The sequence below is a fragment of the Lipomyces doorenjongii genome (assembly GCF_038497915.1).
Source record: "Lipomyces doorenjongii strain NRRL Y-27504 unplaced genomic scaffold V1508scaffold_1, whole genome shotgun sequence".
Classification (NCBI taxonomy): Eukaryota; Fungi; Ascomycota; class Lipomycetes; order Lipomycetales; family Lipomycetaceae; genus Lipomyces; species Lipomyces doorenjongii.
Window position 1 is genome coordinate 1 of NW_027118068.1, and position 125,211 is coordinate 125,211.

Genomic DNA, 125,211 nt, shown 5'->3' on the forward strand with positions numbered 1-125,211 from the left:
TCGCATTCGTAAGCATGAAACATCCAAATATTCGCATTCGAATTGCGAATATTCGTACGAATGCGAATATATTCGTCATTCGTGTCCACCCCTAAATAGCGATGCCAGGTGAGTTCAACATAATAAGCTTAACGGCTCAGTTAAGGTGATCAGCCGAGGATCGACCATGCGTTGTCGTGCACGATAAGTGACGAGACAAAAGTCAGCCGAGGCGAAAACCATACGGAGACAGTCAGCCACCTGAGCCACACGTGTACTTCCAAGAAGGATTTATGGTCCGGCGGAAAGCGAGTAGACCCGACTCCGGCCACGAGAGTGGCGGTGCCGGCTGACTGCACGTGGCTTTGCTCTGGACCCCGGTCATGGTAAATTCTGTATTATTAATAATTATAAGCTGCTGACAAGCGAGATTCTCCACGTTGTCACACTGCCGCTAGAGTGAGAAAAGAGACAATGGGTTGGGACGTATTAATCGGGAGGGAGTACTGCTTTTAGCAAGGGGTTATTTGATGTGCTGGGAATAGAAGCGCAAACGGGAAAGCGCATGACCTCCGAAAGAATTGAATGACTACTATGATAGCTTGACTTATGACAAGACAAACGGAACCCTGATCCTCGTACTAGTGGGCTCTAGCATACGCATTACAATGCATTACCTTTAATCGTTGAAGGTAACTAACTTTGGCGACATGTCAGTCACTAGCCCAAGTCCTATGGCGCCAGGCGTCGTCATCGGCGTCGTGGTCGTCTTCTTCTGACGGCGTCTGCCAAGAAAGCCTCCCCCGGCAGTCGCTCATCTGCGACGACGGAATGCGAGGCTATACAAATATATTGCAGGTGAGGCCCGTGTATGAAATTCGTATCTGCACGTTTTTAAGCGAGTGTTGTCAGTTCTGTTAAGCGAGAGCCCTGCGAATACGAGCGAGCACTCGGTTGCGTGACCCGACATTGTGGAAGGCAGCGTCCTCCAGGCGCGACCCGGAGATGCGGATTGATCCAACCGTATATTTATTTAGTGGGCAATTTGCGTCGCACTTTTTGTTGCGTACAGTGTGCCACGTCATGAGTCATGACTGGCAGCGGCAGTGAAAAGTTTGGGTACGTGGCTAGCCAGAGTCTGCAAAACTAAATTGTGATTGGTGCAGCCGAAAGCATCGTTTCGGTTTAAGCTGGCCCTCGGGAAACAATACGAGGATTCGGATTGTTTTCCACACTTATTGGAAAGCGTATCACGTCTGCGGGCTTGGCTGAAGGCTCGTCACCCCAAGGAAAACGACTGATATATTATTATTGAGGGGAGGAAAAAGACTCGCTTGAGACGTGGCTAAGAAACCATCGTGACCCTAGTCGGCCAGTCGGAGTAAACTCGCGCCGTCTACCTTGGGTTAGGGACGATTGCTAAGAAAGACGCCACGCGCAAGTGGCGGTGCAATAAATGTGAGCGGCGCGTCATCATTCACGGCTTCGTACTCGTCCTTCTCGCCGAGTCATTCCGTACCCGTATGGCCATGTCTATATAGCTCCTTGCTGGCACCCCCCTCCGGGAGGCCACCAATGGCCATATCTTCACATTCACACTCAATAGCCATGTGCCCATCTCTTCGTTGAATAGTATGTTCATCTCCAATCGCCCTACGAAGTCGCAGATCCACGCCTTCGCGTCTGACTCGCTTCTCGCCATTCCCATCAACATCGTCTCCGCCGTCGCTGTAATGGCTGCGCACCTTCCGCTCTCCTGTCCCACCGGCGTCACATACTCAGGCTCCAAGCTGCCCTCATACTCGGAGTTGACATCGCGCCCTCGTCAGAATGACCGCAAGTCGTCGTCGGTCCCGCCTCCACCGCTTTCTCGACGCGCGAATGGTTCCGACCGTCGCTCTTCACTACCACCCTCGCGACGGCCCGCGTCAACGCTCTCGTCTTTGACTCCGTCCACTACCGCAACAACTTCGCCTTCGCGCAGCTCGTCGTCGGCGTCGCTGTCACGTTCAGCGTTCTCCCGCTCGAGCTCGTCCACACAAATCCCTGGTCTTGCAAGCAACCCAGAATCATATATCCTCGCAACTCCACCACCAAGACCAGGCTACAGCCAAACCCACCTCATCTTCCAGATCCAGCGCCTCACGTCTCGCCGCGTCTTGCCTGTCTTCAACGTCAAGCGACGAGTCACGTCGCCTGCGCCAGTTGCGGCGTTCCAGAAGAAGGTGATCTTGCCAAAAAAGCTGTCCGGCTCCCAGTTCGTCGTGTACTCCTGCGACGACATCGAGCACGACACGCGCGCATCTGTCTTGCAAGCTTCTGGCCACGAGCTTAAATTTGGCCACTCCAGCGGCCTTGCTTGGCGGCTCCGAACGGACGGCGCTGGTCCTGGAGTTCTCATCATAGCCGTTTCTGAGCGCGATGGGCGCAAGACGCTTGGTCGTTGGACGCCGTCGAATTTTGGTGCAGCCGGAATGCCACCGAGTCCGACTTCCTTGAGCAGCCATCCGTCGGGCGAAACGAGTTGGCATTTCGTGGCCAAGGGCGAGGTCCTGGCGACCCTGCATGGGAACCGTGTGGACATTGCACCTGCGGCGGCGGAAATCTCACGGAAGGGCTACCTTGGCCGTTTACGATTCGAAGAGGCAATCGTCCTCTCCTCAGTCTTCATCGAGAACATGCACATATTTGGCCGTCCACCGCAGGTCGAGCTCGAACGCACTATATCTCACGAACAAGTCCCGTCGTCGTCGTCGGTCCTCCCGCCACCTATATCCTCTTCACCCGTCTTCGCAGCCAAGAAGTTGGAGCATCGCGCGTCGACGCCGGTCGCCATACGACGGTCATCTTCCGAACTAGAGAGATTGAGCAAACTTGGAAGCAGCATACTTCGTCGCGGACGCACGTTGCTGTTGCGAAAAAGCGCGTCGATGGATAGTCAGAAGACTATCGTTGCATGATTCTTTGTATATATATATATATGTTATATTTTGTAGTATACTTTTTTTCTCTGGGTTCGGTCTGTTCATAAAAAAAAGTTCATGGGAGCGTTGATATAATTTTAATGAGCATTTCTATTAGTATATATTACATTTTATATTATTGCTATCACTACTATATGCATTCATTGTCCATCAATTATGGTCGCCTTATTCATATTGTTGTCACTTTATGAAAGATTGAAACGTCTGTGGGTAAGGGCTGTCAAAAGTAGGTATTACACGGAGCCGCATGCCACATGCCACACATCACCAAATGGTGACAAATACGAAAGTGACAAATGCACAGCATGAGTCACAAACCAATTCGGGATTTTTAGGTTGGTTATATTAAATTTCTTTCTCTTGTTTTCGTGAAAAAGGTTTGGTAATTCGCCGAGATTCGAGGACATGATGCAGTCTACGGCTTGCAGGTATATTATACACACGATTTCGGCAAATTGATAAGGTGTATGATGACTGTATGTGTTTGCGTGGGTCATAGAACTTGCGCCGTTCCGATATTTGCGGGACCGAGGCTCGGCGACATTAGACTAAAGTTTAACGAAGGTTGTGGTCGCATGTAATGTAGACGACCGAGGTGAGGCGTCTCAATAGCGTTACTCGGCGACCTTATTAGTCCGACTTTGGTTATTTGCACTAACCCCCTACACATTCCAAACTTTAGACACCAACATCCTCGGCTTATTGTTGTAGCCGCAGCATCTCCTGGACTCGGTTCGGATGTAATGGCCTTCCGGGTCATGCCCTCGACATTCCGATCCGGTCTCCGCGGAGAAATTTTTAGCTGTGGCTGGTGTCCAAGGTATGTAACCATGATTTAATTTCCAATAATATCATTAAGAATTGGAGTTAGAAAGGCCGTTTAAACGCACATCAGACTAGCCTGGCGTACGTCATATTATGAGATGCGTTGCCGATTCGAAGAGGGATCCTGTCAATTCTTTGCATTTATTTTATTGCAGACGCAGCAGCCCCCTAGGTCGCTCTTACTACGGGTGGTCGGAATGCATGCTCAGAGCGGAATTGCAAATAGACAGCAAGTTAACGCAATTCAGACTTTCAGACGTCTCAAGGTCACCATAATTGTCCTTGAACCTAATTGTAAATCTCTGTCCGCAGCCAGAACAGCGTGAGCTACTATTGTTAGGCATAATCAAATTGGAAAATATTCCTGAAATAACTCTCCTGCTCCCGTGAGCTTTCGCCATGGCAGGAAACAACAGAGTCATTTCGACCTTTGGGTGCCCAGATTTTGGATCCGCAGATCCTTGTCACAGCAAAAACCTTTGTAGTTCTCATTGACTCCCCATTCAATGAGACATGCAACCGTGGCCAGAGACCGGGACGCCCGTAACCAAATGATTGATCTGGTCCTTTCAAAGACTATACCATAGGGACTTAGTCATAGCATGGCGGTTGGTCCATAGTTTTGAATTGGCGGATTGCTCTGGGCTTGTGAATAGCAAGCTGTTCGTTAACACTGGAAGCTAGGATCGCTCTGAATGCGGCGCCTGGATAGCCATGGAGAGCGTTTGGAGCAGTTACCACAGCACTATCTGCATTAAACTATTGTATGATAAGCTTGTGTACCTACAATATTAAGCGGTCAGCTATTCGTATGGCAATTATGACGGCAAATACCGCTTTTCCTGGGAAATATTATTCTCTGATTTGACCAGCTTTTCTCTAACTTCAAATACTGAATATGATATCTAATCGCCGTTCTGGCGGATTATTCTTCAAAAGAAAATATTTTTCACTGGAAACATATCCGAAGACGAAAGAGCTGGCATCGAACTCGTACTTAATAGTCGTCGAGCCGGCGGGTTCCGACCGACGGTTTGACTTCAAGCACTTTCCGCTCATGTCAATGTTTTAATGACGAATTCACGACAGCAGCACCGTGCTGTGGTAGAGCTTGCCCTCCCCCAGAGGTCACAGCAAAGGGTACCGACGCATTCCACAACTATCGGACTCATATTTCAAGAAATGATGCAAACGGCATGCAAGCATTCTCGGAGCACAATGAGAAATTGAATCACAAATATCTACATGGCAAGAGAGTAGCTCACAGCTATGACCTCTCGACTGCGAAGCAGAGGTTGGGTTTGTGGCAGCAGGATCTACTTCGGCACACTAAGGGTTAAGGCTGACACTTGCATTAGATGCTGAGGTTCAGATCTTACCTGCTTACAAATATAGTCATTTAGTTGCAAAAATTGGATTTGAGGACGAAGAGAGGAAGCTGAGAAGAAATAACGGCGTGTGCACAAGTCTGCCGTGTGCGTCGCCAAAATTGGCTAGTTACAATCAATTCTTCAGAACTATCCGCTGACGACGTGAACAGACTTCTCATACGATGGAGATAAGTTCCACCGGATACTTCGACCTCGGACGAATCGAGCTAAAACCGGCAATTAGCCAGTACATAGTGGCGGCGGGGAAAAATCTCTGTTCCGGGCTACCTTTATCAGGCGCTAGTGCATTGTCTCACCTATACATTTGTCTCGGCGCTTCGACTGTCACTCGGAAAATAGCCGGAATCCACCCCCGCATCATTCTGAGCTAGAGACCTAACCCACAGAGAGCAACTGGCAAATCGCGTGCGAGTCTAAATTAGGCAATTCATGCAGGCTATCATGAATGCCGTATACTCACTGAAGTAAACTCACAGCGTTTTAGTTTATTTCCGAATAACTATATTTTACTAAAATATCTTAAGTTCCTGAGGTGCCGTTGCCAAACTGCTAGTTCAAACCGATGGTGACACGAGAGGTCTATATATTGACCATGCAAGACGTAGTGGATACGTCAAACTAAATTATCTACTGTAAATACTGTACTATATGAATCGCTTGATTTATGTTAGCCACTCAGTTTATGCTTCGCAGCAAAACTTGTCGTTGCATTAACATATTTAGCGATGTAATAACATAGGCGGGGTAACCCCTCGGGAAAGAAAGACCACGGCGCTAAAGGCGTGGGGGTCTCCACAATTGTCGCTCTTTGTGGAGAGCCGATTGTAGCCGCAATCAGCTCCCTTAAACCAAACCTCTTCTCACACTGCATATAGCACCCAACAACTAGTAGCATATATATATCCCTCGGCTTCCCATTGCTACCCTTCAGTCGTCTATTAATTACATCCTCATCAGTCGCTGTTGCTTCAACCAACGTACGGCTCTACCGTCTTCGACAACGAATTAGCTGGTCTCAGACGCCGATCCAAGCACCGAGGTCGCCTAATAGTTTGCGCACAAGTCCGCTACAACATAAGTTTTTGAGAGATATGACGGCCGTAAAACCTGCAAACGGACCGTTTTATATCGGCATTGATGTCGGCACCGGTAGTGCGAGGGCTTGCATCATTGATTCGAACGGAGAGATCCTCGCGCTTGCGTCGAAGGCCATACAGCGATGGGAGCCTAAGCCTGACTACTACGTATGGCTTATTCATCATTCACAACCTTTAAGATCGTGTTGCTAATGCATGGTATTTAGAATCAATCATCAGAAGACATCTGGGACGCGTGCTGCGACTGTGTCAAACGCGTCCTTGAAGAATCCAAAGTCCCCAAAACATCTGTCAAAGGCCTCGGCTTCGATGCCACCTGCTCCCTCGTTGTTCTTCACGAGTCTGATGACGCTCCTGCGGCCGTCGGTCCCGATTTCAACGATCACAACCAGAATATTGTGTTGTGGATGGACCACCGGTGTCCCAACGAGACCGCGGAAATCAACGCTACCGGACACAGTCTGCTCAAGTACGTCGGTGGGCAAATGTCAATCGAGATGGAGATCCCAAAGGTTAAGTGGCTCAAGAATCATATGCCGGCAGGTGAATTCGAGAAATGTAAGTTCTACGATCTCGCGGACTTTTTAACGCATCGCGCGACCAAAAGCGAGGCAAGATCATTTTGCTCGATCGTCTGTAAGCAGGGGTACGTCCCTGTCGGTGTGGACGGCAGTATGAAGGGATGGTCTGCGGCCTTTCTGGAGAAGATTGGGTTGCCGGAACTGACGGAGGATGATTTCCGGAGGATCGGCGGTGTCTTGGGTGAGAGTGGCACTATTTTGAGCGCCGGAGAGTACCTCGGTGGCCTCTGCGACCAGGCTGCCGAGGACATGGGTTTGGTTCCCGGAATTGCTGTCGGTAGTGGTGTCATTGATGCGTATGCGGGATGGATCGGTACTGTAGCGGCAACGATCGCGGATGAGAAGTGGGCGGAGATCGAAGATGTTGGAGAAAAGGACGATTTGGATGTCGCGACTCACAGACTTGCGGCCGTGGCTGGCACCAGCACGTGCCATCTTGCGATAACCAAGGACAGCGTCTTTGTACCTGGCGTGTGGGGTCCATACCGAGACGTCTTGCTTCCAAACTACTGGATGGCTGAAGGCGGCCAGTCAGCGACCGGCGCGCTGCTACACCACGTCCTCACATCGCACTCCGCGTATCCAGAAGCCAAGTCATTGGCAGACGAGACCGGCATATCGGTCTTTGAATTCTTGAATAAGCGCCTGGAGCAATTGCAAAAGGAGCAGAATGCTCCGACTCTCGAACACCTTGTCAAACATTACTACTTCTACGGCGACCTGCACGGTAACCGCTCCCCCATCGCGTCCGAGAAAATGAAAGGTGCTGTTGTCGGTCTTAGCATGGATATCACTGTCGACGCGCTTGCGATCGAATACTTGGCCGCCGTCGAATTCATCGGCTTGCAGACCCGCCACATCATCTCGGCGCTCAACGACGCCGGGCACAGCATCACCAGTATTTTCTTGTCAGGAGGACAATGCCGAAATCCGGTTCTGACGTCCTTGATGGCATCGTGTACTGGCATGCCGGTCGTGATTCCAAAGTACATCGACGCCGCCGTCGTCCTCGGCGCCGCTATGTTAGGCGCCAAAGCAGGCTCGCATGACGAGAAAGGATACACCGTCGGGCTGTGGCATATTATGAAAAGCATGAGCGGTCCCGGCCGTGTAGTTTATCCGTCACAGGATAACGCTGAAATTAAGCTGATTGATGCCAAATATAAGATTTTCTTGGACATGGCTCGCCGACAGCAGGAATACCGGAAGTTCATTGATGCAGTTTTAGACGGGCAAGATGATAAAGCTGCAACACTGGCTGAGAAGATATCTGGGTAATATGGTTTGGGAATTTTTGGAATTCAGAGAAGAATATATCTTCTGTCTCGATGATAGATTCCACAACTGATATGAGTTAAATGGATTAATGGACACTAGATGCTGGTTATTATAATTAATATTATTTTACGAACCAAATTAAACAAAACCAATAAGCTCAAAACAATTATTGACATTATACCATTACTCCTTCTCTGATCCTTTAACCCCATGTATAATCACTTAATCCAAATCTGCATCCATATCCTCCTCATCGGAATCAATATCCATTGGCTCAAGATCAACATCCCGTTCATGATTCGGAAAAACTTCTAACCCGTCGCCAATAGGAGAAAGCACGACTTTGGCAGTTTCGTTGTCCCTGACTTGGTTACGGAGGATGAGCACTGCAAGCTTGTTAAGGACTTCATTCTGAATAAGTCTGTTGAGTGGTCTTGCACCCATATCCTTGGAATATCCGTGCTCGCAAAGATAATCCTTCGCAGCGTCATCGACTTCGATCTTGATGTTTTTGTTGTTCGTCTCCATGCGCTGAGAAATCTCGGCTAATCGCAGGTCGACAATCTTCTTGATATTTTTCTTCGACAGGCGATTGAAAACCACCATCGAGGATATGCGATTCAGAAACTCTGGACGAAAATGCGCCCGAACGGCATCCATAACATGCGACTTAGTAACCTCATCAATATGATAACTTCCATTCTGCTGCAAATATTCAGCACCTAAATTTGACGTCATAATGACAACGCAATTCGCCGCGTTGACGAGCTTGCCAGAACTGGCGTGGATACGACCGTCGTCGAGAAGCTGAAGCAAGACCGTAAGAACTTCTGGCGCGGCCTTTTCGACTTCGTCGAATAGCAAGACTGAGTATGGGCGACGGAGAAGTGCTTCAGTGAGGATACCGCCTTCCTCGTAGCCAACATAACCGGGAGCGGCGCCTAGAAGCTTAGATGAAGACCATTTGTCGGTGAGCTCAGAACAATCGATGCGGATCATAGCCTAAAAATCTGTTAGCAACTATTTGGAATATAAAATTGGGTAAAGGACAAAACACTAACCTTCTCATCGGCAAACAAAAATCCGGCCAATTTCTTTGCCAGTTCGGTCTTACCCGATCCACTGAGACCTAAGAATAAGAAACTGCTAGGCGCGTTAGGATTGGAAAGACCGGCCCGGTTCAATCTGATTGCGTTCGAGACGGCCTTGACAGCCTCGGTCTGGCCAACGACTTGCCGCGAAAGTTCACGTTCCATATTGATGAGTTTGACGTTTTCGGCCTGGCTAAGCTTGTTGACCGGAATGCCTGTCAATCTGGCTACGGTCTCAGATACAATTTCAGGAGTCACAAGATCCTCGAGTAAAGCCTTCTCGGCTGTCTGCTTGTCGGCCTCAAGCGCCTCAATGCGTTTCTTGATATCGGGAATAGCAAAGTATCGAAGATCCGCGGCGGACGCGTTGTCTCGTCTTCGTTCGGCGTCCTGTGCTTTGTACTCCAATTCCTCAAGTCTCTTTCGCAAGTTGTTGAGCTCCTCGAGACCTTTACGTTCCTGGTGGAACCGCTCGCGTAAGGGTCTGAGTTCCTCCTCAAGAGACGCTGCCCTTTTCTTTGCAGCAACCAGGCGGTCAGCAGTAGACTTGTCAGACTTGGCAGCATCCGAAGCGTCACGCTCCAGTGCGCTGATTTCGACCTGGACTAGTTGGAGTTGTCGTTCGAGTGTGTCGAGCTGTTCAGGCCGCGAATCGCGTGCCACTGCGACAGATGCTGCTGCCTCGTCGATAAGATCGACAGCCGAATCCGGGAGTCGTCGGTATGTCAGATAGCGGCCTGCCAGCTGAGCGGCTGTGACAAGCGCGTTGTCGAGAATACGAACACCGTGGTGAAGTTCATACTTGGCCTGAAGCCCTCGAAGGATGGCCACTGTTTCCTTTACTGTGGGTTCACGGACGTCCACTTTCTGAAAACGTCGTTCGAATGCGGCATCTTTCTCGATGTACTTTCGGTACTCTTCGACAGTAGTAGCGCCAATGCAGTGAAGTTGGCCACGCGCAAGCATAGGCTTCAACAAATTAGCGGCATCGGATTTGCCATCGCCCATGAGCATGTGGATCTCATCCACAAATAGAATTATCATATCTTTCGCGGTCTCAATCTCCTTTAGCACGCCCTTAACACGCTCCTCAAAGTCACCCTGGTATTTGGCACCGGCCTTTAAGGCGCCGAGGTCCAGAGACATCAGTCGACAGCCAGTAAGGACTGATGGAACATCACCGTCGATGATACGCTGAGCGACGCCCTCAACCACACTGGTCTTACCAACACCAGGATCACCGATCAGACACGGGTTGGATTTGGTTCGTCGAGCCAGAACACGGATGCATCGCCTGATCTCCTCTTCACGACCGATGACGGGATCCAGTTTGCCTTCGCGTGCCATCTCGGTAAGGTCGGTAGCATATTTCTTCAGGAACTCGAACTCATCAGCAGAGTCGGCTGTTCGTGAGTCGATACGCTTGTTGCCACGGACATTCTGTATTGCGTTTGTGAGATTGTCTGGTCGGAAATTGGCTTCCTTCAATAGATCTTGAACGGAACGGTCTTCGAGAAGGGCAAGAAGGAGGTGATCTTGGCCGATGAACGAATCCTTCTGACTCTTGCTGACTTTGTTGGCGTTCTGGAGGACCTTCGCAGCTGCAGGTGACGGACTGATCTGATCTGGGGCCGGGGTTTGTGCAGGAATTCTGACGATCTAGAAAATAGGTTAGCAATTGCTGTCACATGCCTAACTGCACACCGCGAATTTGTACTTACATGTTTGTTGATCAGGCGTTCTAGCCCTTGCCATTCATAACGAGCCTTCTCAACAATGACCCGGAGATATGGCGGACTACCATCGGCCTCTGGGAGGGCCATGGCAGCTAAAAAATGAAGTGGAGTCAATTGTGGGTGATTGTATTCCGAAGCAATCCTGGAGGACTCTTGCAGGATGTTCGTGACGCGATCTGTCAGTTGCATGTCCATGTTGGATGTAGTGAAAGCAGAATAGAATTGAAGTAACGTATAAAGTGGTAGACGTTTGTAGACTGTAGAGTGGAGGAGAAAGAAGGCCAAAGTGAACTCGACCAGACTCTTTTATGTAGAACGCAACCTTGTGATGAGGTCATAGGCTGCATGAAACAGGCTATTCCAGGCCGTTCAAGAAACTTCACGCCGCTCTCGATGATGCCAGCATCGCCGAGAACCTTCTTTCATTCTGGCGAGTTAAGCTCTCGCAAGCTAATATGACCCTAACCCAAAACTCCACAGTGATGCTGTCGCACACTGGTATTGTGATTATAACTTACGAATTATTTAGATGCATCATCGTTTTGTTTGAATACTAGAAATTCCGCATCATATGTAGATGAAGATTGCCGAGTCGAGGGTTAGCGCCAAAGTCCGGATACAACTTTTGACATGCGCTAAGCTCATTAGAGCCATTTATTGGAACTCTATCGATACAACACAATAAGCCTCAGCATGGTTCTAAACGCCATTACCGGTTTCAGTTCATTCGACGCACAGTCCGAAATTGACGTAACCAAATATAAACAAACCGCATTTCCGAAGGCCACATTCTAGTTCTGGCGTGATAATTTACTGCTACATATTTGTTAATTATGTCATGTCGAGCCCAATTGCCTCCATGGCAGGCATGTGACGTCAATAAGTTGGCTGGCCCAAGTCGAGCAAGCATTTCACACAAGTTTGCCCTCCTGCAGCGCAATCATTACTTCCGTGATTGCTGCCTTGGAGTCCATTGAGAGGTAGTCCGCATCGTTGTAAATCATGAATGTAGTTTTATTAGCAATTCCTAACTATGTTGCTGTCAAGCCAGTTAACTGTTGCAACTTGCGCTAAAGCAGCCAGAAACAGACACCTGAAAGTAATGTCAGTCAGTCCGAATAAATATGCACGCGTAATAGTAGTATCCCTTAAATGTCAGAATTGTGGCTATCGAATCCATATTTTAAAATTCTTCACAGATATCAAGTAATTTATTCTCTAGAATCCTAAAGGTGTTATCGTTGCCATTCAAATACGAATGCCGTTTCAGTATTTGTCTTTGATCCGCAGTTAGTTGGTCGATGACGGCAGAGGCGCCAGACTCAAGGGTAATTCTTGCCAGTGCCGTAATCAGATTGCAGTAATGTGGATTAGGCAGCTCTTTAGCTAACTGGTTGCCAAATGAGATCGTAGATGAACACGCGAAATCCAAGCGCGCAAACAAATTCAACTTCTCCACCCGATAAACAGGCAGCTGCCAATGTTAGGTCAATAGAGGATAATATATAATCATTAATCTTACGCGACATTCTCCACGATCTGTCGGCGAAGCCACAATTCCGATATCTTGCCGAACGAAGGCGCCAATGACGTCATGGCTACAGAGCATCCAATTTGCTGGAGACAGAAGATGCAGAGCGCTTAGATTCTCAGCAGAGACGTTTCCATCCGTCAGAATTGCCGCATATTTGTCAAAGGTGGCCTAACTTATTAGTCCTTGTAAATTCTGTACCCTTCAGCATCAACTAACTCACACTCTTCACAGCTAAAGGAGGAATAATGGGTATCATTTTTAGATCAGTAGCAAGGTCAGAATATTCAGTGGGAGATATATCAGCGCATACTTTGATGTCTCTTTTGCCACTCACTTGACATCGATCACTGTCCCTGTTGATAACCTACGAGCATGGTCAGTATGTTTCTGCATGCATTATCTAAATCTCGTACCTTCCTCTTCAAATCTAGCAAATATGGCGTCCTCGATGTCGCCATGACCCCATTCCAATGATCTTTCCGTTCCCGAACTGTTTACGTTTACCTGTAAGATAGATTCTATTATATGTACTATCGGATATTGTGCTTACCAGGTATCAGCACCACGGCTACAAACCGACGAACGAAACTGCTTAGAGAATCTCTGAGCTCCATAGACCGAGAAACAATCCGTACTATTATAATTGCTGACAGATACGACAACGCGACGTAGCTGGATGCATCGCAATCGGCGAACTCCATGCAAAACGTTTGACCAAGCTGCAGCATAGCATTTCGAATGTCATGTGGAGTCTGTGAAGATACTTCAGGCACGTCAGTAGAAGCTTTGACCAAGCTGCAGCGCCATTATAAACCCGAACCTATACTTCTAATCTCCGCATTCTCACAGAGCATTGCAGTGAGCATTTTGCAGACCGACATAATACTTGGTGCATTCCGAATAATAGAAATAATAACTCGGCTCGTACTAATAGACAGGCCATTGTAGTAGTCGACATCATCCAGAAAGTACATTCGGTTATCGAATTTGTCGAATATCTTGATTAAATGATCTGGTGATATAAACACCTCACTGTTATTTATGACGAGTATCTGTCGAGCCATATTGGATTAGCAAGATGCGAGCACTCCCTTGGATAAATATACAAATTGCAGTGTTGAACCCAACAGCAAATTTGAGAGATGATGTTCTGTTGTGCATACCACATTATTGCAAGAGAAGGAATGGCCCTCCGTTCAAGGAATATGCAGCATTTCAATTCGGCCGAATAGGGCACAGCACTTCTATATCTAGAACTCGCATTTACCCATTGCCAATGCCATAGTATTTACAGTCCGCTTGTATAAACGATTACTCGCATCCAATAGATAATAACGTGGCCTGTGGTATACTACAATTGCTAGGTAGCCTTTGTCGGCCGCAAGACAAAAACGTGCAGAAACCAGCGGCTGTTGGTGCCCAGCGAGTATTACTGCGCGCCTACAGAGCTCCCCGCACCCTACGACTCTAATAAAACTACACCAAAAAAGCGTTCGGTATAAGATTTGCTGCCACGAGAATTGTTTGCGATTATAGGTCATTCTTTATCAGCACTACCGTTTCTTCCCTCATCTCCTTGGCAGCGTGTGTGAAGGCGGTACACCGGTTACCGTGACATCCTCCGGCACGATTGCGATTCCAATACGATCTGCCAACAGTCTCCTGCGCTCAGGAAAATTATGACTAGCCTAAAGACAATTCTGATAGCTTACCTTGTGGGAGGTGTGACATTTATTCCACTCGTCGTATTTGTCGTCATATTCTGCATCTACCAATCACTCCCTGAAGTTGACGAGAATGGACAGATAATCGAGAAGAAGGCGGATCCGACCGAATCACCATCAGAGGAAGAGAGACAGAGGGAGAAGAGACTAGATGAACAAGAGAACGAGAGAAGGATCGCCGAGGAGACTCTCAAGTCAATTGAGGATCAACCTCAGATCGGAGTCGATGCATATATGGCAGGATGGCTTACCGTGTCGCGCGAATTCACATTGCAACGAACCAACGGCTCCTCTGGCGAAAAGAATACGACGCTGAATGAGACAGCGTACACCTCGATCTATAAGCATCTAATGGATCGGAAGCAATCTGCGGTAGCGTCATCTGCATCCCCAGACGCGAAGGCAAAGCCCAAACCAAAGAAGCGGTTTGCTAACACATATTTTGCTATTTTGAGGTGCGTATAGATTAAACTAGCCTAGGCTGTGTAGGTCTAACAGTTATTGACAGGCATGGTAATTTGTTCTTGTACGACAGCCCCGAGCAGATGAACGTTCAACAGGTCATCGTCTTAGCAAACCATAACATTACTCTGTGGCCGCCAGATAGTCCTGATGGCCAATTGTTTATTCGTCGACATGCAATCTGTCTGGCACCGAAGAGGAGCAAGGTTCTTGCTGACGAGCTGGAATCGATCCCAGGGCCACCTAAGAATGCCTACTTTCTGTACTCAGACAACTGCTCAGAAAAGGAGGATTTCTATTTTGCATTACTTCGAGCTTCTAAGCGTCCAGGGCGTAGCCAGTCTAACGGTGACGCAAACGGTGTACGGCAGCCGTATCCGGATGCCCTTATTGACGCCTATCCTTTGCAGTATGAACAAGACGATATAATCCGCTTGATACAGACTCTCCATTCATCCGACGCGCATATGCAAACAATGTGGCTGAATGCGTTACTTGGCCGATTGTTTCTCGCATTGCACAAAACTGATTGTTTCGAGGATTTTATCAAGAGTAGAATTGATACCAAGCTTTCACGCGTCAAGAGGCCGTCGTTTTTGGGTGATATAACGGTTACAAAAGTGCATAGTGGTGGGTCACCGCCATATTTCACGAATCCTAAGTTAAAGGAGCTGACGTTAGTAACACGGAGTGTTTGATGGTGGCGGAGATTAACATGTGTATAGCAAGGACGGTCTTATGACGTTGGCGGCAGATTTAAATTACGAAGGCGATTTCAGTATTGAAATTGCCACCAAAGCAACTCTAAATTTCGGTTCGAGATTTAAAACGAGAGGTTAGTATTGTGAAACTAGCAATGCGCATTCTGCGGGTGCTGACGCTGCCAATGTAGAAGTCAGTCTTGTGCTTTCTGTTGCATTTAAGAGTTTAGAGGGGAGGATCAATATCGCCGTTAAGCCACCGCCATCGAATAGAATTTGGTACTGTTTTGAGTCTATGCCTAAAGTAAGAGTACCTAAGATACATCATATATTAAATGTCTAACTTCGTGGATTGCAGATTCGCATGGTTATTGAGCCTGTTGTTAGTTCGCGGCAGATTACATACAGTATGGTTACAAGGGTTATTGAAAACCGAATCAACGATGCGGTAGGAAGTCGTAAACTTGCGAAACTTGATGACAATTTCTAATCGAGTTATAGCTCCGAGATTCGCTTGTGGCACCGTTCATGGACGATTTAGCATTTTACGACACGCAGCGGGACTATTTTCGTGGGGGAATCTGGGATCGCAAAATTAGACAGACCACCCAAAAGACTGCTGATATGGAAGAACCAGTTTTGCCAATGCCAGTATCACCTCCAACTTCCGAGACCCCGGATTTGGACATTCACATCCAGAGCGATTTGCGCCATCATCCGGACAATCTCAGCATATCTTCTAGTATATCACTTGATTCAGATCGCCGGAGTGTGTATGATGACTACGCGTCAACTCAGGAACTCAAATATCGCAAGAACGATATTTTCGCAGGTATTGACGAAGAAAGTTTGAGAAGGAAACGTGTATCTGGTGCCTTTTCCGCGGCTTCTGCTCCTGCTATTGTTGGTACAGAGAGAGTCAATATTGTTGTTGTGGATGGACAGGTGGTGACGAGTCACCAAGATACTACTGTCTCGCAATATTCTTCGCCAGTTGGGTCGCCTTCTCATCGTTCATCGAGTCGGTCAAGCATTCGGTCGTCGTTCTCTAGGTCGGAAGGCGAAAGGATTACTAATAGCAATCTTGTGAACAGCACTTCTGCTTCTAGTGATAATTTTAACGCAATTGATGATGACGCGAAGAGTGTTACAAGTGTCGAGACCGCCAGGGATGGGAATCATATGCGTTCCGATTCTTCCTCAACGCGGTCGTTCGCTAGTGGCTTAGACGGTGGAGAGGAACGTGTTTCGTTGTCGGAATCAGTCAAGAAATGGAGTAATAAGTACTTCACTTCAGCTAGGAAGAGCGTTTCCACTCGCATCAATAGCTCGTCAGGTATGAGTAGTAGCAATCCGACAGTATTGAGAGAGGACCAGATTCAGAAGAAGATAATTGAATCGAGACTGGCCTATGCGGATGAGGTGCTGATGAATGCTCCGCGACCGCACACGTATCCTCCTCAAGCTGTTGTGTCTGCCGACCTTCCTGATTCCACGACCCAGTCAGAGGAAGAGTTGAACGAGGGTCCGCCTGTATTTGCGGCAACGCCACCTCATTACAATCCTACGTTGACCCCTTCCAGCCAATATGGACCAACTCAAATGCATATTCCTTCTGTTGCTCCTACGCTATCAGCGTCTGTGACTCCCACCACACAGTCTCTCCCAATTTTGCAGCCCATTCAACCACATCCAATATCGCCAACTCGCAGGAAATTGCCTATCGACTCTGTTAGCAGCTCCACCACCGCAACGACTTCGAATGGGAGTTCGTCGCGCAGCCCCTCACTTACGCTAACTGGCAATGCGCCGCCGCCACCTCCTCCTTCAATGTCACAATACAGCCAAGGTCCTTCGGAGCCACGTCCGTACATCCCACCAAAAATATCTGCGCCTGCCGAACTTATCATTGTGACTTCATCATCCGATATGTCGTCGCCATCTACATCGCCGCCTACGACCCCGCCAACCACATCGCGACCGTCCAGCGGTATTTATGACATTACACGGACTCATTCATATGCACGCCGTAGACCGGTTCAAAGGCCGGTCGCAGTTCCATCGATTGAGGCTACCGGTAGTCCTGCAACCGCACTCTCGCCAGCGAGCATTGCAGATGTCGTCCAAACCACGAGTTCTCTGGTGGCTGAAGAGCCCGAGTTGATCGACTTCTCAGAAAGTGCCCAGGAGCCTGAATCTGAGCGCAACCTGACACCGCAACCGCTGCCCAATCGACAATCTGAGAGAAATGTGACTGTTGCGATTTCGTCATCGCCTCCCATGCCACCTGTCGACCATTTCGATATGCCACCCATTAGTTTTGTCGATTTGGTTGACGAGGGCAATAGTTTCGGACTAGGAGGATACGATTTCACGAGCACCCATCCCGAGTATAGCTCTAGTCCGACTAATTCGTCTAGTGCGGGATCTTTGTCGTGGATGGAAAGAGGCAGGAGCATTAGAGATGCTGTTGACGCTAACACGAAGAACTTGTCATCTACGGAAGTCGTGTCGTCCTCGTCAGATAATATCGCTGGAGAAAGTCATTTGGTGGATGTCAGTCAGCAGTCTGATATACCGATTGGCAATAAAGATGATGCACCAACAGTCGAACCTTCGGAAATCAAGGAGCCGAGCGACGAGACGATAGAGGTTGGGCCAGCGTTAAGAGATTGACCGTTAGTTGACATAATCGGTTTAGGAATATCATAAAATTTAGTTGTTTATATTGTACATTTAGGTTTTGCGAGCTGCATTATTCCTGGTTTATGATTGCTTATTGTTCATCGAGTTTAAGGCATGGCGATACATGGTGTTGTTTTGAGATTCTAGGTTAGTATGTATAATATTTTACTTTAGAACACTAAATCACATGGCTTTTTCTCTTGGAGAATCAATTACTTACTGTCGGCGCCATGTAGTTCTTGAATGCATTAATCTGCATCTGGGAGAAATGCACGCCACTGTCTGCGTCAGAAGCAAATGTATCGACTGCCATCTGCTTGAACGCAGCACTTGAGTCGGTTCCTCTGTAGTAGGCCCATTCCTTGTCGAGGATGCCCCATGTGTCTTCCATATCCTGAGTCCCGGAGCGAATATAATAGCTCCCAGAGATTGTCCAGAGCATCCAGCCGAACTTCCATTCCGCGGCAAAGGAGTGTAGGCAAGTGTGGTACAGTCCCCGATATCTTGTGCTTGAGTCGCTCTGCTTGTGGCCCCATTCAGTCAACACGACAGGCAGACGGTTGAAAACCGAAGTGTCAGACACGTTCAAGGCTCCGAAACCTCGACGGTAAAGATACGACCAAAACCAGGAGCAGCTGAAGACTCTGGAGTATGTGTGCAGCTCGAAGACCATCTTGTGGTAATATTCATAGTCAGTGACGTTGAAGGTGACTCCGGTGGTCGAGTCGATAGCACCACCGAAGACAACAGAAGTCAGCGAGACGCCATAGTGCTTGCCGCTGAAGAAAATGAGGATGTCCTTGTTGGCCTTGTGCACGGCTTTGGCGGCAGAGGTCATGTTTGCAGCCCAAGTTGACCAGGTGTAGGGATACGCAAGTCGAGGGTTAGCCGGATATCGGGGCTCGTTGCGGAGACCGATACTGGAAAATGTTGGCCAGTTGTTCTTGCCCTGACATAGACATTAGTAAATGTTGTAATACATGGAAGAAGCATGACGTACATGGTCGGCCATATAGGAGAGACCCCGGATCCAGTTGTTTACATTGAAGTAGGTATCATTGAACCAACCGTTCCCATCGCTGCCGCAGCACCATTGGCCCCTGGAGATGTGATTGTCGAGGTGTAGGAATATGTCTTTCATGGCGAGCTCCTTTGCGATAGCATCATAAACCTAGCATTTTGAGAAAAAGTTTAGTGTTATATCGACGGACAATGTATGCAGAGTGTACCTGAAGTCTCGTAGTGTTTGCTGAGAACTGTGGGTTGTTTTGAATGACTGCATTGAGAGTTGTAATTCCACTCTCTGGTCCTAGGGCCTTGACAAAAGCATCCTGGAGAGTGACGTCGTTGCCGGTATCATAAATGTCATCAATCATTTCAATAGCAAATGTGAGACGAACGACATTGAGACCCATGTCGATGATCTTGTCGACAATATACTCGATCGACTGGTACTGTAGACCTTCAGGAATCATGACGTCAGCCGAGCCGGGCCAGTTAATTCCGACATAGGTGATGGGCTCGCCCTGGCTGTTGAGAATCCATCGCTCGGAAGAATAGAGCGGTAGGCGCAGTGAGGTTTTGTAGGGCGACGAGAAGACGAAGCTCGATAGTGCTAGGAGTGTCACGCTCGCAGAGATGATTGTGAAAACCATTGTTGGTAACGACGCAAAAGTGTCAGACAAATACACTTTATAGACATGCGGTTCCTTGTCCAGGGGGTTCCTTGTGTAGCCATCGATGGCTCGGGATCAAACATGTACTCTAACAGCGAGGGGCAGTACAGTTAGCTAAGCAACAAACGCTGATTATCCACATTTGGTTCAGTGGCAGTGTGGAGGAGATCCTGATGTTCACATGTCGTCAGTAGGAAGCTGAGCGGTGGAACCGTGCACAAGCCCCGGTCAAGATGACTCGTCGATGTGACGAGACCCATGACTGCTAGCGCGAATTAGCCGTGGCGTGCAGGCAACGATCGTGAGGTGCAAGTGTGGGCAATTCAATAGATTGTGAAGTGACCAACCAGTCAACAATTTTTGCGATTGCAAGTTAGGCAAAACGGGCAGCAAGAAGTTTTACAGATTGAAAGGCTGTGTCCACGCTTACCCGGATATCGGACATCGACAAGCCGCACAGCACGGGGCTTTCGCCAACAATGGAGGAGATGCTGAAAGTCATCACTGGCTTGTAGCATGAGTCTCAACACTGCCTCCCTTTGGCTTACGTTAAATGTCCTTACAAAGACTCAGTTAGCGGCTGCCGTCCCGTCGATTGTCTCGATATTGCAAGTACCGGGGTAACCCCGGGGTAACCCAAATATGGAGGTTACACAACTAGCGACCTCACTGCCTTCTGGTATGGCATAATGGGTTTCAGTGTCATTATGAGAAATAAAAGGTTGAACTTGTCATCATGCCATGTCTATCGCCTATTTTATCTTTTAGTTTAACTCCGCTGCGCTGCTGATGCCGTTGTGTGTGGACAAGCAAAGCCCTCGACAAACGATAGGCGTCGAAATGAATTGCACAACGGGCTGGCAGCAAGTCACGAGAATGCTCGGATTTTTATTCACTCCACTGGCCGTTTCGAAACCTCCTTTTATGGGGCAGACTCTTTGACGGTCACGCTTACTCATTTCCACATGCATCAATAGGCACTCACTGTACAAATGACGAAAGGAAATAGGCGTTTCTTAGCGCGTTCTGACCGAGGATGGCCCAGTTTCCTCGCTCTTATGGCCGGTACAGCTTCATTTAAGGTAGGTGATGGCTATCTCTGGGTACATGTGGAATTGCGATTAACGACACTCTAATCTGTAGGAAGACAATCTGCTTCCGCTCGCAATCTCCACCTGTTCTGCATCTGAGACAACCGCTATATTCTTTTCACGGTCGTTGGTAAGGAGAACAATTATTACAACTACCTGCACTGCTAACAGAATACCAGATTGATGACGACTCACTAATGATTGAGGTACAATTCTTGGTTATTAGTGGTCTATAGTTCGAATGTGCTAATGACTGTCGCAGTTTATTCAGCCAAATGCCAGAAAGCGACGGGAACGTATTCGACGCATGTTGTTTGATTTTTTGAAGCGATCACATGTAAGCCACAAGATCATGTTTTTGGGTGCGCTAATTCGATTGGCAGATTCCGCGTCGGTCCTCTGTTCCTCGAAAGGAATCACAGCCATGTGTAGGAAACAGCTACCGAGTACCAAAATTCGGTGCCATTTTCCGGTCATTCGGAAGGGCGTCTACCTGGAGTGTAAGTTACTGTCCGACATCGCAATAGTATTCTAATATCTGTGGAGTCCGGCAAATACAAGAGCCCCTACTGTCGCGATCACAATACCAGAATACGGCGAACCGGAAAACTATCATTCTTTACAAGAAGAAGGCGACGATCTGGGTCCAACGTATTGCCTCTTACAGAATCGACTGAGCGTTCAACTGAAGAAATTTCCGTCGCCATTAGGCCCACCTCAACCCCAACGCAAGTTGCATCATCGACCACAGAGAAGGCACGAGGATATCTTTTGCAGACAATGTTCTCATCGTCTGATATCGTCCGTGACAAAATACAGGCACCTTGTACCTGCTGTGTCGTGAATTATCCTCCAGATAGAACGACCAGTACAAATACCGTCAAAGACGTGCGATTCCATCCTACGAGAGCGCAAGCGAAGCCATACACCATTAGCCGTGTATTCTGTGCCGCAGCTCGATCTCCATCGTCAAGTGGCGCAGGTATATCGCCTAGTACCATGACGAATAAAACCGATGAGAATACCATTGATACCAGCAATTCACCGCCAGAATTTGTCCCTAGGTCGGAGGTGTCACCAGCAAATTTTTCCACTGGCCAAAATGTGGGGGGTGTCTTTCGACTTCGCGAAGCCGTCTGCGCCATGCCAACTTTACCAAATATATCTCTGAAGTCGCACACCAATTCTGGGGCTGCTTCGATCAATTTTATGTCTGTTAGTCATCTTCGTGCGCCCTCCCCGGAGATTGATAGTTTTGAAAGAGAGATAGAGTTTGAATTTTCATCTGGTGAAATTTCGAGCGAAGAACCCTCTCTGGGGACAAAATGTGAACCAGTTTCAGATAAATATAAGTCCTTGTGCAGAGAGGCGACTGAATATAACTTTCTACAGTCCAGGTTTTCTCCTGAGACGCACTCTACACCAGTGTCAAGTGGCCCGATCCGATTCTTTGAGGAAGAAGTCTCACCTAGAGTAGTCTCTGAGACGAATACTGGGCCTCAGCAACTATACAATCTCGTCCGACAAGCAATCTCTATAACTGACATCTCCTTGACATCTGACATGCCAGATCACTGTATAGCGAACGATTGCGAGAATGATACAGAGAACTACGAAATTGGGAATAGTATGTTTAGAAATTCGTCCCTACGATTGAGTATTTTCAGTGATTTGGATCCGAATACTGTTGACTTACGCGCGCTTATACGTGAGGATAAAAAATTTGGTGATTGCGATCATGGCGTAGCTGTGAAGGGTGCAAAAGTCGGTGATGACACGTCCGGTGTTACTAGGAGAATCACTACTGATCGCAGAGTTCCTGAAAGTCTTGAGACTGTTGGCCTGCCAGAACGGCGTATATTACGGTCGCAACATCCAGAACCGCCGCAGATGGAAGTTCGTACTAGTTTATTCCAGCCATTAGATTTCCATGCTCAGGAGGACGACGTATTTATTGCATTCGAAGATATATCTCTGTCCCCACAAACTGAGATTAAAATTGATGATCACTCTGTTGAAACTGTCGCTCAGACTGGGGATTGGGGCTCATCGAGAGCGAGTGCAAATTTCAAGCAAAGGGTCTACAACATGTCGTCCACATTTGCCAGAGCGAAGAATCGTGTTTCAGTGTCAGCGTATAATACACTCGCCAGTCGTCAAATCGATCTTCGAGAGGATGATAGATCACATAACTCCGGGAGCGATTTGTACTCGGTGCACGCAAGAATCTTTCACTAGGTCATCAATGGTCTGTGTAAAGGGTTAGCTGTTATGCAGGAAGACATGGATAGGCTTGCCTCCCTGGCAAGGTCTGAGGCGAATTGGATACATTGAGTTTCTCCCATGCAACTGATCCTAGCCGGCTTCTCTGAGTTCTATAGCTTTTCGAACACTAATATTTTGGAATTGGGCTTGGCTACTGTATTCAATGGGTTTCTGTATGACATGGGTCTAAGAAAAATTATATGGGTTGAAATATTACACTATGAGACGAATGTGTCAAATACAGTCACTCGTGAAACCTCACGAAACTAAATCCACAGGAACAAGCCTTCGCAAAATGTACAATGATTAACAAAGACAGAAAAATGGCAATAAATGATCATATAAATTTATCATTTTAAGCAGTCTCTAACGCTTTCTTGTAGCGGTCATTCTCTGCCTTCTAAGGTAGCCGCACAGTGTAATCATCGCCACTCTGTGTAATGTATCGGACCCACGGTAAGCTAGGATACTGCAACTTAGGCTCGATGATTTTCAAATATCGCACCTGAATTCCTGATGTCGTGAAATACGGAATTTCGAACTTCACGCTAATTGGCCGTTTCTTGCGATCCGGATCGGTTTCTTTCACACTCGGCAATCCTAGCTCAGCTCGCATTGTAAACTCCTTGCCACCGCCAAAATGTTTGATTTTCCACACAATAGCAGCTTTCTCGGGTGCGTAGTGCACGGTACCGACCGAAGTCCGAAATTTAGGCGTGTCGGCGTCATCGGGGACGGGGATCGTGATTTCGACATTATTCGCGGTCGAGCGTCGTTTGAACTGTGCACGCGCGTTGATGGCAAACTCGATTCTGGAGCCAGCATGCATCTGCACAGCGCAGTCAACCCAAATCAGCGGCTTTACTTGTGTATTCAATCGGTAACTCATCAGCTCGAATTCGCCGTCAGGCGGGATGAATGAAATTGTCCTATCATTCTCGAATCTGGACAAACGTACACATTGGTGGAACTTGACGTCCTCCATCTCAATTGATTTGCCCCGGGACGAGCGACCGCTGTTTTCAAACATTACGCGGTCATTGAGACCGAGCCTTAGTTCTGGCATACCGGAGAGGTAGCACTTAAGTTTGATCGAGCCGAGAATTTCGCTTCTTAGAACAGCTCCGGTAGAGCTCACCTATTCTAATAGTTAGGTCTCGTGATTTCGCGCGAGAATTCGTAGGACATACCAATAGATTAACCGATTCAATAACGTCCAAGAACACTTCGTTCTTACGGTACCGGATTCCCTCTGAACGCCACGAAACAGCATTTGTGACTGCAATTGGCGGACGTGGTTGAACTTCTAACTGATGACTCTGTTGCGTGATGTACCTGCATGAAATTCATGTTAGACGATATGTGCAAGAGAATACTAAGACGGGAGACATACTCCTTTAGAATCTTGGTTTCTGTGGTCTGTGGATATCCAAAATCCATCAATTCATCCAGTAATTCGTAAATAATTACAAAATTATCACGGATGGATTCTTCTTCTAATTCTTTGAAGTACTCGGTGAGCACCTTTTCTTGTGAGTTAGTCTCTACTAGCAAATACCAGACCCCATGGAGGGCTTGAGATAAAGATGCTAAATTTACCTGCACCACCTTGTGTAAGAATAATAATATCTCAGCCGCATTTGAATTCCGCTTGGTAAGAGCCAAGAGATATAGATTGCTGTGTCTGATGTATAGATACTGCGGAGGAGTCAGCAACCATGACCAGAAATTAGGCACACCAATATAATTCCATCACCACTGCACTCTTGTTTCCACGTAAACTAGATGCTAATTGAAGACTAACTCACGTTTATGCCTTCATGCGAGAAACATGGAGGAACTACAGAGCTTTCTTCTTCCGCGTCGAGTAACAGGATCGGGAACTTGTCCACTGCCGACATGGGAACGTCTCCTCGGTAGTTCCGCGACAATAGAGGCTTGCCCTTCAAATCAAGGAAAAAGATTGCTGACGCCATTGTGGAGTTATTATGGGAAACTCAGCTGGTTCTTATGATCAATGGTTAAACTCCAGGGTTTTCTTAACGTGTCCTCTTCAAAATCAACTCCACGTAAGTCAATCCAATGTCGGCACACGCTAGATTCTATGCAACGTAGGCTGAAAGAATATATCGAATAATTGTGTAACGATTGTTGTTGTGGACTGCGCTGCTTCGTATTGTGCGGTCGGCATGTCGACAAAGATAACCCTGTGCAAGGGTCGTCCGTCATCTCAGCTAAACCTGTGCTGTGTGAAGCGGCGGCTCGAGCTCACCCTCCAACAATTTTACGACTAATGATCAACTCTTTCTGCAGGGTATTACAATCGACTTACTCTTCCTAAGAGAGCCGTAATATAATATTCTTCAACAACAGAGATTTATGTCTAGCTAATTTTTTGGTATCTTCTTGTTACTAGAAGCATTGTCACTAATTTACAATGTCGGATAACGATATTTCAAGACCGCTTGATGTCGAAGACGACGACGCGGAGGATTATCACACAGACCGCGAAAAATCAAATCACGAGACTGGCACTTCTGATGAAGATAGCTCAGTCGTAGGTGCCGATGAAGATACAGAATTGGACAAACGGAAGAGTCGAGGATCTGCGGAAGACGACTACGCCAGTGGATCGGGCTCTCCTGATCCGTCACGAAAACGTCCTCGGGAACAGGAAGATGATGAAGACGACGAAGCTCCTCCATTACCACCGGGACCGCCTCCACCAACGGCTGAAAAGGTGCCCGAAGAGGACCCTTGGGAGTCAATTTGGGATCCCAATACTGAGGCATTCTATTACTACAATCACATCACCCAGGAAACTACATGGGAGAAGCCGAAGGTGTTGGTGCCAGAAAGCAGCACAACAAGTAGCCTACACAAGAATAAGCCTGATGCAGAAAACGGCTACGCTGCGAGGGGATTTTTCAATCGGTTTACAGGAAAATGGCAGCCATATCGAGCTCCTACGGATGGCGATGTCTCTGGCGACGACGTTTTCGATGACAGCAAACCACCGGGAGAAATTGTTCCGTTCCAAGAATTCTCAGGCGAAAACAAGTCTAGAAGGCAATTGAACGCATACTTCGACGTAGATCTTGCCGCGAATATGCACGACGGCCGCAGTTTACGGACAGAACGGCAACAGCAAAAGCCGACGAAGAAACAACTCCAGCAATTCAAGAAGAAGAAACAAGAGAAGAAAGAGAGAAATAAAAGGGCGTGGTTGTTAGCGGATTAATCCGTGTACTACTGTAGCCCGTTGAGAGTCGTGTGTAGGGATCGGCTACAGTACTATGGTCCAATTGACATCGAGCTGGCCGTATTGTGGATGGATATCAGGAAGAAATGGTTTGGTCTTGTATTATAGTTATAAATCAAATTTTTGACTCACCGGCGCATAAAGGGTGGTATTACTGGATTGATGGATATGTACTTCCATCAGTCGTGGATTGAGATACCGGTTACAACACCTATGTAAGATTTTTCAATAGTGGTTTTCTCATCCAAGTTGGTCTAATCGCGGTCGTGACCTGTCAATGATGACTTTGTGTTTTTTTGAGTTTGGCGCTGTAACTAGGTTAGTTTTTGGCTATGACATCACCTCTAGTCCTCATATTCCCAAAGAATTTTCTCCCCCATAAAATCCTCTGCCTCCTTGCAGTCTAAGACAACCATAACAGCATGCCTCGCCAACTAACAGAAGAGGAAGTCGATGATCTGATCTATTGTGCTCGAGCAGATGATTTGCATACACTGAAATCAACTGTCGAGCATCTAAGCAAGGACCTGAGTCAATCAGAGTCTGACATTATACTACAAGCCATTGATCCATATTCCAGCAGCACACCGCTACATATGGCATGTGCCAATGGCCACTTAGGTACATTGTTTATTTATGGGCTGACTTACTTTTTGATCGACTGCAATAGTACGAAAGTGCTAACCGCTTAAATCAACAGAGATCGTCGAATATATTCTGTCTAAATTCTCGTCCTCTCCATCAGAGACCAGAGCCTCTATCGTCACACTGCAAAATGATTCAGGAAATACACCATTACACTGGGCGTGCTTGAACGGACATCAGAAAATTATTGAGAGGTTATGCGATAGTGGCGCAGATCCGTTTGTGAAGAATCTTGCAGGACAGGATTGCTTCTTCCAGGCCGAGAACAATGAGAAATTGGATGTAGTGGATTATCTGCTGCAGCGGTTCCAGGAGGTTCTGGACGAGGAAGAAGATGCGAAGGGTGAAACAAAAGAGGCCTCGTCGCCTACGCAAACAGACGCTACAGATAGTGAAGTAAACCTCAGACAAGTGCAATCGGGAAGAAATTAGAAAAGTTTCAGGTCAATGACGATGGGATATAGACCGATAACATCTAAATGAAACTACAGTTTATGGATTGCTAGGAGCTTTACTAAAGCAAAAGCTGATCAACAAGAGATGTTATATTCCCTAGCTATTCCCACAAGCTATAGAGTACCTTTGAAGAGAGACCAAAAAAACGCCGCAAAGCAATACACCACCCGCGGTACGACTATATAACCGAGGAAAACTATACACAAAATCGTTGCTAACATGCGTCACATCCTTTAATGTCTTCTGGCATTAGAGATTCGGCACTACTACTGAACTGCGACACTTTAAAATTCGCTCCGTATTTCAAAAGCATTCGGTCCTGTATTTGGCAAAATGCAGGGCACTATAGGCCAAGCGTTTTGCGCACATTCGCCTTGACCATCCTATTATATTCGGCACGATCATTTCTCCACACTTTACAAGCGTCGATGTTGGCACCGCTCTCATCATTAGGCTCTACAGCATGACATCAGCATTTGAAAAATATCTGCAATACGAGTTGTCTGGGCGGAAGACTACTTACCAGCCAGCATGCTCATGACGCTGATTAGGATCTTCTCCACAGACTGTATCGGACTCCATCTTTCAGACGCAGATTCGTACATATTAGGATCATCTCCAGGAGCATGTAGAATAGAGATACACACGGTACCATCCTTATACACTACATTTATCCATTTAAGCACGATGTATTCGACAACGTTGGTCCAAATACTCTTACCATTAGGGTGGAACATATCGCACGTGAACTTCATAGCTGGGGGGCTTAGCGGATAATCCTAACACAATTAGTCAACATTTTTACAAACGGTCAATCTAGAAAGGCCAAGCAAGAAGAATCGTACCTTAGGAAACGTGAGGGTAGCTGGAAAGACGCCACCTTCGAATGGCGTATCCTCAGGTCCTTGAATCAAGCACTCCCACTCAAAGAAATTGCTAATAGGCATCAATCAGTATTCATAAATTTCCTTGTGATCAATCAAGTGATATCCCTACTCCTCGTCTATTGGGCCAGCAGAGATGCCATCTGGAGCTTCACTGATCAACTGCTTATACTCAGTCATCAGCCGTCGAACGGCAGTGTTATTTCGTGAATTCTTTGACTGGTACATTTTACCCAACTATCTAGCTCTGCAGAATCTTCAAGCAATATAACTTTGGAATTAGAGAGATAAATAGGTTTGTATATAGGGCTAATGAGTTTCGTAGATCCCCGCCCGCGTCCGGATAAATGTGAGTACGAGTTGAGTTGGCTGACCAGCAACCCCAGCCACATTAATGCGCCACTCAACTCTATGGCCGCGCCACCTTGATTTTGGGTTACCCCTGAATCACCCATATCAACATCAACGTTACCATTCAATGACAATGAAGCGAATATAGACAGAGTCCGTTTTCCTGTATTATCAAGTGACCACAAATTTCAGCGCCAGTCTTATTGATGCAACAATCCCTGTGCTATACACAATTTAGAACAATGTTCCGTCGCTCCAGATCGCGATCGGAGGGCCCATACTTTCCGGTCTTTTCTTAGCTGCAATTTCACGACCGCCTTTCCAGGATCCAGCTTCAAGTAGCTGTGCCAGTATCAACTGGTCTTTAGTCCCAGCAATTTCAAGCCTTTCGTTAACGGCTGGAAGCAGAAGGTCGAGTAATCCGATGGTAAGAGCACGCCATTCAACAATTACATCCTCGTCCGCAGGAAATACTGGCACTGCTTCCTGCGTCTCCAGCCCGATATTTGAATTGTTTGCAATTCCTTGCTTATATATCTCAGGCTTTAATATCAAGAGGCCCATATCAACAAATAAACCACCGTTCCGGTATTCTGGTAGACCAGTTTGCAATTCCTTTCCTGCAAATGTAATATTGCCGTAGCGTTCTAGCGGGACCAGTATAGAATAACAGAGCCACTGGCTCAGTTTATGGAACGGCACAATTGTTTCCCACTCGTCACCATCTTGAGGCATTGACGAACATGGCCACGCATCACCGAGTGAAACTCCGTTCAGGACGGTTCGACCTTTGGGCCAGATTGGATTGAGACCTGTCATAATCACGTCCCAAACTGTCGCGACCGAGACCGTGTTTTTGCCGTCTCCACTGGGAGTCGAAGTCCCAAGCAAATATTCTATATTTCATATAAGAACAATTTTAAACTACGATAATAGTTGACTAACCGAGCATATATCCTGGTCTGCCATCAGGTCCAAAGTACTTGACTTCTCTTTCTAATGCATATCCTAGACGCTTTAACAACTCGGCACGACCTTCCATGCCTGCCAAAGGATTTCCGGTTGAATGTTGTAGTGCTTTCGAGACAGTGTCAACTGTTATTGATTTTAGCGCTGTAGAATCAACTTGGTACGGGTTGGATGGGTTTGAAGATAAGAGACCGTCCATAAACAGGTAGAGACTCGCAACAGCCAGGCCTTCGCTCCGTCCGTGCACGCCAGCCATGTTTCCAGGTTCACTGAACACCCATTTATTTCCGGCACCAGCATCTAGTAGCACAGAAACCAAAAATAAGTCAACCAGACGCTTCGCAATTTCTATGTCATCTACCCCCGACCAAGAGTCCACTAGCCGTTCAATCCGGGACACACCACCGACGTCGAAGTGCTGCCACCTGCCGTGCGGTGGGATTTTGCTGTAATTTGGAGCAAAGTCGCGCTGGATAATACTTGCGACGAACTCAACAGTTTCATCGAATTTGGTGAAGTCGATGTCGAAGTTGGTTAGTCGGTTTACTTTAGCTTTATCCATCACCAGCCGCGTTCTCTCGCGCACCGCAGGAAGAGTTCTTAGATAGCTTGCCGGATCGGTTACTGTCATCTTAAGCATTCTGTGCTGAGGCCGTTGCGTGTATGATGCTCATGTAATCCAGCCAAGGAGTAGCGGTATAAGGTGACTTCCAAGTTTAGTAGTGATGGTGACTGAATCATCGCGGCTTCCGGCACTGGGACCAGGTACATCTCCGTATCCAACCTAACCCTGAGCCGCGCAGTGCCACGATGAGCCAACTGTTCGCGAGCATCGATGGAGGAAACAAGCGCCCATTATTAGAGATTTCCAATTACTTACGAATCTATCCAGTATAGCATATCACATAGAGCTGTTGTCACTGTCTGAAATCATGTCACTTCCGGAAAATGTTCACGTGTCCACTCATCCACTGCTCCAGTCATTGGTATCTCAGCTGCGGTCCGCGTCTGCCGATTCTCACAAGGCGCGCGCTCTAACGACATCAATAGCATCAATTCTAGCTGTCGTGGCCCTCAATCAGAATACATTTTCTGCTGTCACTGAAGGGTTTGACGTTACTCCTCTTCAGGAGCAATATAATGTGACAAGGGTATCGCCATCAAACGTAGTCCTCGTCCCGATTCTCCGATCTGGCCTCTCCATGATCGACTCATTCCTGAATATTCTACCCTTTGAGAATGTGCCTATACATTACCTTGGTATCTATAGAGACAAAACGACTCTCTCTCCAATTGAGTACTACAATAAATTGCCGGTACTGAAAAATGGTGAATCAATTGACGTTGCTATTGTGCTTGATCCCGTTATTGCCACTGGTACGCAGCTATATGTCGCTAGATGCTATCTATCTAACTGATCTGATAGGTGGCACAGCCTCAGCCGTGATCCAATCTTTAAAGTACGTATATCTATATTGATCACGCGAAATTGGAACGTATGGTCTTGACGAATATATAGAGAATGGGGTGCTAAGAAAATCATCATCGTGTCTATTGTCGTGTCTGAGGAGGGTGTCACGAGAGCTGCGAACGAGTGGCCGGAAAGAGTCGAGATCTATTGTGCAACAGTTGATACTGTCCTTTCGTCACATGGATATATTATACCTGGGTATGTTGCCAATCTCAATCCTATGTAGCCGTTCTAACTCTTTGAACAGTGTTGGAGACATTGGCGATCGATTGAATCACACGCACTAAGCTTATAGTTGGTCTTTCGTTCACAAGTCAGCGAAACAATCGAACTGTAGAGCAGATAATCCTTAACTTTTAATATAAATGGTCTATCTAATTGTAACAGTTATATGAGGCTTCTGCTTACTTCCGCCTTCTTCGTCGTCCTCCGGCGATATTTGAAGCCTGGCCCACGACTTTGCCATCACCAAGCACTTTCTTCTTAATGTCATCTGGACCAGACCACTTCGCCGGTTCCTCTGTCCCATTCGTCGCCTTAAGCATTTTAGGTGTCTTCCTCAAAAGCTTATGCTCTTCTTTCTCTGGAAATTTTATGTATCGTCCGAGAGATATGCCCCACAACCAGATAGGCAGTTGGAACAGCATTGTCTTCCTCCAAGAGGCAAACTCAAGTTCAGTCACATCAAGCATATACTCTTCATTGGTTGCACTGTCTACAATCCAGACGGTACCGTCAGGATAGACCATAAAGACTTTGCCATTCTCGTACATAATCTTTCGCTTCGAAGAATCGGCTGGCGGGAATCCGTTTGGCCATGCCTGAGCCTTGCATTCTGAAATATACCGTTGCATGCGCGAGCGTTCGTTATTCGCCGTGATACTGAGTATAAGATAATGAGCACCGCTGCCGATTAAATAGAGAAATACTAGGACGGTGAACAGACCGGGACGAAATCGCTAGAGCAGAAGTCAGCTGGTTCTCCGTGTCCTGGGATTCGCAAAGCAGTAATCTTAACATACAGCGTAGTAGTATCCAGTGCCTTTCCACCGAGGAAATCCCTTCTGAAGGAAGAAATCGTATCGCTCCTTTTCGGGCCCGCGGAGGATGTTGGCGATGAGGCCAAGTCGGGCAAAACGATTCGTAGCCTCTTTAGAAGTGTTCTTATCGGGGTGCAATTGTCTCGACCGCTTGCGATATCTAGTGAAGTCAGCTTTTCATATCCTCTTAATGATGTAGAGACGCAGTGATACTTGCGCTTTCGTTATCTGATCGGGAGTGGATCCCGGTCCATTCTCCAGCTCCAGAAATGCTGCAACCACAATTATTAGCAAATCGCGAACTAGACACTGTATGACAAGAATACTCACAGTAAAAGGTCGTGCCTCTGCCTTCATGTTTCTCAAGCTCCTCCTTCAGTCTAAATATTTCGTGGTCCTTCTCACTCCACGCCACGACCGCCGTGGAGCACAAAATGGTTAGAAACAAGAACAAGAATGCCAGCCTCATTCTTTTACAGCGTAACCGCTCACAGATATATCGATCCCTAAGCTGTAGTTGAAGTCAATGCTGAAATCCTACTTTTTCGGACGCGCCAATTTGTTTCTGGAAGGATGGCATTTAAAGTTAGTGTCTTACCCGGCAGGTTTTGCTCTCGCTCTCGTCACATTTTGTTTGGCCTGAAGCCGCCTTCCCAAAGTACCTATTCGATCCTTCCGCAATCAAAAGAAAGAGCGGGGAGCACGGGTAATAAAAATGACGACACCGGCAGTGGTGTGCATCGGCATGGCGGGTACGTTGATTTATAATCCTTGCCAAAATGGAAAGCCATGACAAAACAGGCAAGGCAAAGTGTTAACATGTTACAAACAGGATCCGGAAAGACTACATTTATGCAGCGGTTAAATTCTCATTTACACGCCAGGGATACGCCGCCATATATCGTGAACTTGGATCCAGCGGTTTTGAATGTTCCGTTTAGCGCAAACATCGATATTCGAGACTCGGTGAATTATAAGGAAGTTATGAAACAGTGCGTATTTCTGTTTAGATGCGAGGTTATCTGTTGAAAGTAGCTTATAAATGAAGATATAATCTCGGACCCAACGGTGCGATCATCACGTCACTCAATCTCTTCGCTACAAAAATAGATCAAGTACTGGGCATTGTGGAGCAGCGAGCAAAATCAGTGTCGCATGTCCTCATTGACACTCCTGGTCAAATTGAATGCTTTGTATGGTATGCTTAGGAAAATGTATTCGAGGTATGGAGAGGAGTTAATATGATTCGAAGGTCCGCTTCCGGAACTATTTTACTAGATGCTCTGGCCTCTGCGATACCCACAGTTATCGCATATATAGTTGATACTCCACGGACAACGTCGCCGGCAACGTTTATGTCGAATATGCTATACGCTTGTTCAATTTTGTACAAGACGAAGTTGCCATTAATCATAGTATTTAATAAGACTGATGCCGCTGATGCATCGTTTGCGACGGAGTGGATGACTGATTTTGAGAGCTTTCAAGCCGCGCTGAAGGATTTGGACGACGATGAGAATAATCCGGAAGGAGGGACTGGGTACATGAATTCTCTGATGAATTCTATGAGTTTGGTACTGGAAGAGTTTTATCGGCATTTGGATGTTGTCAGCGTCTCGGCGTACACTGGCGCTGGAATTGACGATTTCTTTGAGGCAGTGGATCGCAAGGTAGAAGAATTTAATACGGACTACAAAGCGGAAATGGACCGGATGATCCGAGAGCGTCAGAAAGAAAAGGAAGCGGAGAGGCAACGAACTGTGAATAGGCTGATGAAAGATATGGGCATCAATGATCAGGTAAAGCCGAAGACGAAGAATGACCAAGCTCAGACAATTTCAGATGCGGAAGAGGAGGACGATGAGGAAGAATTTGCAGACAGATTTGTTAATCGAGAAGACGCGGAGGGAATACTGGACCCGGATTACGAGGAGAGAGATGATTTCGATGAGGCGATGTCGTGAATATTGCCGTGTATAGTACTTGTAAATAGCATAGTTGAACTTTGTTTCCGACGTAAGGATATGATACAGATCTATTATCGGCGGCCCCATATATGCACTGCTGCGTGTTCTGGACCGGTTGGAGCAATAAGTCCTAGACGGAAACACTGCGTCGGTTCACCAGCGGATGCCGCAGGAAAGACAACTTCAGGCTAACTTGAGGATTCAGTTGCTCAGCAGCTTTGACGTCATAGTCTGAAGTGGCCATGAATGCGTCAGTGGCCTCGCAGATAGGCAGGGGGCCGTTGAGCGGCGCAGCTGAACACGAAGTGTATCGTGTGCGGCTCACTGTCATTTGCTCCGTGTCTCGCTCCGAACGGAGAAATTTCGGAGGCGCGCCACCATTGTTAAGGGTCCATTGTAGTGTGCGATGTGATGATGCTCTTTGGCTTAGCGACCTTCAAGCACCTATCTCACTACGAGATGGCAGTTATCAACGCAGTAAACGGCAATGGATTTGTCACAACTCGGCCAGCTGGACTTGAAAATTTTGCGATCTTGACGGTGTATAATCTTCGCGATCTGGACACGAGCCGCTCGGACGACGAGATGGTAAACCTTCCGGTAGTAAACACTCCGTGAAGTTGGCCGCCGTGATCTGCTCCAGGGCAACTCTGGGCACCTCCGAGATAGGGCCGTCGAGTCTAATGTGGCACTGCTCTTATGATATATAATAGATTCCCCGCCCCTCCTGTGCTGTTATGTTTCTCCTATCACTTCTTCTTTGGTATTGCTAACGTCACATACCTTTTACAACCCCCTCCACCACCATCCGTTACATACATCCCCTCACCATGGCGTCAAATGACTGCACAGACCAAAGTCCGCTTGACTCGTCAAGCACGTCGACCATTGTCGACACTCGTTCTTGTACCAGTGCCGACACTTCGAAAGATCATCCCATCCTAGAGAAGGATTTCGCCCAGCAGTGTCTATCAAAGGAACAGTGCGAAAATCCCGACATCAATTCCCCGGTGGATGCAAAAGATGTCGAGAGCGAGACGGCTGCTGGCCTGGTTCCAGTGTCTACCGTTCTGAGTCATCATAATATTGCAAACACTCAGACCAGCGGTGACCTATATCGCACTGAAACCGCACTGACCCTTGAGACCCAGTTGTCGCGCCACGCCACCACAGACGTTAACTTCCCATTCGCAACTGAGATCTCAGATCGTGCGGAGTTCCCCGATGAATACACTGCAGAGACCGCGACTGGCTTGGTCCCCGTTCAGTCTATTCGGTCGTTTCGTCGCATATCAAAAGCACCCACCATTCCTGAGCTAGAGAAAGGCGAGGAGGAGATTGAATATGTTACCTTTAAGATCGGAGACCCCGAAAATCCAATGGTATGTTGATATGCGTCCTTCGAGCTTAAGATGCTTGGTTCTAACGTTGAATAAGAACTGGAGTACGACGTTCAGGTGGTGTGTTACTTTGATCGTTTCGGTACTGGTTATCGCTGTCGCTTTTGGTTCTTCGTGCGTTACGGGTGGCCTTGGACTTATTGAAGAGAGGTATCATGTCAGTTTGGAGGTTTCCATTTTGACTTGCTCTGTCATGGTTGTCGGCTTTGCTGTCGGCCCTCTGGCTTGGTCACCTTTATCAGAGCAATTTGGCAGACGCCCGATCTATTTCATCTCGTTGCTTCTGTACACGATTTTCAATATTCCATGCGCTTTGTCGCCAAATATTGGTGGTTTGATTGTCTGTCGCTTTTTGTGTGGAGTTTTCGCCAGTTCTGGACTTGTGCTCGCTGGTGGTACCATTGCCGATATATGGCCTATGGCTCACCGTGGTAACGCCATTGCGTACTTCGCGGCGGCTCCTTATTGCGGCCCTGTTTTTGGCCCGCTTATCGGAGGTTGGATTAATATCGGCTCCCACAGATTGGACCTTATCTTCTGGGTTAATATGGCATTTGCTGGTGCCATGTTCATCATTACTTCTGCCATTCCTGAAACGTAAGTCTTCTTGCGACACGAGAGTCTGGTTTGCATTATTTGTACTGTGTGCTGACAGGTCTCACAGCTACGCTCCTGTGATTTTGAAGCGCCGCGCGGCGAAACTACGAAAAGAGACTGGTAATCCGCACATCATGACAGAGCAGGAGAGATTAAAGGCTCCACTTTCCGAAATCATTCGAACGGTCTTGATCCGCCCAGTCATGTTAATCATGACGGAGCCTGTTTTGGATCTGATGAACATGTACATCGTTTTGATTTACTCCCTGTTATATGCTTTCTTCTTTGCGTACCCAGTTATTTTCCAGGAGCTTTATGACTACAACGACGGTATGATCGGTCTTATGTTTATTCCAATATTGATTGGTGCTATGTTTGCTCTTGTCACGACTCCGGTTTTGGAGAAGGTATACACCAAAACTATTTCGCGTCGACTCCCCACTCCTGAGGACAGGTTAATTGGCTCTATGATCGGGGCTCCTTTCGTTCCTATCGCGTTGTTTATTCTCGGTGCCACATCGTACAAGCACATCATCTGGGTTGGCCCGTCGTCCGCTGGCTTGGCGTTTGGATACGGAATGGTTTTGATCTATTTCTCGGTCAACAACTACATTATTGATTCCTACGAGAAGTGTGCAGCATCGGCGTTGGCGGCTAAAGTGTTCACTCGATCCGCAGGCGGTGCCGCGTTTCCACTCTTCACCACTCAAATGTACCAGAGACTTGGTTTACAATGGGCTAGTTGGTTACTTGCGTTCATCAGTCTTGCTATGGTTATCATTCCGTTTGGCTTCTATAAATACGGTGCCAACCTCAGATCGATCTGGGGTAACAGTGCCATGTACGCTAACGACTCGAAATAACTGAATAACTTGATCTTATATATAGTGCGTATCATCATTTTTGCCCATCGCCACTTTGCATAATGTAAACGCAATTTACAATATACACTCACGAAGGATTTAGGAGTTTGCGTGTTTCGTATTCTTTGGGATCTTATTAGATTGCCATGCATACTAATGTCTATAACATTTTCATCTTCTTTTAAGTCATCATGCATTATTACTAGAGTTCTAGTTCGGGTTTATAAAAGGCTTGTGGTTAATTAGAATAATTGCTAATGTTTTCAACAAGAACGGCTTCATCGCATAGTAGATAATACTGAAAATAAATGCTTCAATGGATTCTTTTTGATCTAACGTATTGGAAAACTATCGTACTAATTAAGTGATCACGTAAAACAAAATCTAGGTGTTGAATATTTTCTGACATTTAGGGGGGATCTCAGGCTGACTCTTGGCTGGATGTTGTTCCATTCGTTGACGCACAGCTTCGAGCTTTAGAAGCTCAAACAAAAATTTTGTTACACAGTGCAGAGAATCGATTATCCCGCGAGCAAAAGGTTGGGTAGTTTGTAAGGACGTGCTCGAAACCCTTCAATCGATGCCCAACCAAAACTATCATCGCAACCCCAAACAACAAAAAACTTTGACGAAAAAGTCGAGCAAAAAAACCACGGGAAGCCGATCGAGGTGGAAACCAACCTGAGTCCTTGATTCCGTGTGCCACATAGCCAACACGATTTCAATTTCCTTATACTCGGCAATACCGTGGCGCCGCAATTTTTTAGCCCGCGGTACCAATAGCGCTCTTGCTTTAGCATCTCTCCTTTCTACTCGACCTTATTTTGAATTCAACCGATTTTACGCATCTAAATCTAAAGCAAAAAAGAAAATGCCGCCAAAGAAAGCTGCTAAGGAGGAGAAGATTTTACTCGGGCGCCCGGGAAATAATTTGAAGGTGCGTATGATCTCCGCGGAATCGTCCGCCGAGACCAAATAATAGTAGAAGTGATTGATTTCCGGTGATCGTTGATAGTGGCTCAAAAATATAGGGTCTGTATGGCTAACAACTGGAATTTAGAGCGGTATCGTCGGTCTCGCGAATGTAGGTTCATCAGTCGGTTATGGTCATGATAAGTCAGTCCTCGTTTAACACGATACAGGTCGGCAAATCTACATTCTTCCAGGCTATCACCAAGTCTCAATTGGGAACGGTAATGATTAAGGTGACATTACGGTTGAGGTCCATGAATAGGCTGACAATTATGTGATCTAGCCCGCTAACTACCCGTTCGCTACTATCGATCCTGAGGAAGCTCGTGTGATTGTTCCCTCGCCCAGGTTCGAGTGGCTGTGCGACGCCTATAAACCCGTTTCTAAAGTCCCTGCCAACATTACAGTTTTCGACATTGCTGGTCTTACCAAGGGTGCTTCCACTGGTGCTGGTCTCGGTAATGCTTTCTTGAGTCACATTCGTGCCGTTGATGCCATTTATCAAGTTGTCCGTTGCTTCGATGACGCTGAGATTATTCACGTCGAGGGCGACGTCAACCCTGTGCGCGATCTTCAGATTATTCTGGACGAGCTGCGGATGAAGGATATCGAATTCGCACATAAGTACTACGAGGGCGTAGAGAAAATCGCCAAGCGTGGGGGCCAGAGTCTCGAAGTAAAGGCTAAGAAAGAGGAGATGGTCATAGTCGAGAAGATTATTAAGTATCTCGAGGACGGCAAGCGAGTCGCTAAAGGAGACTGGTCCAGCAAAGAGGTCGAGGTTATCAACGCTATGCTGCTCCTCACCGCAAAGCCTGCCATCTACCTCATCAACTTGTCAGAGCGGGACTACATTCGCAAAAAGAACAAGAATTTGTTGGCAATTAAGGAATGGGTAGACACAAACTCTCCTGGTGATGTTATCATACCACTCAGTGTTTCCTTCGAGGAACGATTGACTCAGTTTGAGACTGAGGAAGAGATCACTGAGGAGTGCAAGAGAGTTGGAGCCCAAAGTGCGTTACCCAAAATCATCACCACTATGCGGAGTGCGCTCAACCTTATTTCTTTCTTCACATGTGGTCCAGACGAGGTCCGAGAATGGACAATCCGAAAGGTTCGTTTTACACATGGGTCTACCATTGACAATTGCATAACTCACACTTTGTACAGGGTACTAAGGCTCCTCAAGCTGCAGGCGTCATTCACACCGACTTGATGAATACCTTTATCTTGGCCCAAGTCACCAAGTATGAAGACTTGAAGGAGCTGGGAGACGACACTGCTGTCAAAGCTGCTGGCAAATTGATGCAAAAGGGCAAGGAATACGTTGTAGAGGACGGTGATATCATTTACTTCAGAGTAGGTGCCCCATATAGATACATCAATGTGTCCATTATTTTAGATACAGCTACTCACTCGGATAATCTAGGCTGGCGCAGGCAAGAATTAAAATTTGAATGTCGTGCTACATCTGATAGGGATACATCATCTATCTACAGTGGCAATTTTGGGGACAAGATGCCGCGAATTATACAATTAAAATTAGTAGTTATAGTTATATTAAATATATTTTACGATATTCAGCGTGATTTATTTACGATATCGTTCAAAGAACAACTGTTTACGTAGCCTTGCGGGAACACTGCGGACTCTGATATCCTATACGTGGAGCCAAATATGTGATAAAATGAATATCACATTAAAGAAGTGACGGGATAGTTAAATCAAGCAGCTCTTCAAAGACACCAGTTGTCTCGTAAATCTCCACATATTTTCTCTCAACGCGGGACGGATACTGACAACAACAAAAATGTATGATACTTACTACTTACTCTTGAATTACTGAGCAATTTAAAGAATACCTAACTATGATTGTTAGCTAGAACGCACAGCAATGAATCATAACCAATAGGCCACCTGATCATCCTCCAGCAATCACACAAACATTAAACAAAGGCAAATTCATTGAAGCAATAAAAAAGATCAGATTAAACTTTCATCTCATGATATTCTCCCGCGTTAAAGGAGACAAGTCGACGAGCTGGGTTTAAAAATATCGAGCCTCCAGGGCTCTTTATCATCATACAAAACAAAGAGCACCGAACAATTCATATGAAATAAAAACTCAGTACTCACATTTGCAAAGATATTCCAGTACGTATGGAATTGGAGTGGCATTCGATACCGTCCGTTACGACAGTCACGGATTATTTTATAATATAGAAGCAAAATTATAGAAATTTTCTCCTCCACAGCCTGCAAGGGTTCAGGGTTGAACCATTCGGAAATGTCAGGCAACCAGGTTTCTATACTGATAACAACGAGGTAGCGGAGAGTTTCAATGAATTTAATCGTATTTGCCACTGCATTCTTCTTAATGACCAATTTTACACAAATATTGCAATGCTGGACATAATATTTTCTCCTTGTGCAAGCTACATTGACTCGATGGTGGGCACGACGACCAACCAATCAGAGTAGGAGAGATTCAAAGGTTGAATCGTTTGGTTGGTCGGACGTTACCCGGAAGATTCTCTTTGGGCGCTGAGCTAATTCCAGACTTGCTGTCGGCAGCAGGCTGCATTTTGCTTGCTGATCAATGCGGATGAACCGACAGGGAAGTATTAAACTTCAGGAGGCGATAAAGTTAAGATTAAATGTCACGTGCTCCAATATTTGTCATACAGTATCGAATATTGTATGGGGGAGCTTAAGGACTTTTCCATGACCGCCGCAGATATGAGAAGTTTATCAAGCAATGACTTTACGGAGCTGTGCGGCTGCTTGCTGAGGTTGCTTATCTCTCCACTAAGGACACAATCATCCCAACGAACCATAACCAAAGTGTTTGGATTTTCAGCTTGAACCGAACGTATTCACAAGATTTCCATTGAGGACGGCTTCTGGCTTGGTCTACAACGAGAAACTGCAGACAGAAGTGCTAATTATGGATAGCTAATTGACGGGTGGTATATCAGTAAGGATAGAATTATAAAGCACCATTTTCTACGGGAAGGTCGACAGCATTAGCATGCGACCTCTCTCGCTTGCAGGTTCTCGCAGAAGCAGTGGTATTCAGGGCATAAAAGGACTTCATCATACTAGAAATTGATTTTTCAACTAGTTAAATGATGTCTGTGTCCAAGTTTCAGGAACTTAGTTCTAATACAACCAATCTGGGCCAGACAAGTGATGAAGCAATTGGACAACGACAATCGAGACCACTAGATGCTTCTGCTTCTTTCTTAACGTCGGTGAATGACTCACAATTGTCTTCATATTCAGCCACATCTTCTGCATCTACTTCATATACTTCGCCGCCATTCTCTGTATCTTCAGCCGTTTCATCAATTACCACCACATCTCTGCTTCCGTCTCCTCTGCCAACGTCTATCATGGACGGCCTGAAGAGGAAATATTCACGCCCGGCTAGTCTTCGGAGCTTTAGTTCTACAACTCAGGTGACGACTGTTGTTACCGCAGCCGGCAGCACCGTTTCTTCTCCATCCACATTGCAATTCCCGAGTTCTCCAACCGCTTTCACATCGGGACCGATGCCTATTCCCACACCACGCCGATCGCAACAGAGTAACCCATTAAATTATCGAGCGACTAATACTACAATGCCTGTAGTCACCTCTGCATCGTCGTGGTCATTGTCGCAGTCACGAAATAAACTCGGATACGTCACGGCGGAAAGTCGCAACAGCTATGATCGTGATCGGAGGTTGAGTGTCGTTATAAATGTGTACGATATTCTACAAGATAGCAGATTTGCACCTTTAATATGGATGCTTGGGATCGGCGTTTACCATTCCGCGGTTGAAATAGACGGTCGAGAATATGCCTATGGTGGCCACGAAGAACCTGGAATATCCGGTGTTTATTACTCCAAGTCAAAGACTCCTCTCCCTGGGGGAATTATCTGCAAGACGAGTATACTGCACGGATATACTTCGTACTCTCCCGCAGAAGTTCATGCGATAATCAGTGACCTTAGCTCAGAGTATATGGGCGCAAGTTATAACCTTCTCTATAAGTATGCATTTGTTTAATTTGCAGTTACTGGAAACGTGTCTGACAGCTCCCGCAGGAATTGTAACCATTTTACTAACTCACTTCTCGTGCGCCTTACTAACCGACCTGCTCCCGCATGGCTCAATCGTGCAACCTACATAGGCAGCGCGCTTCCTTGTATAATACCACAGACATATATCAAGCCTCCAAAATGCGACGTCCCAGTGTGCGCCTCATCTGAATCACTCTCGTCAAATTCAACGCGAAACGAAAAATGCTACGACGAAATGACCGCGGCTCCGATGGATGTTAAAAAGCCATGGTCGTGGTATAAGGGCTCCGCGCGGTCGCAGTCTCCATCGGTGTCGTTACCAGCCAAGAAGGCTACAGGTATTGGCCAGTCGAACAGATCTTGCGAAGCGAGTAGCAATGACCAGGATGCTTTCGAATCCGAGCCGTTCTTGATCAGCACCAGGTATATCGAGGACGAAGTTGTCGCATCTGACTCCGGATCAGGTTCAGGCTCGGAAAGTGGGTGTGAAAGTACAGAACGTGAAGGCAGCGTGACTGTTGACGAGAAGGCGAAGCAGAATCGGGACGCCAAGAGCTCGTACACCAATACTTCTAAAGCGAAGAGAAGTTCTCGTGTGATTTACGAGAAAAATTCAATTAGGACATATAATACTCTCGCTCAATCGCCACCAACATCGTTCGGCCCAGGTATGCAGGACATACATTAGGTGACAATATTGCGTATTGTTGTAACCACGGCAGTACTAGCAATAGATCAGATACCGATGGCGAAAAATATAGCGTCCTCAGCAGTTTTCTGGGTAGTCAGACATCGTATAACCGATAGTTAATGCTGGAGATATAATTGCGAGAATAGAAAATGCTGTGGACGTCGAAAAGTTGTGATTTTCAAGGGGTTCAAGGTTAAGGAATTAGATATTTAATACGGTTTACCTTTCGGTATCGAGGAGGCATTGATTTGTTTGTTTTTATAGAGGAGGAACTGGCTCGTTACAAGATCGCCCTAAGCGTATTTTTCACTTAATGCACAGAGGGAATATGGCACATTTTCCATATATTTGGATACTCATTTCTATTTGGTTACTGCATTATTATGGTTTGGTTTATGTCAGTTCAGGTATATAGGTATATTTGGAGACAATCGGTTGTAATGCTGGTATCAAGATGTGTAAATAAATATTTGGATGAATTTAATTTAAATCCAATATTTGGTTCAGTATCGCAGTTTGCCTCTAACGAGGATGCAGACAAATAAAAGGACCAGTAATAGGCACTAGAAGACTTGATACTACTTCCTCTTCAGTATCTGTCGATTGATATCTAGTAATTCGCACAGCCCTAAACCCTAGCTCATTTGTGGGTTTGTGACGCGCTAAATGTGTCCAAGGTGTGATTCATGTATTCGAACTGCTCGTCCATCGCCGAGCCGGGACTGAGCTTTGGCTCCCATCAACCAACGACGAAGTCGAATTCATTGTATATCCACTCGTGAAACTGTCGGCCTTGCATAAATCCACATATTGGCATACATTGAGTATCCATGGATTTTCCAGTTTACACCCCATCATCCAGCAGTAATGGTACGCCGGCAACCGCGCGGCCTCCTACCGCAGCTCTGTCAGGAGTGGACGGCGACGCAGACGTGCCTATCTTCTCTATCGAGCGGGTGCAGTTGCAGTTCCAAATCTCGTCATTAGCCGCAATGGCTGTGTCCAACAATATTTTATACCTTGCTGTTGCGTCGGGTAGGATTTTGCGCATTGACTTGAACAATCCGCAGGATATTGAAGACATCGAATTGCCAAAGTTGAAGGCTCCTGGAACCGGCAATGTCAGGAATATTTTCCTGGATCGTACAGGTTCGCATCTACTGATTACAACTACAACTGCTGAGAACTTTTATTTGAATTTGCGGACATCTCGGGCGAAGCAGCTGTCCAGAATGAAAGGTAATATAATTACGTCAGTGGCATGGAACCCGACAGAGCCAAGTTCGTCTACGAAGGAGATCCTTGTTGGAACAGCGGACGGAAAAGTCATCGAGACATACATTGAGCCGTCAGACGAGTTTTTTAAGCGTGAGGAGCGGTTCTCAAAATTAGTCTGGCGGACACCGGGTGGGGTTGCTGTTGACGGACTCTACGTCGAGTTGCTCCCGGGGAAGCCAGATATGCGTCGATTAATTGCAACGACGGGTGGAAGATTATGGCATTGGGTGTCAAAGATTGTCAGACATGCGCCGGGTGATTACAGTCCGACGTTCACTAAATTTTTCGATGATGAAGAAGCAGCGGTGCATATAGACTTTGCACCTAGCGCACGATCGTTGTTATCCATTTCGCCTGAAAATGAGTCATTTATGGACGACCGATCATTTGCATGGCTGAACCAGTCTGGAATATATTACGGCAAGCTGTACACTGCCCCGACTACTCCTGACCTTGGAACGGTTATATTCCAGGACTCTAAGTTATACGCGTATGCCCTAGATATGTCAGTCAGGTATAATACTTGCTAACCACTTCCAGGGAATCAAACCTACCCAGCAGCTCAACGTCGATTTCATGTATAACACTCACAAGGTATCACGCACTAATCCTCCGCGACAACCAAATCCTCGCCGTCAACCTCCTCGACAGCAGTATAGTATTTGACGAACGACTACCATATTCCGACAAATTTCTTGGTCTCACTTCCGATGTCAAGAATTCCACATACTGGGCATACTCTTCTGACAGTATATACGAGATCACCGTCACCAATGAAGACAGGGATATTTGGCGAATATACCTTTCTCAGAGTCGATTTGACGAGGCCCAGCGACTAGCCAAGACGCCTAGAGAGCGAGACGCAGTTGCGGTTGCCAATGGGGAGTTTCTACTTGAGAACGAGTCGTATCTTGAAGCTGCCAATATTTTGGGAAAGAGCAGCAAACCCTTTGAGAGCGTTGCGATTCAGTTGATGGAGAAGAAGAAGCCTGATGCGTTGAGGCGATATTTAATCGTCAAGTTGGGAGGATATAAACCGAGCGTATGTAGCAGCTTTATTGAGTACTATCCCCTGATGCAGACTAATGAGATGTAGCATATGATGCAACGAACGATGTTGGCGAGTTGGATCGTAGAGGTGTTCATGGAAAAACTGAATTCGCTAGAAGATTCCATGGCGACGAGAGAATCTGAAAAGACAACAGAACCGGAAGAGAAAGGAAAGCCAAATGGCCTGAACGGCGAGACTAACGGTCCATTTGATAAGCCAAAAAAGAAACACGCGACTGAGAACGGCGTGTCGGCAGATATAACGAAGATAAAAGAAGAATTCCAGGAGTTTGTCACACGGCATAAGAACGACCTTGATCGCAAGACGACGTACGACATAATTTCGTCGCATGGCCGACAGGAGGAGTTATTATATTACGCTAATAGTGTCAATGACTATTCGTTCGTCTTGTCGTACTGGGTGCGATTAGAAAAGTGGAGTGAAGCTTTGACCGTTCTGCGCAAGCAAAATGAGCCGGATATTTACTACAAGTACTCTACTGTCCTGCTTGTTAACTGTCCAAAAGAGACGATCGATACATGGATGCGTATGCCAGAGTTGCAACCTCGGAAACTAATTCCGGCAATCTTGTCTTATAGTCTGACTGTGCCGTCTGGCGACCAGAATCAAGCGATCCGATATCTGTTATATGCGATCAATTCTTTGAAGAGCAGCGACGCTGCGGTCCACAACACGCTGATCTCCATATACGCCAGCGATAAATCAAAGGATGAAACCGCTCTACTTGAATACCTACAATTCCACGATATTGAGCGATGTTACGACACTGATTTCGCGTTACGCTTGTGTATCAAGCATGAGCGGGTGCAGTCATGCATTTTCATATACTCGTCGATGGGTTTGTACGAAGAAGCAGTGGATCTGGCATTACAACACGACAATGTTGAACTGGCAAGCGTAGTGGCAGATCGTCCGGGTGACAATGCATCACTCCGCAAAAAGCTCTGGCTCCGTGTCGCGCAAAAAGTGATCAACAAAGAACACGGCATCAAATCCGCCATTGAATTCCTAAAACGCTGCGAGCTGCTCAAAATCGAGGACTTGCTGCCATTTTTCCCCGACTTTGTTGTGATTGACGATTTCAAGGACGAAATCTGCGCGGCGCTGGAGGAGTATTCGCGGAATATTGATCAGCTGCGGAAAGAAATGGACGAATCGGCCAAGACGTCGGAAACGATTCGCGCAGATATCAACAGTCTGTCGACGAGATTCGCGATTGTGGAACCTGGCGAACGATGTTTTATTTGCTCGTTCCCGTTGTTGTCGCGCCAATTTTACGTGTTTCCATGTCAACATTCTTTCCACGGCGACTGTCTCATTAACAAAGTGGCAGAAATCTCGAACCCACGTGTGCGGAGGAAAATCACGCAACTCCAACTTGAGGCGCAGAAAAGCGGGGGTGCCATTTCGGACGAGTTGGATGCCTTGGTGGCGGCCGAATGCATTTTATGCGGACCGTATATGATTAATAGTATAGATGAGCAATTTGTGGATGAGAAGGATAAGGAGTTGGCTGCTGAGTGGGACTTGTAGTTCTTTGTTGCGTTTGTAGAAGTTGTGGTAGTTTGTTTCTTGTATATTGGGAATTGTATTTTGATTGTGTACTATGTTCGATCAAAGAACATCACTTGGGGGCGTAACAAGAAATTAGTTTCATGATCCTGTTCTATTAACTTTTTTTGTCCATGAACATGCAGAGCGTAATGGAAACCATCATAAAAACACGACAATACATAGAACAACTTCTCGTTCCAAATCTACGAGAGTGCTAATGGCGAAGTGTTTACATCATACCGCCATTCGATCAACCTTTAGAAAATAGTAAATGTATGACAAATGGAGATATGAAGATATTTGGACTTAAAAAATAACTATGTACTACAAATACCGACCATTAGATAATACTGTCCTAAAGCTGAAATGAAGTCAACTCTTCTCCATTTGTAATTTTCCCCGTTAAAATAATATCAAAATGGCACTAGATGCGAAACATCCCGTTTAATGCTTTAAGCAAGGTTTTCGTGATACTAAACCAATCTTATCGTCACATACAATTCTATTTTATAGCGTGCAGTTGGCTTAAACTTGGTACTAGCTGTTTATCTCCGCAGAGTCGACAAGCGTGACCTCGTCGTCAGCATCATCTTCGGCTACGGCTTCGGCTTCATCAAACTTTTTGAGCTCAGCCTTTTCGTCGTCAAATTCCTCTGTCGCCTCGCCATCTTCGTCCTCATCGTCACTCCGACTATCATCGGCGCCACTGCCCGAAAGAACTCTGACAGCGACCTTGATAATCATGTAAAACCACATCAGCATTATTCCCTGTAGTACCCAAAGCAGGGAAACAAACGAGAACTGCATGATCTCGGTAAAACACTGCTCTTCGCCTAACCACATGCGCGTCTTGTTACTCCCAGAGCTCGACATCGCGTCACCGACACTAACAACGTCGTCTAATGGTTCGAAGAAGCACTGGTACCCAATCAATTTGTGTGAATCGAACATGGCGGACCACATCAGTTTGACATAAAGTACGTGGCGGCTAATAATCCATGTTAAAATGAAGACGCCGAACATGATGTCACAGAGAGTTTGGTGGCCTAGGTATTTCAGCATTTTGGCGGCTGCAAGCACAACGTCGACGACGTCCATGAGGCAAAGGACAACGTTTCCGATCCGAGTGAAGCAGTAATTATACGATGCGATCAGCAACAAGCAGGTGACGATGTGGTGCGTGAACATCTGCCGGAAGTCTTTCCTTCGCTCTTCAATATTCAGGACAAAGATCTGCTGTAGCCAAAACGCGAGCTGCACGAGATAATACCACTTGAACATGTGCTGGAGCTCGCGATGCGGCCAGCCAACCCAGAGCTCGTCAGTATTGAGCCAGTACGGCGATTTGTACATTAAGTACGTGCCCAGCGACCCGAACACACAACAGTAGCTGCAGGACCAGGCTTGCTCGGCGAATCGAGTGAGGGCCTTCTTTCTGGAAATATCGTAGAAGCGGGCAAACGGGACGAACAAGTAGTCCATTGCAAATGCGCGGATGCATGTGAATGCGACGACCCAGAAGAAAACGAAGTAGGCGTCGTCGGGGCCTTTGACATAGAGACCAGAGTGCTCGACGCGGTGCGAGAGGTAGAGGAATTTAGATGTAATGTGTTGAAATGGTAGAAGGAAATGGACAAGAGTGAGTGCGGAGACGAGGTATATTGGGAGTGCTAGTAGCGTTAGCAGCTGCGAATTCGGAAGGCCAATAAAAATACAACGTACTGATCTGGTTTTGGACAAGGTAGAGTACTAGAGCATTGGGAGACGCAGGTGACGCGTTCTTCGATGCCTGGAAGCGTTCTGTATTGCTTACTTGGCTGGCACCGGTTGATTCAGACACTGCAGACGAATTTCTGTGTTTCAGTAATGATATGCCTGAGAATTGCCGAGACTTTACTGCCGAACGTTTTAGAGTGCTGGCACTCTGTGTTGTGATCGCCGTGGTCATGTTGAGAAATCTGCCCCGCTGATCTCGAGTGGAACCAGACGTCGATGCAACGTCGAAGCTAAGGAACCTGGCGAATCCGAGCGAGGAAAGTCAAGCGCGCACAGCCAATTGACGGACAAAGTGATTGCGTACACGATATCAGTAAAATCACGTTGGCGAGTATGCAAACTAGGTCGTGATGTGGACCGAGGAAAAGCACCAGTAGCCAAGGGGCTCAATACAAATCCTCGCTAAAGATGGCACTTATGGGAAGTCAGAAATGGCCGACTTTGAACGAGCGACTATGCGCCGGAAAGAAGGAGGCGCCAAGACAAGTTCTGGACTGGCAGGATGTAGAGGAAAGAATATTGACAGAAAAGGCAATGTCGTGGAAGAACTAATACCGGAGCGATTGCGCAGCGAATTAGCAGGACTAGGACTAAGATACCTTCTCCAGGCTGCAACCCACCCCTTCTGTTATTTTGGGGACAGGAATTATCCGTGGGCGGCACAAACTAAGGTTGTGAATTTCCAGGATATGAGGACAATTCCGTTGCAAACACACCAAAAGAAGCAAGACATTAGACGCAGCGTGAGCCAGGTGATGCTGCACGCGGCGGCCGAAGACCACACGCATCCTCCGCACCACGCTTCCCCTTGTGCAATCAGCGCAATCTCGTCCATAATATTGACATGAACATTTCAATGCATTTCAGATAAAGCAAGTTGGTTTGTTTACATTTATGGCAAGTAACACCATATAGAAAAAAATATGCTCTCGGCATGCAGTCAAGTTGTACTTTTTATTATGGATATCGACAGCTGTCCAACGACGACAGCACTTAGCATGAAGGCAGAATATACCCAGATCAACACTCAGTGACGGCATAAGTGTAGTCCGATTCTATAATACGGATTGCAACATTTCCAGAATATTGTTGAAGTCATTGATGGCTAATTAAATTACTTGCTAACCGCAGCGGCGAGGAGACGCAGATTTAAACTGTGAGCCGCACGAAGCAGAGGAAGGGGTTGCCCGATCGGGTGGCATCGACCCTGGACGGACCCTGGCGAACCTACTACAGTCATTAGTACTCGGCATAAGCATTAAGTATGCACTATAGACAGAGCGTATAAAAGAACTAAGATGCAAGAATTTACTGCAAAGATAGCACTGTCCATATTTCGTTGTTATGTTGTTAATATGTAGGCCCTTCCAAGAGTCTATAATTAGATGCATTGGGCGTGTGGCAGCCACATGCAATGTATGATTGATATATAGACGCGAAGTCCACAAACAATACTTTGACGATGCCTTCACATTCACATTGTCGTATGGGGATTTTGCACGAAGTTATGTCCAGCCCCCCAATGGCCAATAAATTATCTGTGATGTTTACTAATCCCAAACGTCTGCCACTTCGGCATGAGTATCAAGCAGCCGTGTGGCCCAAAACTCATCGAGGAACGACAGCATTACTAAAGCTAAATCTTGACCTCGATAATTTTTGACAATAAGTTATGTGATAACTATGAGTCGGCTCAACACTCTGCAGCTGGATGTTGCAATGGAAAGTGATGTCATCAAATGGTTCCGCGTAAAACTCATTCTGCAGAGACAACGCGTCACGGTCTCCTGGACAACGCGTCAGCGCGACATGACGCGCTACCTTTGTGCGTACGCCCTTTTTTTTGTCTTCGCGACCGGACGAACAGCGTGTCGGAGATGATGACGACACAATTGTGCTGCCTGGAGATCCGCATGCTGGGCGTGGGCTGTACACAAACACACAAAGCAATCTGGGGCATTGCTTAACTTATTTCACGTGACTGACCGCGTACTTGTTCGCTGATTGGTCAACCTCAAGCCGCAGGCAAACAGCGGCGCCCCACATGCAGCATATATGTGCGACCAAAGCTTCACTTGCGCCGAAAACTTTTCTAGTGTGTGCAGGGTCAGGGCTCCTTTTCAACTAAAGGCCACAACGCCCTGAGGAAGCGGCCAGAAGCCGACACCGCGCCTGACTCTCCGCCACCTCTTTTTTCTCTGCTCTTTTTTGCACTTCTCCCGTTGTTATCCGGCCTCCCCTTCACCTTCGTCCCTTTTCAGCGTCTGCACGGGTTGTAAGTATTTTCTGTCTTATTCAAATTCTCTCGACTATCTTTCTGCTCCGCTTGTCTGTGTCGCTTGTTTGGTGTTCGTGTTGTCGCCATCACTGCGTTGCCACGGTGGGTCATCTCCTCGGTTATAACGACCTCCTCTACACTTTTGAGCTTCCTCCTCCACTCGTCTTATTCAGCTGAGTTTGGTGAATGCTATACTTGGAATGGACTTTAAATATTGTGGGAATTCATTCAGGAGAACTTCAAGGGAAAAATACAAATGAGTCTGGAGCTCATGGTGTTGAGCATACCGCGCGTCTGGGCCTTGGACTAACTTCTTTGCTATTAGACTTTATTTCAATTCCGCCTCACTCTCGCCGATTCTTCCGTCTCGTCGAAGTACACCATTGATCATGTCCTATTACGACCCCAGCGCGTGGCAATCTGTCCCGCCTTCATCGGCTTGGGAATCGCGTTCAGGTTAGTGTGATATTTATTGGTGTTGTGTGTTTCAGTGTAGCGCCGGCATGTCACAATTCGTAGGTATTGCTCCACATTTTATCCAATATATTGGATGTAGATGGAGTTTATCGAAATTTTGGGGTTGTTGGTCATTGGTTTGGTGTGATGGAAATGTGACATGTCGACGTATGACTGCTGAAAATTTTTCTGATTTCAAGTCCAACCAGAAAACTACACTTTGAATTGGGTTTAATGTGATTTATGAACTTTGGCTAACTTGTAACTTGTAGTGGCCACTCCGCTGCCTGTAGAGGAAACTGGTGCCTTCACGTCTCAGATGGATGGTGAGTCGCAAGCTAGAAACATTTTTTTGCACTTCGTCTTGCTAACAGTAAAGCAGAGGTTGAACGTGCTCTGGATAATCTTATGAAATCTGGCAAGTTCTTCCCGGCTCGTCGTGAGGGCGTGCCTATGCTCACTCCTGGCTTGCCTCATGCTCCTGGTACTCCCCTGGACCCGCGTATGGCGCAGCCCGTTGCCCGTCCGCCATTTGCATCGATGGCGACGGATCCCGAGCTTGTACGTTCACAGTCTACCATGGCTGGCTTGAACGGTTACTATGCTTCCCAGAGATTTCAGGCTGGACCCGCTGTCCCTGCTCAGGGTCGCACTCCTGATTCTGAGCAGGTCCTGCAGATGAAGCGTCGGTTGGCTGCCGCCCGTGAACGTGATCTTCGCAATTATCATCAGGAGCAGCAGTTCAACCGTAGCATATCTCCTGATACTTCAAGGAAAGTATTTCAGCCCTTGGCGACTCCCGGCCTGCTCTCCGATCTCCCTTCTTTCTCGGCCGCAAGCCTCGGCAAGGAACGTGTCATGTCTCCTTCGGCTTTGTCTGAGGATGACCGTCGCGAGCTTATTAGCCGTCAACACCGTGCTCTGTATGGTTTGAACGGCGACCCGGTGGGCCCTGTTTCTGCCGCCGAGGAGCAGGCCTTTTTGAGGGCTTCTGGTACTCCATCTGCTGCGTCCGAGCGATTGTCTCCGCGGTTATCATTCGATCCGTTCCAGCAGTCTCCTCAGCAGGTTCAACAGCAATCGCAGTCTCATCCGCAGGGGCAGCAGTTCAAGCAGCAACAACAACAGCAGGTCCAGTCCGGATCTCGTGCCTCCGGATCAACGTCTCCTGTCGGCCGTTCCCGCACAAATTCGAACGGTACTTCTTCCCCTTCTTCTCGTTCGGCTAATTTCAGCTTGTTTGATTCGACCACAACTCAACAATCCAACACATCCGCCTCCTCTCCGGAGCATTCTCCTCCACGAGTTCCTCTTGTGCGTTCAAGCACTTCGTCTGCGGTTGCTCCTATCGGCACGCGTCCTATTGGGGTTAACACCGGTTTGGCAAGTGTTGTTTCCACTGGTGCTATTGGCATGCGACAAAATGTTTCGCCTTTTGGACTGGGATCCGAGTCTGACTCCTTCAGCCACCACTTGCCTGAGCGAACACCTTCGGCCGCGTCAAACCCATCTGTTGTGGGTGAGCCGTCAATGTCCTCGATCGCCGGTGGTAACTCCTCTTCGAACAACACCACTTCCTCTACTTCTTCCACTCCCACATCTTCGTCTACGAACGCTATGGCATGGTCTTCAAAAGTTTGGGGTAATAAGGGATTGGGTATGGCTGCATCTGTTTGGGGTTAATAAAAGTGTCATAAAAATCGTCTACAGTTTTCCTTTGTTATCGTCTGCGTATGGTGTGATATTTGGGCTAAAAGACGGTGTTTTAAAATTTGCGTTGAGGGTTAATGATTTGGTTTGATTAATGCGCTTTTATTACCGGTATTTAAATGTTGGTCGGGTCTAAATCTATTTTTTGTGATTTAATTTGCTATATTTACTATATAATATTTGCGTTTCAGTTACGGAATTGGGTTTACAAGGTTGTGTCGGGGGAGTCGTCTAGTTTTATGTCATTTCTGAGAAGTGATATTGTTGCGAAATTTGTTTATTTTGTACAACGCTTTGTTGTCGATTTCCATTCTCTTCTCCGGAAGTTGAAAGGACATTGACATTTGCTTTTGTCGATATCTGTGAGAGTGAGATTTTTTTTCACTTGGCCCGTGGTCTTTTTTGTGTGGTGTTTCGTACATGTATACATAAAGGTTGGGTTCAATAATCGGAGTTTGTTTTATTTTACATATTACTACTTCTTTTTAAATATGTATGAAAAGTCGCGGCATATTTACATGCATTTCTTTTCGTTAATTGAAATTAATTTCTTGTGAGATATTTTACATATTTTGTACTTCAGATATTTGTTTGTATGTTGTCGTTGTGTATGTCATGGAATTGAATATTATACTTGTTTTTGTACCTTGCGAATTTGTTAAAAGACGTGTGACTCCATTTTTTAATTGTTATACAATGCAATAAAAAACAAGCCCCATGCCCAAAGTGACGCATATGCGAATTTTCCCGGTTTCTAAACTCTATGACAAAACAAACACCAAACTAATGCGATAATCATCATCTTATCATCAGTCAAATTTTGCCAGTTTTCTTAATCTCGACGGCCGTGGCGTCTTGTTTGATGTAGTACAAGCGATTTCGCCATTCGACTTGTGTGCCTCCCATGGCATTGATCCAGATGGGCAGGGCCATGGCCTCGCGTGCGAACCAGGATACTATCCACGTCGCAATGTCTTTGGGTCCCGATATTTGTTTCGGGAGCGCGAAGTATGGTGTCGGCGACGATTTTTTGGTTCCCGGTTGAGAGGTGCCGGGTGGGTGGGCTATTTCGACATTGCCTTGGCGATGTAGGTTTGAGTATATCCAGAAATCACCAAGCGCCCACAATAACACGTGGACGGCGAAGAACACATTCCAGTTTATGCCGACGAGGAGTCTGAACGCTGTAGCACCCACGATGCCGCAGAGAAAGCACTCTGTCAATGGCTCGACAAGCGTCGCAGCCAGGACAATGTGCTTGCGTACGCGCAGCCAGCGCATACGGCGGAAGAAGTAGTCCTCGAACGAGGTATTCCCGACGGGTTGTATAGCTGCGTCGCAATTCATCGCATGGCGCCCGCCCGCCTGCCATAGACCGTCACCAATCTGCTGGTCCTCGGCAATAAATTTGGCGAACGATCTGATTCCAAGGGGAACGACTTTGTTGAGTTGGGAGCGGCGGAATAAGTTAGATTTGCCCATTACACACGGCGCGACGGCGACAGTGTTGATTGCGACGTAGAACTTTGCGTGTGCCGTCGAGAGGAACATTTCATCCAGGCGAGAGCCCCAGTGGCCCGAGATATCCACGACTAAGGGCAGGTGGTGCACGAGTTGGACGCGCGGGTCGGCTTCGAAGGTGTCGACTGCCCGACCGAGCGCACCTGGTGTGACCCAGCAGTTTGAGTCGAGGACCCAGAGAATATCGTGCTGCGCGACATCGTACGCGCGAATGAGGTTGTTCACTTTAGGATTCACGCCGAATTGCTCGGCACCAATGAAGAGCTGTGAATGGATGTGTGGGTACCGCGCCATGACCCTGCGCACGATTGGGATGACCGGGTCAGCGGGGTCGTCGACGCAGAGGAGGATTTCAAACTTGGGATAATCCTGCTCAAATGCTGAGGAGATGCATGCTTCGAATTCGGGATCAATACCTTTGAGCGGGCGGAGGATAGAGACGCCCGGTGCGTTTGATCCGCGACGGCTCGATTTCGAGGTATAGTATTGTGTAAATTTAGTTCGTCTGTGACTGTGTTAGCGTCGAGGTGGAAGTAATTCGAGCATTGAGTCGTACAGTTGGTAATAGCCTATGGAGCATACTAACCATACAATGCAGTACCAGCCCGCAAAGACGACCGGAAGTATCTTGACGAGCGCCGTCGCGCAAGAGTGTACCAATTTGAGAATCATATTGTTTCTGCCCGCGACAATTGGCCTTCGCGTTGAGAACAAAATTAGATGCAAGTTCGTCTATATTAGTGACTCCATTTATTTGCACCGTGCAATAGTCAGATGTATGCCTATTTTAAGTCACAGTCAGCCGAGAGCAAAGCCACGTCCGTTCCGTATGTTTGTAATATTTTAAGACGCCGAACGAGCCGCAAAACCAGTAGTGCTCTAACAACAATCGAATCGGCAAAGAGAATAATGAGAAAACAGGACGCGTGCTAAAAATATTCCGGGACAAGCTGCGAAGGTGTTGCCGTGGTGCTGGTGTGTAGGCGGCTTTTGAATGCGATGTAAACTTTGGACAGGAACCCGTCAGAACAGGCTTTCACGTGATTTTGTACGCCTGGAGAACGCGAATTACGCCTCGAGGAAAATTTAGTTGTACGGGATGTTGGGATACGGACGGAGGTTGCGACGCCCTGCAGAGACGCTAACGTCGGCAGAACAGCCTCGGACACACGTGTAGTCGCGCACAAACCACGCGTTTGAGAGGTATCTCAACTCCAAACACAATCCAAGTCCAATCTTAAAGGCATAGAGCTGGTCGGAATGAATTCACCGCAGTATTATATTGCATTTGTTAAATCCTTCCGCGATATCGAAGCTGTATAGAGGATGGATTTGCAAGCATGATATTTGTATCCTGTACGTTACCCGATATGCGGCATATATGAATTTTAAGTACCCACTCCAAGACAACAAATAGTAAGAGGTAATTATACATAGTATCCGGATATTCCGGATATAGACAATATGCTTGATAGCCCTGTTCCACATCACGTCTGCGAAACTGTCCTCCGGCATATCCAAGTTAGTATATGAAATATATATTTTGGATGAGTATTAACGAGCCTCGTTGTTTATTCTGTGCTTGCCGATTACAGCTAGAGCATAGACCTGTCATAGCGATAATTGATGCAATGGAGAAGCTGACGACGGAATGTCGAATACCCTCCTGAAGACGTAGTGTTCATTCTGATTAGTGCTCGCAATGTCCGAGCGAAGATTACTAACACTTGGACGCATTTATGGAGGAGTCTATTGAAGTTTCCAAGTCAGTTTATCATCAATGTTTAAGGCACACTTGGATATTTGGGATTATAAGAATGATTTGGTCAAATAATATTCATTTGGATAATAATTCATCAGAGATATAAGCCCAACAATAGTCCCCCTGGTAAAGTTAAGGTTCCTACAGCAAGTCACGTATATTGCGTAGTGACACATGTGGACACATCGGCCCGATGAGTCAAGACCACGTAGGAACTTTTTTTTTTGATTCGAATATAGTCAAGGACCCCGACGACTCTCTTATTTCAGTACTTTGCTTTAGTCGGCTGTTAATAACCTTTACGTGAGCGTGAGTTACGTGAGACGTTCGGTTCATAATCGGGTAACCTAGCTGGTGTTGGTCCACTGGTAGGGGTGCATGATATCGCGCTTGATCACATTGTATTCATTCCCTCGTGCTAGCATTACAGTCTCAAACGCGGAAGCGGTATCAAGATTTAGGAGGAAGCTCAGTCAGTTTTGTACAAGTCGGGGACGGAGATCATCCGGAGTTTTAGCTGTCAAGGACACGAACGACACTCGCAGGCGATTTTCCACGTCGGGAAAAACGTTGTTTAGAATGTCGTCATCTGCAGACAATAAAGTCAGACAGCCGGAATGGCATGTACCGGAGGGCAGGCCATCTGAATTGAAGTTGTTTAACACGCTTACGAAAACGAAGGTGAGCCTGAGGGGATTGGTGTGCAGGATAGGTCGTGCTAACAATGGAAGACTCCGTTTATACCGATCAGCCAACGGCGGGTGACCTGGTACTGCTGCGGACCGACAGTCTACGATGCGGGACATATGGGCCATGCTAGGTGCGCAAATGTTTTTAGAGGGAAGTCGTTGGCAGAGTGTGCTGATGATCTAGTACAGAAACTACGTGTCTACTGATATTTCGCGACGAATCTTGCGAGATTACTTTGGATTCGACGTTTTTTTTGTTCAGAACGTGACAGATATCGACGACAAGGTTTGTGTTATTTACCACTTCTTCAGACTGCGCTAACAAATTTAGATCATCATCCGCGCAAGGCAGAATTACCTCTACGAACGCTACGTTGAGCAGAATCCTACGCTCACGCAATCCGTTCTCGACAAAATCACTGCGTCTTGGAAATTCTACGCGGAAAATAACCTCCCTGCGGCGCCCACATCGTCCCCAGCTGCCTTTGCAGAGTGGACATCCACGGTCGATGTTCCCACTGAAGCAAAAGAAAACCCGAAATTCAGCATGCATTTCTCCGCTTTGAAAGCCGCTTACGGTGCAATGTCTTCTATTGTCGTAAATCCGGAGAGATCCTCCAAAGAAGTGCTCGAGGCCGCTAAAGACGTGTTGATCCTGTTACTGGACAAAGAAGAGGGTGCGAGTGTGCGCGACCCGGCAATATTCAGGGACTTGCCGGCGTACTGGGAGCAGCGTTTCAACGAGGACATGCGTGCTCTGAATGTGTTGCCGCCGACAGTGGTTACGCGCGTATCGGAATACGTTCCGCAGATTGTTGCGTTTGTAGCGCGGATGGTGGACAACGGGTACGCTTATGAAGCGCAGGGGAGTGTGTATTTTGACACGGCGGCGTTTGAGGCTGAAGGAAAACATGTGTATGCGAAACTACAGCCATGGAGTCGCGGCAAAACAGACTTGATTGATGAGGGCGAGGGAAGTCTGTCCATCAAGACTACAGCTGACGGCAAGAAATCGTCGTTTGATTTCGCACTGTGGAAAGCGAGTAAGCCTGGTGAACCTGAGTGGGAGTCACCATGGGGTAAAGGCAGGCCTGGATGGCATATCGAATGCTCGGTCATGGCTAGCGAAACGATAGGTAGCCAAATGGACATTCATAGCGGGGGCATCGATCTCGCGTTCCCGCACCACGACAATGAACTAGCACAGTCTGAAGCGTACCACGAGTGCAATCAATGGGTCAATTATTTCCTCCACCCTGGCCATTTACACATCGAGGGCTTGAAAATGAGCAAGAGCTTGAAAAACTTCATCACAATAGGCGACGCACTCGAAAAATATTCCGCGCGACAGGTTCGTCTCGCATTCGCGCTCACGCAGTGGAATAACTCACTCGATTTCAAAGAGGGTTTGATTAAAGAAGTCAAAACGTTTGAGACTACGTTAAATAATTTCTTCGCGGTCGTGCGGGCGTTGATTTCCGATGAAGCGGTGGAGGTCAAGAAAGGCTTGCATGTGCCACAGCGCTTCGGCCAGCTCGAACGACAACTTTTCAAAGACATCGAAAGTGCGCAAACTGACGTGCATGCCGCATTGTGCGACAACTTGTCCACACCCCAGGCACTGCAGACCATAAGTTCGCTCGTGGCAAAAGCAAACGTGTATATCTCGGTGACCAAAGCGGGAGCAAGTATCCCGGCCCTGACAGAAGTTGCGCGATGGATAACCCGGATTCTGTCGATCTTTGGTTTGGACGGGCAGGAAGACGCGATTGGGTGGTCGTCTGGGTCGACGGAGAATGCGAACGGAGTGTCGGCGCAAGACATCGCGACGCCGTACTTGAAAGCGCTGTCTACCTACCGCGATGAAATTAGAAGTAAGGCAATCGCCAAGGCGCCATATTCTGAGTTCTTGCAAGCGAGCGACCGTGTTCGTGACGAAGACCTACTCGAATTAGGCGTGTCCCTAGATGACCGTGAAGGGTCACAAGGCGCACTAATCAAATTCGTCGACAAAGCCGAGCTGCTCGCACAAAAAGCTGACAAGGAAGTGAAAGAAAAAGCGAAGGCTGAACGGAAGCAAAAGGCCAAACAGGAAGAAGAACGGAAATTGCGTGAACGGCTCGTGAAAGGAACGCTGGATCCAGCGAAGATGTTTGGTAACTCCGAGGAGTTTAGTGCGTGGGATGACAATGGAGTGCCGACGCATGATAAGAATGGCGCTGAACTCGCCAAAAGTCGGAGGAAGAAATTACAGAAAGAGTATGATGCGCAGCAGAAACTGCATGCGGAATATTTAAAATGGAAAGACGAGACCGGGCAAGAGCTGTAATTTAGACCGTGCATCTGTTATACTTAAATATAGACGGTTGATGGCATTAACTGCTTTATTAATACAGAATTGTAGTGCCACATTTCAAGTCATAAACAAAGTTCATCAACAACAAGAAAACATGAAGACAAAGCACAATCCCTTTCGCCATTACAAAAACAACAACATAATACCCAAGGCCATATTGACATAAAAAACAGCGATTAAAACGATATAGCAAATATCCATTTTAAATACACACACAGTTCACAATTGCACCATAACGCAGAGATTATCCACTCATAACAACATCCTGGTCTTGATCAAACTCCTGACGCTCGTACATAATGTCCGGTTCAGCGGCAGACTTGCTGTACGGACCTTCACCAGCACTCTCATCCTCCATCTTGACGTCTTCCATGGACTCAGATGCACCGGGCTGTCGTCGGCCCATCCGATCGCACCAACCTTCAGCTCTGTCGAGTGTATCACCCACAACGTGCATGACACCACCGAGCATTTGCAAAGCCTCTGACGCAAGGACAATGACGCGGTTCGCGTGTTCGCGATCGGACGATTCATCCTGTCTGTCTGCTGTATTCCTCCGACTGTCAGGTAGCGCCGATGACGCCTGGGCCCAGCGCGACGGCAGAATGAGCAGATATCCACGAACATGCGATCGGGCAGGTTCGGGCAGCGCAGCACCAGCATATGTTGACACTACACCAACGACTTTCTTGATTGTTGCTACAATATCGGCCTTTGTAGCCGCTACTTTGGCAAGTAATTGTGATCGTCTCTGCTGTTGTTGTGAAGCTGAAGCGTTCGATGACACGTCAGTCGAATGGGTGAGAGGAAGTGTTTGCTGGGACCGCTGCTGCTGCTCCTCGAGGAGAGCTTGCAGCGTGTCGACAGCTTTCGTGAGATGTGAATTCGCGTATTTGAGCCACTGCAGACAATATCGCAAGCTCTTGAGCGACTCGTCCGACATGGCGACTGTAAGCCCGGACGCGTTGGTGATGACAGTGTGCCACCGCGACGACGACGGGGACTGCGTGACATCGACCTGAGTCCGCGGCGATAGAGGCGCCTGTTTCTCGATATCCGACGAGGTAGACTTTCGTTCAAGCCGATCAAGTTGCCGTAGGGCGAACCCTTCCAGTGGTTCGAACCTTCTTACGACAGGCCGCGCGACAGACTCGACCATCTCAGCACCATACTTGAAGCCACGGGAATAGGATTTTCCAGACTCGTAAGCCTTGACAGCGGAGGAAACAAGAGTGTAATTCGACATGCGGTTGAATAGCTCACTTTGTGGTTGGGAACGGTGTTCGGACTCGGAGGATGGTTGCGGTTTCTGCTCGGGAGTAGATTGTTTGTCGGTTGCGTATTCTAATGAGCACGTTAGCAGAGAAAACGCGAAGAGAAGTTGTCGGAAGGCAGTGACCCGTATGCACTACCACACAAGCCGAGGGTATCAAAGAGAAAAAGAGGTCGCTGTACGCGAAAGAGAAGACAAAACGAGCTAGTATTTCGGCTTTGGCGGCGGTGAAGTAGCAGCGTGACACAGGGTCCATGTGAAAGAGAGACACACTTCTACCCGGTTGTGCTATGGGTAGCGTCGCCACGGCATATACTATTGACATAGATCGACCACTCCCATACTTGAATATACACTATTTGCAAGCAGCAAATGAAGTTAAACAAAAGCGTAGGTGCTGGTTGGAAAGCTGTCGGCATATACGCCATGGTCGCGCTGAGGGACCCCAAAAGTTGCACGTGAAACGCCGCCGCTATACACCGCCAAAAACATGATATAAGCGCATAGCGGCCGCAATTCTTGACAGCCACGAAAGCTCTTAGGTGCGACATATTGATATATGATGTTCTAGACTCCTCCTCTTATCTTTTGGCTGCTTGTGCAGGATGCTGCATTATGATACTGCGATACGAAATGTGACAGCGATACATACCACAGCGAAGATCCTCGAGAGCCTCTGCAGCGAGACGCACGTCGGGGTCGTCGATGGACAAGCCGGAGGTGAAGGACATTGTCTCGTCATCGTCGGCGGAAGAAGTGTATGCAGTTGTGTTAGAGGAGTATGCGGACAGCGGTGTGTTAGAGTCTGCGTCGTAGTAGGGGACTTGAGGATGCGCTTCAAGCGGGACGTTTTCGGGCAGACAGAGGGCGTGGATGGACAATCTGCCGTCTGGCAGCAAGCGCGGTGTGTCTGCTGCCATTGTCGAAGATGCTGGTGCTGGTCTTGTGGAGTAGTTGTTGTGGTGGTGATGGAGACAGGCAGCACCCTGAGCAAGAGGACGAAACGATCCTACGTGAGAGGGCCCGCCATAATACATTTTGAGCTGCGACCCTTCGTGAACGTGCGAAAGACGGATCTGTTCTGGGCCCTGCCGACGGAGCGCGCCCGCGTGCCAGGTCATCTGCCCGCACAAAAATGGCAACGATACTGAGAGAAAGCGTGAGGAGCCGCGCAGTGGCCCGGATACCAGTCTCCAAAACAAGGCCTGACGTGTGCTCGTGCTGCTCGTGCTCGCGACGATTTCGGTGTGTTCCGCGTCTGCGGCCCAACAAATCCAGTCGATTTCGTCACAGCGACGACCACGATTTGACGAACAACGGCCGTTGTCATTCTCCAATTCTGCCTCGGCACACTCCATCTGCTTTCTGTACTACTCTCACGCTACCGACCACGGAACCGACCGAGGCTCCTGCACTTTGCTTTTGGTGCTACGCAGCGGACCCTCGGTGTTTCGCTGGCCGACTCCGTGCCATTAACGTTGCCACGATTATGGCGCATCCGCGTTATGTTTGCTGCTCTAGATCACGTGTCAGCCTCATCGAGTGTAACGCGCTACTTGAAAATGCTCTGTATGATACCAGCAAGCAGAATAATAGTACAGCACAAAGCAACAATTCACGTCGCGACTCGCAGTCGCAATTGCACTACTCTACATGCCGCCAGTCGCTGCACTGCGGACAGCGCTCTCTGCTGTCCAGAAGCGCTTCCCTTCGCTGGGCAGCCTCCGCGCTCGCGCTGCTCTCGCCCTCGCGTCCACTGATCCCCTCTACCCCACAAAAGTCGCCAGTAGGTCTTATTATCAAATGTATAGGTGCATGGCCTAGTTGCTGAGTATTCATTGGACAGTCATTCCATTAGATATGGACCGGACGGCGACGAAGCGGGTGCTGGACTCGCTATTGTTGCTCGAAATGCCCTTGTCTTATTCGAAACTAGCAGCAAACGAGCTCGAATGGCACGGTACGGTCAAGGCGCGGACACTAGGAAAAGACTCTCGAGTACAGTACGTCGTCAATTATTCGTCTCACATTTCTCCCATACGGTCGTCGAATAATAACACTAACAATTCTTAGGGGCGCCCAGCAATTAACGGAAACAGTCACAAACTTCATACAGATGTTTGGCGTCCCGTCGTCATTCTTACTGAAACATAACATCACATTTCTAGAAAGTGTGCGCACTCCGGAATCGCATGAAGACATATACGAATCCTGCCATCTCCATTTATACATATCAGACAGCATACCGTCGTTGACAGAGCGATTACCAGAGACAATAATCCCCATTCAACGTATTCTCGATCTACCATCGATACCAACTGAAAGTCAAAATATTTCAAACTCAGCAATCGTGATTTCGACGAAAGCCGCGGAATCTTTGTTACTTTCTGACGACGAGTGGGCGCAAAAGTCGAATTTAACAACACTCGCAAAAATCCTTACCGACCGCGACACTTTATTTCGCAATCTCGTCAAGACAGTCATAAAGACCTGCGAAGACTATGTCCGCGCGTCAAAATCGTACGTCGACACCAGTCTTCGAACACCAGCAGAGGGCGACGACGTCCGCGACATTGTTGCCGCCCGCAAAAACTGGGCCCAGGCAGCCCACACCGAGCTTCGGGACGTGCTAGTCCCGGGGCTGGAATCTTTCGCCAAGGAGTCGACGTGGTGGAAACTATACTGGGTCGTAGACGATTTGAAAGAAGACATCGGCGAGCGCACGGTCCTGAAGAATTTCCTACCAACAGCAGAGCGAGCCTTAGTCTTTGTTCTCGGTAGACTGAGTACAGCACCCACGGTGCGGTCGACCGTGTCGCTATCCACATCCATATTCCAGACGTCTGCTATTCAAGAAAAGATCGACAAGATCGGGACAAGTATTGCCGAAGCGAAACGAGAGGTGAAGGATGGCTTGTTGACAACATTACATGCTGACGCGCAACGACTTATTGTTTCAACGTTTCTATTGACACAACTACCTGTGGCTTTGCTTGCTACCGCGGGGTGGTACTGGTTCGGGTATACAGGGTATTCGATGTCAGGACTCGCGCTGTTTGCATTAGTTTTGGGCTTCAAAAGAGTGCAATCGAAATGGGACGCCCTCGTCTCTGCATTCCAACGAGAAGTGCATGATGCTGCGAGAGCGGCGATAGACGCTGCTGAGGTCGAGATTTACGATGCATGGGAAGTAAAAGTCGCAGATATGGAGAGCAGGATCGCGGGGCAGCAGGAGGTTGTGGATGCCTTGAAGAGGAATATAGAGTAGTACAAATGACGTGAACTGCCAGAGAAGTAGCATAAAAGTTGGCGTAATTTCTTGTATCTAAGCAAATCATTAGATTAATTATTTTCCTATATCTCGTCTTTAGTAAGATAATTCAATTAAAACACATCTAGAACGTTCGGAATGCTGTATATAACCGTCATGCCTAACCATCATCTTGCAATACTTATACTATTTACAACTGTTCTCTCTCCACTCCCCCAAATCTATGCCGCACTAGACTAATCTCTGGCATGCCTCAACAACCAGATATTCGTCCCCAAACAAACCACCATAATAAAAATACCCCAGCCAGCTAGTGCCAAACTAGCGTATTTGATTATGTATCCCTCGCCATCAAGGTCCCTCACTATCTCCCTATCCCCATCCCAGTCATCAAACTCCGGCGTCACAAGTCGGACTGCTTGTCGCAAACCAGTCTCACCAGACTCCAGCGTCTCGTCGTCGTCATTGACATCCGGGATTGGCAAGTGGTAAGGTGATCCTAACAGTTTGTATCCGAAAATGCCGGGTAGGATAAACGATATCGAGGTCGACCCCGTCGCGCCCACGAACGCGAGCACGGTTTCTAAAGACGAGACCGTGATAGCGACGACATACGAGAACACTATGATCACGCTCGTAAGCACCACAAACCTCCGCTTCGGAATCGACGTCTTTTGGACCCCTGACCGCACAGGCGATACGGTGGACTGCAAGATAAAGTGCGTGTAGATGTGGTCAAGAGACGCGCGGCATGGGTGACACTGCAACGGGTACGAAAATAGAACGAGAATCACAATCGCGGCGCGCCCAACGGCTGACGAAAACGAGCTCGCGTACATGCCGATGATGTTGCCGCCGACATTGTCGCCGTAGGACAGATAACCAGTGAACCCGACCAAGGTGTACAAAATAATGGCGGACCCGATCGACGAGAAGATAATAAACAGTACGTTCGTGGGACGGTTATCTTTTAACTCGTTCACGATCGAAAACATGTTTTGATGGCAAGTGAATCCGAAAATGACGATCGGCAGTGTCGAAAGTACGCCGGAGAGCGAGGACGGACCAATAGAAATTGTGCCGCGGTATGAGAGTGTATCGCCCACTAACCAGTGTCCGATTACCAAGACAGTCAAATACCCGATCGCGAGCAACGCAATCACGGAAGTATATTTCAAAGAATCCAGCCGTCGTAGAAAACATAGCGGAATTAACGCCGCCATGAAACACGAGATCCAGAATCTTCTGGAGACGAAAATCGTGTCCCCTACGTTTCCGTCCGCAAAGAAGAAATCAGCGATAACTTGCGGCATTAGGTCCCCAATAATAATGAGATAGGACACACCTACTCCAAAGCATTTAATCGCGATTGCAGTGTCGAACAGCGCGGCGAGAGACGGGTAGGTTTTTTGCGCGATAGCGAAGAATGAAGCAGTGCCGCGGTCTAGATACCGTGAGCAACGGTACTGCAAGAATAAGCCCGCGCCTGCTGTAAAGCCGGATACAAGTATTACAATAAATCCGAGAAACACGCCATCGTTCTTCAAAGCGTACGGCATTGCCAGAATACCCGCTCCTACATAATTTCATTCTTAGTACTATTTCTAGACGCCTTCTCGCCACTTCCCCCTCCCCGGCATAATTCCTTAACTAAACTCACCAAGGATAGTATTTGACAAATTTGCAACGCTAGATGTCATTCCAGCCGTTCCGACATGTAATTTGCCATGATTCGCCGTTGCCTCGTTCTCGAATTCGTCGTCCGAAATATGATTGATGTTGAAGTCCTCGTCTTCGTCATTTTCGACGTACTCGACCACAGCAATATTACTGTTCGGGGAGCGTCCGTGTGGGAGCATTATTGTAGAATCCATCGCCATGATCTTTGAGTTGGTGGGATCTGTCGAACGTAAAAATGCAGCTTAGATTGTTGACTAACAGATAGTACGACGATCACCGGAAGCGTAAAAACAGAATATATCCCGCCCTCCAGCTGGTCCAACGTATAAGATCTCAGACGCACGTATCCGGCACAACAGTTACCGAATATGTCGCAGAAGGAGTTGTACCATATATCCTTCGAATGGACTTTGCAAACCTCCTGTGTATTAATATCTTATTTCTACTTGTTTCCGCTGAACACACCAAGGTTTAATAATTCTCTGCTATCTCCTGGCCCGGCGACATAAATTCCGTGTCACCCAGACGGTCGCATGACCGGTACTAACCCCGCGTGATTTGTTGAATGCACCTTGTGACTATTACGAACCATTTTGCTCAGGACGGTTCTTGTCGTGTGATCGCGTTCGTGACCGCTGGTTAGAATACTGTCATGAACGCCCAATCGAGAGTTGTCCCCTACTTAGGAGATGGCAACAGGCTTGCGCAAGATTGATCGGAGATCAGCGCGCACGCATGTGAAAAACGCAATTATCTATATTATCTAATCTAAACGATTCAATACACATCTAACTCTCACAAAGAAACAAATCCCTAACAAAAACTCTCGTGTGCAACGAAGAACAATAACTAATATTAATTAACAAATAATATATAAAACAAATTAAGACCCCGAAAATTTACCTGTACAACATGCAGACTCTAGCAAACATAATCAAATTCACTTTTTTCATATCCGAAATGCGTTATTAAATAACATCAAACAAACGATGCCACATAAATTATTATTAATGCAGAGGGGCATACCACCTTAATATTCATTAAAAGTCAATCAAAGCAACTCATAAAAAAGCATTATTATATAATTTTACTTCACAAACTGCGCTGCTGCAGCCAACCCATCCGCCATTGCGCCTGCCTGCGAAGTTGGCTGTGCGGCGCGACCGGAAACGATCGGGCTCAGGAACGGGTGTAGCAAAAGTTCCTGTGCTGTAGGCCGTTTCTCGTGGTCAAGTTCGAATGTGCGTGTTAAGAACTCATTTGCCTCGATTGTCGATTCTTTGGGAATCTCAGGTGAGCAAAGCGTGCCGATTTTGAAGAGTGCTTGCATCTGCGAAAATTCGGGGAACGGATGAGTACCAGTGAACATCTCGACGATGAGACAGCCTAATGACCATATATCTGCTTTCCGCGTATACGAAGTCTGCTTGACAACTTCTGGTGCCATCCAGTATACTGAACCTTGTAGAGATGGACGGTGATGCTGATTGTTCGAAAGCAATCCAGCCTCCACACGCTTAGAGATACCAAAGTCAGAAATTTTGATCTTGCCTTTGTTGTCAACCAAGACGTTCGCGCCCTTGATATCTCGGTGAATAATATCCTTGTCGTGAAGGTAACTCAACCCGCACAAAATCTGTCGCACAAATGTGCGAATGAGAGGCTCCTCGAACGGCCCGTAGTTATTCAACAAAGCCGCAACAGATCCACCAGGGACGTACTCCAAGAAAATATTAAGATACTGCCCATCAGAGTTTGATCCAAGATACTGCACAATGTTCTCGTGATGCAAGTCTCGAAGTAACTGGATCTCGCGCTGCAGAGCGTCAATCATAGACTTCTTCCTAGCCGGATCGCCTTGCTTATCATTCTTGGTCATCTCGACCTGCTTAACAGCCATGAGCTCGCCAGTCAGTGCATTCAAACCGAGTAGGACGCTGCCGAAAGAGCCGGATCCAATTAACGCGCCTTTGATCCATCGCGTAGGGCCGCCGTCGATTTCATGAGCATCATATTCTGCATCCGACATCTCCTCCGGTATGTCCTCGACATTGTCAACTTCGATGTAAGAGTTATTATCTGAAAGCGCGCTGCTGATAGTCTCCGCGCGAGAAAAGACCGAGAATGGACGACTGGTTGATGAAGAACTGACCTGTCGTGCATACAGATCCTCCTCATCAACTGGCGGCCCTTCGATAGGAGACCGCCGGATATCAGAGTCATCGTCTGCAAGGATTGAAGATGCCCCGCTGTTTGTACTCCGATGGGCGCCTATCCGCCTAAATGTTGATGATGTTCTTGATGGTGGCGATGAAGTTAGTAAAGCGGATTTGCGACTGCTTCCACCGGTGTTCTGCTGTTGAACAGGCTGTTGGACGGTCCCGGCATTCAGCCACGTCTCACCGACAGTCGGAACGGGCGGTAACGACTCGCGGTTCGAGCTAGCATATGAGGCAGTAGTAGCAACAGATATCCGCTTCGACATTCCCGAAATCCGTTTCGAACGCCGCATAGAATTCCGCACCGTCTGCTCCAGCACCCTGTTCTCGTGACCTGGAAAGTACTCTGCGAGATTGGATGAGATAAGCTCACTCGGCGGTCGCTGACCAAAGAAATTTCGCATGGTTTTCCTACTCGAGCTATCCGAACTTTCGTCAGCGTGGTTTCGTCGAGGTGGCGGTGGAAGTTGCGGTGTTGGTTGGTTGCCTACTAAAGAGCCACGCAAGTTCGATATCCGGTCATCGGTGCTTTCGATGTAGGTTCCCGGCCGCTGCGGCACCTCTCTAGCCAGCTGCTCTCGCGCAATCTGGATTGACTTCTGATACTCGTCAGTGGACGGAACCTGCCCAGCGCGCACTAATATTAACCGTTCTCGTTCTAGTCGTTCGGCAGTGTGGCAAATAGCTACGAGTTCCATATCCTCAACATTGCGCGCCGAACCTGTGTCTGTCGTCACATAGACCGTCCAGTTACTGGCCTGATCCTTCGATCCGAACTTGCGGATTCCCTTTTTTATGATTGACTCGGCGTTGAAGCACCCGTTAATGTCGACGGTTTTAGTGTGGCCTTGCTGAAATATGAACTTGACCACGTTCTGTTTCAGGGGCTCGGATGGCTGTGCGGTTGGAGCGATCGAGGTCTGTGAGACTGAGCGCGAGGTGGGATTTGAAGAGGTTGCGCTAGGTCCGTGTTTTGACTGCGAAGTTGTAGGTTGTGATGATGATGGCGGAAATGCCGGCGACTGTGCATGCCGAGCACCATGATTGTACGACGGATCGAATGGGGATTCTGGTCGGGGATTAGAGAGGCTAGGGGAGACTGCAGACGACTGAGAAGCAAACGGCGAGATTGACGATTGATCCTGCTGCGCGAGTGGAGACTTGTTCTTGCGAACTGTCGCGTAGCATTTGTTTCGTAGCGCCTTGATGGCCACAAACAGTCGTACTCTGTCGCCGACTTTGGTGATTCCTAGCTCTTTGACAACGTTCTGATCGACTTCCAAAAGAGCTTCGCCGTTGATATGGTTTTCTGGATATGGATTAAACGTTATGCAGGACAGATGGACTCCGACACGGACTTACCTTCAAACAATCGAATGTATTTGGCGCAGTTGACCGAACGCAACCACTCGGCGACCTTCGACTCATCCCAGTGCCTGTAGTCGGAGTGTTAGTTCTTGCGCCATTAACACAGGGCTGACGCGAGCGATATACCTTATCTCGTCTAGAAGACTGTTTGAGTCGGAGAACACGGACGACGTCGGGCTCAAGAGGTCGGTGGTGGAAGTAGCGGCCATGGCGGGCGGCGAGCGGAGAGGCGAGCCGACAAGTGGATGCGGTAACAATACGGCCATGCTCTCGCGCGCTCAGGAATGAGGACACGAAGACACTTCAACCGACTGGCAGGCTGATACGGAAGTGTCGCTCAGGCCAGGTGCGCAATGCACCCTGGGTCGTAGACAGAGCAGAAGAATCGTTAAGTCGAGGAACCGAAAGGACGAGATAAATTGATGTCACGATCACGAAGTCGCGATGAGCGGAGTATTTTCTTCGGCCGGGATGGCTGAGGCTAGCCCATGCCAGGCGGGGATTTGTGGAAGCAAACGCCTGAAACGGTCGTGAAACCACAAAGAAGGAGGGCCGCGTTTGTGCGCCAACAAGGCTTCACAGTCTACACCGTATCTGGCAGCCTATTTGCTTGTTTTGTCCTAGCGCAGGTGGGACCTGCGTCCCCGTGCCTGAGCGTGCCTGAGCCAGGGTTCCTCCGGGTAACTATGTCTGCCTTGTCTCTTTGCTGGCAAATTTTTGGCCTGCATTGGCAGCTCGCCAGCAGATTATTGACAGCTTGTTGACACAAAAGGCAAATTGCAGCAAAATAGTTAACAATAACGTCCATGCAACTAGCTGCCTTGAGGCGTCCATTAACTCGCCGCAGTTCTGCAGATTACAGAATAATCTCACAAAGTCCCGCTGGCGCGTACGCCGTGCTCTCCCCAAGTACCGCGTAGTCAATCAATAAATAATATCTGTATAACTTAGTTATACATAGTTCCACGCGATTCACCTTTCGGAACGGACCCGGGCCAAAAGGCGAGACCCAGTCAGGTCTTTTCGTGTACTGGGTTAGGTCGCCCATTAAGCGTACGCCACCAACGCCAGGCTGATATACAATGTACTCAATAATGTCTATCTCTATTATTTGACTCATGCGCTAGCCATATTCGCAAGGGATATATTTGGAACCGCTTCGGCCTAGTAAAATGACTCAATATCAAGTTCAGCAAGACACGAAGCATTCACCCGCACGAGTGGCATCGAATCAGCTCCGGTCGTTTACTCAGATCGTTTTGCCTGGAGAGTCCATACCGGCGGCTGCACGACATAACGAGGGCCACGAGTTCAACGAGACTAGCCCCATTGAGGAAAACTCAGAAGAGGAGTATCTACTACAGAATCACAGTGTCTCGGGACCGTCGGCGAGGCCCTTGGATTGGGATCAACTTGCCTTGCCCAAATGGCAGTCCTCTCTTTCGAAGCATGGCTCGAGGCATAAAAAATGGAAGCAGGTCGGGATTTTCTGGGAACAGTCTGATGACCAGTCGAAACAAGATATACACACATTTCAGGGACTGTCGGAGGACGAAAAAGACGATTACTCCCTGACCGAGGAACAATTACCAGACGAATGGCCCTTACCAATGGCAGATCAGTTGCCGGCTGTCGACTCACAGTCAGGCGTGTCAAGAGCCGTTCATCAGGTTTTTCAGACGAGCTCAAACAACGACTTCCAGGAACAACTAAGGGAAGAACCAAAAGCGAATATGAAGCCAGAGTGCAGTGAGAAGTCTAATTCAGAGTGCAACGAGGAATCTTCACTAGCGTACGAAGAGAAGTTACTATCAGAATTCAAAAAGACAAATGAGAAGTTGCGACTGGAGCGCAAGGAGAAGTTACAATTAGATGGCAACGAAAGTTCTCCTACGGAGTATATCAAGAAGTCGCAAGCAGCACAAGAAAAGAAGTCAACAGGCTACAATAAGAAATCACTTGCAAACTGCAAGAAGTCGTCACTATCCCCATTAGGATACAAGAAGTCGCATTCAAAACATAGAGTGAAGTCACAGTTAGAATTCAAGAAAAAGTCGCCTGTTAAATCCAAACAGCAGTCGCTACCAGTCCTTGGAGAGCAACCGCTGTGGGACGGCGATCTGAATATCACCAACCAGCGCAATGCACTGACTCCTGACGCGCACGACTTCGTGCCGGCAACGACCTACCGGCTTTCAGAAGCTGAGCAGTTTTATCTGGAGCGTGAACAAGCACTGAGTAGGGCACGCTGCGAAAACGACATCGGAACTGTCAAATTGAAGATCTGGAAAGGCTTGCTACCAGAAGATCCGCCTCGGCGGGAACTTAAGTTTCCGCAACTCGAACCTTCGCAGCTCACCGAGAAGAAGCTCAAACAGAGGGCCAAGTACGAGAGTTATGACGACAATCTTCTCCAGGCGGCTGAGCTCCCCGAAGATCTGACGATCGTATGCGGAAACCACTTTACGGTGTTGCGGCAAGCTCTTTATCTTGGATGGGGTTCCGACGAAAGTCAAAAATCGTTGGAAAAAGCAGCGGACTTATTCGCAAGTATCAGAAAATTAGAGTCTCGCAATGTGACGTATTTTGAGCAGAACGAAACGGCGAGGAAGTTTTTGACCATATTGGATCATCGGAGAAAGACATACCAGAAGAAACTAATTGAGCAGCGCAAAATGAGCAAGTTGGAGCAGCAGTTAGCGGCGTTCAACCACGCTATTGACATGCTAGATCAGGCGGACGCGATTATTAGTGCCAATGATATGTGCCTGAAGTATCAATTTCATCGACTAACGCTAGAGATGAAGGGAGAGATTGCGGAGAGAATATATGAGTGGAGAGAGAAACGCACACACATTTACAATAATTTGAAAGTGATTTGGAACTCCATAAAAGAAAATGCTACGGCCAAGCTAGTTAATCTTACTCTGACGGCAATGCTACCAAAGAAGCCAAAGAGCACTACAATCAGGAAGAAGCAACTGACTGTGCAACAATACGAAGCCACCCCTGCAGCAAGCACGCAATTAGTATCACCACAAGAGTTTTATCTTCAGCTTCACAAGTCGTTTGCGCAGCAGCGGAATATGTTGGAGGGTGAAATCATCGATCGCATGCAAGATGTAAACATACTTACCCACCAGGTACAGGATCTGAAAGATATCCAGTTACAAGAAAAATACGCCTTGCTATTACTAGAAGCCCAACGAGATCTTCGCGAAGTCGAGAGGTTGGCGGCGAATCTTGAACAGCAGGCGAGAGAAGCTGCGAAGAAAAAAACTGAAGATAGGCAAATGGGCACTTTGGAACAAGTGCAGAAAGTTGAGGCTGTTGGCAGTTACCATATGTCACCTATCCCAGTTAATCGCTATTACATGTTGATGTGAACACTATCTGTGCCTGCTACTGTGATGTATTCCCTCGTGTACAGTATTATTGCGCATAACGTAATAACTATAATAAATTCTGTTAACCTAGCTTTGTTAACCTTGCCAGCAGTGCAACTTCGCAGACAAATAAAGTATCCTGTTAAGGCAAGATTAGGCACCCCCATCGGGTTAGGGAGGGCAAAGGAAGCAAATCCGACCGATTTAGAACGTTACAAACATTGTACGACTATCCCAAGGCTATACAGATTTTACTTCTCGCAGAACAGTATTCTTTGTAAAGCGATTCGAATGATTCTCGCGATTTTGTGAAACTTGCGTTAGCCGCTCTCTAAGTCAGTCGCCAGGAACAGTTGTCAACGATGGTCATACCGCCGGCGACGGTAGTGCATTTGCGGCAGCTACAGACGCTCGCAGTCTCTGTGCAACTATTTAGAAGGAAGTTCAAACATTTAAAGAGGCTTTGAATAGTAGTCCGCCTACGAGACACTTTAATCTTAATGTTGGCTGCCGGGTTGGCCCAGATTTCAGTTCTTGCACACGAACAACGGCATGGAGGCAAATGCTTGCATTGGAGGACGATACCGCTGTTGATAATGTTGTTGGAGAAAGGGAGCAAAATTCTAGCATAGATTCTTTGGGGCACGATGAATCAGTATCGTTCAACACGAATCCTATGGAGTTCTTAAAGGCTATGAGGTCTCTGTATAACTGTGAGCTGGCATATTGCGAGCACTGCGACAAAACGGTTGAGGACAACGAACTTGTTCTGACTCAGTTCGGCAGTGTAACTGGTGAATGTACCGCTGATTATTTTAAGACTACAATTGATTATTGGAATGCGGAATTCGAGACTCACTGGGATAACATCACCCGTATTTGGGAGCACTATAAGCGTTTAGTTCTTCCGCTGCAGTTCGAGAAGTATCGCGATATACTGGGCCCGGGTCAAATCTCATGACTCAGATAGAGCAAATTATGCTAGAATTTCAGAATCAACACGTGGATTATGACCAAATTATTCTAGCGCGGGCATACGAGAAATTTGTCCTGGAGTACCGTCTTGCCGACAGGAAACAGAGAGATTACATCCACTTGTTTACCTTTTTCGCGGACTTGGAGCATGGTTCGGGTATGAGGCTGGAAAAAGACTTGCAGATGCAACAGACGCTGAACCTGATGTCTTGCATTTACAGAAATTGGCGAAGGATCGAAGATAATATGGAAGAAGAAGCATATGCACTGGCTGTCCAGCTTGCTGATGTTAAACCATATGTAGACGAAGAATTACATGGTCAACCGTCCAGCGCAGCTTCTTACTAGATAATCGCGTTCAAAGATGTTTGCCGTTTCTATCTCGACATTGAGATGAAGGCGGATGACGAGGATGCCAACGGGTTTACGCCAGCGCGGTGGATGGAAGTAATAGAAGAGCTCTAAAAGCCATCATCAAAATACAACTTGTTCTTTGTTATAATACAGAAAATATAAGTCTCGAAATCAACATCTATCTACATTCACATCTGTCTCAGCAACGTACTATCGATCATCTAATAATTATAAACGATGCCCTTCTTGCGGTCAATAGCTTCCAATGCCTCGAAACTTGGCACATTGTGCAAGCGCTCTTTGCCTACAAACGGTAACCCGAAGGCAGAGAGCATCGTTCTAGCCTCCGGATCAGTCTGTGCACCAGTCACCAAGGTAATGTGCAAACCGGCAAGATTGGGCCACAGTTCTGGATTTCCTTCTACTTCAGGAAACCACTTGATATCCGCAGGCTCCAAACCGAACGAGATATTGCCAAACATGTCTCCGGATGTGTTCTCGATGCCCTTAAAGTCCTTGATTCGTGGTAATACTACCTCCACCAATGTGGCGAGAAACTGGTACATATCGGGTCCCTGAATCTTGACCTTTGCGCCGACCATCATGTTCTTCCGTAGCCGCCACGTCATGACCGTAGCTTTTGAGTACACTGGTCGCGGCTTCTTGCCTGTGATCTGTTGCATCATGACCATCGTCGGGAGCGCACGTTCCTGGTTAACTCTAACTGCATCACGCACAAACGCATGTATCCAAATAGCCTCTAATCGTGGAATGTTTTTGAACGTCCGCTGCTTAATGTCCGGTGTCTCAACAGCCGAACCCGCAGGCGCACGTCTCGGGCGATTAATATGGTACTGTGAAGATCCATCCCACTCCTGTCTCTTGCGACCAGGAATAACCCGCTCGTTGTGCACGAAATTGGCGAGAAGTAAATCAGGTGCAATGGTAGTGTTATAATGCTCTTCCAGGCGGGATTGCTGCGTGTACTGCGGCTTGAACAAATGAGACTGTGTATCCCATTTCGGTGTCTGCAGAATATTCTTGTACGCCGGTTGCAGCTGATTCTTTTTATATCGGATCCTGTGATGGAGGGGATGTACTATCGAGATTGAGTTCTTACTGAGGGGAGTGGATGTGTGAAGGGCTTGATGTCTTTGGTGCTGAAAGGGGTGCAAATATGTGCTACCGGCGCTTGGCCTTAAGTGCGGTCGTGCTGCCATTATTGTATATACATTTGCTTCTTGACGATGGTAACAGTTTCTGTGACTATAAGTAGCAAATATGCTGCCGATTGTTCGTTAGCGTTGATGCGTGGCGCTATAGAGCTCGTCTGCGACGAAATTTTCGTGCGCGCGGAAAGCTTCGCGCCAACTCCGGCGGGATAGGAAGCTGTGACATGTGGACCAGCTGCGCACGAACCAACGCCATAACATAAGACTAGGACTAACAACTATAGCGAGGTAGTTTACTTGATGGCTGTAGATCCTCCAACACGACAATTAACAAAATGACAGAAACAATATGTAAAAGTCTAAATACTGAGGTTCAATATATTTATTATTTGAACACACCCAACCTCGTCCGAAACAGAACTTCTGGTGTAACATAAGCACTACACTACCAAGAAAGCCAATAATATCTAAGTCAAATCTTCAGTAACGAAAAATTCCAGGATTTCACGCTCAATACGATATGCACAATACAATATTCCTCAACATTTCCCTACGTCTGCCACTCATATACTATACGATTAGGCTATCAGCAATAATCGTTAAAACTTAGAAGTAACAATGTGACATAAGAGAAATTAACAATAGAACGCAGGGCATCCTTTGCACTCTCCATTGATCGCGGCTTGTACTCTATACGTAAAAGATCTTCTCTGCACGTTGGATATCGCACGCTTAGTCACTCCTGCCTCTGCCGCCATTGCTGCGAAGCAAGCCATTCAACTCAAATTCCTCGGCTTCCCGTACCTGTCTATCCGCCTCGATGTCAGATGTGGTAGTTGCAACGAAACTACTACTTGACCCATCATTCGCCACCTCGTATTTCACTCCTTCGAACGTGTTGCCGGACAGTCGCTGCCACAAGGTAATCAATAGCAAGAAATCTGACAATATATTAGCGATTATTACGTTTTCATCCTCTAACTAGCACCGGACTAGCAGAATCTAACGTACACAAAAATACCAAGAATGCAACGGAGTAGATGAACAATGCATAACTGGCGTGGTCGATGTGGTTCCCATTGATGAGCTGTAACTGCTCCTCATTTGCAAACATGAATAAAAATCCAGAAGCCACTAATAGAAACGGCGAGAGATACTGGAAAGACTTGACGTCGCCGTCAGTGTTTGCGTCGTGGAGCACGAACGAGACCTCAATAATACGACAAACACCGGCGCCCATAAGAGCGTAGCCAAACATGGCGTGTATCTTAGTAGAGAGTTCGAGATGCTGAGCGTGCACAGACATGGCCCATCCGGTGAGGAGAATAACGAGGGCGGGGATGTGATTACGTTGTGGGCGGCCATTTTTTCGCGACAAAAATAGCCCAAGCATGCCCGCGCACCACCAAATAATTCCCATACTCGCTAGAATTCCGAATTAGACAACCAGACTTGACCTATTAGAACTGTTAAACTAGAACATACTATGCTGGTAATCACCATGGCTCCATGGCTGACCCCAGCGGTGTTCCGTAAACGTGTTGACAATACCCCAGGCGGTAATCACGGCGCTATCATAGAATTCCTGGCTGCGGCCCCTTCGAGCAAGCCACGACTGACCGACCAACACCATGATTGCCAAGATACATCCATAGGCAATAAACGCGCTGCCCATTATCTAAATACATACACATTAGTCTGCATTGCGTCGGTTACCAAAGTTGTGTAACGTACGCCGTGAGCAAGACACTGGCCCAAGTGGTCCCCATGACAGAATCCTAACGCGGTAATACCACCAAATCCCATCTGGACCCAGGCCGTAATTGGTATGATCTTGCCACACACACCATGCATGATCACCATGATGTGTCGTATTCTGCCCAAGAAGCCCCGCTCTAAATGGAGCTTCAGATACATGCCTAGAACAATTTGCAAAAACACGAGACTCATTAAGAATGACGCAAATTTAGCATGGATATTATCACCAGGAAATTGCCGACCCTTATGATGATGGCCGAGGAAGTAAGCAACGATTGCAATGACGGCGCCAGCAGTTTGTAGGGGTACATGGAATCTGTTCTTGGTCATTCCTAGAATCATGCCGACCGGGAATATAATGCCGAACGCGAGCATCATCAACTATTCTATCAATTGGAGACCTAACACATACAATATAAATGGCGAACATACAACAATGTGTATCCATAGTATCGAATCTATAGGTTCGACTGAGATATATTCGCCTTCTGGTATGTCTTCTTCATGGTGCTCATGTGCCTTCACAAGTGCTGGCAAGCACGCTATGACTAGCGCGTGAAGTGCCGTGCTTATCAACGGACTACGTGAGCGCATTCTTCTGTGTCGGTGATTATGCTGATAAACTAAATGCGGAGGTACGTGGACAAAGAGCTGAAGATTTGAACCGGCCAAGACCTGCCGAAGGATGATATGGGACAAACGCAATAAGGGTGCACGTAATGGTTATGTAAAACGGAACGTGAGTTAGGTTTACTGCCATCGTCTCTGCGTGGAGACTAGTCTATTTCAAAGCGCTAAAATTCAACATTCAAAATTTTAACTAGGCCGCACGCTTACGCCTTTCTCTCCAGTGCGGGCATCAGGTTTACGCACTGAACTGCAAACCTGACAGCGAGTGCTCTATTTCCCGCGGGCAACAACCAATATTACCAACTTCTCACTGCTCACTGCACAGACTGAAGCCGAATAAGTATTACGGACCCTACTACAGAAGTGCCAAACGACGGTGGATTTACGGCCCATGCTTGACGGTAAATTGGGATGAAAATTGCTCACTTCTGTGGTTTAGGGTTTTCCTGGAGCTACTACAGCGTATCCAGTGTTCACGCAACCTGAGCGTCGGATGCGACTCCACGTAACTAGCTAACATACCAAATTGGGAGCATGCGCTGTCCATATATAACGTAAGATCGTAATATGAGTGATGCGATGCTACCACGATCCATTTTATACATTTGCAAACATATCCCTGGTAATCTTATGGGTAGCCGAGCAGGTATAGTATATGTCCACGCCTTGACTCCTATCCAAGCTGCCTATGTCCCTTTTTCAAGGTTTGCCAGCATCTGCCATAGTTGAGGATATACCTGGTCAATAATGACGGTCATATCACTGGGTGGGATGTTTCTGAGAACATAATCTGCCACAACTTCTGGGCTTCTAGAGTCCGGACGCCCAATACCGATTCCAACCTTTGTAAATTGATCAGGAGCAATATATGTGGCTATGCTTTTTAACCCGTTATGTCCTCTATCCGCATATGAGCGTTAGATCTCAGTTGACAGTCACAACAGTATTAACCCTTGACTCACTTGGATGATCCGCCGACTTTCATCTTTAGCTTTCCGACAGGTAGGCCCAATTCGTCATGAAGAATTACCAGCCGTGCAGTCTGTCCGTACTTTTTCTGTGACCATTTCCATGCATTGGCTATCGCCATACCGCTGACGTTCATATAGGTACACGGCTTGAACAAGGCGATTCGTTGACTCAGGAGATCTGTGTTAAGGCTTGAAATTCCTTCGGTGAGGTCCCCATCTAATGAAGGTGAGTGCACTCGTTCTAGCTGTCTATGGTGATCTGCTATGAGGTAGTCGAGAAGAATATGCCCAAGAGAATGCCGAGATTTGGCGTATTTATGGCCTGGGTTACCCAGTGAACATATCTAAAGCACTCAGTACACAATCTCCAGAGATGCAGATAAACATACCAGTAAATTTCGATACAGCTGTCGAGATGCCATGCAATAACACGAGCAGGCTAATAGAAAGACGATTTAGGCCAAAAGAATCCTGGAAACGCCTTATGACGCTCGACACTAGTTTTCTCCGCGACCATAGATTTAGGTTTAAATCACGTACGATGCCCGTGCTGACAAATGCCACTATTAGCGAACTTTGCAGCACCGCACACAACTCCACGAAACGGCATCGCAAGAATTGGAGATTTTGCCTCCGGCCGAATTTGCCCTCAGTATTTCTGCTTAACATCGCGACCGGAAGTGCATTTTATCAGCTCCGTCCCCTCCCTCTACTTGTCCGCAGATTCCACATACATCATCGTTTCGGTGCATTTATCTGGGGCTGGAGGTTTCAATTGATTGCAGGACAGGGTTAGTTATGACTTAGTTCCATATTGTTGAACGATGGCTAACTGCTGTTTCTTCGCAAGGAATCCCCAGCTGCTCATCGGAACATCGGCATTTTGAATTGTCTATTACAATTAGATTTAGGAAGGTGGAAGTAGTAATAAGTTGTATCAACGATAATTCACAACTGTTAGCCGTTTCTTGCAAGTGTGGATGATATTTTTCGAATTTAACCATTCAGTTACAATTTTACCAAATAAATCCAAGAATTTGGTTACTCAGTCGTCATCCTGGATTTAAGAGAGCAAGAGAATATAAAGAGTCATCCCATGGATGATCGAAAGCGGTCATTGTCGGTCAAAACTGAGCTGGAGGCCCCGCCGCTGAAGCGGCAGGCAACCGACATTGAGAGCGCCGGATCAAAATCAGCAAATGGATTTGAAATTCCACTGTCACAGGACGATGTAGCTGTATGTGTTATTAGCCTCTTGTGTTTTGTGTTCAGACTGTTGTGTTTTGTGTTCAGACTGTTAGGCTAATGTTCTTTAACAGTTATTCAAGAAGGAGGCCATTTTCAGACAAATGCAAATATATCGTCGAGAACGCGACCTACTACAGACTCGTGTAAGCGAAATTGAACAACGGTCTGCTTATCACGATGATCATTTACGTGTTCTGGAGTTATGGTGGGATCAAGTATGTAGCTTCGCGCCCGGAAAGAACGATTTGCGATTTACTAATAATTTCTAGCTTGTCAATGAAGTAAACATACTATCAGGGAAACCTCTATGTTCTAGCAATGACGAGTCCCCGATTCCGAAATCCTTACTGCGTGCCACCTCTGAAGAATACTCAATACATCTTGAAAGAAAACGTGATTCAGTCCTACAGTCTCTCACTCCTATATTCACAAGTCTACAGTCACTACCATCAAACACCTCTCCTGATAGCAAAATCTTGCAAGAGAGTCTGAGCGAGCTCTCTGCTCAAATCACACTATTAAAGACCGAAAACGAGAGACTAAAAGATGAACGAGAAGATATTTCGCGGAGGCTAACTGATGCTACGTTCAAGTTCATGTCTGCGGAGAAAAAGCTGGATCGATTGAAGAGTTCCACATTAGCCAAAATTGAAAGAACTAGTATGTCATCACCCTCCGTGAAGAGAGAAGGATCTGCTGAAGAAAAGCCAGAGAATGAGAAAAAGGTGTGCGCGACTGTATACGATTTGAATTGCATAGCCCGGTGTACTAACTTATCAATGCAGTCCGAAGAAGTAGACGAGAAGCTCATAACTAAAATTCAAGAAGAGGCAGAAGCTGTTGTAAAAAAGCAAGCTGAGGAATTACGGCAACTCCAGGAGAAGGTCGTCAACCTGACGGATGAAATTAGCAGACTCAATGTGAAGCTCACATCGATGTCAGAGGCTGATGTTCTCAATTCAGAACCATATAAGACACTTAAAGTTCGATTCGAAGCCTTGTCTACGCGCGCTAGTCACCTGGAAGTTCTTAACGATGTCATAAAACAAGAAAGCGAGAAGTTATCTAGCGAGCGTACAGAGTACCGGGAGCTTCTTACCGCTGAATATAAGGCTATGGCTGACGATCTTCAAAATCAGCTTAAGAAATCAGAGCAAGATCTGATTAGGATACGATCTGCTAGAGACGACCTATTACAAGATTTATCAATTCGCAAGTCCAAAGAAGAGCAGAAATTGATGGCAATGAAAGAACTGGAGGAGTTGACAGAAACAAGGTCGTCACGGATTAAAACGCTGGAGATGGAGGTTGAAAGACTTAAATCACAACTAGAGACTACTAATGGTAATCCGACACCATCTCCAGATGATAGTCCAGTGGAATTGCTGAAGCGCATCGAAAAGCTGGAAAAGCAGAACCAGTTTTTATCAGCCGAATTGCCAGGTCTTGAAGCTGCATTCAACCAAGCTCACGCTCAAAGTACTAAAAAAGTTACTGAAATAATGGAACGCGAGGAAAGAATGAGTCGGCTCTTGGCAGAGAAGTCGAAGGCCGATCAGAAGTACTTCTCGGCTATGCGTGCAAAGGAAGCCATTGCGTTGGAGAATCGAGCACTTAAAGCACAATCGCTTAAAAGTGGTGAAATTATCCAGCAGCTCCGCGATGCGGAACAGTCCGTCTCACAGAAGGTGTCGACATTGGAGAAGCAATTGGCTGAGCTCGAGACTGTGCGACACGCGTATCAGAAGCAGTTGCAAGAAGTTCAGCGGAAATGTAGCGAACAAACAGTTAGTATCGACGGCTTCAAGGCTCAGATAGAAAAGTTTCAATCTGACTTGCAAGCCCGCAGTACAACGATTTTGAGCGAGACCGATGCTCGACGGCAGGCTGAAGAGCAGGTCGAGAGACAGAAAATTGAACTGGAGCGATGGAAGTCTGAATCTAGTATTTCAGCAGTGAATCATATCAATGGTGATCAGAGTCAAATCGAAGCTCTCCGATCGATTGCGATTTGCTCGGTGTGTTCCAAGAACTGGAAGAATACGGCAATCAAAGTGTGCGGCCATTGTTTCTGTTTTGAATGCGCGAAAGACCGACTTAATGCCCGACTTCGAAAGTGTCCACTGTGCAACAAACAGTATTCGCACAACGATCTTATGACTATTCACTTGTAAATATTTTATCTCTTTTTCTCGTCTTAGTGGCACGCATGCATTCTTTTCATGTATTGTTCTCATGCCTATCGTTCTTTGTTAAAACCAGGGAAAATTGGCGCTATGAACTTGATTGGCTTCTGTCTTGCAGATGAAGCGTGTGACTACCGGCATGTGTTACTATTACCTTGAAATTTGGTTTGATATTTGTATGTACTCATATTTGCGATGGGCTTCTTTGACAAATATGGATATCCATGGGCGATCTATAGACTTTGTACACAGATTTTTGTGCTATGTATTAGTAGTTTCGATTAAGCTTCTTCATATGAAATAGAGATTCACAACACTGATTCCGATTGTGGCATATATTCGGCAAGGATCGATGAGAGTAATAGTACCCTAACCTTAATATTTTCCGCGTGTCAAGCGAGACCTACCTTCGGAACAAAAGGTTCGTGTACAACAAATCTTTCGCGATTTAGGCGCCTTAGTATTCTATTGTCACATTTCGGTCGCACATCATACAAGATGGTTCCAAATATTAAAATTGCTTTGGATGACTTAACGGTCAACAACATCGGTGTGCTTAGGCGGATCAACAGTGTCGTTCTACCGACATCGTATTCGGATTCATGGTACAAAGATAGTTTAGTTGTTGGTGAATTAGCAAAGCTGGGTAGGTCGACTTTTATGCAGACAAAGCTGATGCTAATAATGACTGCAGCGTACTTCAACGATATACCAGTAGGCGCGATTCGATGCTCACTGGAAACTCCGCCTAACCACAAGGATCAAACGCGAATTTACATTATGACACTCGCGGTGCTCTCACCATACCGCGGCTATGGTATCGGCCGCAAACTCGTCGATCATATACTGGAGCAGGCGAAAAAGATGTTTGTCAAAGAAGTATACTGCCACGTGTGGGTCGAGAATGAGGACGCATTGAACTGGTATCAACATATCGGGTTTGAGAAGGGCGATCTGGTCACCGGATATTACAAGAAGATGACCCCAGCTGGTGATGCATACATATTGAGAAAAAAACTTGAGTAGACTTGTACGAAAGAGATGACTTTGGTTTAAGGTGGCGTAACTGTATTACAAATAGAGGTAAAAGTTAGGTATTAATATATCATTGAGGATCCCAATTCACATTAGAGTTATATACAGGACATATACCAGTCTTTATAACGATACAACAAGAATATAATCAATACGCGAATTATATACAAGAAACCCCTTTCACTTCAACATATCCTACAGCTCGCCGAATGCAACTTAATTTGGATCAATATGGTCAATAACTTCTTTTTCAGAGGACTTAATTGCATCTCTAGAGTCAATCTTACTTGTCTTTTCTTTGTCCTCCCTTTCTTTTTCTTCTTTCAGCTGTTCTTGTTTGTCCTCCTCAGTTTCCTCTTTATATCCCCACATGATCGACCATTCCTTTCTAACAATGGCTGTCACAATCACCGCACCACCGATACCAGGACACAAGTATAATAATGCGGGTTGAGCAGTCTTCAATGCATGCATAATGCCGATGGTTGTGACTAACGCAAACGCGTACAACAACATGGCTATGTTGAAAAACGGTTTAGGAAACTTCCTAGCTGAAGCATATGCCAAATTTGGGTTCTTGCGATGAAAGTTCCATAGATCGAATCGAAGACATAGCGATAGGAATATGGCTGGTACGATTATGTCACCAAGTCCGAGCATGGCGTTTGATCCTCTAGGTGACGATGCAGTAGCAGGACGCGGTGCAGTGAGTTTAATAGGCACTGTTAGAGATGTCGCCACTGTGACCATCACATCTGTACCGAAAACAAAGAATATGTCATATACAAACAGTCCAGAGAGCATAATATAGCCGGTCTTAAATGAATCAATCATCAATATCTGGATACTGCTGAACGCAAAGCTGGCACCAAGAATATTCCCCAGCAGCCAGTTCTGAGTGTACCAATTACCGACGACAACTGCCAAACCAAGCGGAAATCCAAGAATATCTGCTGAAGATATATACCATTTCGCCACTTCTTCGGGAACCGGGGGAAGTTTGCTCAGCTGCGACGAGATTTTGTACTGGTTTAGGAAAAACGATGGAGTCAGCATTTGTCTTAGAGTCGGCGTCTTCACGAGCTGATTCATTAGTTTTTCACGTTCGGCTGACACCCCGCCAGATGAACCTATCGTAGCTACAGAATCAGTGCTCTCAATACTCTTACGTTCGCCATTCTCTCTTTCTTTGGCCACTGGTTGTTCAGTCCATGGAGGATTCTCCACAACAGTGATCCTCCACCGCGTCAAAGATGTACCGGTCCGCTTGGCAATTACCTTAAATGCGGACCCAAAAGATTTAGCAACGGCAAACACCCCGAAAACGGCAAAGTACACATTAAAGAACATCTCAATATATTTCGCAGTAAGCTTCTTAATCAAGAAGTACATTCCCACTAACATGACGCCGCCCATTACTGGCATGAGATAAGCGTCCTCCTCCATAAGCTTTTCGCGTGATGATGGCGGCGAAAGATCTGCCGGATCAAACTTGGGGTCATTTGGATCAGCAGGGAGAGCCGTATTGGGTCGATGTAGCGTTGCGTGCGAACCACAATAGATCACGACAACCGCCGACACAAGTAGTACTGAGTACGTTAATAGGACAGGATCGACATGATGCTGCTCGAGAAACTCCAATATGGAGGTACTTGGGATCGATAACGGCAAATATTGGGACATGGTTGACATTGTTCTCAGTTGTGATGCGCACAAGGATGATGTCCACAATGGAAGCTGCGGTTCAGTTCGATGGGACCTGTTCAAACTTCTCGCTGTCGAAACGCAACAACAATTAATTATGGGTTTGGTACATGACTGAGTATCAATCATCTCCCCCTGAAAATAAACCCTTGCCCAAAGATATAGCAGCATGCTCAGAAGTGTTTTGCAACTGTTTTCCACTCGAAACTTCGTTAATGAACCAGTAATGCACTGAGCACAATGGCTCCCAGTCTGCCAACTCGGGCTGATTTCCCCAGCGGTGCTGTCGTTTCCATAACTCCACCTCCTGCAGGGACAGATCTTACACATGCGTAAGTGCAGCACAGTAAACTCACACTGTGCATTTAGATTAATAACAGCGTATGTAGAATTCTATTGCTACACGGAATTGGAGATACGATAATCCCATTCAGTACCTTGGCTTCTCGACTGAATCTTCCCAGAGCAGTGATTATTGCCCTGCAAGCCCCAAAACAAATGCCTTTCGATATTGGTGGCTTCCACTGGGGTGATGATATTGTGTTTTCCAGAGATCCGACAAATGCATCTGGATCTTCAGATGACGACGAATTTCTTAGTCCAGACGCACAATTCTTCAGGAGCAGGATGTTCCTTGGGGACATTATTCAGCAAGTTTTAGAGAAGAAATGTGGCTTCACAGCTTCTAAAGATGTGATACTGTGGGGATACGGGCAAGGTGGCATGGCCGCGTTGGATATCGCCACTTGCAGGATGAATCTATGCGCAGTCATTGCAGTCGGAGGATGGATCCCTAGCTGTATCCGGCCGCGGGACATTATCGACTTGCCTAGAAGCACTAGTATCTTACTATGCGGAGGGGATACAAAGTCAAATATTACAGACGAGAGGGTCAAGCACGCAGAGGAGTTATTTAAAGAATGTCGCCGAATCAAATTTCCTATGAAAGGCGACCTAATGCCACGCAATAAGGACGAGATGTCACCAATATTGAGATTTCTGCTACGAATATTGGTGCCTGAAGAATTAGAGAGGCAAGGATATACTTAATGCATGCCTGGCAAGGTAACTAGGTATAAAACGAAGGTTAAGTCGAAGCTATGAATGGCTCAATAATATCAGGCAGCCACAAGTCTATTCATTGCACTTAACAAAATCCAGTCGTCTGTATGCATATCTTAAAGCCACGAGTTAAAGAATTAAAGAATTCGATCAGTTTTAAACTGAAAGCCTCCTGCCCTGACAAGCTGACCTATTTCGCTCCGCTGGTTGTGGCGTTCTGATCAATGTACCGATTCCATATATCGGAATCTATGATCCACCGTTTGTCGGCCTCTCTGTCACCAACCCTCTTCGCTACTTCCTTTACAGTCAACCGAATATTTTCTTTAGAAATTGTTTTGAACCTGAATTTCGTTAGCTCAACAGCGAATGACCATACGCATAATTAGATAGAAAGCACATACTCTTTCTTCAAAGTCTCAATGAGCATCAGCTGAGTCATGTCGCTACCTTGAATTTTCAGAAGTATTTCTTTCAAGTCATTTTCAGAGATTCGCATCGTAAGCGGCCGAGAGGAAGTTGATGCAACATTGTTCGTATTTGAAAGCTGGAATGGCGTCTTGCTCGCTGCGTTGCGCGAATCAGAGATCGAGGCTTTGGTGGTTTGATAGTAGTCTTTGAAAGGGTCAATCGGGAGAGTAATAGTAGCTACAAGCTAGTCAGGGCCAACTCCATTAAGAACACCCAAATGAGAACTCACACTGAATTGTCGCAATCTGCAGTCCAGTACCATCAAATTCGGCATTGATGCCGGTGTTCAGATCAGTCCAGCAGATACCTTTGGCTATTGGAAGCAATGGAGCTAAAATCCTTCTCCTAGGCTTATCCTCTTCTTCTGCAACCAAGAAGTCCTTCATCTCATCATCAATGAAGTCGCCCGCTGCACTCTCCCCATCATCTTCACTGACATTCGATATTTCTTCCAAGTCCTCGCCTATCTCACCATCTTCCTCAACCCACTCTGCCTCTGAATCGTAGTCGTAGTTTATGCGAACGTCACGAAAGAAAGGGTTGTTTCGTTGGATTCGTCGCGTCTTTGTAAATGTACCATTGTATGGAGGTCTAAGATCTTCACAAAATCGTAGAAACTTCCGTGGGAGCGACTGAAGGGCTGCGCGTAGATGTGTCTCCGACGTGTCGTATTCTCGACAGCTGTTACCCCTTGGGATCTCACTGTGAGCATTGTTGAATAAGGTGATCACATCTTTGGCAGTCTGAGCAATAGCCCTTCCTCTTTTTCGTAGCTTTAAAGGGTGCAAACCCATGATTTCCGCGAAATTCTGTGGAGAAGAAGCTGGCTCTGGGATCACTGAGGAGCTTACAGCAGTTTCAGGTGACTCGAGCTGTGCAATTAGCAGATCGACATTTCGACGGGCAGCCTCGAGGGCTGCACCATCGCGAGTGAAAAAATTCGCAGGGTAGAGAGTGGTGTTGGCTCTAACGTGAAAAGGCAGAAAAACTTCTTCGTAATCAGACTTCTTGGCGACATCTGATTCTTTCATCTCGGACGCGCCGAGTGACCTTGCTGCAGTTGTCGGTTTCTTGTTAAAGAAGTTTCCTAACCGCAATTGTTGCTGGCAAAAGTTAGCAATCCATTTAATAATTATAACATCCATTGTACAAACCCTGTCTTTTTGTTTAAGTATTTCCTCTTTCTTCCGCTTTTCCTCCTCCTTTGCACGCTTTTTCTCTTCCCGCTCAGTCTCCTTAGCCGCTTTTTCAGCTTTCCTCTTTTCGAAGATTTCAATTTTCCTTTTCCTAATTACCTCCCGTTCAGCTTTCTCCTCCTGTGTCAGTTTGATTCTCTTGCGTTTGTTGGCCGGTCCACTGTCGTGCTCAGGAGCCATGTCCTCCGATCCCGAAGCTGACGGTGTACTATCTGGAACCATCGCCGACGACTCAATCTCAATGACCTTCAGATTTTCAGACCCTGCCGTAGAGATGGATGCAATTGCCGGGGTGGATAGTGCTGATATCGAGCTTGCTTGCGAATCGGCTGAAAGGTTAACAGTCTCGAAATCCCCTACCGACACGCGAGCACTCGATGGTGGCTGGGAAGGTTCTGTCAGGGTTTCCATGATGAATCAAAATAGCACTCATTAAGAATGTATCGTAATGTCGACTTGAAGGTGCTGGTTATTGCAAAACGTTCCTAAGAATTGAGACGCGCTGAACTGTAGTCGAAACTCTTGAAGCGGCTAAGCCGTTGCCGGACGCGTTACACTTCTGAAACCTAACCCTAGAGACGCGTGCACCCCCCGGTAAACTAATACATCTATATCGCATCGTATTTTGCCTGTCCTATCTGCGGTCGTACTTATATGGTATAAGGAGAGACTAATATCAATATTATTTACGAAGGGAGGATCAGAGTAGAAAGCAATGCCCAGATCCAAAATGCTTACAATTTTCACGTTGCAATACATGCTAGATAGTAATAAATTGGGCATCAAACTCACAGCACAATAATATATAACAAACAATTTTCAAAACAATTTTCAAAACAATTTTCAAAACAATTTTCAAAACAATTTTCAAACGGCCTGTAATAATCACGACAGTTAACGCCTTCTTTTAATCAGTTCACAATTACAATATGCTTCAAAGTCAATCCAATATGCTCTCAATCCCCGTCACTACTGCTATTATCTGGGTTGACAATATAGAGAGTCCTTCCAGGCGCTATAGCCTGCTCGTCCAGACTTCCTACACTCAGCCTTCGCGCTAACCCTTCTTCAGGCGAGATTGCAGTTGTGGACGATTCGAAAGAATTTCTAGTGTAACTGGTTGCAGGAGCGTCTGAACTCATGGACATCTGCAGCGAAGCATGTGGAACTGCGGACGTCACCCATCCGCCACTATCAGCAACCGGGGTGGAATCATCTTCGCCGGTCGTTGACTTTCTCAAATTCTGTCCCTGTGCGGGTGCATTCACTGTTGGCGCCTCCGTAACCGGATAATCCGTTACCGAAGAATCTTCAACAACTTTGTCTTCCGGCTTCTCCGTTGTAATTTCAATTTCATCATCCAATGAAATACCTGACGATTGACTGGCTAATTTCGTCGACGGAGTATCAGTCATAACTCTAGCATCACTAAGCTCAAGCGTCATATCCAGCTTCGGATGATAATACGCATAAGCGTGGGTGTATGTCGAATATTCATCTTCACGCGGCTTCTTACCCCTTTCCTTCTCTTTGTGATGATGACCTTGTCTCTGCTTAGTTAAGAGGTCCCGTTGCATCCTGTCTGACCATACTGTCGCTCTTTGTCGACGTAGATACTTGACATAGTCCGCCTTCTTGCTAACTACCAATGGATCATTGGAGGCAGGTGCAACGGTAGGCATGTTGACTGTAGAAGAATCTTGTAGTTGTGACGCCGTAGATGATATAGTTCGTTCAGAAAACTGACTATGATGGCTCAGCGAATGTGTCGGAGAACACAAGTCCGTCATAGCGCTGTCCTTTGAAAATTTGAGTGATGTCGAGGACGTACCAGATTTTGCAGACACCGACGCTACCGAAGAAACCGAGTTACTCGACATTGTAGACGCCGTGCTCCCTCTTTGATGTGGATGTGTCTGGAATGCTGCTCCCCATATTTGAAGCGGCGCTATGGGGCTTTCCTGGATTGACAAAGATCGGCTTGATCCAGTTGATGCAGTTGATGACCGCGATATAGATTTTGTCGAATGAGACTCAGTACTCGTTGCTACTAAAGTCCCAGGAGGCGGACGTAATGACGGAGAGCCAGCCAGCATCGCGGCGCTGTGAGTTACTCGTTTACTATCCCTGTTCTCCTGGGATTGCCGACGAAGAATCTGTGATGGTAAGACATTCTCAGTAGACGTCGTCCGCGGGATGGTATCCACATATCGGTGAGTAACCGCCGTTTGAGGTCCATGCTGAGAAGTGTAAGCCGCCTGTGCCGGACTCGGGCTTGTTTTGTTAAGGTACTGGGACGTCGACTGTATTTGTGATTGTCCTTGTACACTGTGTCCTGGCATTTGTCCATGTAATGCAACAGTTGAAGCACTGATATTCTGTGCATGCCGAATCGGAGAAGGGGGACCCCCTCCTGGAAACCTTCCACTGGTGAGAGTAGAAAGAGTGTTCACGTCCACGGTAGACGGCAGGGGTTTCCTCTTGGGGTGCATACGCGGCACGGGCGGTCCCGACGATCCAGTGGTGTAGATACTCGGCACCGTCGGCGGAGTTTGTACATTGGGTCTTGTAGGAGTCGATGAGGCTATTAGATGGCTCCCATTTGTGCCTCCAATCGGCAGCGTAGCGGTCGGTGATGTTGAAACCGGAGTGACCGAGACAGGAGAGCTGAGCACCATTTCAGGAACTTACCCCACCCTTAATTTGGAGACACCCAAAGTTCGTGTGATATGTTCCTTACTGGATAAATTGATAGTATTGCAAGGACAGGAGATAATGCAAAAATAGTTGCAAAGTTTCAAGGGCGGTGAGATGTCGTGTATGCTGTTATAACAACGGACGCTGCGTGTTTGGGAATTCAGGGGACAGCTGGGATTGGCATACATCACAAGCGTTGGACTTATTTAGCTCTATTGCGACGCACGTATTAAGCTTGAAGTAGTGTGGGACAATAGAATGGCATACAAATTGCCACAAATTATACAAAGTAATTTCTCAATACTCGAGCGACCACAGCGCCAAGAAACGATATGTACCATTACTTTCGTTACAATTTAGATGACGTTAACATGCAGCTGCTTCATGAGGCTATTGGGGCTGTGCATGCCTGTGACAGAACTTCGGCGCAGACTGTTCTCCAGCACAGCTCAGAGCTACTTTCGGGTTAGGGTACATTTGTTTTAGCCTGTTCAACTGGCATGAAAAATATATCCAAAATTCCGAATTCATTTGTCTAGAAGTCTACACTTAATACACCATGCCACAGTGAGCCTGCACCGGCAATTAGTAACTCATGATCTCTCATGACGGGTTATTGATGAACCATCTCGGACCTGGGTATGAACAGCAGGAATTTCGTCCCCGACACTATCAAGATCTTCGTCACTGCTCACTGACTCATGGTCACCTAGATCGTCATCGTCGACCATCACATCATCATCGTCGTCGTCGTCATCATCATCAGTGAAATCACCCGGACGTATAATGGAGCCATGGCGGCTATGATCAGAGCTAGACCGCTTCGGCTTTCTTCGTTCGAAATCTTGTGCGTGAGCATCTCTGATAGTACTGCTGATAGCATTCGCCACCATCCGCGGTGTCATAGCAGCGGTAGACCTCCGGCGTCGAATTCCGGCCACCGGACTTGGCTGAGGCGGTTGAAGTGGTGGGTGGTCCACGCCAGTGTGTGCACCGGTCGATAGGCCTTCCTCGGCAGCCATTAGCGGTGTACGGGTGTCAACCTCATTAAGCTCTAGGTCAAACTCGTCGAGATCGTATGGTAGAGGCATATCTCTTGAAGCGATAAAGCGGCCAACATTCGTGCAATGCTCGTTCTCCATACGGAAGAAAATCCAAACGAATCGCCTGATAACTTCGAGCAACGCGATGAGAAACGACAACGCCGCTGACTGCTGAACTTGAATTGGGAAAATAACGTAAAAGATCCAATTGAGACGTAGCAATGGATCAACGACCATTGCACAATAATAATACCAGGGATTTCTGAAACCTAACTCGTCTCGTAAAAGTGCGAACTTTGAAGTCGGTTGGAATAGTGACCAGTCCATAAAGAGATCCCAAAACGTCGAATAAATCGTGTTGATAGTTGCGAAGAGAAGGTAGACATCTCGATTCGTGTCCACATGATCAATACGCCAGATACTAAGCATAACCGCTGTGGCAATGGTAAACAAGTATTTTCCTGCATTGGCTAGATGTGGAAACCAATTTCGGGTATCGAAATAACGCCGCCAGCATTGCAAGAAACGCCATATTGGAGGTAGGGCGTTCAAAAAACCCATCAGTCTTGAGTGTGACGACCCACAGTTCGAGGCTATCATCCAGTCCCGAGCATATAGGCAAAAAAATAACTCAGCATTACTCAATGAGTAAGTTAAGCTGCAAAATATGTCACCCAAGAAGAAATCCCGGAATTCAACTGGATATAGACCTGACAATATGAGACGCCACAATGCAATGACCAGCCATTCCCTTGACCTCCAATGGAATATCGGAAGAGGTAAAAAGAGCACTAATACACCACCACCAACAAAAATCAACGGATACCATTGAGCTGGTAGACGATTCGGCCAAAAATCGCAGAAGCAAAGATACATACATATCGCAAGCCAAAAGAAAAGGAATGAAGGGAACTCTAGAAACTGCCTAAAGTTTAGAAAGTGTTTCTGATCCCACTCAAAAATAAACGGATAGTTGATCTTGTATCGAGACCAAGCCATACAGTTGAGAGAAAATAGCAAGCCAAAGAGACTCATCAAGAAACCACCACCAAAGATTTGGTACATATAAATAACATTGGCCAATTCGCCTCGAGAACCTCTTTCGATGCCGATAACAAGTGACTGGATAAACAACGGTAAACCGAATCCAAGCCAGATACCGCTGAGGAACGTCGACAAATAATGGCTGGCCAGTTGCTCCCGAGTTCTAAGCTTTTCGATCGCATGCTTTCTGTTTCCTCGCTCGAAATATCGACTATAGATATCTTCAACCTGATTCATGAGATTATCAATGACATTGCTTTGTGCAAAATAGCTCGTGTTAACTTTATCCATGTACCAGGGCGAGATGCAAGAACCTGTCGCCTTGTCGAACTTCTTTGTGATCTTTTGCAGCCCCGTCCGGTTCAGTAGATGATAAGATTTGAGTAATTCAAGTCCTCTGTAGTACTCCATGACTGCCTGCACGACAGTTAAATCGTAATCGACTCACTTAGAGTGTATTACTTACATGCTTCAATTTCTTCCTAGCCGCGTTGTACGGAACGCTCATAGCGGCTGCACGCCTAATATAGTCACTATGACCATCGGGTTCTGGCCGGGTCTGTTTCGAAACGAACGGCAAATGGTGCAGGTCAAGTTTCTTATGGAACAATACCCATTGCCGTGCTAATTGATCCGCCACAGTTGTAGGTTTCTTCTTTCCGTTGCTCTTGATGCTATCTCCATTGGCACTTTCCTCTCCCATCAATCGGGCCCGTTCTTGCATTTTCTGGTCTCGCAAAATATGTAACTGATCCTTAATTTTATCAAAACGAGCAACGGCCTCCTGCTCCTTCTCGCGATAAAAAGTCTGAATTTTTGCGAATTCTGCATCCAACCAAGCAATGAAGTCCCGATAATCAGACTCCGCACTCATTCGCCTTCGAGATTCTTCCAACGACGTTCGAACTGCACTCGTAGTACTAGATCGACGAGTGACAGACGGACGGTGTGTAACAGCTTGTTCAGGAGGCGTCATGTCATACTTCGATGACTTCTTTAGAATCGACTTCTCAGATCGAGGTGCGGAAGCAGTGGGACCTTCCCTGAATGACACATTCGTAGACTGTCGAGCCAATGGATTTCGTGCTGAATCAACGCTCTGCATACCTGAGCGCACTTGGTTACGAACTGGGTCGGGAATATTCTCTTGAGGAGATAACTTAGAGGGTCCTAGATCGGTATCGGCATCTGCTGAGAAAGTGACAGACCGATAGAGAGTGGATGTATCCTCGATAATCTGTGACGACGAGGACTGTTGATCTTCCGTCTCAGCTAGAGCTGGCGGTGGTAGATGAAAATGGCCGACATTGGGAGGAGTGGCAATGATACTGCCGTAAACCTCCAAATTTGGAATCCCATAATTCATTGAATCCTTTCGTCGAGCAGGAATATCAATAGATCCAGAGCCATTAAGTAGCTGTTGGGGTGTAACTCTAGGAACATGTTCTGTCTGACCATCCCGACTGTGAACTTGCAATTCAACATCGCCCGTTGATTCCAAAGCAGGATCCTCCTTTCCATGCACTAATGTGCGCTTGAACGAGTTCGGCTGACCGCTGGCCGTACTCGCGGAACTTCTGTTCTGGTCCTGCTGGGGAAATCGTTCCTTGAAACCGCGGGCTTTGTTGAGCCTTTTCAGTCGTTTCTTACCGCCCTACAATTCCGTTAAGATGAAGTTCCACTATGTAACGGATGCAAACAAATTACCTTATAGTCAAGATACTGAATCCGCCATTCTGGGACCTGCACGATATTTTCATAAGAATTCATGGCTTCGCTACGTAGATCATCTCCATTTTTAGACATACCAGATTATCATTAAGATACCTGCATGGCAGTTAGCTCAGTTAGATATAATCTGTCCAACAAAAATGCAGATCAGTCTCTACATACCGTGCAAATTTCATGGTGTGTGCTTATCGCATGGCAGCCGATCCTATTCGAGTTTTCGATAAGTAGCCAATGACGTCGAAATTCACTGCGACGGTTTTACCAAGGTTAATGCGCGGCGCCCAGCGTACTTTTGAACTTGCGGCAATAGTCAGTCATCTCCGCCCTCTGCTATCTCGTATCGCTGCGCTTGAAAAAATTTCCCTTCTTGGTGGTGCTAGAGGAAGTGAGTTCAGTGGCCGGCAGCTTGTGTGGCCAACTATCAGCAAATCGCGTCGCTGTGTTATAGCACGCCTAGGTGTGCCCTAGCCCTCATGCCGCCCCAGACTTTTAGAGAAGAGCTTTGACGATATTACTTAGGGGTCTGACCCCCCCCTTTCTAGAAGCAGTCCAGGGTCCACCATGAACTTTAATGTTTGGCTAATGCAGGTTTATAAAAAGTCTTAGCAATGCTATCAATTATATCCCTAAACTCCATTGCAATTGTGCAAAATCTAACTCAGACTTAGCTCGCCTCACCATTTTCTTACTACTGCTACTACTACTATTCTAGGCATTCTCCAAAGATTGATGCTTCCGTTTCCGCCTTCTTTTCCTTCTTTTACGGCTCGTAATCTGTGACGATGATGCCAAGCTTTGTTGATCAGAGTCATCTTCCGCGGATGAGTCTGCAAATTCTCCGCCGTTCTGCCGTCTGAATTTGCTATTACCACCCTTGCCGACCACAACCCGCCCAGGTTCGATATCTTGTCGCAATCTGTTGGTACCCTGCTCCAGAAGTCGATACTTCTGCATCTGACCGTCTTGAAACAGTTGCTCGCATTGTTTCCGGACCATTTCAATTACGGATAACCAATTGCGCCTCGACGGTGCCCCGTCCAGTGCCGGCATGCCAATGAGCGCCGCAACGTTAAGCAGATCGTTCCATTTCATCGTGTGTAGTTGCCCTCTTGTTATCTCAGGCGCCTGCGTGGATCGCATGGCGATCATTGCATCCATTATCCCATTCACCAGTTGCAAAATGTTGACGTGTAGGTGCGGATATAAGAGCGATTTTTCTATTTCGTCATTGGAGTACATCATATTAGATATATCATCGTCCTCAGAAACACCGGTATCTTGACTTAGCGGACCTCGTGTCGTACTAGGCTGAAGCCGCCATTGTTTAGTCAGAGACCGAACTCCGGCTGCTGATATTTCGGATATTAATCGCTTGGAGTTCGACGATGGTACAAACAATTTGTGTGTCGCGAGGCGATAACTTTCGTAGCCATACTCCTCCTCTTGTTGCTCATTATCGTGCCGCTCATCGCCGTCAGCATCACTGGAACCAAAAGCAGATTCCTTGCCTTCATGTACATAATCGAAGTCATTTGACATATCCTCTTTCCTTATCTCAGATGTATTATCTAGGGGTAGTTCCCAACTAGGCAACGGCCAAGCCGTCCAGCTTGCAGGCACAATCCGTTTCGTATATAACGCTACTCCCGTTTGTGTTCCGGAACCGTCTGAACGCACGTGCTGTGGTCGACTGCGTTCATCTTCAGCGCGCAGCCTTGCAGAAGCAACTAAATGTTCCGACAGAGACGCTCTGTGATTATATTCGAGCACCTTCAGCAGTGCCCGAAAGTCGGCAATCTCTCTGTGCTTCGACGACTTATATTCTGGATCCAGCATCTCTATGCCGTCCTCTTCGTCCCCGCCATCATCTTGGTCTCCAATTTCATCGCCATCTATATCTGACTGTGGTCCATCGTCACTTTGATCCATTACTTCAGTTGCACCGTTGTCGGGTCCAACATCGTCCTCTGCAAGGTACTCAGATCCCCCGGCTGATATTGGTGAAACAGGGAGCTGAGTTGCGAGGATACTAAGTGGGTCATCCGCGTCGACGTCGGTCATGCCGGAAATCCCCGTCAGCTGCAATTAAATGGTGGCAAAAAATTGTTGTCTATGACCATTTAAAAGTATGCTGTCTGCGGAGAAACAGGTTTTTGACTGTGACTAAAGCGCATAGCTTGAAAGTGTTGGGTAAGGGTTACTTGTTTTAAGCCGTGGAGCCCATACGCCCATGGAGTCCACTGCATACAATTCAGTTGTTTTCAAATCATGACATAGTTTTGATATATGAGTTCGCAAAAAGTATGAGTCATGGGGCGCTAATTTATTTCTAAAGATTGAATATGAACGTTGCTCCACACTGGCCATGTACTCCACTCCGTACACCGAACGTGGTCGTGTCGCTCAGTATGTATTCATTTCTGAGTTCAGAACAAGGGAAGTAACTTTCTTTGTCGACGATAGGTACTGAGCATTGTTGGCCGAGAACATGCTACATATTTTGAGTAGTAAGGCAACGGAAACAGACGAATTAAATTAGTTAGTGAGACAGGGAGCGCTATTTAAACTGCAGTCATAAACTAGCCCACCCAATGGTGTTTGCTACTGTGTATTGGGTTTCGGAATTGCTGGCTTAGTTAATTACTTCTCGCTTATATGAGTCCGTTTCCCCTTGGAGTCAGGCTGCATGATATTAAGGGCGCTGCTTGCGGACTCGTCATCTGACGGAATTCGGCATGGAGCCGCGTGCGCGGAAGCAAACTCTATGCGCAGCTTAGCGAAGGCTACACTACAAACGAACGACGGCGGGTTACGCTGCGTCTCAGACTCCTCGCTAGTTGGGCGGTTTGCTGTCATCACATTCATCTTGGTTCTCTACTAGATGGTGTATTGGAGTATAACGTATAACGAAGTACCGTATCGTATCACTGTGGCTTGTCAGTGTGCCCATTTTGATTGCCACCCCCATTTGGTATTGACTTTGGCACTACTAAACTATTTATTTTCTAGAAGGTCTTAACGGATTTCGCTTAGAATATTACGTCTGGATCTCGATCAATGATTGATGATCTCGTATATCATAGTGTTGACCAACCGCACGTATTAGACAGTTCAATGCAATCTCTAACCGACCGTTTTACTATAAGTAGCAAGATTAACGCATCGTAATTCTTAATTCGCAGAACATCCCGCTGTTCAACAATTTGTCCAACTATTTCTCAGTCTTCATCGATTATTTATTGGCAATCGCTTACACTTTGTACCAGCCTTGAGTTTTCGATATCCTCGCTCAATTGCAAAATATGTTCACTTCAGCGAGCAGTTACAACATATTTCTGCGAGATGGAGTTACGGACAAAACGGCATTTCAATCAAGTCATACCTTGTGGATGATTGATGGTACATCGATGAGTCCATGCGTACGTGATCTCTTGTCTCAACAATTCTCGGGGACGCTGTTTTCACTGTGATGTCTATTCCCATAACTCTTCCAGGTCCAAAACGACACATTTAGATCCGCCGGCTGCGCCGTATCGGCAATAGCAAGATTTGCCCAAGGCTGGTTGAGTAGCATCTTGTAATGCGTCATAGTTTGACAGCTCAGTAGTTTGTGCAGGCGATGCAAAATGAAACAAGTGTCTTTGGATCATGTGGCTTCCATCCCGACTTTTTTGGGCTGGATGCACGTCTTATTAATCGCGGACCATTCGTCCCGCATGCATTACGGCCTCATCAGCTCCCATCGCAAAGTGCGGTTCGCCACTTCATTGCGCGACAAGTGGCGATGTCCGCTCGTGTATATTGCTCGTGGCAGGACAAATGCGAAATTGTCAAGTTGTCCGTTTCGAGAATGACAAGATAAGTTGTAATACATTTATTCACTCGCCAATTAGCGTGTGGATCCTAATCCAATAATGCCGATAAGTAACAACCCAGCTGATGGTCATGAGCACGAATTTCCCTTGTAAAGTTACTATAAAAGTTGTTATTTCTGCACAGAAGGGTCAATTAGAAACGAGAACTACAAATGAATGCCAATCCGACACCAGGTCCTGGAGTTCTTCATCAGTTAACACCCCTCTTGACAGGCTGGGCGATTATCTGAAGTCGTTTGCTGGATCCCTTTCCCGCTTATCTTCCAGTCGACTATACTGGTCCCAGGTTGAGAATGGACTACGCCGACGGGCTAACCTCTAAATTTCCATCTTTTTAAGACGTGCCACTGACGACGACTCTGGCGACGACGAGGAGCCAATGGCGGCTTCTCGACTCGACCGAGACTGCACCATTGAGGTCTGACCCTCTGCGACGCGAGTGCTCTACGGCGGCAACTTCGCAGCTATCACGGAGGAAATAGTCAATTAGTAGTATCATCCACGTGTCCAACCCTATCTGGCGAGGGTCTCGGAGTCTGCACTCCGAGTCTGTCGACTCTGCAGTGACGTCATTACGATCGGGTGACATGATGATGTTGAAGAGCCTCGCCTGCAGGTCGTCATTGAATGTGGAGTCCGCGAGAACTATAAAGCCCTCTGTCGTGACAAGGATCTGTGGATTCAACAACTTGGTGCGAAAGTCGTGGTATTGCGATGCCCTGAAGAAGCGCCACGGTTTATCAGTCCTCGCACTGCATTTCAGAAAGCCGAAACCGCTGTTGCGGAGGTTGAGAGAATGAAGCAACACGCGCATAAAGCTATGGCACGCAACATGGAACAGGGCAATTGTGGTCCAATTGAATAGCGCGACCACACGTGCATTGGAAAAGTCGAAAAGTTATTCATTAAAGTCTGGCGTGCCGATGAGAAACAGCCTGTCGGAAAGGTTAGCAACAATATCGTCGTGAACGCCCATATGCTCCCATTCATGTCAACTTAGTGGCTGATTAAGGACGGACACTGCTACAACCTTCTTCCTAAGACGGTTGAGCTTAACGTAAGTGATTTCTTTCCAGAAAATGAATGGACCGCCTTCAAAATCTTGGATAGTAATACTCCCTTCCGTCGCTACTTTCTCACGCTCAGATTTTAAGTTTCATTTTTGAACGGTGTGAGCAAGGGCTAGGCTATATCCGATTAGTTTGTAGACCAGCACAGATGCGATGTTACTTTCCCTACTAGAGGTAACTAGTGCCAGGGCGGCTTCTGGAAATGCCCTCGTCGCCACGTTTCGTCTATTTGTGGTTTCTGCTTGCTTGATGAGGCTGGGAGGAATATAAACGACCTTAGATCCACACAATAAAATATTATAAAACAGTTCCATTACATTTAAGAGACAGGATCTGGTTCGTCTTCCGTGTCATAGTGGATTCTGCCCTAACTCTGGTGTCGAATTATCTTCGAATCAGATCGCCACGTCTTGGCAACTTGCTAACGTTACTCTGATGCAGCGTATGCCACCTGGTCCTCTTGATGGTAAAAAGCGATCACTCCGAGCGAGATATCACGCAGCATGCTGGCGATCGATAGGCTCTCGTCCGCAGACGCCATAGCATCAACGGCCCCGGCATGGCTGCAGCGAGCTTCTCCAGCTGCCGGATGGATCGGAATCCTTTTTCCTTCATACTTATCTTGTCGCTGTGGTAGTAAATATCAAAAATGCCCACCAAATGTTGCATAATACGGTAAACCCTCATTATAACGAATTCCTCGATATAACGAAACTCACGCGTAGTCAAATCTCACACAAATTTCGTTATTTCTCGATACAAATTTCCTATATCAAGGCCACACAAAATTCGTTATATCAAGGGTGGTGTGGAGCTCTGCAATGCCCTGCTGCAAAAGCTATCCCAAACAGCCACAAGGCTGCTGACGTGCTCATCCACAGTTGCAACCTAATGCAAGCAACCACGATCTCCAACAATGGTGCAAGGATACCTATAATCAGAATATCTCATCTTCTTCAATGTCTGAATTTCTTCCCTGTACAATTTCGCATAACCATACCAGTATGCTCTTCAGAAAGACTAGCAAGATTTAATTACAAAAATTAAACTTAGTGCACAGCAGAAGGATATTAGAGCATTTTTCGTAGTTAAATTAGAAAATCGTATCGTCCTCGGCATAACGGAACCTCGATATCACGAACTGAAAGTCCGGGTTCCTCTGCGGCGTCCCGTTCGTACCCGCTGCAGGTTTAGGGCCTCCGTGCTCCGCGAACAAGGGGGGGACCAGAATTTTAGCATCGAGGGGTCTTGTGCTAGCGGGGTTAGGAAAAACTCGTAGGATTTTACCGTCGTCGGCTAAACATTCCTGGGCTCAGAGTTACGGCCCGTGGGAGGTGATCAAATTAGACATCATCTCGGTTGATGCCGCTGTCAGGATCGGAGCTAGATTTAGGCAGGGTAAACACTTCTGACATGTCTGCACGTTTTATTTTTGAAATAACTTATTCTCGCACATCATTCGACACAGCACTGGCGATTGATGGGCTACAAATTGAGATATTTGAAAGCGCGATAATTCGGGGACGTGGCCTTGCAATGACAAGCAGGTTGTATCAAATCTACTGCTGCTGTCCCGTATTTCATATTCTTTGTTAAGCATCATTATCATTGGGTAAAGTGGTTCTCTGTAAATCACACAGCACAATATGAACTCTTAAATCACACTAGACAGACAGGGCGCACCTGAGTGTTACAGTTCTAAACGTGTCGAATTACCTGCTCATGTTCATTCAGATCCTCGTACCGTCTGAGAAGTATAATATCGCAAATTTTCATTCCCAGCAGCATTCACGTCTACAAGTAGTGGAGAATCTGAAATCGGATGACGAATGTATGACGATTCGACAAAGAGTTTCGTGGAAACTAAACTAACAACTGTGAACGTATCAACGAAGATGCGAAACTGGGCGAGCGGCGGCTGTCGTATGTCACGAAACCAAAATGATTGACAGGACATTGCTTACCGAGCACTAGTCTTAAGGTAGCCAAGAATTCCTATGATAGCAATTGAGGCACATGGTTATCCTAGTGAAACCACTCATAACGCCATAGCCAGGCGCCGGCCCCGGTATCCGTTCACGTCGACTACTGGCGACAACAGTTTTCTCATGGACGCAGCGCAAAAAATACCAGACAGAAGGAAATAATTAGTACTAAGTACTCGCAAATCTGTGAGCCGTTTGTCCTGATCAGGCTGGAACCCGGACGCATGTTTCCTTGAGCCGGAAGGAACGGTCCGGTTTCGCCTCCACCCGTATTATCCATGTCGGCCCCAAGATGATAACCAGATTTCCAGTAGTGAGATTAGGGGACAGTCCATGATGCGCAAACCAATTCGACTTAAGTTCGTTAATTTTCGCCCGTAGAAACGTATAGCACGCGAATCAAGGTATGAACGCAGAAATGGTTACGTTGAAAGCTGCGCAACAAAACCGTAGCAACGTCGAAGGTTATTAATTCGTAATATGTGACACTGAGGTTATCCGTGTAGACAACCCTAATACATTTTGTACAAGCCCCAGCCTCTAGCCACTCACCTCCCACGCTTGGCACATCTTTAGTAGTTCAAGTCTATAACTTAAACTAGACGTAAAATATTATCAAATTTTATGCGGACTAAACCAAGAAGTTGTATATTGGAGGAGTACTTGGAAAGCTAATTTTGGGCCAACGTGTGGCTTCCTTCAATGGATACGTTGGGGTACGGACATGTACAGCGTTCCTTTAGCGAATCCTGACTGCGTCAACAGCCCAGCCATTTAGACGAATACGTCCACCCCCCACTCTGGACTCGTGATCGTCATCACATCATGCATCTTAGCGCGGTCAGCCGCCTAAATCGTGGTCGCAGCTATTCATATATCGAACACTAGTACGATTGATAATCGCAGTACGAGGATATCAGTAACAAGTGAGCATAGTGCAAAGAGCGAGCATGAGAGGGATGCACAGGGGCAGCACTAGTGCTTCATCATCAATGAGGTTTCCAAGAAAGACTATAACGCTTTAGGAGAGTTTAACTTGTAGGGGTTGCGATACGCCGAAATTCTATGTAAGATAGGCGAAGATCCTTTGCACGTTGCGTCGCAAATCGAGATGTTAGTGAGATCGGCCACATGATTGCCGACTATGCGACAAAAACTCTAACTAGCCAAGCCCCAACGGAATAGACTACGGTAGTGCAACATATGAGCCTGGTCCTCGCACCTTGACCAGCTGTGGGAGTACTTGAACGCTATTTGACGCCACGAACCTCTTGTTCATCTTGTCTTCGATCTCACGGCTGTGCAACACGCACGGCGTCTCACACTTGAGAGTGTTACGTGGGACGAGATTGGGAATATCCCGGGTTGTCGGCTTTTTAAGAGTTTACGAGCTTTCAGTGAATGCGCCTTATCATATCTATCAAATTGCACCCCGCACACGCACGTGTCGATTCAGATTCGAGTATAATATGTCGCCGGAGTTTGATCGTCGATGGCGCCTTAACTCACAACTCTACTTCTATTGTGTCAAATGCATCTCAGTGTGATAGCATCGCCAGCCGGATTAGACTATTCCATGATATGGCATTGGATGATCGTATTGGATTTGAGGCGCAGCTCACTTCAGCGGGGTTTTTGCAAGTTCTTAGCGGCCACTCGTGTACTCTGAAAGCATATAGCCGATATTGACAAATAGTTCTATGTAAATTTATATATAACTTAGGGGGAATTGAGCTGGTTTCATTGTGTGCCGTACCTCGAAGTGCTGCTTGCAACTGTTGCCTGGATTGACGACTACATGGCGATATAGAAGGTAGATGAGATGATTGTCTTGGACCATAGGCTATAACAGGGTTTGATTCCACATACGAAAGCTATGGACTGTGCAATTTCACACATACAATTCGGCCTATTAACTCCGGCGCAAGCACAAATCTAGAAACTTCAACCATAAACGCGCCGCCACTATTAAACTTTAACACCGGCTCGAGAGACTCCGAGTCCAGCAACGTGAGATGTATCATACAGATCGAGTTGCTTATTTTTTTGCGCGTGTGTGGCACGAAGCCCAGTAAGCTGACGTGTCCTCTCCTGTCCCACACAGAAGTATCAAATCTTTGATTTTTGCGCACGTGACACATCTTCAAATGCACATCACAGATTCCGCGTACCTTGGAATGATCAACTATAAAAATCTGTCTTATATGTCGTCTGTAGTATGGGAGATGCTGCGACTTGATGTGGATAACATGGACAAGAAGCATATTGGACATGGTAATGTATGCACAATGCTAGTATATATCGGCCACGAATGGGGTATTCTACTCGTCTCATTTGAACCCTGTGCTCACCTGAGACTGGCCCCGCGAAGATGCTGATATATACATTCCCATGTTATTATCTGACTACCGAGACATAAGTTTCCAAAGTCTTGGTTCAGTACCACCTTCGTCGGTGTACGTCGTTATGACGTGCGCGCTTCAGCTTCAGAGATGGTCCTTGAAGCGTGAGTAGATGACAGGTAACAGTTCATGTAACACATCGCCAGATGATCTCGGCGCGTTACAAAACGGTAGTGCGATCCGGTCATAATGTTTCCGTCGCGTGATCCGTATTTCGTCGAATTGAACGGTTAGCGACATGCTGACGAGACGGCATAAACCCTAACAGAATTCTGGAAGGCTTCCGATTTGGGCTGATTGGACCTCGGTAAGGGGCTAAGCGGTTCCAAGAAAAAGCAACGTCTCCAATTCCATTGACGGGTTCGCCGCTGGCGAGAAAAAGCAATGTCGTCACCGCCACGATTAGTGTTCCGCAACTGTACTCCGACGTATTCGGTCCCCAGCCACAGTGCATAGTCCTTCATTAGGTTTCCAAGCCACATCTAGCACACTTAATAAGTCAGTCATATGGCATTTGCCACAGCAACTTACTACAAGGATTTTTCTGGCCCAAATACTTTGCCGCAATGCTGTTCATGCACTGTGGCGTCGGTGTCGACTTACACGGGGCAAGACGCTCTAGAACTGGGCAGCTGACGCATTGAGAAGAGAGTGAAAGCACCAGCCGCTTTAATTAGAACGAATCTCGCTGGCAGTACCGTGTTAAATTATTGTTATTTTTGCTGTAACCAACCAACGACATGAATTTATAGAAAAGAATGGTCGACGTCGTTGCTACCAACACATGTCCAGACAACCTAAGCTGATCAATACTTACTACTCGTCTTACTATGTGTTTCGAAGATGATGAGCACTAGTGATTAGGGTGAGTTATTTGAAATATCTAAAAGGGAGCTCGGAAGACCCACCATTATCTCATCGTACTGATTTCGAAGAGCAGGATCCAACGAGGTGTTACTGTCGCACGAAAGTTAGATGTTGCTTATGCGTGTAGCGTGCACAAAGCGTTTTAATCACGTTTTATGGTCAAAACTCAGATGCAGTAGTTGGGAGACTTATTGAGCGGCGATGGCGCGGCAGTGATTTTGTGTTTATCGGCCGAGAAAGCGCAGCCTAGTTCTAGAAAGCAGGGCTTATATGTTTTTGAGTCGGACAAGTGCGAGCTGTCAGACTCAGACAGTTCAATTAAGCGGAATATTAGAGTGAACCATGTGTTGCTGCATCCGCCTGCAACGGCTGTCGCCGAAAATGAGAGATAGCCGAAAATGTCTACTGTATGCGCCTAAGGTGGTGTTGTGTTAGCCGGCATCGCTTGCTCCCATGACGTCGTTTCGCTTCTGCTCAGCCGCCTTGTGGCTGTCCGACGCCCGGGATCGCCGTACAAGAATCGATTCCGGCGGCTTGATGCAGGACTTCTCGCCTCTCCAACCTGGTACTGGCCGTTGCCTAACGGCTTGCCATCTGCTGTAAACTACTGCAGCCCATGTGACGTCATTTCTCTATGACATGTGGAGACGGTATCGCCCATGGCATATAGGCACAAGTTGACTAGGCGACCTTGCAGCGATAATTAGATCTCTTTAACGTTTGGCTTACAAACAACCGATTAGAGAACGAGGTCCTTTCTCGGTTAACCACTGGGTAAGCAGCAAGCGAGATCAGAGGCTGAACTTTATTCCGAAGAGGTCACAGTTTCCCATTCTTTCATCAATAATAGGTGAGTGGATACGTGGTGTCTGCCAAAGTAAATTAAACAGATCTGAGATTTTATGATGTAGAAAATTTGAGCCGTTGATTTTCCCGCAGTAAATGTCGCCACATTTTTTGAAGCCAAAAAAAAAATTTTGCAACGAAAATTCTTCGCTTTGCCACTTTCCATCACAAAACCTTCCAAGGAAATGCAATTCCCAAATGAGGAAGCCAAGCCACTAAAGTTGTTCGATGCATGGAAGCCGCGTGCCTCGTTCTAAAATAGAGTTCTTCCATGCCAAAAAAACAGTCGACCTTCTAGCGCCGAAGTTAATATTTATGAGTTGACAGCTGTCTCTGCGTTTCGAAAATTTTTAGAGTTTGCATTACTGCGGTCTTCGCTTTAGCGGAACATCTTTTGACACGGAGCCGCACCAAAGGCGCGAGGCTTAGAGCGCGAGGCTTAGAGCGCGAAAGATGAACATACTAAATCGCGGATAGCCGAGTGCCAGACACTAATGTTGACCTAGTCGCTCCAGAGTCCTGTGGCCGAATGTGTGTAGTCAGTTATTCATTCATTCATATAGAATATGCAGGCAAGTGAGGCGCTATCGCTGGCGCGGCAAATGTGAAATCAAGTGATTTGCCTGTAGCAGCAGCTACAGATGCCGCACGCCATCTCCGCACGATGTAGAATGGTGAAACTGCTTGACAAAGCAGTTAAATTGACTTAATGTAAGGAGTTGTCATAGATTTGAGAGAAATGTTCATTCCTGCCACGGCTAGCTGACCGCCGAGATGCCTTACCCATTGCTATAACCCCAGAGAAAGCTTCAGTTTGGCACCATGCGCGGCTCTAAACCACACTCTATCGAATAATCCAAAGCTGCAGAACCGCAAAAGCTTTACGCTGTGAAGGCTCAGATATTTGCGATACCTAGTCAAGTTCCGATCGGCATGCGAGCTGAGGTACTCCCGCATCATAGAGTATTCACTACACTGCACGACACGAATGCACAATCAGAGACTCGAACCAATATAACACAGCCGGACGAGAATTAATTACTAGAGACCGAAAACGGCTACAATTGCCGGTCTAGAACCATCTAAGAGTTGTGAGCGAAATAAATACACGTTAGTGTATTTCCGACTGTTATCCATGTATACTTTATCTTCACCAGCACTACAGACCAGAGCGTCATACGGAACAGGTTCTCACCAAACGTGTAGACTTTGAAGTTATTCCAGTGAACCACAGCATGTGGGATGCCATTGGCTTATAAATAATCCAGAACTCCCCAGCCGCGCCATAAACGAATCTTGCAAAGTGAGTGATACCGTCGGTAGATGACATGCTCCTTTCTAGTTATCAACAACCTCGTAACGTGCAGGCATATTCCGAGTGGAAACATTTGACAACGGCCACGGGCCCTATCTAATGGTCCCGCTGGGAGTGACAGCCTTTTGTGTGGAGTCTAAAGCTTATCGAACCCGGACCCAAAAGTACGCTGATCCGGGGTATGCGTGCAGCAAGAACCTTGGTTCTGTAAGCACGTCCGCAATGTAGTCAGTGGCCAGCCATATAGAACTCAGAAATCCGGAAACGGGACAGATGGCAGGTGGTCAGTTGCGGCCTTCAATCTTGAGGGGCCCGGAAGCGGTACGAAAGATACAGTGATGCTCAGACAACTGTATGAATTTTCGGGCCACCAGGGGGCCCGGAAGCTCGGCTGACGTATCAAGCGAAGGCACAAATAAAAGTATCGCTCAGTGTCACATCCGGGGGGGCACCAAACAGCGATTGCGGCGAAAAACGCCAGCCTTAGCGCGGAATCTGGCAACCCGCCGGGATTTTGATTGGAATGCCGAGGCTGAAGCTGCAGTTGCAACCGTTATCGCAGTTCGAATACAGCTAGGGCGTGAGACAGAATATCAATCCACCTTCCATCTTCACACGAATTATAGTAGCTATCGAGTAGAACTCGAGTATTGCAAGTAGTCCACGACTGTCGTGTGGAACATTATCGACAGCTCGGCATTGTGTTATTGTTTTGTTATCTGATAAGTATGACTAGTTTCGTATTCAGACGTGCACAGCCACAGAGAGCCACGCACTAAGGGTGAGGGTACTAATTTGGGTACGGACATATACTAAAGGTACCGTGGCGAAAGTTTGTGCGAATTTTTGCCTTGCTTTTGCCTTGCAGCTCGCCTGCACTGTCGCCTCGCCGAACTTTCTGTTCTTTCCGCTTTTGCCCGCGCCGCCATTGGGGCCCTGAATCTCGCGAGTTTGGGCTCCCTCCGCATCCAGTAGTCGATACTCATAGATATATATACCGGCCCCGCCCACCCCACGGACGTCCCATCTCGACGTCTGGTACCGCCTTCCGTAGGCTATCTCACTCCACTTCAAGCTGCCCCACTGCCCATCATGATGGCCGACCCGCTGCCCACTTATTCCCCGCACGCCAGCAACGCGTCTGGTCGCGGTCTACCATTACTACGCTCCAGCCAGCCCGTCCCGACCGCTGGTGCGCAGCGCAACAACATCTATTCCTTGCCACCACCACCACCACCACCGCCGCTAGAGCCGGTCCAGCCGACTTCCCAGATGCCCTTCCAACTCCAGCATGACTCTCAGGTCTCAGTTCCACAATGCCATTCCCAGTCGCCGTCCCGTTACAGCTCCACTTCGTCCGGATCGTCGACTTTCTCGTCCACGCCGTCTTCTTACACATTCGCCTCCACAAACGGCTACTACTCCCACGGCGTTCAGTCCTACGCTGGCTCGCCGATATCACACACCGGCTCGCCGCTTCACTCTCAGACTTTCTCGCTACCTCCACTACGACTGCACAGACAGTCTCCGTCTCCCACCGCACAGCACGTCGAGGCCGTGTCTGCGGCAGTCCAGTCGTACTACCAGCCACCTGCGCAACAGCAGCAACAAGGATATTCTCCTTCGTCCATGAACCACCCACCACAACCACCAGCTGCGCCTCCACAGCTGCAGCCAGTTCCTGCCCAGGTCGCGGCTGCGGCTGCCGCCGTCGCCCTCCATCAGCATGCGCACTCGTCACAAGTCGCAGCCGCCCAAGTTGCCGCTACCATCGCTGACGTCACCGCTCACAAGCCCGCCAAAGAAATCAAGAGGCGGACAAAGACAGGTTGTCTGACCTGTCGCAAACGGAGGATCAAATGCGACGAGCGTCATCCCATATGTTTCAACTGCGCAAAGTCGAAGCGCGTCTGCCTTGGCTACGACCCCGTCTTCAAGGCCCAGCGGGGTGACAAGAAAGACGACAAGGAGAGCAGCAAGTCCGAGGGCGAGAACTCGCAGCAGTCGCAAGGTGAGGTCAAGCGGATAAAGATCGACAGTCTATTAGCGGAATGATCTAAAAAGTTGGACTCGTTATGAAACAAAATATTCGCGTTTAGTATTTACATTCGCACTGGCACTGGAATTTGTGGGTTTATTTGTTTGGGATTGTCTTACGGGTGCATATGGATTGTTTATGGCAGGCGCTTTGTTTGTGTATGATCTAGTTTTGTATTCAACCGGAGTTAAGTGTTATTGATGTACGAATTGCAGTGGGATTATGGTATATATAGGGTTTATTATCATCATTTATATAGTTCGATCGTATGTGTGCGACTGGCGTGCGGAGTGGTGTATTTTCTACGGACAAGCAGTATAATACCCATGTGTCAATATATTGTATTATAATCTTACGTTCCTCTTACGCGACCAATAGGTCATCCTGCGACGCTGCAGTGTGTCATCTTTCCGTCTATCCTGTCTCAGCATTTCAGTATTGTGAGATATTACACCGTCAATTTCAAAATACATAGATAGTACATGTGGCTGCCCCGTAGTAGCTCCCTTCCAAATCAAGTACTAGCACCGGGGAGGTTAGACGCACCTCACTCAATCTTTAGTTTTCGGGCTGTACCGTCAGTAAATTTTAGCTTTCTCGAAGAGAAAAAACTTTGAGGCGGCGGGGAGGTTCGATTGAGATCTCGTGCCGCGTGAGATCTTGGGAAAATTCGGTTCACGATTTAATTTCGCGACAAGGACGGTTAAAAAAAACTTATACATAAGCTTAACTGCCCCTGTTACCTGATCGATGTGCCGGCCGAACTAGCTTTATTAGAATATGGAGCCACTGGTTATTTCGCAAATGTAATCTTGCAGCTGTATTCTCGCGCGAGGACAAAAATTGAGAGCATATTGTAGCATACTAGAACTAGGACAAGCGTGTATGATTGGGAGTTTAAAATAGTAATAAAAGAGTAAAAAATTTAAAAAACAGCCTTCGTTTACAGTTGTAATTTGCGCAATGACAATGGATCCAAAGGAACAAAGAAGAAACAAGCAAATACTCGGGCGAACCAAAAATCAAATTGGATAATGGCTAGGACGATCTCACCAGAACGCCAGACTGGGGGTGTTTCAGGGCAGCTAAGTCATCATTGCAAGGAGCGGAGAGACAAAGGCATAACAATGAAAACAGATTACAAATGTTATTGTCTAACATAATGACGTGATACATGATACTCTTATCTATCCACATTATACCATAATCCATCTATACAAAACAATCAATATCTAAACCATCACTTCTATGAACAAAGCCGTACTGCATTATAATCCAGAGTGTTTCATCTACTGCAATCCCGCCTGCTCGGGCACAATAGTATTCAACTTTGCGGTGGTGAGGGCGGCACGGATGTTATCAAGAACTTGGACCTCCATCTTTTTCTGGGTCTCGTATGTGAGTGTTCCCATGTGGGGAAGGAGAATAACCTTCTCGTTGGACATCAACCCGGGATGAATCTTTGGCTCAGCTACGACAATTGTTAGCATGGAACTTAAGAGCCAAGATATGAAGTACACTCACCCTCAAAGACATCGAGCCCGGCGTTCTTGACCTTGCCGCTAGCGAGGGCGTCAACAAGTGCAGCCTCGTCCATAACGGCACCACGAGCAGTATTGACGATGATAATCCCGTCCTTCATTTTCTCAAAAGCCTCCTTGTTGATAGTGTGTCGGGTATTGGGATTCAAAGGTAGGTTCAACGACAACACATCGGAAGTAGCCAACAACTCGTCGAACGAGACGTACTTTGCACCAGCAGCCAGCTCAGGCGAGAGTTCCTTGCGGTTATAGTATTGAACGGTCATGCCGAATGCTTCAGCACGCTTCTTGAGTGCACGGCCAATGCCGCCCATACCCAGGATACCCAGGACCTTTCCGTCGGGGTCGTTCGACAGCGGAACGCCGGCGTTCCAGTTCCCCTTGCGTAGGTTGACCATGGCGTCGTTGAAGTTACGGAGAGCTCCAAGGATAAGGAACATGTTAACGTCAGCGGTGGCATCATCGACCGTGGAGGGGCAGTTCGAAATGTGAATCCCGCGATCGGTGCAGGGCGCAACATCAATCTGATCGTAGCCTATCATCGAGTTAAAACTCACTTAAACGACATTTGTATTCAGAAATATATTGAACGCAGAATTGATCTTATCGAAGCAATTTAACTCCTGCTGTCGTTCCGATTATTCTTGCCTGGAAAGACTTACCTGCACCATTGTGGCAGATATACTTGAAGGTAGAAGGAAACTCCTTCAAAAGCTCGGCGTCGAAACGACCGGTGATGGCGACGGAAGGGAAGGTTCTGTAGACAGCGACGATGTCAGAATACTTCCCCTTCAAATCCTTGATGAATTCTTCTCGATTGGCAGAGTCGCACACAGATAAAGTCGCCACGTCGGAAAGAGCTTCCCATTCGGACTTGGCGTGACGGATTTCGCCGAGGAGAAGAATATGAGGCTTAGTCATTGTCATTGGTGAGACTGAAAAGAATCGGGTGTGGAAAGTGGTGGTGACTGGTTGTCGGGGAACGGAGAAGGTGAGTGGGCAGGAAGTCTGTTTAAAGGGTAGCCCCCCGACCACGGGAGGGCACATTGGTTAGCGCCGCAGCAAATTGTACCGACCACATACAAGCTCATATGGAGAGAAGACGACGACTCGAACTTACCTTTGTAGAATTGACAAGAGCTCTAGCGAGAAATAATGCGGAGGTCCGGGCTGTCGGTACAAGGAAGTGCGAGGAAGCAGGCATTTTATGCAATGGTGGGGTTGGGGGGTTGGTGGAAGAGGACACCGATTGTTCCGTGTGGGACAACCACTCTTAGTCGAACGCTTAGTGGCTCTCGTACTGCCCCCGCACCAATTCAGCATGTAGTGTGATATATAGGCATCCAACGTAATACAACGCAATACATACGCATCAATTTTCGCGGATTTGGCGGCAATTGAATTCTAATGGAATTAGATGTTTAATCTTCAGGACAAAGGCACGTGCGTGAACTTCAAAGCCTGTTAACCCACGTTCATATATTATTTTGCAAGATATAACCACAGTGTCGTCGAATACAAAAGAGTAGAAGCTATATGGAACGTAAATAACCCACTAGGATTTTAGTAATAATTGGGTTTCGTTCATCTGTCCAAACTCTCGAGCCCATCTAGAAGATAATACTCGATCTAATGATTCATCGTTTTCAACTGACTGAGTACAAGTTCAATGGAGGCAGATGTACCCTGAGAATTGACCTGTGTGAAGTCAATAGTGTTAAGTCCGAGGAAAGAACGCTCGAAATTGGTTCCCCCACGACTATCTCCAAAAGTTGTCGTGACCCCCACCGGGGTTGGTTTCTGACTTATTTTGTCACTACCCCTAATTGAACTTGTTCTGCAATAGTTTGAGAATACACGACTTAGAAGCCTCGCAAATTACGAATGCACTAATTACTTTGACGTTCTTAATAGAAATACAATAAAATTCTGAAAGTCTACATACCACACATTTTAATTGTAAGATCGCTGTGCCGTTGAAATTATGCTAGATATGGCTTGAAGTTCATTTTGCTCGTTAAGCGCCGCACACGTTGGGCAGGGTTAGGGTTGGAGCAAAAACATACTCCACGACTGTTATAGTAGTTCGTGGCCATATTCGGTTAGGTCAAAGCTTAAATGTCTAGTGACTCAGCAATAGCAGCTTGCCTTAGTCATCAACTTTCGCGACGCGAGAGCCCGCGTCTTGCAGAATTCGATGTTTCCCGGCGACTTCTCCAAATTCTAGTGGGAGTAGCAACACCAGCTACACCACGCCTTTGACCAGCGCCGTGATTCACTAAAGTCGGCAAAAGCAGCTGCAATTTATAAACCCCTTATCGGTTTCGATTTATTGCATCTTAAATCTTTTTTCTCCGGGAGTGGAGATTTGTGGGATTCAGACTGGCCCCTCAGCGGGTGATTAGTGTCGCGTTCATTGTCCAAACCGCATTTACAGACTTGCCAGTCCTGAGCGAAAGCTGATGGTAAAGGCACAATGGTCGGATTAACAGCTGACGCATATGCGCAGCGATTATCTGATTCATCGACAGGTACGTTTGTCATCAATCATTAACCATCCATCTCTTCTCGACACTTGGTCTGCAGAGATCAGAACGGTTTTGAGAGAATATTGAAGGAATATAGCGGGATAGAAGGCTGATAATTGGTCCGTGAACAGATGTCAAAGCTAAGCTGCCGAGTGCGACCGAACTGCGCGATTCTCTGGAGACGTTCCAGCAACCACAGGAATATCCGAAATTCCTGAACAAGGTGATGCCAGTTTTGATCTCGATACTGGAAACATTACCCCCTAGTTTTTTGACTGTATCTCCGGAACAGGTAGGTGCGTTGCAGTAACGACGTGAGTAGATACTAATAAGCTATAGAAACTGCGCAATTGTGTACTCGAAATCATACATCGGCTGCAGATGAATGAGCCGTTCCGTCAATATGCAGTTCCGGTTATGCAACTATTGATGTCCCTTCTCCGTATTGAAAACGAGGAGAATGGTGTTCTCTGCATGAAGATCATAACCGCGTTACATCGAACCTATAAGGTCGCGCTCAGTGACCAAGTCCAACCGTTTTTGGATCTTGTCGTGGAGACGTATAAAAATATGCCGGCTGTCGTAAAAGAGACGTTTGAGCCGCACTCTTCGGGCGTATCTCAGGGCTTGGCGAGTGTTTCTACGGTAGGTAAATTGGAAGCGGAAGCCGGTGAGGGTGATACTAATTGCTTGTGATGTAGCCGGGAACCTTGTCATTTCAGTCTCCTCGACCAATGTCGCCTTCGTTGCCATCAGACATAGGGGGAGATACACCCGCGAAAACACTACAGAAGAGCATGCTCAGCTTTAAAGTGCTGACGGAATGTCCGATCATTGTGGTACTTCTCTTCTCGACGCATAAACAATCTGTCAATGACAATCTCCCAGTATTCGTCCCGCTCATTATCGAGGTATGTTGCGAAATATTATAGGGGTAGTGGGCCAAAAGCACTAACCCTTCTTGTAGATGCTGTCATTGCAGGCTGCTCCGCAGGCGGAAGCACACACTGCTGCGGCGTCGAGAGGTGAGATTTACACTTCGGTATCCCCCGCGATCAAGAATCGTACGGCATTCGGAGAATTTATTACTGCGCAGGTCAAAGTAAGCCTTGCTCCGATTATTTACCCGCTGGCCTGGCTAACGGATATAGACTATGTCATTCCTGGCGTATGTGCTCCGTGGCTTTGCTCCAGCGCTTAAGAAGTATCATTCATTGATTCCGGAGTTTGTAATTCGGTTATTGAAGGATTGTCCAAGAGAGTTGTCGGCGTCGAGGAAGGCATGCGCAAACACTTCGTGCCATGTGTTCATCGAAAAGTTAACTAACAGCTATGTAATAGGAATTACTGGTCGCGACCAGACATATTCTGTCAACGGATTTCCGAGCCATTTTCATTCCGAAAGTAGATCTTCTGCTCAATGAGAAGCTGTTAATTGGTGATGGACTTACGGTGCACGAAACTTTAAGGTATGTGATGTAGAAGTTTTCCCAAAAATGGAAATGACTAATGCTGGTATATAGACCTCTCGCATACAGTATGGTCGCCGATCTATTACACCATGTTCGTGCCGAGTTGACACCGGCTCATATTTGGTTGACCGTCGAAGTTTACTCCACGAATCTCCAGGATAATACATTAGCAGCTAGTTTCCAGACGATGAGTGCGAAGCTGTTATTGAATTTGGTTGAAAGAATTATGAAGTTGCAGAACAAGGCAGACGGTAAGTGATCAGAATAGTTTATACGTATTAACTGGATTGAGGAATCTAAGTGTAAATACAGGTCGGCAATTGATCATCTTTATCCTCGACGCCTTTGCTGAAAAATTTGCGGCCTTGAATCGAAACCATGACAATGCACTCTCTCATAGTTCTGAGAAAGTTGACAAGAGACCGGTTGACCCAATCGCCACGATCACTCGCGAGGAGGAGAAGGGTAAACCATTTGAGTTCCCAGATGAAGGGGAGGTAGAGGACGCGAAGGACAGCGAAAAGAAGGATTTGGATCAGATTGACATTTTTGCTGCCTTTCCAATCAAGTTGCATCCTGATACAGTTACTGACGGCATGAAAGGTGCGCAAAATATTGCACGACTTATTAAAAATGTTTGCTAATAAATTTCGCAGATGGTCGGTATTTGTTCAAGAACCTACTGAACGGCCTCAAAACGATCATGTTTGGTTTGAAAACATGTAATCCGCCAGCGACTCCTGATATTGCGGCGATCAACCCTACACAGTGGAATGAAACAGCGCGCGGATTCAATTACGAACAGGTGGCTATCTTCCGCAAGCTATTCCGCGAGGGTGCCAATGGTTTCTCGTACTATGCAACTGTACGAGAAAAGCCCGTGATCGACACTCACCGTCCGGGCAGTTACGATTCTATTGGCCCTAACATTCCAATCACTAGTTCGAAGGAGGAGAAGGAATTGCTAGAGACATTTGCAACCGTTTTCATTCATATCGATCCCGCGGCATTCCACGAAGTCTTAGAACCAGAACTGCCGTACCTCTTTGATGCTATGCTTCGTAACCCGTCTCTCCTTCATGTTCCACAGTTCTTCCTCGCTAGCGAACCAACATCCGCGAATTTTGCAGGCATTCTGCTCAATTTTTTAATGGAGCGGTTGGAAGAGATCGGCCAAGGAGATCCATTACGTGCAAACCTCCTCATTAGATTGTTCAAATTGTCGTTTATGGCTGTCAATTTGTTTTCGACTACCAACGAAGAAGTTTTCCAGCCTCATCTACGAAACTTGATCTTGAAGTGCATGAACTTGGCTACAAATGCTGAGGATCCATTGAATTACTACCTTCTCCTTAGAACACTATTTCGAAGTATCGGCGGTGGCAGATTCGAGCTGCTGTATAAAGAAGTGTTGCCGTTATTACAAGTCCTTCTCGAGTCACTGAACAGACTTCTCCTCGCTGCTCGGAAACCACAGGAACGCGATCTGTACGTGGAGCTGTGTTTAACGGTTCCGGTGCGATTGAGTGTGTTAGTTCCGCATTTGAAATATCTCATGCGACCACTTGTGATCTCTCTCACTGGATCGCAAGATCTCATTAGCCAAGGTCTCCGCACTCTTGAACTCTGTGTGGATAACCTCACTCCGGATTATTTTGATAATATAGTTGAACCTGTGATAGAGGAAGTTATGGAAGCTCTGTGGACACATTTGAAGCCTCTTCCATATCCGCATCAGCCTAGTCACACGACTCTCCGCATTCTAGGCAAACTTGGAGGAAGGAACAGAAGATTTCTCGAGCCACCGAAGAAGCTGAATGCCGACGGCGCTGCGGAGAATGAACCGAGCATTATGATCGACATCAGTGGCATTTCCGGTCGACGAGCATTCCCGATTGCAGCTGGATTCGATGCTGTGTTCCGAGCTATCGCGGACTATCGAGCGGACATTCACTACAGAGTGGAAGCGTTCCATTTGCTAGCAACTACAGCACGCTTGTTCATTGATCGTGCCAATTTGGGGCCGGATGCTGCGCAAATATTGCTGGAGTGTGTTAAGGCGATCAAGACAGGTATGATACCGCCAGATCCCAAGTTTTCTCTCCAGAGCGAGCCACGATCAACGAGGAAGTTGCACGCGCAGAACGACATGTTCCTTAAAATCCTCAACTACTGCTTCAATGCTGTCGCTATATCCACGGTACGCGAGGACGCCAAGACATTAATCAGCGACATCTGCGAACACGTGGTGATGCTCGAAATCGGCAAAGTCATAATGGAGGTCAAGCGCGATAAACGACCATTTGTGGTCACCGACCATGAAGATCCTCTATGCATCGATTTCCGACTACTGTACCAAGCTATCTCGGACGCTTTGGGATCTTTTAAGGCGCCTGTTCGTGAAGCTGGTATGGACGCAATCCGACTGATTTACAAGACATGTGTCTCAATTTTCGGCAGTCCGGATGCGGCGCAGAAGTTCCCGGTATTCAAGATGTTGGTTAGCGTGTTCTGCCACTCTTGTTTCGAGGAACCCTGGTATAACAAGGCCGGCGGATGTCTTGGTCTCAAAGTCCTACTTTCCGAATGCGAATTTTCGCGCGACTGGGTGCTCAAGCGCGAGATTGATATGATTCGTGCCTTACTATTTGTCTTGAAAGACATTGCTCCGGAGCTTCCTAGCTTGGCACAGAAAGATGCGCAGGATTTGATAAAACATATCCTCGAGGTGTGCAACACTAACATCACCCGCGAGGAGATATCGATGCGGTTATTTCACCAGGTTCTGAGTATTTTGTTTTATGAAGTTTCCAACTCGCATCAAATTGTTAGAGAGACCGTGCAGAGCTCGTTACGGTACTTATCTACACTGACAAGTGTGCCGCTACACGAACTACTGGGGCCCGTCAAGGCGACTCTCCTTGTCTCCATCTTCGGTAAGCCATTGCGTGCGCTGCCATTCCCTATGCAAATTGGCAATATTGACGCTATCACCTTCTGCCTTTCTCTCGAAAATTCGTTTTTGCCGTTCAACGACGAATTGCTGCGTCTGCTGATGGAAGCACTTGCGCTCGCCGATGCAGATGACGAGGCGCTCTTGGCTGCACCGCCATCGCAGCGAGCGATGGAATATGGTGTGTTTGAGCAGCTTGTGGAGCTTCGCATTGTGTGCATGCGCCTCCTGACACTGGCCATGATGAGTCCTGAGTTTTTCCAGAATCATCCCCAGCAGCAAGCCCAGACACGAGCAAAAATCATTGGGGTATTCTTCAAGACGCTGTACTCTCGGTCCAAGAAAGTCGTCGGGGCGGCAAACGAGGGACTCAAGGCTGTGCTTTCGCAGAATCACAAGTTGCCAAAGGATCTTCTACAGACTGGATTGCGACCGATCCTAATGAACTTGTCCGATCATCGGCGGCTCACAATTGCAGGATTGGATGGCCTTGCGATTTTGTTGGAGTTACTGACAAATTACTTCAAGATTGAGATCGGAACAAAGCTACTAGATCACTTGAAGGCGTGGGCAGAGCCGTCGTTGTTGTATCAGTCATCTGGCAAGCAGCTTATGAGTCAGCACAATATTAAAATTATTGCGGCTATTATGAATATATATCATCTACTGCCAGCCGAAGCCAGCAGGTTTATGGATGGCTTGGTCACAACCGTGATTTATCTAGAAGAGCATCTCCGACGCTATCATGACAGTCCATTCCGACCTGCGCTCGTAAAGTTCACGGCACGATATCCGAAGGAGACAATGGAGTATTTCGCTCCAAAGTTGGCTGATCGTCGGTTCGGTAAGATTTTTGTGCACCTCGCTAAGGATGATCGGAGTACAGAATTGCGAATGCTTTTGATTGCGAGACTACCTACTTTGATATCGAGAGCGTTGGAGATCCCGAACGCAGACGACAAATGTGGTGCGGTAGTGAATATGATATATATTGTCGGTGCTGTAGCAAGGCAGAACAAGGAATGGATTGCAACGCAGAAAGATCCTCTACTGCATTTGTTGCACAATGCAAACTGGTTACATGTGTTTGCGCGATCTCGCAACTTGTCTTCCTCAGTTCATTTGGGCGTCAAGCAAGCGCTGGATGAGTTGTTGAATGTATTCTTGATCTACATGGAAGCTAACGAAAGTGACACGGAGATGATATTCAAGATTATTGATGCGATCGCAACAAAGGCTATGGAACCTACGGCGGTGATTTACCAGTACATCTTCGAGAAACTCGTGAGGTCGGATTCAGTAGAACGGCGTAGGTTGTACTTGAATAAGTCGCTCGATTATTTCAATCATGCAGGCACGCCGACAGCAACACGATGTTTCATTTTCCAGTATATAATTAATTCGACTCTTATTATGGAAGTTCATCGTAAAGGCGACTTATCTAGGTTGATCGAGAAATCATGGATTGAGGCCGTACATTCGAAGATCTGGAAGCCGGCTCTTAGCGATCTGTCAGAGGATAGCTCGGAGTACCAAGATCAGTACCGTATTCAGCTTCTCCAGATGTCTGCAACTTTGATCCATCATAGTCCGACGTTAGTGGCAGATGTACGAAAGGATATAATTAAGGTCGGCTGGAACTACATCAAGTTGGAAGACGTTATCAGCAAGCAAGCGGCATCGGTTTTGATTGCATTCTTCATTGTTGCATACGATACGCCGCTCAAGATCGCATTACAAATTTACGTCCAACTGTTGAAGGCACACCATAGTGATGCGCGAGTGCTTGTTAAACAGGCACTTGATCTTCTTGCCCCAGTACTTCCAAAGCGACTGGGTTCTGAAGGTAGATTTCCGCTATGGTCAAAGTATGCGCGACGTGTGTTGGCAGAGGATGGACATAATGTCAGTCAGGTCATAAATGTGTACCAGTTTATTGTTCGGCATCCTGAATTGTTCTACGAGTCACGCGACCATTTCTTCAACCTGATTGTGACGGCCATGCCAAAGTTAGGGTTCATGGCCAACTCACCATCAGAAAATCAGATCCTTTCAGTTGATTTGGCTGAATTGATCTTAAAATGGGAAAAGACACGAGTCGGTAAGACGCTTGTGTCAGAGGAATCAGTGGATGGCAAGAGCCCGGCATCGCCGGAGTCACGAAAGCGACGATATGACGAGATGCAGTCTTCGCCAGGGCAAATGTCGGCTTCGGCTGATACAAAACCTCAGTCGTCACCTGCGCCAGCGGAGAATAAGACGGACCTTCTTGTCCCATTCTTGCTCAGAGAGGCAACTATAACGTACCTTATTCGATTCGCATGTATTTCACCAAACAAGGCGACGGAGAATCCACTTGCAAAACGCATCATTGATATTCTCCACGAGTTCTTAGGACCAGGTCTGTGGTCTGAGGTAAATGTGAAGCTGACATTTTTTGAGCGGAGTTTGGCACAGAACGCATTAAACAACACGACTCTTGTATCGTTTATCAATGCGCTTCAGGTTATCCGCGTCACACTGGATCAGAAGTCAGATGAGTGGATTCTTGCAAACTTGGAACAGCTTCAGAAGTTATTGAATAAATCGATTCACTCGGATATCGAGGAGGTGCAAGAGTGTCTACAGCCCGTCCTCGGTCGTATATTGAAGGCCACCAACACGGTGAGCACGAACAGCGACGATTCTATCATGGAAGTGGTATCAAGCTTTCTCAGTATGATCACGAGCGTTATCCAGGAAAATTTTACGGCGTCACAAGCGCTAGTGTCGAGTGTTCTTTTAGCTTGCTCGCTCACCGAATATCGGCCACAGGCCGTTGATCCATTACTACCAGTTCTTATGCGTACATTTGGCAAGCTGTGCAAGGATCATATCATGCCGAATGTTCCCCAAGCCAATCAGACTGCTACTCATGCGGGACAGCCAGCGTCGGTGGCAGCAACATCAACTTCGACGGCGACGCAAATAGCGAATGGTGCGGCACCAAATGGTACAGCTAACGGACACGCGTTAAACGCGAAGACGGCAGCAGCCCCTGCGGCGGCGGCGGCGATTGCTGCTACGAGCTCAAATACTCCAGACGCCGGTGGCTCCCAGGATGGCAGTCATAGCGACCTTGACCCGAAGAAAGTCGTTGTCTTGTTGAAGAGGATTCTTAAAATTGGTGCCGATAGAATTTCTCATCTCGAAGATCAGCGTAGAATATTTCTTAATGTGGTCAGCCAACTCGTAGAGCGCTCAAGTGACATTGGGCTCTGCTTCGATATTCTGGATATTGTGAGAACTTGGATTTTCAGCAATCCGGAGTTATTCCCATTGTTGAAGGAAAAGACTGCAATTCTCTCAAAAATGATGATATTTGAAATCCGCGGCGACACGTCACTCACGAAGGCTTTCTATCAGCTTGTTGTGGACATCTATGAGTCACCATCACTTGCGCGGAGTGAACTTACGGTGCGAATGGAGCATGCTTTCTTAGCAGGTACGCGGGTGGGCGACGTGCCTATTCGTAAGCATTTCATGGAGATTTTCAGCAACAGCTTGGACAAATCACTTTGGAAGCGATTTATGTACATTGTGAAGGATCAGAACTGGGAGAGCTTAGCGGACACAAATTGGCTAAACCAGGCGACACAGCTTCTCTTCGGCTCTATCGAGCCTAGCTCTCGCTTGGTTCTCGGGCAGGATGACTTCATAATCCCATCGTTTAATATGCTGACGAATACAATTGACAGCAAATGCGACAACATCGTGACGGACGAAGTCGATGCATTTTTTCAACGTCGAAAAACGTTCATTGCCAATTGTGCAGCAACTGCAGCTAAGGATTTCTTTGGACCTCTAATGGAGTTATTCTACTATGATGTGGAAGCTATTCGAAAATCGTGGTGCGCCTTCTTTCCCATTGCTTGGTCAACGGTTTCAGTTCGAGACCGTCAAGATGTTTCTCGCAACTTTACTGTTTTGCTCACCAAGGACTTCCACGCCCGCCAAATGGACAAGAGTCCAAATTACATTCAGATGATTCTTGAAGGTATCGGCAGGTGTACTCCACCCATTCAGCTCTCTCCGAACTTGATCAAGTTCTTGGGTAAATCATACAATGGGTGGTATTCAGCAATTCAACTTCTTGAAGAGGCAGAGCTTCATCCACAGACAGACAGCAATCCTGTACGTGACAGCAATCTAGATGCATTGGTTGAGATGTTTGCGTCACTACAAGAAGATGACATGTTCTACGGGCAGTGGCGACGACGATGCCAATATGTCGAGACAAATACGGCTATTTCTTACGAGCAACTTGGACTCTGGAATCAGGCACAGCAAATGTACGAGACGGCGCAGATCAAAGCTCGTAGTGGCGCTCTTCCTTATTCTGAGTCAGAGTATATTTTATGGGAGGATCATTGGATCCTATCGGCAGAAAAATTGCAGCAGTGGGATATCTTATCTGAATTGGCCAAACATGAAGGATTTACGGACCTTCTACTTGAATGCGCATGGCGAATGGCGGATTGGACGGCAGAGAAGGAGCCACTGGAGCAGTCGATTAAGAGCGTTATGGACGTTCCTACACCCAGAAGATACATTTTCGAGGCGTTCATGTATCTCCAGAAGTTTTCGCAGAAGCCTGATGCTCCGACGCAAGAGCTATCGAAGTGTTGCGACGAAGGTATCCAGTTGACATTACGCAAGTGGAATTCGTTGCCCAAGGTGATCACGAAAGCGCATGTTCCATTACTACAGGCTTTCCAGCAATTCGTCGAGCTCCTAGAGGCTAGCCAACTGTACAAGAACTTGGCGACAACAGATGTTAATAATGTCGAAACGAAATCGCAGGAAATGAAGGTCATTCTGCAGGCTTGGAGAGAGCGACTTCCAAATATGTGGGATGATATCAACGTTTGGGGGGATCTTGTGGCATGGAGGCAGCATGTATTCTCGGTTATCAATAAGTACTACTTGCCGCTGGTTCCTCAAATCCAAGCGCAGTATGGAAACAATTCCACAACCAATTCAACTTCCTATCGGGGATATCACGAGATCGCCTGGATTATCAATAGATTCGCACATGTTGCCAGGAAGCACGGCATGACTGACGTTTGCATTGGTCAGCTTACAAAGATATATTCGCTGCCTAACATCGAAATTCAGGAAGCTTTCTTGAAGTTACGCGAGCAAGCGAAATGCCACTACCAGAACCCGAACGAGCTTCGAACTGGTTTAGATGTCATAAGCAACACGAACTTGATTTATTTCACATCTGAGCAAAAGGCGGAGTTCTTTACTCTTAAGGCTATGTTCTTTGCCAAGCTCGAAATGTACGATGATGCCAATCAGACATTCTCGAATGCTGTCCAAATTGATTTCGGCTTGTCGAGATCTTGGGCGGAATGGGCGTACTTCCACGACTGCAGATTCAAGGCCACTGGTAGCATGAACCACGCTGCACATGCGATTAGTTGTTACATGCAAGCTGCCGCTTTGTACAGAAACGGAAAAGTGCACCGGTTTTTGGGTCGTATTCTCTGGCTCATCAGCTTAGATGACAGTTCACAAGCTCTGTCGCAGGCGTTTGACAGCTTTACCGGAGATGTCCCTGTGTGGTATTGGATTACATATATTCCCCAATTGTTGACTTCACTGTCTCATAAGGAAGCTCGTTTGGTTAGGAAGATTTTGATACGAATTGCAAAGAGCTATCCTCAGGTACGAGTTATATGTGCAAATGGATTCTGAGGTTCTAACAAGAAGGCAGGCGCTTCACTTTTCGCTTCGTACAACGAAGGAAGACTATTCCGTTCTTCAACGCCAAGCCATGCAAGCCACTCAGAGAGAGGCGAACAGACAGACTACTATGCGCGGTGCGCAGCCTGGCACAGCAGGTGTTAGGAATTCTCCGTCGCTCCAGCAAGTGACTGTGCCCGGATCACCGATGGTGCAGTCTACATCTGCCACCAATGACTCCGCTAGTCCACAAGTTGGTATGTACTACTAGGTGGTTTTATTGACGTCATCACTAACTTAACCGTAGCACCGGGAACTCCAGTGAATGTCGCTGCTCATTTGATTAATCGCGCTAATCAGCCCAACCCCACTGGGTCACCTTCCGCTCCACTTCCTGCTACTCCTCTACAGCCGTGGGAATATGTTGATGAAATCCTTGGTATTTTAAAGACTGCGTATCCATTATTGTCACTTTCTATGGAAACCTTTGTAGATCAGATCTATCAGAGGTTCAAGTGTTCGGAGGATGAAGATGCCTATAGATTGGTGGTAGCATTATTGTCGGATGGTGTGCAGGTAAGTGCGGCATGGAAGGTATAGTTGTATGGTATTGCGGATGTAACTGATACTTTGCTAGTATATGGGCCGTCTGCCATTCCCTAAAGATGATACAAGACTCCCCCCGGCGGCGGAAGTCAATATCTCGAAATTTGCAGACAGCATTTTGCCGAAATACTTGAAGGTATGCTATGTATGCACATGATCGCCTTGACCTTTCTGACAGATTCGTAGTCTGCGTTTGAAGCTGATTTTGTCCACAACACGCCGAATATTCAAACTTATGTGTCGAAGCTACGTCGCTGGCGTGATCGATTTGAAGAGAAACTTGACCGGCGTCAAATCTCGGAAAAGCAGAACCTTGAGTCACTAAGTCCGCATCTGAGCGAGTTCCATTATCAAAAGTTTGATGATATTGATGTTCCTGGTCAATACCTTCTGGTATGTCCTCTAAGATAGTGTCTGCGCCGGAGATTCTAACGGTTTGCATAGCATAAAGATTCCAACGCTCATTTCGTTAAGATTGAGCGCTTCCTACCGAAAATTGACATTGTAAGGGTGCAAGGTCTCTGTTACCGCCGTATAACGATTAGAGGTTCCGATACACGCATGTATCCTTTTACTATTCAGTACCCCGCCGCAAGGCATTGCCGCCGTGAAGAGAGGATTACGCAATTGTTCAGGATTCTCAATAGGTATACCTTGTTGTTACCGAATTTTGTTTCGTTACGCTAACAATGTCAGCAATCTGGTTCGCCGTACCGAGAGTCGCCGTAGGAATCTTCAGTTCTATTTAGCTGCAGCTGTCCCGCTGTCACCCCATTTCCGTCTTGTCCAGGATAGTCCCAACTTTATTTCGTTGCAGAATATTTATGAAGATTATTGCCACCGCACTGGCCGTCATCGAGATGATCCAATGATGTTCACAATTCAGAAGTTGAGACAGGCTGTGGAAGCTAGACAAGGAGTAAGGGTTCTTTGCACTATTTAGCGACCGATAACTAACGTTTTTGTGTAGAAGACAGACGTTGTTACGGATAAGATAGATGTCTTGAGCGAGATCCAGAATACAATGGTCCCGGGTACTATTGTACGCGACGTAAGTACTGCTTGAATAATGCAATTATTTGCCCTCCATCTAATGGTACAATTAGCATTTTATGAAAACTTTCAGCTCGTTTAGTGATTTCTGGTTGTTCAGAAAGGAGTTTGCGTATTCATATGCTGGGGTTGCCTTTATGACTTATATGATGTGTCTAAACCTTCGACTGCCTTACAAGTTGTTAATTTCGCAGACGTCAGGTGAAGCATGGGCAACAGAGACTCTTCCATGTAAGTTCATATCTGGTATACGAGATAACTGTTTGCTAAACGAAGATTGACAGCTCTACCTTCTCACACTACGACTCCTGCATTCTTTAACGCCGAGCCGGTACCATTTAGACTGACTCCTAACTTGCAGACTCTGATGGGACCAACCGCTCTTGAGGGACTTTTCTCGCCGTCCATGATGATTTATGCGAGATGTTTGACACTACCTGAATTTGATCTAGAACAGTATCTCACGCTGTTTGTCAGGGACGAGATAATGTATGCTTTTGTTTCATAGTATTTTAATGCCGGATCGTTCACTAACCTTCTTGTAGTTCGTGGTATACGTTCCAGCATCGACCATGTGCGCAGGATCAGCAGTTACAAGAGATCGTGAAATTAAATGTCGAGGTTATTTTGAAGAAGACTTCTTCCCTCGCGCAGCCAGGAAAGGGCACGATCCCCGCAAATCAGACTGTTATTGATCTGGTTGCTCAGGCAGTGAATCCTAAGCACTTGGCGTTGACAGATAATGCGTTCATGCCGTATTTGTAAATATTTTATGTTGATGTGGCTAATTTTGGATTGTGCTTATTACATATGAAACTGTTTTAATATTAGGATTATGGGTTGTTCGTGTTATTTTCTGTAACAATAGTGGTTCCTGTATGACTATTTATGCTGTATATTTAAATTATAACTTGTTCGTAAGGAGCCGCGTGTCACTTGCTAATGGACCAAACGCTGTACTTGCTATGATAGTACCTAAGTAACTCTATGTTGTCTTTGATTTCTTCACGACGATTCCGAGCGATGATCTTATGTCCTTTCGCTTCCTCAAAATACCTAGCGGATTGGCGGAGTTAAGAGCTTCAATCGGCTTGGAGATCTGCCTGGGTTTCACTGATCCTGCGAACTTCCTCGGATGATTTGCAAACGCTTTTCTAATCACTTCCGCATCCTCCTGCTCCTGCCTGTCCATCTCTTCTTCCTGGTCTCTCCGGGCCTTATCGAGGACGGACTCTGGGTCAACGTGTTCGTTAAGCGCATTTCG

General features: G+C 46.9%; 45 protein-coding genes across 45 annotated transcripts in view; 22 read left to right on the top strand and 23 right to left on the bottom strand.

The window, feature by feature from the left end:
- The first annotated feature begins 1,448 nt into the window (after positions 1-1,448).
- Positions 1,449-3,129, top strand: V1508DRAFT_407313 (uncharacterized protein). The gene has a single exon (XM_066938849.1). It carries the CDS (start codon positions 1,614-1,616, stop codon positions 2,937-2,939), a length of 1,326 nt encoding a protein of 441 aa, XP_066798909.1. The 5' UTR covers positions 1,449-1,613; the 3' UTR covers positions 2,940-3,129.
- Positions 3,130-5,975: 2,846 nt separating this feature from the next.
- Positions 5,976-8,270, top strand: V1508DRAFT_407320 (uncharacterized protein). The gene is made up of 2 exons (XM_066938850.1): positions 5,976-6,423; positions 6,483-8,270. Exons 1-2 carry the CDS (start codon positions 6,271-6,273, stop codon positions 8,133-8,135), a joined length of 1,806 nt encoding a protein of 601 aa, XP_066798910.1. The 5' UTR covers positions 5,976-6,270; the 3' UTR covers positions 8,136-8,270.
- Positions 8,236-11,404, bottom strand: V1508DRAFT_407324 (P-loop containing nucleoside triphosphate hydrolase protein). The gene is made up of 3 exons (XM_066938851.1): positions 10,948-11,404; positions 9,197-10,885; positions 8,236-9,137 (listed from the first exon to the last, which is right to left on the bottom strand). Exons 1-3 carry the CDS (start codon positions 11,155-11,157, stop codon positions 8,358-8,360), a joined length of 2,679 nt encoding a protein of 892 aa, XP_066798911.1. The 5' UTR covers positions 11,158-11,404; the 3' UTR covers positions 8,236-8,357.
- Positions 11,405-12,008: 604 nt separating this feature from the next.
- On the bottom strand, positions 12,009-13,867 carry V1508DRAFT_110 (uncharacterized protein). Its single transcript, XM_066935866.1, has 6 exons — positions 13,317-13,867; positions 13,047-13,259; positions 12,910-12,986; positions 12,717-12,860; positions 12,485-12,664; positions 12,009-12,436 (listed from the first exon to the last, which is right to left on the bottom strand). Exons 1-6 carry the CDS (start codon positions 13,558-13,560, stop codon positions 12,146-12,148), a joined length of 1,149 nt encoding a protein of 382 aa, XP_066798912.1. The 5' UTR covers positions 13,561-13,867; the 3' UTR covers positions 12,009-12,145.
- A 308-nt stretch (positions 13,868-14,175) lies between these two features.
- V1508DRAFT_394161 (uncharacterized protein) lies at positions 14,176-18,059 on the top strand (the record flags this gene model as incomplete). The annotated part of the gene is made up of 6 exons (XM_066937986.1): positions 14,176-14,675; positions 14,729-15,358; positions 15,408-15,517; positions 15,575-15,687; positions 15,742-15,831; positions 15,885-18,059. The coding sequence occupies 6 exons, from the start codon at positions 14,176-14,178 to the stop codon at positions 18,057-18,059; spliced, it is 3,618 nt and encodes a 1,205-aa protein (XP_066798913.1).
- On the bottom strand, positions 17,834-20,109 carry V1508DRAFT_378479 (glycoside hydrolase superfamily). The gene is made up of 3 exons (XM_066937625.1): positions 19,298-20,109; positions 19,069-19,239; positions 17,834-19,017 (listed from the first exon to the last, which is right to left on the bottom strand). Exons 1-3 carry the CDS (start codon positions 19,721-19,723, stop codon positions 18,277-18,279), a joined length of 1,338 nt encoding a protein of 445 aa, XP_066798914.1. The 5' UTR covers positions 19,724-20,109; the 3' UTR covers positions 17,834-18,276.
- A 156-nt stretch (positions 20,110-20,265) lies between these two features.
- On the top strand, positions 20,266-23,428 carry V1508DRAFT_407336 (uncharacterized protein). The gene is made up of 6 exons (XM_066938852.1): positions 20,266-20,826; positions 20,888-20,965; positions 21,015-21,041; positions 21,098-21,172; positions 21,219-21,335; positions 21,382-23,428. The coding sequence occupies exons 1-6, from the start codon at positions 20,737-20,739 to the stop codon at positions 23,071-23,073; spliced, it is 2,079 nt and encodes a 692-aa protein (XP_066798915.1). The 5' UTR covers positions 20,266-20,736; the 3' UTR covers positions 23,074-23,428.
- Positions 23,245-25,340, bottom strand: V1508DRAFT_407341 (Mu homology domain-containing protein). Its single transcript, XM_066938853.1, has 5 exons — positions 24,909-25,340; positions 24,700-24,798; positions 24,494-24,624; positions 24,291-24,435; positions 23,245-24,238 (listed from the first exon to the last, which is right to left on the bottom strand). The coding sequence occupies exons 1-5, from the start codon at positions 25,074-25,076 to the stop codon at positions 23,501-23,503; spliced, it is 1,281 nt and encodes a 426-aa protein (XP_066798916.1). The 5' UTR covers positions 25,077-25,340; the 3' UTR covers positions 23,245-23,500.
- A 39-nt stretch (positions 25,341-25,379) lies between these two features.
- On the top strand, positions 25,380-26,708 carry V1508DRAFT_407343 (uncharacterized protein). The gene has a single exon (XM_066938854.1). The coding sequence runs from the start codon at positions 25,538-25,540 to the stop codon at positions 26,339-26,341; it is 804 nt and encodes a 267-aa protein (XP_066798917.1). The 5' UTR covers positions 25,380-25,537; the 3' UTR covers positions 26,342-26,708.
- Positions 26,709-26,784: 76 nt separating this feature from the next.
- Positions 26,785-27,439, top strand: V1508DRAFT_401309 (ankyrin repeat-containing domain protein; the record flags this gene model as incomplete). The annotated part of the gene is made up of 2 exons (XM_066938407.1): positions 26,785-26,983; positions 27,063-27,439. The coding sequence occupies 2 exons, from the start codon at positions 26,785-26,787 to the stop codon at positions 27,437-27,439; spliced, it is 576 nt and encodes a 191-aa protein (XP_066798918.1).
- A 367-nt stretch (positions 27,440-27,806) lies between these two features.
- On the bottom strand, positions 27,807-30,298 carry V1508DRAFT_401310 (uncharacterized protein; the record flags this gene model as incomplete). The annotated part of the gene is made up of 7 exons (XM_066938408.1): positions 27,807-27,919; positions 27,987-28,242; positions 28,309-28,399; positions 28,460-28,566; positions 28,788-28,789; positions 28,980-29,594; positions 29,644-30,298. 7 exons carry the CDS (start codon positions 30,296-30,298, stop codon positions 27,807-27,809), a joined length of 1,839 nt encoding a protein of 612 aa, XP_066798919.1.
- Positions 30,299-30,500: 202 nt separating this feature from the next.
- On the top strand, positions 30,501-31,505 carry V1508DRAFT_407354 (uracil phosphoribosyltransferase-domain-containing protein). The gene is made up of 4 exons (XM_066938855.1): positions 30,501-31,044; positions 31,094-31,127; positions 31,187-31,336; positions 31,386-31,505. The coding sequence occupies exons 1-4, from the start codon at positions 30,600-30,602 to the stop codon at positions 31,423-31,425; spliced, it is 669 nt and encodes a 222-aa protein (XP_066798920.1). The 5' UTR covers positions 30,501-30,599; the 3' UTR covers positions 31,426-31,505.
- Positions 31,314-32,807, bottom strand: V1508DRAFT_205 (uncharacterized protein). Its single transcript, XM_066936219.1, has 4 exons — positions 32,509-32,807; positions 32,396-32,450; positions 32,161-32,338; positions 31,314-32,097 (listed from the first exon to the last, which is right to left on the bottom strand). The coding sequence occupies exons 1-4, from the start codon at positions 32,645-32,647 to the stop codon at positions 31,543-31,545; spliced, it is 927 nt and encodes a 308-aa protein (XP_066798921.1). The 5' UTR covers positions 32,648-32,807; the 3' UTR covers positions 31,314-31,542.
- On the top strand, positions 32,664-34,206 carry V1508DRAFT_407356 (uncharacterized protein). Its single transcript, XM_066938856.1, has 4 exons — positions 32,664-32,930; positions 33,011-33,170; positions 33,227-33,376; positions 33,431-34,206. The coding sequence occupies exons 1-4, from the start codon at positions 32,894-32,896 to the stop codon at positions 34,140-34,142; spliced, it is 1,059 nt and encodes a 352-aa protein (XP_066798922.1). The 5' UTR covers positions 32,664-32,893; the 3' UTR covers positions 34,143-34,206.
- A 378-nt stretch (positions 34,207-34,584) lies between these two features.
- V1508DRAFT_362675 (major facilitator superfamily domain-containing protein) lies at positions 34,585-37,336 on the top strand. The gene is made up of 3 exons (XM_066937245.1): positions 34,585-35,527; positions 35,583-36,142; positions 36,210-37,336. Exons 1-3 carry the CDS (start codon positions 34,976-34,978, stop codon positions 37,003-37,005), a joined length of 1,908 nt encoding a protein of 635 aa, XP_066798923.1. The 5' UTR covers positions 34,585-34,975; the 3' UTR covers positions 37,006-37,336.
- Positions 37,337-37,447: 111 nt separating this feature from the next.
- On the top strand, positions 37,448-39,592 carry V1508DRAFT_407359 (P-loop containing nucleoside triphosphate hydrolase protein). The gene is made up of 6 exons (XM_066938857.1): positions 37,448-37,942; positions 38,066-38,089; positions 38,148-38,198; positions 38,261-39,094; positions 39,151-39,339; positions 39,410-39,592. The coding sequence occupies exons 1-6, from the start codon at positions 37,877-37,879 to the stop codon at positions 39,428-39,430; spliced, it is 1,185 nt and encodes a 394-aa protein (XP_066798924.1). The 5' UTR covers positions 37,448-37,876; the 3' UTR covers positions 39,431-39,592.
- A 1,137-nt stretch (positions 39,593-40,729) lies between these two features.
- Positions 40,730-43,232, top strand: V1508DRAFT_378509 (PPPDE putative peptidase domain-containing protein). Its single transcript, XM_066937626.1, has 2 exons — positions 40,730-42,019; positions 42,074-43,232. The coding sequence occupies exons 1-2, from the start codon at positions 41,109-41,111 to the stop codon at positions 42,735-42,737; spliced, it is 1,575 nt and encodes a 524-aa protein (XP_066798925.1). The 5' UTR covers positions 40,730-41,108; the 3' UTR covers positions 42,738-43,232.
- Positions 43,233-43,459: 227 nt separating this feature from the next.
- Positions 43,460-46,816, top strand: V1508DRAFT_362683 (Pep3/Vps18/deep orange family-domain-containing protein). The gene is made up of 3 exons (XM_066937246.1): positions 43,460-44,508; positions 44,559-45,060; positions 45,115-46,816. Exons 1-3 carry the CDS (start codon positions 43,571-43,573, stop codon positions 46,621-46,623), a joined length of 2,949 nt encoding a protein of 982 aa, XP_066798926.1. The 5' UTR covers positions 43,460-43,570; the 3' UTR covers positions 46,624-46,816.
- Positions 46,817-46,902: 86 nt separating this feature from the next.
- On the bottom strand, positions 46,903-48,721 carry V1508DRAFT_1138 (TLC domain-containing protein). The gene is made up of 2 exons (XM_066935880.1): positions 48,367-48,721; positions 46,903-48,314 (listed from the first exon to the last, which is right to left on the bottom strand). The coding sequence occupies exons 1-2, from the start codon at positions 48,590-48,592 to the stop codon at positions 47,182-47,184; spliced, it is 1,359 nt and encodes a 452-aa protein (XP_066798927.1). The 5' UTR covers positions 48,593-48,721; the 3' UTR covers positions 46,903-47,181.
- A 2,366-nt stretch (positions 48,722-51,087) lies between these two features.
- Positions 51,088-52,837, top strand: V1508DRAFT_401319 (uncharacterized protein; the record flags this gene model as incomplete). Its single annotated transcript, XM_066938409.1, has 3 exons — positions 51,088-51,154; positions 51,427-51,480; positions 51,537-52,837. The coding sequence occupies 3 exons, from the start codon at positions 51,088-51,090 to the stop codon at positions 52,835-52,837; spliced, it is 1,422 nt and encodes a 473-aa protein (XP_066798928.1).
- A 582-nt stretch (positions 52,838-53,419) lies between these two features.
- On the bottom strand, positions 53,420-55,384 carry V1508DRAFT_436196 (glycosyl transferase family 21-domain-containing protein). The gene is made up of 2 exons (XM_066942104.1): positions 54,942-55,384; positions 53,420-54,890 (listed from the first exon to the last, which is right to left on the bottom strand). The coding sequence occupies exons 1-2, from the start codon at positions 55,055-55,057 to the stop codon at positions 53,678-53,680; spliced, it is 1,329 nt and encodes a 442-aa protein (XP_066798929.1). The 5' UTR covers positions 55,058-55,384; the 3' UTR covers positions 53,420-53,677.
- A 1,569-nt stretch (positions 55,385-56,953) lies between these two features.
- On the top strand, positions 56,954-59,165 carry V1508DRAFT_401321 (tRNA synthetases class I (C) catalytic domain-containing protein; the record flags this gene model as incomplete). Its single annotated transcript, XM_066938410.1, has 3 exons — positions 56,954-56,967; positions 57,026-57,122; positions 57,168-59,165. 3 exons carry the CDS (start codon positions 56,954-56,956, stop codon positions 59,163-59,165), a joined length of 2,109 nt encoding a protein of 702 aa, XP_066798930.1.
- Positions 59,166-59,172: 7 nt separating this feature from the next.
- On the bottom strand, positions 59,173-61,469 carry V1508DRAFT_407384 (transcription factor Opi1-domain-containing protein). Its single transcript, XM_066938858.1, has 2 exons — positions 61,118-61,469; positions 59,173-60,536 (listed from the first exon to the last, which is right to left on the bottom strand). The coding sequence occupies exons 1-2, from the start codon at positions 61,383-61,385 to the stop codon at positions 59,437-59,439; spliced, it is 1,368 nt and encodes a 455-aa protein (XP_066798931.1). The 5' UTR covers positions 61,386-61,469; the 3' UTR covers positions 59,173-59,436.
- A 502-nt stretch (positions 61,470-61,971) lies between these two features.
- Positions 61,972-63,853, top strand: V1508DRAFT_1305 (uncharacterized protein). The gene is made up of 3 exons (XM_066935958.1): positions 61,972-62,251; positions 62,312-62,468; positions 62,539-63,853. The coding sequence occupies exons 1-3, from the start codon at positions 62,119-62,121 to the stop codon at positions 63,731-63,733; spliced, it is 1,485 nt and encodes a 494-aa protein (XP_066798932.1). The 5' UTR covers positions 61,972-62,118; the 3' UTR covers positions 63,734-63,853.
- V1508DRAFT_436200 (transmembrane amino acid transporter protein-domain-containing protein) lies at positions 63,803-65,878 on the bottom strand. The gene is made up of 2 exons (XM_066942105.1): positions 65,397-65,878; positions 63,803-65,312 (listed from the first exon to the last, which is right to left on the bottom strand). Exons 1-2 carry the CDS (start codon positions 65,614-65,616, stop codon positions 63,973-63,975), a joined length of 1,560 nt encoding a protein of 519 aa, XP_066798933.1. The 5' UTR covers positions 65,617-65,878; the 3' UTR covers positions 63,803-63,972.
- Positions 65,879-66,503: 625 nt separating this feature from the next.
- On the bottom strand, positions 66,504-69,269 carry V1508DRAFT_429413 (kinase-like domain-containing protein; the record flags this gene model as incomplete). The annotated part of the gene is made up of 3 exons (XM_066941886.1): positions 66,504-68,944; positions 68,998-69,071; positions 69,130-69,269. The coding sequence occupies 3 exons, from the start codon at positions 69,267-69,269 to the stop codon at positions 66,504-66,506; spliced, it is 2,655 nt and encodes an 884-aa protein (XP_066798934.1).
- Positions 69,270-69,744: 475 nt separating this feature from the next.
- V1508DRAFT_407396 (uncharacterized protein) lies at positions 69,745-72,529 on the top strand. The gene has a single exon (XM_066938859.1). The coding sequence runs from the start codon at positions 70,176-70,178 to the stop codon at positions 72,387-72,389; it is 2,214 nt and encodes a 737-aa protein (XP_066798935.1). The 5' UTR covers positions 69,745-70,175; the 3' UTR covers positions 72,390-72,529.
- Positions 72,530-72,951: 422 nt separating this feature from the next.
- Positions 72,952-73,712, top strand: V1508DRAFT_394186 (uncharacterized protein; the record flags this gene model as incomplete). The annotated part of the gene is made up of 2 exons (XM_066937987.1): positions 72,952-73,336; positions 73,360-73,712. 2 exons carry the CDS (start codon positions 72,952-72,954, stop codon positions 73,710-73,712), a joined length of 738 nt encoding a protein of 245 aa, XP_066798936.1.
- A 125-nt stretch (positions 73,713-73,837) lies between these two features.
- Positions 73,838-75,099, bottom strand: V1508DRAFT_407398 (mitochondrial 54S ribosomal protein uL5m). The gene has a single exon (XM_066938860.1). The coding sequence runs from the start codon at positions 74,936-74,938 to the stop codon at positions 73,940-73,942; it is 999 nt and encodes a 332-aa protein (XP_066798937.1). The 5' UTR covers positions 74,939-75,099; the 3' UTR covers positions 73,838-73,939.
- Positions 75,100-75,860: 761 nt separating this feature from the next.
- On the bottom strand, positions 75,861-77,242 carry V1508DRAFT_401327 (uncharacterized protein; the record flags this gene model as incomplete). The annotated part of the gene is made up of 4 exons (XM_066938411.1): positions 75,861-76,315; positions 76,376-76,568; positions 76,625-77,029; positions 77,081-77,242. The coding sequence occupies 4 exons, from the start codon at positions 77,240-77,242 to the stop codon at positions 75,861-75,863; spliced, it is 1,215 nt and encodes a 404-aa protein (XP_066798938.1).
- Positions 77,243-77,964: 722 nt separating this feature from the next.
- Positions 77,965-78,671, bottom strand: V1508DRAFT_401328 (peptidyl-tRNA hydrolase; the record flags this gene model as incomplete). Its single annotated transcript, XM_066938412.1, has 3 exons — positions 77,965-78,178; positions 78,241-78,593; positions 78,639-78,671. The coding sequence occupies 3 exons, from the start codon at positions 78,669-78,671 to the stop codon at positions 77,965-77,967; spliced, it is 600 nt and encodes a 199-aa protein (XP_066798939.1).
- A 197-nt stretch (positions 78,672-78,868) lies between these two features.
- Positions 78,869-82,012, top strand: V1508DRAFT_407406 (BRE1 E3 ubiquitin ligase-domain-containing protein). The gene is made up of 4 exons (XM_066938861.1): positions 78,869-79,486; positions 79,569-79,712; positions 79,767-80,222; positions 80,283-82,012. The coding sequence occupies exons 1-4, from the start codon at positions 79,346-79,348 to the stop codon at positions 81,669-81,671; spliced, it is 2,130 nt and encodes a 709-aa protein (XP_066798940.1). The 5' UTR covers positions 78,869-79,345; the 3' UTR covers positions 81,672-82,012.
- A 104-nt stretch (positions 82,013-82,116) lies between these two features.
- On the top strand, positions 82,117-82,945 carry V1508DRAFT_378542 (acyl-CoA N-acyltransferase). Its single transcript, XM_066937627.1, has 2 exons — positions 82,117-82,329; positions 82,378-82,945. The coding sequence occupies exons 1-2, from the start codon at positions 82,182-82,184 to the stop codon at positions 82,707-82,709; spliced, it is 480 nt and encodes a 159-aa protein (XP_066798941.1). The 5' UTR covers positions 82,117-82,181; the 3' UTR covers positions 82,710-82,945.
- Positions 82,773-84,448, bottom strand: V1508DRAFT_407411 (signal peptide peptidase-domain-containing protein). Its single transcript, XM_066938862.1, has one exon. It carries the CDS (start codon positions 84,408-84,410, stop codon positions 82,935-82,937), a length of 1,476 nt encoding a protein of 491 aa, XP_066798942.1. The 5' UTR covers positions 84,411-84,448; the 3' UTR covers positions 82,773-82,934.
- Positions 84,449-84,662: 214 nt separating this feature from the next.
- Positions 84,663-85,472, top strand: V1508DRAFT_347074 (uncharacterized protein; the record flags this gene model as incomplete). The annotated part of the gene is made up of 2 exons (XM_066936680.1): positions 84,663-84,754; positions 84,812-85,472. 2 exons carry the CDS (start codon positions 84,663-84,665, stop codon positions 85,470-85,472), a joined length of 753 nt encoding a protein of 250 aa, XP_066798943.1.
- Positions 85,473-85,521: 49 nt separating this feature from the next.
- Positions 85,522-87,664, bottom strand: V1508DRAFT_407415 (chromatin assembly factor 1 subunit A-domain-containing protein). Its single transcript, XM_066938863.1, has 4 exons — positions 87,110-87,664; positions 86,185-87,058; positions 85,889-86,132; positions 85,522-85,828 (listed from the first exon to the last, which is right to left on the bottom strand). The coding sequence occupies exons 1-4, from the start codon at positions 87,560-87,562 to the stop codon at positions 85,675-85,677; spliced, it is 1,725 nt and encodes a 574-aa protein (XP_066798944.1). The 5' UTR covers positions 87,563-87,664; the 3' UTR covers positions 85,522-85,674.
- Positions 87,665-88,020: 356 nt separating this feature from the next.
- V1508DRAFT_2018 (uncharacterized protein) lies at positions 88,021-90,159 on the bottom strand. Its single transcript, XM_066936203.1, has one exon. The coding sequence runs from the start codon at positions 89,827-89,829 to the stop codon at positions 88,108-88,110; it is 1,722 nt and encodes a 573-aa protein (XP_066798945.1). The 5' UTR covers positions 89,830-90,159; the 3' UTR covers positions 88,021-88,107.
- Positions 90,160-90,441: 282 nt separating this feature from the next.
- On the bottom strand, positions 90,442-93,741 carry V1508DRAFT_394196 (EXS family protein; the record flags this gene model as incomplete). Its single annotated transcript, XM_066937988.1, has 3 exons — positions 90,442-92,352; positions 92,402-93,589; positions 93,643-93,741. The coding sequence occupies 3 exons, from the start codon at positions 93,739-93,741 to the stop codon at positions 90,442-90,444; spliced, it is 3,198 nt and encodes a 1,065-aa protein (XP_066798946.1).
- A 502-nt stretch (positions 93,742-94,243) lies between these two features.
- V1508DRAFT_2103 (uncharacterized protein) lies at positions 94,244-96,137 on the bottom strand. The gene has a single exon (XM_066936237.1). The coding sequence runs from the start codon at positions 95,725-95,727 to the stop codon at positions 94,375-94,377; it is 1,353 nt and encodes a 450-aa protein (XP_066798947.1). The 5' UTR covers positions 95,728-96,137; the 3' UTR covers positions 94,244-94,374.
- A 2,106-nt stretch (positions 96,138-98,243) lies between these two features.
- V1508DRAFT_407427 (uncharacterized protein) lies at positions 98,244-98,557 on the bottom strand. Its single transcript, XM_066938864.1, has one exon. The coding sequence runs from the start codon at positions 98,529-98,531 to the stop codon at positions 98,301-98,303; it is 231 nt and encodes a 76-aa protein (XP_066798948.1). The 5' UTR covers positions 98,532-98,557; the 3' UTR covers positions 98,244-98,300.
- Positions 98,558-103,026: 4,469 nt separating this feature from the next.
- On the bottom strand, positions 103,027-103,513 carry V1508DRAFT_2128 (uncharacterized protein). Its single transcript, XM_066936243.1, has one exon. The coding sequence runs from the start codon at positions 103,450-103,452 to the stop codon at positions 103,183-103,185; it is 270 nt and encodes an 89-aa protein (XP_066798949.1). The 5' UTR covers positions 103,453-103,513; the 3' UTR covers positions 103,027-103,182.
- A 3,480-nt stretch (positions 103,514-106,993) lies between these two features.
- On the top strand, positions 106,994-108,419 carry V1508DRAFT_407433 (uncharacterized protein). The gene has a single exon (XM_066938865.1). It carries the CDS (start codon positions 107,119-107,121, stop codon positions 108,079-108,081), a length of 963 nt encoding a protein of 320 aa, XP_066798950.1. The 5' UTR covers positions 106,994-107,118; the 3' UTR covers positions 108,082-108,419.
- Positions 108,420-109,353: 934 nt separating this feature from the next.
- V1508DRAFT_347201 (D-isomer specific 2-hydroxyacid dehydrogenase) lies at positions 109,354-110,526 on the bottom strand (the record flags this gene model as incomplete). Its single annotated transcript, XM_066936684.1, has 3 exons — positions 109,354-109,535; positions 109,589-110,140; positions 110,268-110,526. The coding sequence occupies 3 exons, from the start codon at positions 110,524-110,526 to the stop codon at positions 109,354-109,356; spliced, it is 993 nt and encodes a 330-aa protein (XP_066798951.1).
- A 1,555-nt stretch (positions 110,527-112,081) lies between these two features.
- V1508DRAFT_394201 (uncharacterized protein) lies at positions 112,082-124,712 on the top strand (the record flags this gene model as incomplete). The annotated part of the gene is made up of 20 exons (XM_066937989.1): positions 112,082-112,136; positions 112,265-112,425; positions 112,473-112,778; positions 112,835-113,044; positions 113,101-113,235; positions 113,285-113,413; positions 113,475-113,602; positions 113,657-113,856; positions 113,918-114,208; positions 114,262-122,270; positions 122,320-122,545; positions 122,596-122,864; positions 122,926-123,030; positions 123,081-123,287; positions 123,339-123,541; positions 123,591-123,813; positions 123,865-123,945; positions 124,001-124,178; positions 124,232-124,436; positions 124,493-124,712. The coding sequence occupies 20 exons, from the start codon at positions 112,082-112,084 to the stop codon at positions 124,710-124,712; spliced, it is 11,541 nt and encodes a 3,846-aa protein (XP_066798952.1).
- Positions 124,713-124,777: 65 nt separating this feature from the next.
- The window catches only part of V1508DRAFT_407444 (uncharacterized protein), a 1,078-nt gene continuing 644 nt past the window's right edge, over positions 124,778-125,211 (bottom strand). The window contains exon 2 of the mRNA XM_066938866.1: positions 124,778-125,211. This exon is cut by the window's right edge and continues 216 nt beyond it. Coding sequence (XP_066798953.1) covers positions 124,933-125,211 — 279 coding nt within the window. The 3' untranslated portion in view covers positions 124,778-124,932.

Excerpts from the sequence above, each read along its gene's own strand:
- V1508DRAFT_362683 (XM_066937246.1), top strand. The coding sequence starts at position 43,571 with ATGGATTTTCCAGTTTACACCCCATCATCCAGCAGTAATGGTACGCCG. Across the intron at positions 44,509-44,558 it reads CAGGACTCTAAGTTATACGC|GGAATCAAACCTACCCAGCA; the intron begins GTATGCCCTAGA and ends AACCACTTCCAG. Across the intron at positions 45,061-45,114 it reads TGGGAGGATATAAACCGAGC|CATATGATGCAACGAACGAT; the intron begins GTATGTAGCAGC and ends AATGAGATGTAG.
- V1508DRAFT_407341 (XM_066938853.1), bottom strand. The coding sequence starts at position 25,076 with ATGGCGTCAGCAATCTTTTTCCTTGATTTGAAGGGCAAGCCTCTATTG. Across the intron at positions 24,436-24,493 it reads GAAACCAAGATTCTAAAGGA|GTACATCACGCAACAGAGTC; the intron begins GTATGTCTCCCG and ends AATTTCATGCAG. Across the intron at positions 24,239-24,290 it reads TTGAATCGGTTAATCTATTG|GTGAGCTCTACCGGAGCTGT; the intron begins GTATGTCCTACG and ends CTATTAGAATAG.
- V1508DRAFT_362675 (XM_066937245.1), top strand. The coding sequence starts at position 34,976 with ATGGCGTCAAATGACTGCACAGACCAAAGTCCGCTTGACTCGTCAAGC. Across the intron at positions 35,528-35,582 it reads GAGACCCCGAAAATCCAATG|AACTGGAGTACGACGTTCAG; the intron begins GTATGTTGATAT and ends ACGTTGAATAAG. Across the intron at positions 36,143-36,209 it reads ACTTCTGCCATTCCTGAAAC|CTACGCTCCTGTGATTTTGA; the intron begins GTAAGTCTTCTT and ends CAGGTCTCACAG.
- V1508DRAFT_407324 (XM_066938851.1), bottom strand. The coding sequence starts at position 11,157 with ATGGACATGCAACTGACAGATCGCGTCACGAACATCCTGCAAGAGTCC. Across the intron at positions 10,886-10,947 it reads AACGCCTGATCAACAAACAT|ATCGTCAGAATTCCTGCACA; the intron begins GTAAGTACAAAT and ends CCTATTTTCTAG. Across the intron at positions 9,138-9,196 it reads TTTTGTTTGCCGATGAGAAG|GCTATGATCCGCATCGATTG; the intron begins GTTAGTGTTTTG and ends ACAGATTTTTAG.
- V1508DRAFT_407427 (XM_066938864.1), bottom strand. The coding sequence starts at position 98,531 with ATGAATGGGAGCATATGGGCGTTCACGACGATATTGTTGCTAACCTTT.
- V1508DRAFT_407406 (XM_066938861.1), top strand. The coding sequence starts at position 79,346 with ATGGATGATCGAAAGCGGTCATTGTCGGTCAAAACTGAGCTGGAGGCC. Across the intron at positions 79,487-79,568 it reads TGTCACAGGACGATGTAGCT|TTATTCAAGAAGGAGGCCAT; the intron begins GTATGTGTTATT and ends GTTCTTTAACAG. Across the intron at positions 80,223-80,282 it reads AGCCAGAGAATGAGAAAAAG|TCCGAAGAAGTAGACGAGAA; the intron begins GTGTGCGCGACT and ends TTATCAATGCAG.
- V1508DRAFT_407359 (XM_066938857.1), top strand. The coding sequence starts at position 37,877 with ATGCCGCCAAAGAAAGCTGCTAAGGAGGAGAAGATTTTACTCGGGCGC. Across the intron at positions 37,943-38,065 it reads GCCCGGGAAATAATTTGAAG|AGCGGTATCGTCGGTCTCGC; the intron begins GTGCGTATGATC and ends ACTGGAATTTAG. Across the intron at positions 39,095-39,150 it reads GAGAATGGACAATCCGAAAG|GGTACTAAGGCTCCTCAAGC; the intron begins GTTCGTTTTACA and ends CACTTTGTACAG.
- V1508DRAFT_378509 (XM_066937626.1), top strand. The coding sequence starts at position 41,109 with ATGATGTCTGTGTCCAAGTTTCAGGAACTTAGTTCTAATACAACCAAT. Across the intron at positions 42,020-42,073 it reads AGTTATAACCTTCTCTATAA|GAATTGTAACCATTTTACTA; the intron begins GTATGCATTTGT and ends CAGCTCCCGCAG.
- V1508DRAFT_407336 (XM_066938852.1), top strand. The coding sequence starts at position 20,737 with ATGACGAAAGGAAATAGGCGTTTCTTAGCGCGTTCTGACCGAGGATGG. Across the intron at positions 20,966-21,014 it reads TATTCTTTTCACGGTCGTTG|ATTGATGACGACTCACTAAT; the intron begins GTAAGGAGAACA and ends ACAGAATACCAG. Across the intron at positions 21,042-21,097 it reads ACGACTCACTAATGATTGAG|TTTATTCAGCCAAATGCCAG; the intron begins GTACAATTCTTG and ends TGACTGTCGCAG.
- V1508DRAFT_205 (XM_066936219.1), bottom strand. The coding sequence starts at position 32,647 with ATGAGGCTGGCATTCTTGTTCTTGTTTCTAACCATTTTGTGCTCCACG. Across the intron at positions 32,451-32,508 it reads CAGAGGCACGACCTTTTACT|CATTTCTGGAGCTGGAGAAT; the intron begins GTGAGTATTCTT and ends TTGTGGTTGCAG. Across the intron at positions 32,339-32,395 it reads CCCGATCAGATAACGAAAGC|ATATCGCAAGCGGTCGAGAC; the intron begins GCAAGTATCACT and ends TGACTTCACTAG.
- V1508DRAFT_407396 (XM_066938859.1), top strand. The coding sequence starts at position 70,176 with ATGACTCAATATCAAGTTCAGCAAGACACGAAGCATTCACCCGCACGA.
- V1508DRAFT_378479 (XM_066937625.1), bottom strand. The coding sequence starts at position 19,723 with ATGGTTTTCACAATCATCTCTGCGAGCGTGACACTCCTAGCACTATCG. Across the intron at positions 19,240-19,297 it reads CAAACACTACGAGACTTCAG|GTTTATGATGCTATCGCAAA; the intron begins GTACACTCTGCA and ends TCAAAATGCTAG. Across the intron at positions 19,018-19,068 it reads TCTCCTATATGGCCGACCAT|GGCAAGAACAACTGGCCAAC; the intron begins GTACGTCATGCT and ends TGTCTATGTCAG.
- V1508DRAFT_436200 (XM_066942105.1), bottom strand. The coding sequence starts at position 65,616 with ATGGCGATGGATTCTACAATAATGCTCCCACACGGACGCTCCCCGAAC. Across the intron at positions 65,313-65,396 it reads TTTGTCAAATACTATCCTTG|GAGCGGGTATTCTGGCAATG; the intron begins GTGAGTTTAGTT and ends GAAATTATGTAG.
- V1508DRAFT_2128 (XM_066936243.1), bottom strand. The coding sequence starts at position 103,452 with ATGCACTGTGGCTGGGGACCGAATACGTCGGAGTACAGTTGCGGAACA.
- V1508DRAFT_407415 (XM_066938863.1), bottom strand. The coding sequence starts at position 87,562 with ATGGAAACCCTGACAGAACCTTCCCAGCCACCATCGAGTGCTCGCGTG. Across the intron at positions 87,059-87,109 it reads TACTTAAACAAAAAGACAGG|CAACAATTGCGGTTAGGAAA; the intron begins GTTTGTACAATG and ends AACTTTTGCCAG. Across the intron at positions 85,829-85,888 it reads ATTGAGACTTTGAAGAAAGA|GTTCAAAACAATTTCTAAAG; the intron begins GTATGTGCTTTC and ends AACGAAATTCAG.
- V1508DRAFT_1138 (XM_066935880.1), bottom strand. The coding sequence starts at position 48,592 with ATGACCACGGCGATCACAACACAGAGTGCCAGCACTCTAAAACGTTCG. Across the intron at positions 48,315-48,366 it reads CCTTGTCCAAAACCAGATCA|CACTCCCAATATACCTCGTC; the intron begins GTACGTTGTATT and ends TAACGCTACTAG.
- V1508DRAFT_1305 (XM_066935958.1), top strand. The coding sequence starts at position 62,119 with ATGCCGCCAGTCGCTGCACTGCGGACAGCGCTCTCTGCTGTCCAGAAG. Across the intron at positions 62,252-62,311 it reads CTACCCCACAAAAGTCGCCA|TCATTCCATTAGATATGGAC; the intron begins GTAGGTCTTATT and ends TTCATTGGACAG. Across the intron at positions 62,469-62,538 it reads GGAAAAGACTCTCGAGTACA|GGGCGCCCAGCAATTAACGG; the intron begins GTACGTCGTCAA and ends AACAATTCTTAG.
- V1508DRAFT_407356 (XM_066938856.1), top strand. The coding sequence starts at position 32,894 with ATGACGACACCGGCAGTGGTGTGCATCGGCATGGCGG. Across the intron at positions 32,931-33,010 it reads GGTGTGCATCGGCATGGCGG|GATCCGGAAAGACTACATTT; the intron begins GTACGTTGATTT and ends TGTTACAAACAG. Across the intron at positions 33,171-33,226 it reads TATAAGGAAGTTATGAAACA|ATATAATCTCGGACCCAACG; the intron begins GTGCGTATTTCT and ends TTATAAATGAAG.
- V1508DRAFT_2018 (XM_066936203.1), bottom strand. The coding sequence starts at position 89,829 with ATGGTGCTCAGCTCTCCTGTCTCGGTCACTCCGGTTTCAACATCACCG.
- V1508DRAFT_436196 (XM_066942104.1), bottom strand. The coding sequence starts at position 55,057 with ATGATTCTCAAATTGGTACACTCTTGCGCGACGGCGCTCGTCAAGATA. Across the intron at positions 54,891-54,941 it reads TCCATAGGCTATTACCAACT|ACGAACTAAATTTACACAAT; the intron begins GTACGACTCAAT and ends ACACAGTCACAG.
- V1508DRAFT_407384 (XM_066938858.1), bottom strand. The coding sequence starts at position 61,385 with ATGGCAGCAGACACACCGCGCTTGCTGCCAGACGGCAGATTGTCCATC. Across the intron at positions 60,537-61,117 it reads TCTCGAGGATCTTCGCTGTG|AATACGCAACCGACAAACAA; the intron begins GTATGTATCGCT and ends CGTGCTCATTAG.
- V1508DRAFT_110 (XM_066935866.1), bottom strand. The coding sequence starts at position 13,560 with ATGGCTCGACAGATACTCGTCATAAATAACAGTGAGGTGTTTATATCA. Across the intron at positions 12,665-12,716 it reads CTCCTTTAGCTGTGAAGAGT|GCCACCTTTGACAAATATGC; the intron begins GTGAGTTAGTTG and ends CTAATAAGTTAG. Across the intron at positions 12,437-12,484 it reads CAGATCGTGGAGAATGTCGC|CTGCCTGTTTATCGGGTGGA; the intron begins GTAAGATTAATG and ends TAACATTGGCAG.
- V1508DRAFT_407411 (XM_066938862.1), bottom strand. The coding sequence starts at position 84,410 with ATGTCAACCATGTCCCAATATTTGCCGTTATCGATCCCAAGTACCTCC.
- V1508DRAFT_407433 (XM_066938865.1), top strand. The coding sequence starts at position 107,119 with ATGATGGCCGACCCGCTGCCCACTTATTCCCCGCACGCCAGCAACGCG.
- V1508DRAFT_407398 (XM_066938860.1), bottom strand. The coding sequence starts at position 74,938 with ATGGCAGCACGACCGCACTTAAGGCCAAGCGCCGGTAGCACATATTTG.
- V1508DRAFT_407320 (XM_066938850.1), top strand. The coding sequence starts at position 6,271 with ATGACGGCCGTAAAACCTGCAAACGGACCGTTTTATATCGGCATTGAT. Across the intron at positions 6,424-6,482 it reads AGCCTAAGCCTGACTACTAC|AATCAATCATCAGAAGACAT; the intron begins GTATGGCTTATT and ends CATGGTATTTAG.
- V1508DRAFT_378542 (XM_066937627.1), top strand. The coding sequence starts at position 82,182 with ATGGTTCCAAATATTAAAATTGCTTTGGATGACTTAACGGTCAACAAC. Across the intron at positions 82,330-82,377 it reads TGGTGAATTAGCAAAGCTGG|CGTACTTCAACGATATACCA; the intron begins GTAGGTCGACTT and ends TAATGACTGCAG.
- V1508DRAFT_407343 (XM_066938854.1), top strand. The coding sequence starts at position 25,538 with ATGTCGGATAACGATATTTCAAGACCGCTTGATGTCGAAGACGACGAC.
- V1508DRAFT_407313 (XM_066938849.1), top strand. The coding sequence starts at position 1,614 with ATGTTCATCTCCAATCGCCCTACGAAGTCGCAGATCCACGCCTTCGCG.
- V1508DRAFT_407354 (XM_066938855.1), top strand. The coding sequence starts at position 30,600 with ATGTCACTTCCGGAAAATGTTCACGTGTCCACTCATCCACTGCTCCAG. Across the intron at positions 31,045-31,093 it reads TGATCCCGTTATTGCCACTG|GTGGCACAGCCTCAGCCGTG; the intron begins GTACGCAGCTAT and ends CTGATCTGATAG. Across the intron at positions 31,337-31,385 it reads CATGGATATATTATACCTGG|TGTTGGAGACATTGGCGATC; the intron begins GTATGTTGCCAA and ends CTCTTTGAACAG.
- V1508DRAFT_2103 (XM_066936237.1), bottom strand. The coding sequence starts at position 95,727 with ATGACCGACGTCGACGCGGATGACCCACTTAGTATCCTCGCAACTCAG.